The sequence below is a fragment of the Solanum stenotomum genome, chromosome 7 (genome assembly GCF_019186545.1).
Source record: "Solanum stenotomum isolate F172 chromosome 7, ASM1918654v1, whole genome shotgun sequence".
Lineage (NCBI taxonomy): Eukaryota > Viridiplantae > Streptophyta > Magnoliopsida > Solanales > Solanaceae > Solanum > Solanum stenotomum.
Window position 1 is genome coordinate 49730798 of NC_064288.1, and position 108981 is coordinate 49839778.

At 35.0% G+C, this 108981-nt stretch overlaps 3 protein-coding genes and 1 pseudogene across 6 annotated transcripts; all 4 read left to right on the plus strand.

Annotated features, from left to right (window-relative positions):
* Positions 1 to 14945: 14945 nt before the first annotated feature.
* LOC125871714 (E3 ubiquitin-protein ligase APD2) lies at positions 14946 to 59628 on the plus strand. Of its 4 annotated transcripts, none has more exons than XM_049552361.1 (11): positions 35867 to 35899; positions 52863 to 53128; positions 54832 to 54938; positions 55024 to 55149; positions 55235 to 55331; positions 56178 to 56252; positions 56363 to 56445; positions 56681 to 56827; positions 57621 to 57693; positions 57779 to 58130; positions 59236 to 59626. In XM_049552361.1, the coding sequence occupies exons 2-11, from the start codon at positions 52864 to 52866 to the stop codon at positions 59309 to 59311; spliced, it is 1401 nt and encodes a 466-aa protein (XP_049408318.1). In that variant the 5' UTR covers positions 35867 to 35899; position 52863; the 3' UTR covers positions 59312 to 59626. The 4 variants fall into 4 exon arrangements, with proteins under 4 accessions (XP_049408321.1, XP_049408318.1, XP_049408317.1 ...); XM_049552360.1 differs by lacking the exon at positions 35867 to 35899 and adding an exon at positions 52703 to 52776; XM_049552363.1 differs by lacking the exon at positions 35867 to 35899 and having other exon boundaries at positions 52808 to 53128; positions 54868 to 54938; positions 59236 to 59628.
* A 13044-nt stretch (positions 59629 to 72672) lies between these two features.
* On the plus strand, positions 72673 to 73579 carry LOC125869992 (uncharacterized; annotated as a pseudogene).
* Positions 73580 to 73655: 76 nt separating this feature from the next.
* Positions 73656 to 74452, plus strand: LOC125871717 (uncharacterized). The gene is made up of 2 exons (XM_049552367.1): positions 73656 to 73862; positions 74009 to 74452. The coding sequence occupies exons 1-2, from the start codon at positions 73656 to 73658 to the stop codon at positions 74450 to 74452; spliced, it is 651 nt and encodes a 216-aa protein (XP_049408324.1).
* Positions 74453 to 76768: 2316 nt separating this feature from the next.
* Positions 76769 to 93988, plus strand: LOC125871713 (uncharacterized). Its single transcript, XM_049552359.1, has 28 exons — positions 76769 to 77216; positions 78102 to 78261; positions 79697 to 79789; positions 79869 to 79983; positions 80100 to 80268; positions 80397 to 80571; positions 80751 to 80876; positions 81034 to 81549; positions 81718 to 82329; positions 82445 to 82513; positions 83042 to 83158; positions 83245 to 83490; positions 86893 to 86940; positions 87033 to 87170; positions 88250 to 88396; positions 88507 to 88569; positions 88690 to 88797; positions 88884 to 88967; positions 89410 to 89457; positions 90173 to 90247; positions 90491 to 90586; positions 90674 to 90754; positions 90865 to 90936; positions 91467 to 91511; positions 91579 to 91662; positions 92935 to 93038; positions 93114 to 93271; positions 93383 to 93988. Exons 1-27 carry the CDS (start codon positions 77002 to 77004, stop codon positions 93256 to 93258), a joined length of 3951 nt encoding a protein of 1316 aa, XP_049408316.1. The 5' UTR covers positions 76769 to 77001; the 3' UTR covers positions 93259 to 93271; positions 93383 to 93988.
* The last annotated feature ends 14993 nt before the right edge of the window (positions 93989 to 108981 follow it).

Sequence of the window (108981 nt, forward strand, 5' to 3'; positions counted from 1 at the left end):
AAAAGTACACTAAATAGCATAAAAAGTTAAATATTACACTCACATACCCCATTTCTTAATAATTTTAAATATACACAGTCGGCACAAAAAATTTACACCGCATAGCCTCCCGCATAAGGTTACATATATATGTATATTAATATAATATTCAATTTAATCCATTAAGTTGTCCGCTTGATTTCCTTATATGATTTCTTATTTTTAATTTATTTGTGCTCCAAATTTCTTCATCTTCACACCGATTTAATCCTACAAATAAAATGTATAACATAAGAATAATTCATAAAATTTATGCTAAAAAACGACAATGAAAAAACTAAATATGAGGTAAATAATGATCAAAGACTTAATTATTTTGATTTCTTTCTTCCTAACAATTAAGAATATTTTCTTTTTCTCTTTCTTTTTTCCGGCTAACTAAATTTTTTGTTTTTATTTTTCTTTGTTAGTTCCTTTTTTGTTTTGTTTTGTTTTATCTTAATTTTTTAAATATTTCTTTGTTAGATTATATTTTAAATATTTTTTCGTTAGATATACTCTTATAGTATCATTGACTAATAAGTAATGTATGAACGGTAAATTTTAATGATACCACAAAAATATATATACTCTTATTTTATCATTGACAAATGAATAATTTCTTAACACGAAGATAAAATTGTATTTGCAACTACAACCCCATTAAATTCAAATACAACTACTGAACGGAATCACCTTTACACAACGAATAAGCAATCAATTAGCAATACCCAGTAGTAAATTCAACCCATATTCACATAATCACACCCCAAGAATTGGGGTTTTAGTTAGACATAGTAAAGAGATAGAAATCGATACCAAAAAGTGTTTCCATCAAGTGGGTATGATTGATATCATCTTTAAACACGTCTAAGATGAAAAATCTTCAATATACACTTCCGATTGCTTAGAAATGAAAATCTTCAAAGCTAAGGAACAATGTCTCCAAAACTCTAAGTTCTAAAAACTGAAAATAATATGATTCCCTACAAAATCGGATACTAAGCTAAAAATTTAAACAAGTATTTATAGTTTGTCAAAAGTGCGCTGCGAAGGACCAATTCGGCGCAGTTAGTCGGGATTGCCGATCCACTCGGTGATCCGCCCTTTGGTCTGGTTCATCGCCTTTCTGTATTGGCCTTCAGTAAATTCAGGTTTTGTAATGTTGGACGATGGAATACTGTATCACGGAATCGTTCGGTGACTCGCCGACTCGATTTTCTCCTTCAGAGCTTGGCACACTAGAACTTTAGGCGAGACCCTAGCCATTCAGCGAATCACCTAATGGTTTAGGCGATCCTCATGCCGTCTTTTCTTTGTCTTTTCCACTGCCTTGTTCCTTTTTTGCCCAATAGTGTCCATGTTTTGCCTCTAACTCCAAATACCTAAAACTCAAGGTTTTTCATCAGTTATTGAGACAAAATATGCATTTGAGGACACTAAATCTATCAAAATAAAGCCCTAAAAGAGTCAAAATCGTGGATTCATCAACACCCCCAACTTAAAAATTTGCTTGTCCTCAAGTAAAACTCAAGTTCAGCAGTTCAAAAAGGATGTCTCAAACAACGCTACACAAGACTTAATCATGAATGCACACAAAAAGACTCAACTTACTCGTGTAAGAATCAATTGTGCACTCAAAGATTCAAGTTGTGACTCACCATTATCAAAGAATCTCAAGCTCACAATACTTGCTTCAAATGCAAGTTCAAGCTCAACAAAGGAAATCAAATGCCCTCACACAAAGAATGATTCCATATTCACACAATGGTTCAGTCGTTTAAAGTTCCGAAATCAAGATCAACACTTACACTCACAAAGATAAACACAATGCATGAATTCACCTATAGGTTTGTCCTTATTTTCCAATAGACTTTTGCTTCAGCTCATTCAAGATCAAAAAGGTCTTTTCAAGGCTTGTAATGGGGCTGATGTAAATGTATGGTCATTTAGTCTTATAGGCTGAAATCCTCATGAAATGTGATGTGAACAACACCTTCTTTCCTTTTGATTCATCATTTTCATTCAAGCTCAAAAGTCACCTCTTTTTCATCTTCCGTGGATCATTGGAAACCCCATTTTCTTTGTATTTTCACAACTTTATTCCACAACTTTTTTTTTCTTTTTCAATCTTTTTTTTTTTTAATATATGGAGGGGTTCCATTTTTCTCAAAACATGGGCAAAAGGGACTTCTTTGCATTTTCTTGATTCACCTTCTTTTTTCACCACACCCCTAACTTATGCTTTTGGCCTAAGTTGGCTATTCAAACAGATCACAAATCATGAGGATTATGGGTAATGGATCAAGAAAGGTTAAGCTTTCATCAAGTTTCTTCCAAGAAAAGGTTAAGGCTCAAGGGGTGCTCAAAAGAGGTTCACACACTCACAAGGTAAGCCACAAAAGAGGTATAATTTCAAATTGGTTCACACTCTTTAAAGTTGTCTAAGATCATCTCAAGAAATTTGCATCACTTAGTCAATCGGACCAACGAGGCAAATTATTGGTGTCATCACACATGGTTCACGGTAAGCTCATCACACAAGGCATTGACACCAATGTCAAACAAGACTACACACTTTCGCTAGTGTGCAATGTTCATTACGAGAGACTCAATTCGATACTTGGCTAGTCACAACGAGATGCAAAGAGTTCACATATTGTCTATGTAACTTTAATTGGCCTCGTCGTAGCCACACATTCATGTTTGTTCGATTATAAGAATTATTCAAGTCATCGGTATTAATCAAACCGATACTCAAATTTGCACCAGAACAGCCACATTCAACACAAACAAGAGTGGCAAAATTTTTTGGAAGGGTGAAAAATCATGTACAATTAAAAACACAAAGCCACAAGCTCAAACCTTCCATACAAAGCAGTGTATAACACAAATTTAGCTCAAAGCTCAAATGTATAAACAAAACAAGAATTTTGAATGTCACACAAAAGGTGGGCCTCACCCCACTACAAATAAAAACATTTGTCTTAAATGCAAACAAAAATATAATATACATAAGTCAAAATGAAAAAAAGACAGAGAGGGAGGTAAATAGGGGATCCTNTCTAGCCATGTCTGCAAAGCCTCGAGACAAAGTTAGAAAATATTTGACAAAAACACAGAAAATCAGTTGCAGGCAAACTTGCCGAACCTTTCAGGGAATCGCCGACATTATTTGGCGCGTGAGGGTTTTCTCGCCGAAAGGTACAGTTCTGAAAGGATGCAGGGGTGCAGACAAAGGGCGATTCAAGAACACGTTTGGCGAGTCGCCGAGTGCCTTCAGCGATCTTAGGCTTCTCGCCGAAAGTTACAGAGCCAAACAACACATAAAACATGAAATTAAAGGCGAGATGAGGACATTAGGCGAACCGCCGAGTGGTTCGGCAAGCTCGACCCAGCCCGCCAAATTACCCAATATGCTTATTTTTAACCCAACTTCTCGAAATCAACCCCGCAACCCTCAGAAACATAATTAAAACATGCATAGTACAAATGCAGACAAGACCCATAACATACAAGCACTACCCACATAATTTTAATGCTCTATATAACTAATACATTTCTTAATACACAATAGAGTGCATTAGTTATACATAGCATGAAAAAATGCACCAAACAAAGGACTACTAATACATATAATTAATTCATGTATTATATTTGCTAATACACTCTACCAAACGACCCCTGAATGTACTGAGCATGCATGATATAGATACTACGTTGAACATATATAGGCTGAAATAAGGCATAACTAAACAATACTCTAAATATTGAACGTAACTGAAATAGTTAAACTGAATGCAATGAACAAGTAGTAACCATGAAAATAACATGTTGAACTGAATACTGAAGTATAACTGAAAACCTGGTTAATGCACTAATAGTCTGATTGTGGGAGCTACTATTAACCGACATAAAACCATGTGAGCTTAACATAGAGTCTGATGTACACATCCTATCGAGAGGACCCAATATACCTTGTTAGGGGTATAAAGGCATGACTGGCGTGATCACTAAATCTGATACCCAACAGAGAGGACTTATAAACCTATGGGGGCACATAGTTCTAAGACTATGAGAGTATGCCAAACTCTAGTCTAGCTCAATGTTAAGTCTACTCCCAACTGAATATGTATACGACACATTATGACTGAAATGATGAAATATTGAATAGCTCAAAATACTGACATGCAAATATGAGAATGCAACATTTATATACTGATAATGTAACATTCAAAATTTGGAACATGATTAACTGTTTAATCGATCTAGCAAGTGCATTTCATAAATTAAAAGAAACTACGCAACTAGGGTTTTGAGTTTCATACAAGGAATTTAACAACGATTCCAAGAAAACATGATAATTCGATTAAGAATACTATAACAGCTAAATCACATTCAATATATGAGATTTTAGAAACCCTAGGTCTAAACAAAATATAGGGAATCGAGAATCTGACTGAATTCTAGGTACCTAGTGGATGAAAGGAACCTACTAGTGAAATCCGATATACATGGTGACGAAATTCATGAAGAAATCCTTCGGATTTCAAGGCTGAACCAAAGAAAATCTCTCGCTTGTTCCTGAGGGGTTGGTCGACTCTTTCTCCTCTTTTGCTCTAAATTTTAGTGAGTTTTGGAGAATAAACGGTTTGGGGTAAGTTCTGACTAATTTAATAGGCTTAAACTGAGTAAAACGATGTAGTTTAGGTGTTAAATGACGTAGTTTAAATGCCCAACGCATAGGGGAAAGGACTAAAATGACCCTGACTTAAATCTAATGAGTGCCACCTACTACATGACTGATGGACCGTCGGTTGACCTACCAACCGTCGGTAGGAGTCGTCGATCAAGCTCTTCCCAATAAGGCTTTACTAAAACGAGCATAACTTCTTACTCGTAGATGAGAATTTACCAAATTTGGTGGCATTGGAAAGATGATTCAATTATATTTCATTTGATAGGTCATGGGCTACCTAATTCATTATGTGCTAACATATATGACTGTTTGAAGTTAACCTAACAACAATTTTCCTCTAATTGGCTGTTGACCCTTACCTACAGACTACAGTCCGTAGGTCCAACCACGGATCGTACTTATCGACCTCAGAGACCATAAAACTCTAGACCCCAATGATGGAACCATCCTAGGTCTATGATTCAATCAACGAACCGTGGTTCACGACTGTAAGTGTCATCTTTAAATTATGAAAATTCCCCTAAGTCTGGGACTGAACCACGGGACCCCACCTACGGTCTGTGGTTCTACCTATGGTCTGTGGGTGATTTTCGTTGGTTCTGACACCAAATTCTGGAAAGATGCATTTTCTATTTTCTCGAGTCTGAGGTGTTATAGGTACTTCCACTGCACTTTCACTGAAACAATCTCCTTGATCCTAAGCTTTCGGACTTGCCTATCCGAGATGGTTATATGTTATTTCTCAAAAGATATGTCTGTATCAAACACAATCGAATCAAGTGAAAGCACATGAGACTCATATGCCACGTACTTTTGAAGTATGGAGACATGAAGCATAGGATGCACAAGTGACAAGCTAGGTGGCAAGGCCAAGTTATATGTCATCTCTCTCACTCAGTTGAAAATATCTAAGTGTCAAATAAATTTAAGGTTACGCTTGTCCTTCTTTTCGAACCACATGACATCCTTCATGGGTGACACTCAGAAGCCAAACATAATCGCCCTCCATAAATTTTAAGGCCTGGACTCGCTAATCTGCATAGCTCTTTTGTCGACTCAAGACTGTCAACATTATACCCTGAATCATACGGACATGCTCCATAGCATCTTTAAGCAAATCTGTATCTAAAGAGTCCATCTCAGTTGATCAAACCATCAAATTGGAGATCCATATTGTTTGCCATACGATGCCACAAATGGGACCATCTGAATACTAGAATGGTAACAGATTTTGTAGACAAACTCGACTAAAGGCAAATGTTGTTCCCACCTAGCACCAAATGAATCACACAAGCTCAAAGCATGTCCTCCAACACCTGAATCGTCCTCTTGGACTAACCATATGTTCGAGGATGGAAAGTTGTACTCAGGAAGTGAACAAAGAACTCTAATCAAAGACAATAGAAATAGGGACTCCATATAGTCACACAATCTGACTAATATAAAGTTGAGCCAACTTATCTATCGTATACTTCACTCGAACTAGGATGAAATAAGGGGACTTGGTAACCTATCCACAACAATGCAAATAGAATCATAACCACCCACGATGGTAGGTAGACCCATAACAAAGTCCATAGTAATTCGCTCCCACTTCCGAGCAGGAATATGTATCCTCTGAGATATACCTCCGGACCGCTGGTGCTCATACTTGAATTTTGGAAAGTCAAGCACTTGGAAACAAAATCGGCAATATCTCTTTTCATGCCACACCACCAGTATTGCTAACTCTAATCATGATACATCTTCGCCGCTCTCGGATGGTTGAAATATCGAGAATAATGGGTCTTCTTAAGAATCAATCTAATCAACTCGCCCACCATGGACACACCGATCATGCCCCTAATCCTCAAGACACCCTCAGAATCAAGGAAAACCTATTTAGCTTCCCCTCTCATCACCTTGTCTCGAATGAGACACAACTTCTCGTCATCAAACTAGCAATTATGGATCTGTTCAACTAAGAAAGAACAAGTCTCTATGAAATCAATCAAGCCACCGGTCTTGTAACACCCCTCAAAATGAAATAGGATAATTAGAGCTTCACATGCGTGTTAGTAGTTGATAAACTTGTATAAATGTTTGAAAATGATTTTATAGGTCAGTTTAGTTCAGTTTGAAGTCAAACGTCAAAGAGACATTCAAGACGTTCGAAAACTAGCCGTTTGCATACTAGTGTGTTCTAGTGTGTCTTGCATGTTTTTATGTGTCGTATGAAGTCTAAAATCAATGGTGGTGACCCTACTATCCTAATAGGCATGTTTAGGGTCCCAACGTCCAGGTACGACTCCCTAAGGACCACTTCCAAGGACCCAAACATTTTCATAAAAGGCTGCCTAGGCAGTGTGTTTGGCAGTCTTGTTTGATGCCCAGGGTGAAGCCTCGTCATGCCTTTGACGCACCGTCAAAAGGGGGCTTAGCTCCACACTTAGTTGTGGGAGCTTAGCCCCAAATGTTGAGCCTCTTTCCCAATCAATGACCTACTAGGACGGTCCGTCAATGGTGGCCGTCGTTTGGTGCCTTGTTTCACTGCCAAGTTTCTGCCAAGTGAGGGGTGAATTCACCCCACGTTCTAATTAGACCCTAGACGACTATTTTACCTATTTTTGGGTATTTTAAATTAGTTAAAACTCTTTAACCTAGTTAGACCTCATTATTCCAATTGAACCTTTCCTCCAAAATAAAATTCTCTCTCTAGAACTCCATGGAAGACATTGATGAAGCTTCAAGCTAGGGGATAGGTTCCTACTGATTTCTCCTTCAAATTCCTAAGGAAATTAATCACAAAGGTATGGGGATTTTATGTTTGATTCTCCTTTCAATCAAAGAGCCAAATCAAAGTGATTTCAATATTTTTCATAAACACTATAAACCCCAATTTCAATTCTAAGCTTGGGTTCTTGCATGAAAGTATTACAAATGATGATTTATGTTAATATTGATAGTTTTAAGATCAAAAACTCCATGAACCCTTGCATATCTTGAAATCCTAACTTTTGGGTCTAAAGTGGGTGTATTGATTATGAGCTAATAATGTGATATTAATGTGTAGATTGTTATGGGCTATTGATTTATGTATTGTTCTATATTGAATTATGAGGAATTGATGGTCAATTGTGTTATATTGGATGTTGGCCTTGAATGGGAAATTGTGACCTAAGGTTTATGATGATGAAGAAGTTGTGAATAGATTATTGATTCTAGTATTATATATATATATGTTATAGATGTTAGAATTGTGAGGTTTGATCCCTTTGAAAGTGGGGAGGTGTTTACTTTATAAGCATGTTGTGATCATGGCCTTGTAGGCAAAGTTGGATGATTGTTGTTTTGGGTAATGTTGATTATGTGAAGGTAATGTGATATGATGTGAATTTGTGTATGGTCTAAGAGTATGAAATGTGACCTTGTGTAGAGACTTTATGTGTTATGCTTGGTTGTTGTCTTCTTTGAATGACTTATAATGAAGGTGAGGTTAGGATAGACTATGTTTACCTACTCTCACACCTAGTGAAGAATGAATGGAAGAATGTGAGAATGAATGAAAAGAATGGAAGAATGTGAGAATGAATGAAAAGAATGGGAGTTAATGCTAATGAATGAAAGTTGGGTCTATTGTAAGGATAGTCTCATAATGTACTCCTTTAAATGAATGGGGTTCCTAGATGAAATGTTTTCTTATCTTTGAATCCAAGAGCTTCCTAAATGAATGAATGTTGGGCTAGGATGGGTACTCCTTCGTGAGTTGAGATGAGAGTACTTTGTAGCAATCCTTATCCCTAAATGAATGAATGAAATGAATGTCCAAACTCCGTAGGGGGGTAATGTCTAGCACCGAGAGGATATGAAGATGGGTGGATACTCCTTCATTAGTTGAGATGTGAGTATTTAGTAGCAACCCTTAAGATGGGTGCTCCTTCGTGAGTTAAGATGAGAGTACTTAGAAGCAATCCTTCTATCTCTTAACTATATGCGCACATAAGACTAGCTAGTGGTCTCTACCACGTAAAGGCTAAAAGAATGACCCTACCTTAGGCAAGTGGGGATTCCTCATCCGGTAAGGGTTACTACAGGGATTCCATGTCAAGCTCCATGGTCTATGTCGGTTAAGGCTCTTCCCACACAGTAATGAATGAATGAACTAGGGTCTCTTAAGGGTGTACTACTTAGGATAGGTGGTGGAATGGGACATCATCTAGACATTGCACAAGTAGACATTTAAGGGAGATCTTGGTGTGTCTTAGTAATGATAATGAATGAATGAGTCTTATTGGTCTAATTAATAAAAGTGTTGGTCTTTGAGCATGCTAATGTGAAAGTGAGTCATAATGAATTGAATGTAAGTGCTTATGTGGAATTGAATGTATGTGATGATCTTATATCATTAATGAATGAAGTTGTCTAAATGCATTAAGTTGAATGAGCGATTTATGTTGAGATGTGAATGGAGCTTGTCTTGTGTAGCCTTAAGGATCACTTGGGTGTGGTATGGAGAGGTAATATGGGCTGCCTCACCATGTCTTACTTAAGTGAGTCTTGGGATGACATTTGATGAATGTTCTAGTTTTATGAAGTGACTTGTTGGCATATGTGCTTATATGTCTTATGTGATTAATTAGTGAAGGTTGAGGTATGCATGGTAAGTGCACTTTGTGTGACCTTAAGGTGGTGCCTTAGTATGGGTGATGGTATAGGACGTTGCCCATACATTGCACAAAGGTATTGCTTAAGGGTTACTTAAGGTGGAGGTCCAAGGCAAGAAGGAAAAGTTAAATGAGTTATGTATGTTTATGATGTATTGTGAAGCATATGACTTTGTATTGTTGGTTGTGACTTGTAAGGTGCCTATTATGTTGATGTTCATAAGATTTTATCTAAATGGCATGAAAGCATAACTTCCAAACAAATGTCCTTTTTAGCATGTTTTGCATATCCTCATACTTAGTACGTGTGTTGTACTAGCCCCTTTCTTCCATTTACTACAAGTGTAGGTTGTGGTAACTAGGAGGAGATTGTGCTTTGGAGTTGCTTGGATTGCTTCACTCTTCCAAGTCTTTGGTTTGTCCTCAAGATTCGAGGACTATGTTTAGAAGTTTCTTAGTCATTGTAATAGACACTTACGTTTCATTTCATTTGTAAACGGTCGTGTCCCTTAGTACATTTTAAGTTCTTGTCTAAGATTGGCTAAAGAGACTTAGTAGTTCCGCTTGCGTATTGATGTTTTCAAATGTTGATGACTCTTGAAGTCTTATGGTTTTATTGAATAAAAGTTCTAAATTCTTAGTGATTTTTATGATCTATGCGATAAATGAATGCTAAGGCTTATATAAGACCTTCGAGAGGTCGAATACACATGTAACGACTAGGGGGTGCTCTTAGGTCATTACAGGTCTCCTTAGAAATCTACAACCGGACAAGACTTTTGGCTAACTTCTAAACATCCCTAGCCGAGCGACAAGACTCCTCATGCTAGAAATCTTCTAATTCAAAGCATCAACCACCACATTGGCCTTTCCTGGATGGTACAAAATGGTGATATCATAGTTCTTCAGTAGCTCAAGTCATCTGCGCTGCCTCAAGTTCAGATTCCTCTGAATGAAGATGTACTGAATACTTTGATGATTAGTGAAGACCTCACAATGCACCCTATGCAAATAATGTCACCATAGCTTAAGCACAAACACTACATTTTTCAACTCTAAATCATAGGTAGTTCTTCTCATGGGTCTTCAACTGTCTAGAAACATTGGTGATCACCTTACCTTTCTACATCAGAATACCGCCTAACGCGACTATAGAAACATCATAATAAACGGTTAAATCCACACCATTCTTGGGTAGGGTTAAAACAGGAGCCGAAGTCAACAAGGTCTTTAGCTATGGTATAATTTAAGATGTTACTTGTGTCTTATCTCTATTATATAATCCTTTTAAATTATCGTCATTTCAAATAAAAATTGTGTCTTTTTGGGTTCGAAAGAATTAGGACGACATACGAAAGCTTACAATTGCAAATCATATGGCGACAAATTAGACAACACATAAAACTATACTAAAAGAAATGTATATTATTATATGATATGACCAATTGACCTACATGTTTAAAAAACATAAAAACTGTAGAGAGAAAATCTCTCTATAAACAAAACTCTCAAAAAGATTATATTGTGGATGTTATTATGTTTTTGGTATGAGAAAGGGGGTCTTTAATTTATAGAGTTCCAAAGGTTTCTTCAGGAAAAGTAAAACCAATTATGGAAATGCTTTAACTTACCTTTCATGGTAGGCAAAAGGGTCTGATGGACCCTTATACTTGACTCGGATTGTAAATTGGACCCTTCTACTCCACAAAGTTTCAACTGGACACTTCCACTCAAACAAAATACAAATTTTAAGCCCCTTTGACCATTGATTGACCTTAGGTGTCATTAATTTAGCTGAGTTGGAAAAATACGTGTTACACACGCGAAATAAGAGCGTGGATTGATTAATAGGTTACTAAAACTAAATAAAAAGTAAAAAAAGAGCAACATACCTTGAAAAGAGGCAAAAAAAGAAAAAGATAAAGAAAATCTCTGTCTTCTTCAAACCCACTCACCAGAAAATAGCACATCTCACACCTGATATATCACTATCCTCTCTATTTTCGATTACTTTTTTCTTGCAATCTCACTTTCCCTCACTTTTAAAATGAAACCTCACGTTCATAAAAAATCCAACAACAAAAATAATTGGAAACGAAAGAAAAAATTTGTGTCCAAATTGAAAGCTCAGATCGGAATTGAAGAAGGATTTTTGCTACTACTAATTGTTTCTTTTTATCTCTTTAGAAGCAAAACTTTTTAAAAAACAAAAAACAAATTTTCATCTTTCTTTTAAATTGTAGATACAACTTTGAAATTTTCATATTTCTTGATATTTCTTCTTTCAAGTTTGGATTTTTCTTTCAATTTAAAACTTTTTGGTGTCAAGTTTAGTATTAAGAGTAGTAGGGTTTGAGTACTTTCTTCTATTGATACTAATATCAGTTTTGATAAAATTGTAAGCTCAAATGGGGCTGTCAATAGACTTTCTTTTGGGTTAGGGTTAGTGAGAACAAAGTGAAAATCATTTTCATAAAAAGTAATTATTTGTTTAATAAAATAAATATATAAAAATAGCATTGTGACCATTAAATTAATCAGATGGATATGATGTGGCTTATTTTTTACGTGGATATAATGTGTCATCCATATCAGCTCGAGCGAGGAACACTGGCTGATATAAGAGTTTAAAATTTCTATTTTGTTTGAGTTGAGGTGTCTAGTTGAAACTTTGGAGAGTTGAAGGGTCCAATTTACAATCTGGTCAATTATAAGGGTCCACTAAACCCTTTTGCCTTCATGGTAAGAAAATTAAGGCAAAATTCTAACACGCCTTAATTTGTCGTGTGATGTATTTTTTCCATTATTAAGTTGGATTTACTACTAATTACTTGAATTAACAACTCTGCTATTTCTTTTTAGAGGAACTTTTGCATATAGCCACTAAAAAATAGTCTAATTACTCTCCATAGCTATAGTTTGATAATGACAATTCGTAACTACGTGTTATAGGGGGGAGAGAGGCGAGCGAGACTGAGAGAGAGGAGAGAGGCGAGCGAGAGAGGGAAAAGAGTGGGAGAGAGGTGAATTGTATATGTATATCAGTTAGATAATTGTATATTATACATATGCATTTGTATATATGACAAGCGAGATTGGGAGAGGGAGGAGAGAGGCGAGCGAGAATGGGAGAGGGAGGAGAGAGGTGAGTGAGATAGGACAATAATTTGTATAATTCGCATCTTGTTTGTATAATTCACAGGTACGCTTGTATAATTCACGTGTTTTTGTATAATTGAGTGATATAAAGTCTAGAATTATACAAATATAATAAAACTCGAAATAAAAAATTGATACAAACATAAATATATGAACTTTAAATAATTATACAAAATATATTATACAAATTACATTATATATAAATCATATTATACAAAATCCAAAAACTACACATTTATACAAACTTTAAAATGTTGTACACAAAAAGATTGAATGTATAAGATGACAAAACTGAAAAATCAAAGGAAATCGTCGTCATATACAAATACAAACAATTGTATACAAATACAAATCAAACAAAGAATTGTTAGTTGCGAATTATACAAATGTGACAAATTATACATACACAAACGTGAGTAATTATACAAACTCAAGTCAACCCACGTAATTAATGTATAATGTTAGTCGCGAGTGGTAATTATAGAAAACTATAGGTATGATGAGTAATTAAGTATTATAAGTTTGCTTAACCACGTAATTTTTCGTTCTTTTTATTATATTATTAGAACAAAGGCCAAAATGTCAAATAAAAATAAATAATATAAATGCACAATTCATATGATTGTAATCATTTAACTGTCACACTTTTTTATTCTTAACTTTCAGTTGGCAACCTAATTTATGACTACCTTTTCATTGAAACATATCTCAATGGTGATTCGGCCAAATGTTTATATCCAATGGACAATAGGTGTGTGGAGGCCAACTTAACATCGAAGAATGTTTTAATACAAATGGAGTGATGGTTTAGGTAGTTAAATGAACAATGTATAGTTGAGGTACGAAACTCTTATTCCTAATTGACAATAAGCGTGTGAAGGCCAACTCAGCATCGAAGTGTGTTTTAATACAAATGGAATGATGGTTAGGTAGTTAAATGAAACAATGAATAGTTGAGGTATGAAACTTGCGAAGAAAGTGATAGTATAAGTGTATTTAACAACAACTCACCGAAATGGGGCAGCTATATGATGTTTGCACTATCCATTTCGCTCCATTCTTTTATTCCTGTGAAGTCTGACATGTTTCATTCCGATATTTGATAAGTTGAGGTTCTCTAAGACTAATTTACATATATTTTCTGCTGATATATAAATCTATATACAGTCTAAAAAAACCTCTTGCAGAAACAACTTTTACTATAGGTGAGTGTTTTGTTATTACGTTCTGTTTTTTTTTTGCTAGGTCTCATGGATTCGAGAATATTTTATTTGATTTTAGGTCTATCTCATTCCTGTTAGAACCTTCAGTTATCATGGTTCACACCTATGCACTTGCACATTTAGAGATTTAAGTAGGACACAACCAAACTATCTCAAACGACCTTTCTCATCATGTAAACTCAACTTGCACCTCCAAATGGATGTGATGAGATCATTTTTCTTTTTGTTTATTCTCATATGACTACACATCCATCTTGCTATTTGCATTTATGTGACGCTCATCTTGTGCAAGTGTTGAGGCTTATATGTGACAAATTTGTGAATGCTTTTCGAAAGAAAGGGGAATCAAGATAACAACTACAATTTCCATACTAAGTGGTTGGAGAGTGTAAATTTTATGCACTTGTGAAGTTGACTGGGATTAGGTCAGTGTGTAGGTTGATGTGGAGTTTGGGGGAATTATGGCTGGCTGCTCATGGTAGTGTGTTGCTCCAAATGATAATAAATCTCGTAGCTTTTGATGGCTTCACTGATTGAGTTTACATTGTGCAATCCTAAAATTTTGTGAATCACTCAACTACCCTAATTGATCACCTAGCATGCTCATATCATAAGTATTTACTTAAAGTTTAATTCCTACGCAATTAGGTGAGAGACCGTAAAAAGCATTCATATTTAAAAGCTTTTTCTCTCTTACATTTCTCCTGGTGAACACAACATTTGACACTTCAGAGCTTCCTTTGTGGAAATAATTTTGTTGAGCCAAGATATTTATCTTGTAATGCTGAGTCATAGTTAGTTACTGATAGAGTTAGTTAGAGTTAGTTACTGATTACTATTAGCTGAATTGATTAGCTGTCAAATTAGTTAGTTAGTTGAATAGATATTTCATAATATTGTATATATACACGCTTCTATCATTGAATGCAGTTTAGTTTTGATTCTCAGAAATCACAGCTCACATTGTATCAGTTCTTCAGTTTCTCTTCTTCTTCTCATTGCAAGAAGATCTAAGCTCCCATTAATGGAGATAAATTCTTAGATTTGATAAAGTTCTCTTTACTACAGTATATATGACTTTTATAGGAAATATTCACGTTAATATGCTTGTCCATTTCTGTTTTCTTGCTTATTTTCTTTCACTAAAGACGTTTGATACTTCAGAGTTTGCCTTGATGAATGTTTTCTCTTTTCTTCAGTCTCTATGACTTTAATACTGGGAGTTTATGGACCAGGTAATTTGCAGCTTGGACCAAATTCCTCAATCCTGATAAAACCTAATCCCTTATTTGTGAAAAATATAAAGGTAAATTGTGTAATTTCTTAGCCTGTTTTTTATATATTCTCTAAGCTCGTAGTTTGACAAAAAAATTTGTGTCCTCCTACAAGGTGGAAGATATGGATGGTGCAAACAATAGACCAACGGTGTATGGGTTCTATGAAAATCTGTCTATGGAGTGGGCAACTTGAACCATGGAGTTGTACAGGTCAAATAACTATTATCATGTAAAATTTTCACTTAAGATAGTACTATTAAGAGACAATATGGGTATAAGCTTTCAATTTTTTCCTTCTTGTTTAGTTCTGTGAAAAATAGGTCCGCTAACATGATAAATACTAAGTGTTTCAATAAATTAGGATTATGTATCAAAACTAATATTTGAAAAGATATATTATACATGATAAAATTGTAATGTATCATAAATGTGAAACAAATGAATTGTACATTTATTTTAGAATCAAAATCAACTAGATACATTAAAAGAAAAAGCAACAAGAATTAAAAAAATCAATAATTTGATCTGCTAAAAGCAAAAAAAAATAAAATATAATAATGAAAAAATCCTTCCACACTTTATTCTTTACTCTGTATCAATTCTTGTAGCTTTTTTCACTTTCAACAATGACGATGTCCCATGGATCTCGATCCAAATCCCTTAACGGAGCCATCAACAACTCTTGATAAAATTGTGATGTATCATAATGATGAAACAAAGGCATTATACATTAATTTAAGAAACAAAAACAACTTGATACATTAAAAAACTGAACCCGTATGTATCAGAAAAAGAAGAAGAACAAAAAATTGGAAAAAAAAATCACTAATTTGATCTACTGAAACAAAAAAAATGATAAAGAAATTCTTCTAAGTTTAAGATCTTGAATTTTGTAAACATGATTGAGTATTTTTGGGTTTCCATGGTGTAGATCCAGGATTTATGGGTTAAGTCATAGTTGTGAGATTCGACGAAGAATCCGATTAAGAGATTTGGACTGGATTTCCATATATTGAAAGTGAATTTTATTGAATTTGTATCGGGTTTGGTGTCGTCATCACATATGAGGATGGATCATGTGGTGATAGATGGTGAGGGTGGAAACGAAGGTTGAGGCTGGAGGAAGGTTGACAGAGGATAGTGATCGGTGCGGTGGAGGAGGAGGAGAGGGAGAGGTTTAGGGAGAGATCTGAGAGGAATTGTGGCGAAGTTTAAAAATATGGATAAAACAAAGGATGAAGAAGTCTTTTCAATAACTTGCAATCGATAAGTCGGAAAGAGAAAATATTTGAAATTCAAAAATAGAGTGATGGAGATAATTGGTAATACCATGGAGTGATTTTAGGCGTGAAAAAAGAAAAAAAAAATCATGGGGTGATAGTTTACAATGATGTATTCGGAAAAGTGAGAGAAATTGTGGAAAAGAAGGATTTTTGTAATTTTTTGTAATGGCATGGAATAATAAAAATAGGGTAAAAAAATGATGTGTAGATGCTTAAATGAAGTACAAATTACTTTGATTTAATCATACATCTTGTTAGGTTATTTTTCCTAAATTTTATAGTAGAAATTGAAAATAATAATAGTTGTTACGAAAAAAACTTCTCTAATCAAGCAAGTAAGTCAAACAAATCACTAATCAATTTATTAATATAACTAGGAACAAAATATAACACCGCAAGCTCGACTAAACCTAGTCATCCAGACCACAAGTAACAAAGAGGCGGATTCTCAAATAGTACACGACTATTTTAACAAACGAATCAAACATCAAACAAACGAAGATCACTAATGAATTAAAGTAACATCACTAAATTTAGAAACAAAAAAAACAAATATTCGAAATGCATGACTTTGAATCTAATTATTACAACGCATGAAGTTCAATATATTAGGAATCAATATATGTTTAATCAACATTTTCTGGAGGTGCTTGTGTAGAGGAAGAAACATCGTTTTCCAGCTGCGCTGTCAATTCAAAATCAACAGAGTTCAACCAAAGCTCGAGTTCATTCACCTCCTCTTCATTAAATTTCATAATAGATTCCCATATTTTTTTCATGTCAGTTTCATCTATGCCTGATTTTGAATTAGATAGACCCCTTTCTATGATATCAAGCTCATCAAACTCAACTTTTAGTTCCTTCACTTTGTTTCGAGAATTTGCAATAGCAATACGATTACTTTCACTTGCCTGTGTATTTGGACTTAAAAATCGATCGACAACCGCATCCATTGTAGGGTGAAAAAAAGAGTAGGGTTTATCGGTCGGAGAAAATAATGTTATCCCCACATCAACATCGTATTTCCCAACCAATTCACTAGCTTTTTTATATAATGTCGATCGGCGCTTTGAAAATGTTGTGTATCGAGCATCTTCATTTTCTATTTTGACCATTGAAATCTTTTGACGTCCTAAAGTCTTTTTTTCTGCCATGACTCAACGTTTGATGAAAAATGATTTTAAAAAAATAAGTTTATTGATAAAAACACTCAAGAAAATGTGGTGCTTATAAAAATGAAATAAGATGATTATTTATACAAAAAATTCTTTATAGTTGTAATAAATTTCTAGCCAAATAGTACTATAAAAGGTAGATTTCTTGCATCATGTTAAAAATTATAGTAACAAAATAAATTTATATGGTAAGAAAATCAAGCATCTAGTCAAATAAATAAATATTTCAATATGATTAGTAAATTTTACCAAATTTTGGTAAGCTACTGAAAATATATTTTTCAAAATAAAAGAGTAAAGCTCATTTTCTCCCTTAAGATTTTGAATTTGAGAAATGATACCTCTTCACTTTTTGAATAAGATGATAAATGAGAAAAGTACACTAAATAGCATAAAATGTTAAATATTACACTCACATACCACATTTCTTAATAATTTTAAATATACACAGTCGACACAAAAAATTTACACTGCATAGCCTCCCGCATAAGGTTACATATATATGTATATTAATATAATATTCAATTTAATCCATTAAGTTGTCTGCTTGATTTCCATATATGACTTCTTGTTTTAAATTTATTTGTGCTCTGAATTTCTTTATCTTCACTCCAATTTAATCCTACCATTAAAATGTACAACGTAAAAATAATCCATAAAATTTATGCTCAAAAATGACAATGAAAAAACTAAATATGAGATAAATAATGATTAAATACTTAATTATTTTTTTTCTTTCTTCCTAACAATTAAGAATATTTTCTTTTTCTCTTTCTTTTTCTCCGGTTAACTAAAGTTTCTGTTTTTATTCTTCTCTTTGTTAGTTCCTTTTTTGTTTTGTTTTGTTTTATCTTAATTTTAAAAATATTTTTCCGTTAGATTATCTTTTAAATATTTTTTCGTTAGATATACTCTTATAGTATCATTGATTAATAAGTAATCTATGAATATAAATCTTAATGATACCACAAAAATAATATATATATATATATAGTATCAATTAAGCAAAAATATTACTTGGGGAATCTATTGTAATTATTCAGGGGCATCAATGTAAGGGGTATATATTTGTAATTAATTTGTATTTATAGAATATTTAGTTAGTTTCCCCATTAATGTATTTCAACAGATTTGTTTTGACCAAATATATATGTATATATATATCAATTAAGCAAAAATATCACTTGGGGAATCTATTGTAATTATTTAGGGGCGTCAATGTAAAGGGTATATATTTGTAATTAATTTGTATTTATAGAATATTTAGTTAGTTTCCCCATTAATGTATTTCAACAGATTTGTTTTGACCAAATATATATATATATATATATATATATATATATAGTATCAATTAAGCAAAAATATCACTTGGGGAATCTATTGTAATTATTCAGGGGCATCAATGTAAAGGGTATATATTTGTAATTAATTTGTATTTATGGAATATTTAGTTAGTTTCTCCATTAATGTATTTCAACAGATTTGTTTTGACCATATATATATATATATATATATATAGTATCAATTAAGCAAAAATATCACTTAGGGAATCTATTGTAATTATTCAGGGGCATCAATGTAAATGGTATATATTTGTAATTAATTTGTATTTATAGAATATTTAGTTAGTTTCCCCATTAATGTATTTCAACAGATTTGTTTTGACCAAAGTAAAGTTTGCATTGCATTTTCAATTAAATCTAGATTGTGCATTGTTTGACACTTTCAACATGATTTTCTTTATATTTAGGTTTTGAACCTAAGAATTGTTGCTAAATGTGGGACAGTCCCATTATTGAACCCCAACCCATGTTGATTGTAGTGTGTTCATTCTCATCCCATTTATAGATGAAAGTAACAAGTGTCATGATGTCACAATTCAAAAGTGGATGTGATGACACTAATCTATTTTCACTAAGATAAGTCAGCCTGAAATGCAACAAAACGAAAGAAATGTGGAAAGTAAAACAAGAACAAGATAGAACGGAAAATTTATTCATTTTATTATAACCCCAAAACCTGATTGTCACGTGTACAACTCACTATAGATAAAGTGCGGAAATGAAGGATAATTACAAGTCTCAATGTCCTCGATTCTAGAATAGAGCAAAGCATAAATAAGAACAAGAGAGTCCACCGGGATGACAAGCAACTACCTCTCGAAAGTTCTTTGACAAGCCTCGAAAATAGGAGGAGAAGAAGAAGAGAAATCACATGGTACCAAACTTGTAGCCTACACAAGTATCAATATGCATCAAGTCATAATAACTAACTCTTACTGGAACTAGTTTCCTTCCGCACAATATCTCTAACACCTCGAGCTTAAAAAGAGCTAAATTGAGAATTTTGCAAATTAGTCTTTAATGGTGAGTTTTGGGTCAACTTAAAATGACCATAACTTTCAGTATAGGACGAGTTAGGTGGCCCATAATGTATCAAATGAAAGATCTTTGAGTCTTCTTTCCAACTCCGTCGAGTTTGATAAATTTTGAGTTCAGATGAAGGAGATATGTCCGTTTGAGTATAGCATGTCTAGTTAAGGCAAGTCATCCGTTTTAATGAGGGGTATTTTCCTTACCCCATTAGTCTAAAGCGTTTTTTCACCCAAATAGGGGTCTAAACTTATTTAGATCAGTTTCACAATTCCTAAACACACTTAGGGTTTTAGAGAGAGGTTCAAGAGGAGAAAAAGCTTCAAGAGTTTAAGATTCTTGCGAGCTTTGAGGATTTTTGCCAAGAAATTGATTCTTTCGAGGTATGTAAGCTTTAATAGTGTTGGGTGTGTTCACCCTCATGCCAANACTGTTACTAAATGTGGGACAGTCTCATTATTGAACCCCAACCCATGTTGATTGTAGTGTGGTCATCCTCATCCCATTTATAGATGAAAGTAACAAGTATCATGATGTCACAATTCAAAAGTGGACGTGATGACACTAATCTATTTTCACTAAGATAAGTCAGCCTGAAATGCAATAAAACGAAAGAAATGTGGAAAGTAAAACAAGAAAAAGATAGAACGGAAAACTTATTCATTTTATTATAACCCCAAAACCTGATTGTCACGTGTACAACTCACTATAGATAAAGTGCGAAAATGAAAGATAATTACAAGTCTCAATGTCCTTGATTCTAGAATAGAGCAAAGCATAAAATAAGAACAAGAGAGTCCACCGGGATGACAAGAAACTACCTCTCAAAAGTTCTTTGACAAGCCTCAAAAATAGGAGGAGAAGAAGAAGAGAAATCACATGGTACCAAACTTGTAGCCTACACAAGTATCAATATGCATCAAGTCATAATAACTAACTCTTACTGGAACCAGTTTCCTTCCGCGCAATATCTCTAACACCTCGGGCTTAAAAAGAGCTAAATTAGAAATAGCTAAATTGAGAATTTTGCAAATTAGTCTTCAATGGTGAGTTTTGGGTCAACTTAAAATGACCATAACTTTCAGTATAGGACGAGTTAGGTGGCCCATAATGTATCAAATGAAAGATCTTTGAGTCTTCTTTCCAACTCCGTCGAGTTTGATAAATTTTGAGTTCAGATGAAGGAGATATGTCCGTTTGAGTATAGCATGTCTAGTTAAGGCAAGTCATCCGTTTTAATGAGGGGTATTTTCCTTACCCCATTAGTCTAAAGCGTTTTTTCACCCAAATAGGGGTCTAAACTTATTTAGATCAGTTTCACAATTCCTAAACACACTTAGGGTTTTAGAGAGAGGTTCAAGAGGAGAAAAAGCTTCAAGAGTTTAAGATTCTTGCGAGCTTTGAGGATTTTTGCCAAGAATTTGATTCTTTCGAGGTATGTAAGCTTTAATAGTGTTGGGTGTGTTCACCCTCATGCCAATCATCTAATTTTCATGAATTATTTTGTTCTTAAGGTTGATTGATTTGGGTTCTTGAGGAGTTCTTGAGGTTCTGTTTCATTCTTTAGCAATGGAGTCTTGTTGAGTTCTTGAGATGAGGGTTTTGAGAATAAGGGTTGTTCTTGATGTGATTCAAGTGGGTTTTCGATGAATTTTGTTGGGTTTGTGAATCTAAACGAGTTTGAGAGTAAACTATTTGATTCTAGATGAGTTAAGCCTTGAATTGAAATAAGAAAATTTATCAAAAATCTGGGTAGAAGGGTGGGGCGCTGCTCCAGCATAGCGTCCAAAATATTGTCAGTAGTTTGGGGCCTAGCACACCATGCCACTCATTGCACCCCAAACCACCTTCAGTAGTTTTGTACGTGGCGCCCCGCGCCACTCAATCAGGGTCGCCAGGTCCCCTACCCTCATGTGATTTTCATCCATAATTTTGTTCTTGAGGTTGATTTATTTGAGTTCTTGAGCAGTTCTTGAGGTTTTGCTTCATTCTTTAACAATGGAGTCTAGTTGAGTTCTTGAGGTGAGGGTTTTGAGAATGAGGGTTGTTCTTGATGTGATTCGAGTGGGTTTTTGATGAATTTTGTTGGGTTTGTGAATCTAAACAAGTTTAAGAGTAAGCTATTCAATTCTAGATGAGTTAGGCCTTGAATTGAAATAAGAAAGTTCATCAAAAATTTGGGTAGAGGGGTGGGGCACTGCACCAACATAGCGTCCAAAATAATGTTCAATAGTTTGGGGTCTGGCACACCACGCCACTCAATGCACCCCAAACCACCTTCAGTAGTTTTGGAGCTAGCGTTGCGCCACTCAGTGCGCCAGGGTCGCCAGGTCCCCTACCCTTCTTTCCTTCTTTCCGTGTGAGTTCCCTCGAATCATACCTAGGTTCTCTACTTGATATCCACTCTTAAAATCTTCGTTAATCCTTGAGAGATCCTATATATCCAAATCATAACTCTAGAATTCACATTTTAAATTCAAGTAAAGATTTAAGAGTTAAGTTTGAGAAAATCTTTTGAGTCATTTTTGAGAAGTTTTTTACAATCTTTTATAACTTGTTTTAAGACTTGAGTAAACAAGTATGAGAATGAGAAGAGTTGAATTGAGTTTCATTTTTTTAAATGAGTAAGAGGGGACTAAGTATTCCCAAACATCTAAAAGTTTTACATTAAAAATGAGGTGAAACCTTGATTTCTAAATGAGTTCATAATGAGTTTTTGAGCATCATCTCTTGTAAGTGAAATCTTTTAAGTAATTATCTCAAATTGAGGAGGAGTTATGTTTTCTTTAAAACATATGAGCATGAGTTATATATATATATATATATTATTGGGAGTAGTATTGAGCACCAATAGGATGAGTTTAGAAAACTCAAAATCCTCACAAACCATGTATGCCAACATGGGTAAAGGATCATATTTTTAGATGATTCCTTATTGCTTTTAAGTATAGCTTAGTGGATCTACTTAGTTGAGGATGTCTTATACTCTGGCAAGGTATAGGACAGTTCTGGCAACGTGGGTGAGACGTTCTATCATCACATAGCTTATAGTGATGGTTGTCGATTAGAGAATCTCCCAAATATGAGTAAAGAGTTTATTACTATATTTTTACATACATTGAGTTATTATCTACTATTTTAAAATATTTCTTTATACTACATCATTATTGTTGCTTTTATATTGAGTTGAGTGAGTTGAGACGAGGTAAGTATGTTTTCTTTTTATCCGTTCAAGATTATGTTTATCTTTCGGAGTTCCCCTTAAATGCTCGTACATTCAATGTACTACGCCATTTGGCCTACATCTCTATATGATGCAAATACAGGTATTCAAAGTCATCAACAGGCGCTACATAGATACCACTTGTAGTTCTAAATTTGTTTTAGTGAGCCTCTTTGCTTCTGAAGGATTCCACCTTTACTTATAATTTTGTTAGGATGTCGTGGGTCTTGTCCCGACTTCCATTCTAATTATTAGAGGCTTCGTGGACAGTAGTAGTTGAGGATTCTTTTTCCATTCTCATTGTTAATGTTTAAGACTTGAGTTACCTTCTTTTGGCTAGTTGAATGTTTCCAGACATTTTTGAGTTTGTTTATTTTCAAGACAAATCAGTAAATCTTTACTTTTGAGTTCATCTATTGTTGAGTAAGTCTTCTGCTGAGTATTGAGCCAGGCCAAAGGATCGTTTGGGGACCATCAATTGTTCTCGAGTGCCAGTTACGTCCAGGGTGTAGGCTCGGGGTGTGACAATATCACTAGCTGGAACCATTTCCCTTTGGCTTTATATCATATCACTAGCCAAAACCATTTTCCTTCATCTTTAACATCACATTACTTACTGGAACCATTTCCCTTCGGCACATTATCACTAGCCAAAATCATTTCCCTTCGAATTTATACCATATTGATAACACTCAAACTACTCTCAAAATAAATTTGAAGAGTAAACGGTCGTTATCGATAAAAATACTCAACTAAGAGTCGTGGTCGAATACCAAAAGAAATGGTGTAATGATAAGAATTCAACTAAGAAATTAAGAATGTAGACTTGTTCATTGTAGTAGGTTAAGACAAATGTGTGGGTGATTCCACCAAATTTACTAACAGAGTTTATAGTATCAAATGTCACAATTAAACAAAAAAAAAATTGGGAATTCAAGTAATTAACCAGTTATCTAGGAGTGTGGAGATTGGAATCAATGTCACATATATGTAATTGTATTTCTCAATAGTTCTAAACAATCATGGATAGGTTGGGTCAACTGCAATGACACTAATCTTCTTTCAATCTCATAACATCAGTTCATGGAATATCTTTTCAGTCTCATCAATTTGAATAAAAAAACAACCCATTACCTTATAATATCTCTTTCGAGTAGATTTGGGACAAATAGATCTCAATAATAATTTCTCTTTCAAGCAAACTATAAAAATCAAACTTAAATTACATGCATCAAACTAATTACCCACTTCAATCAATCTTATACAAACATTAATCGAAGATCGAAAATACGATTAAGTTTGCAACCTTAACTCATAAGTTAACCTCATGTTAATTAGCCTAAATCCATGATTGAACAACAATAAAATAGAGCAAAACATAATACCCATTATATTAAATCAACACCCAACTCCATAATAGCACCCCATAGACTTGGGGTTTTAGCCACCCATCACCAAAAGTAAAGAAATTATACCTATCATGATAGCAACCATTGATGTGATAAAACTAAGCAATTATAATCAACACCCACTTTCATTTCAACTTCCAATTGGCAATTGCAAAAGTAAAATTGAAAACCCCCAAACTAAAGATGGTTTTCACAAGATCAAATATCTCATACACAAAGCTCTAAAAAAATACTTTATTCGAACTTTGGCCAAAAAACTCTTTCCTCTCTATTTGCATTCTCCTATAGGCTATATATAGTTTTCCAAAATTCACTATGTGACCAACTCGGTGATATTAGTATTCCCATCGGCTTTATATCATATCAATAGCCGAAACTATTTTCCTTCATCTTTAACATCACATAACTTACTGGAACCATTTCCCTTCGGCACATTATCACTAGCTGAAACCATTTCCCTTTGAATTTATATCATATTGATAACACTCAAGCTACTCTCAAAATAAATTCGAAGAGTAAACGGTTGTTGTCGATAAAAATACCCAACTAAGAATCATGGTCGAATACCACAAAGAATGGTGTAATGATAAGAATTCAACTAAGAAATTAAGAATGAAGACTTGTTCATTGTAGTAGGTTAAGACAAATGTGTGGGGGATTCCACCAAATTTACTAACAGAGTTTATAGTATCAAATGTCACAATTAAACAGAAAAAATGGGAATTCAAGTAATTAACCAATTATTTGGGAGTGTAGAGATTGGAATCGATGTAACATAGAGGTAATTGTGTTTCTCAATAGTGCTAAACAATCATGGATAGATTGGGTCAACTTAAATGACATTAATCTTCTTTCGATCTCATAGAGTTAATTCATAGAATCTCTTTTCGGTCTCATCAATGTGAATAACAAAACAACCCATTACCTTACGATATCTCTCTTTCGAGCAGATTTGGGGTAAATATATCTAAATCATAATTTCTCTTTCGAGCATACTGTAGAAATCAAACTTAAATTATATGCATCAAACTAATTACCCACTCCAATCGATCTCTTATGAGCATTAATCGAAGATAAAAAAATAGGATTAGGTTTCCAACCTTAACCCATAAGTTATCATCATGCTAATTAGCCTAAATCCATGAATGAACAACAATAAAATATAGCAAAACACTATACCCACTATATTAAATCAACATCCAACTCCATAATAGCACCCCTAGACTTGGGGTTTTAGCCACCCATGACCAAAAGTAAAGAAATTATACCTATCATGATATCAATCATTGATGTGATAAAATTAAGCAATTATAATCAACACCCACTTTGATTTCAACTTCCAATTGTCAATTGAATAAGTAAAATTGAAAAACTCCATACTAAAGATGTTTTTCACAAGGTCAAATATCTCATACACAAAGCTCTGAAAAATTCTTTATTCCAACTCTGGCCAAAAATCTCTCTTCTCTCTATTTTCTTTCTCCTTTAGGTTATTTATAGTCATCCAAAATTTGGCCTAAAATTCACTACGTGACCAACTCGATCGGTGATATTAGTCGGACTCGTCGAAGCTGATTGACGGATCATCGTCCGTTCCTCAGCTCGCCTTTCATTTGCTTTAGGCTTCAGGTGTTTGAACCTCAGTAGGCGAGCTCGTTCGAGTGTGTTTTTCACATTCGACGGATCACCGTTTCCACCTTTGTTCACCTTTCAAGCCTTCATTTTTTATCCAAGTCTTCTAACCTACGGTGATGATCATATTGTTCACCTTTCAATTTCGATGAGTCGTTGTTTCTCTTTTGATTTGCCGACCTACCTCGATTATATTCAGTTGTGAGCATTGTAACTTCGGGGGAGGTCATGTCATTTGGGCTATCCGTCATTTTGGTTAGACGAATCCCAGTGTAGAGTTTATACATCTTTCAGTGTTGATGACCTTTCTTTCAAGTATCCATCATCGCCTTGTCCTTTAGCCTTCATAGTTGTAAATCATCAAAATATCATTAGAATAAGACATAACTAGGCATTGAGGACACTAATTATTGAACTAAAAAATTCCTCAAATGAATGTAAATCTACCACTCATCACAAATCACTTGCCAGAATCATTTCCATTCAGCATAATATAACATTACTTCGTCAGAACCATTTTCCTTCGTCACATTATCACTAGCCTGAATAATTTCTCTGTCTTTATATCATATCACTAGCTATAAATATTTTTCTTTGGCTTTATATCACATCACTTGCCGAAACTATTTCCCTTAGGCATAACATCACATGTCTCATCATGGTGTACACAATAAATGCAAATAAGTAATTTTATATTATAAGGAAGAGACAACAATTCAAACAATTCAAGTCCATATTAATGCCCTCAAAACATTTCATCAATCAATCAACATAAGGTTCATTACAAGATAATTAACAAAGCATTATGATCAATACATTACCTTTTCATTAATCCCCTTTGTGTTCATTAAGGTTAAACAAGTGGAACAATGGTCCTATCACCACATTCCCATTACACCTTAACACACACAATGAAGGGAAATACAAAATTCAAATAGATTTACAGGGTTAAGGCGATCACTTGCCTTAATTCAATTAAATAGTATATCCAAGACTTGAGTCTTCCCTTTCCGAACAACGTCCAAATGCACACAATCTATTTCAACCAAGTAATCACAATAAGATTCAGGAAATAACAATACCCAATTCATACTCTTTGAAAAATGGGTCAATCAACTCAAAATCCTATTCTGTAAATGAGATATGAATCCATAAAATCTTTACTCGAAAATGTTACCCAAGGCATTTACAACTCATTGATAAAAACCATTTTCGAAAAATGAGTTAAATCAGTTCACAATTACCATTTTAGTTTAGAACTCAAGTTCTTTAAAAACCTTGTCATTTGCCAATCAAAATCTCCAGTTTCGATGTTAAAATTCATAAATGAGTAATCGAAAATAAAGTTTTAGGGTCACAATAGCTTACCCAAATGATTTAGCACATGAGATCTATTCAAAATCACCTCCAAGAGTTTTACAAAGCTGAAAAATGAAGAATGAGGCTTAAACCCCAAAATTTCTGCTCAAAACTCCTCTTAGATGTCGGAAAAGCGGATTCAAGTTCACTTAAGCAGACATATATAAAGTGAACCACATGTTCACTTTTGCAAACCTCGTAAAAGTGGCGCCTCTCACAAAAGCGTAGGCTCTTTCTCTTTTGTGAAGTTCGCTTAGGCGAACAAGTCCTTGCAAACCTGCAGACACCGACAAAACATAGCCAAACATAAATCATCAAATGGACCTTCAAGATTTGTTGAGAACCCCGTACACACAAATCATATATGCAAATTGACTAAATTTGATGTTCTCAACGCATATGGAATCATCAAAATGCCAATCGGAGTTCTCCTTAACCCGACATCCATAAAAGTTGCATAAACTAACATAACACCTAAAATACCAAAATGAGCTCGGGACCTCTGAAAATTCAACCAAGACCTCACTTAGGCCTAAAATCATCCCCAAATTTAAAGGAACTCCTGGAATTCTGATTCGAGCATCTGAACCCCGAATGTTGACCAAAGTCAAGCCAAAAGCTAAATTTTCACAAATTTCCAACTTAGGACCTCAAATCCTCAAAAAAACTCCGAATCTAATACGAAAACTCTGAAAGATCAATTTTCACATCTCGAGATTGATGGAATCAACAAAATTCCATTCTAATACTCGAAACTTCAAAAGACACAAAAAACCACTTTTAAGCAACTTTAGCCTTTTAAAATACAAAACTTATATATTTCTCAACTTCTTACTCAAATCTCGCAATCAACATTCAAAACTCAATCGAAAATAACTCGAGGACAATATCAGAAGGGGAAAAACGATAATTTTATAAAATTAATTAAAAATGACCAATTGGATCATTACATTATCCACCACTAAAAACCAAGTTTGTCCTCGAACATAAAGCAAAAAAAAGTACCTAAAGCCTAAAAAATATGAGGATATCAGACACACATATCCGACTTTGTCTCCTAAGTCGCCTCATCAACTGAACGGTACTTCCACCGCATCTTCACTGAAACAATCTCATTAGTCCTAAGCTTTCGAACTTGCCTATCCAAAATGGTTATAGGCTTCTTCTCAAAAGATATGTCTGGACCAAACACAACTGAATCAAGTGAAAGCACATGAGACTCATCTGACAAGTACTTTTGAAGTATGGAGACATGAAACATAGGATGCACAAGTGACAAGCTAGGTTGCAAGGCCAAGTTATAGGCCATCTCTCTTACTCAACTCAAAATATTAAAAGGTCAAGTGAATTTAGGGTTAAGTTTGTCCTTCTTTCCGAACCTCATTACATCCTTCATGGGTGAAACTCAAAGCCAAACATGATCGCTCTCCATAAATTCTAAGGCTCGCACTCTACGATCTGCATAACTCTTTTGTCGACTCAAGGCTTTCAACAATATACCATGAATTATACGGACATGCTCCATAGCATTTCTAAGTAAGTTTGTATCTAAAGAGTCCATCTTAATTGATCAAACCACCAAATTAGAGATCTACAATGTTTGACATGCAATGCCTCAATTGGGACCATCTGATTACTAGAATGGAAACAAATTTTGTAGACAAACTCAACTAAAGGCAAATGGTGTTCCCATCTAGCACCGAAATCAATCACAAAAGCTAAAAGCATGTCCTCCAACACCTGAATCGTCCTCTCAGACTGACCATCTATCTGAGGATAGAAAGTTGTACTCATACATAACCAAGTACCCAAACCATGATGTAAAGCCTTCCAGAAATGGGAAGTGAACAAAGAACCTCAATGAGAGACAATGGAAACAGAGACTCCATGTAGTCGCACAATCTGACTAATATAAAGCTGAGCCAACTTCTCTACCGTATACTTATCCTGAACTTGGATGAAATAAGCGAACTTGGTCAACCTATCCACAACAATACAAATAGAATCATAATAACCCATGGAGGCAGGTAAACCCATAACAAAGTCCACAGTGATTCACTCCCACTTCCAAGTAGGAATATGCATCCTCTGAGATATACCTCCGGACCGTTGGTGCTTACATTTGACATTACTCAAGTCAAGCACGTGGAAACAAAATCGGCAATATCTCTCTTTATGCCACACTACCAGTATTGCTAACTTTAATCACGATACATTTTTGCTGCTTCCGGATGGTTGAAATATCGAGAACAAAGAGGCCTCCTTAAGAATCAATCTAATCAACTCACCCACATTGGGCACACAGATCCTACCCCTAATCCTCCAAACACCCTCAAAATCAAGGGAAACCTCCTTGTCTTCCCCTCTCACCACGTTGTCTCGAATGAGACACAATTTCTCGTCATCAAACTGACGATCACAAATCTTCTCAACTAAGAAAGAATGAGCCTCTATGAAAGCAATCAAGCAACCGGTCTCCTCAATAATCTGCAATTGGACAAGACTATTGGCTAACCTCTGAACATCTCAATCCAAGCGGCAAAATTCTCATGCTAGAAGTCTTCCCACTCAAAGCATTGGGCACCACATTAGTCTTTCTGGTACAAGACAGTGATATCATAGTTCTTCAATAGTTGAATTCATCTGCTCTGCCTCAAGTTTAGATCCTCCTGAATGAAGATGTATTGAATACTACGATCAGTGAAGACCTCACAATGCACCCCATACAGATAATGCCGCCATAGCTTAAACATAAACACTACAGTTGTCAACTCTAAATCATGGGTAGTTCTTCTCACGGGTCTTTAATTGTCTAGAAGCATAGGCGATCACCTTACCTTTCTGCATCAAAACACCGCCTAACCCAACTCCAGAAGCATCACAATAAATGGTTAAATCCACACCCTTCTCGTGTAAGGTTAAAACAAGAGCCAAAGTCAACAAGGTCTTTAGCTCTGGTATAATTTAGGATGCTCCTTGTGTCTTATCTCTATTAGATAATCTTTTTAAATTACCATCATTTCAAATAAATATTGTGTCTTGTTGGATTCGAAATAATTAGGACGACATGTGAAAGCTTAAAATTGCAAAGTATATGACGACAAATTAGACAACACATAAAATTATACTAAAAGAAACATATATTACATGATATGGCCAATTAACCTACATATTTTTAAAAAACTAATTAAAAACATAAAAATTGTAGAGAGAAAATCTCTCCATAAACAAAACTCTCTAAAAGACTATATTGTGGATGCTATTGTGTTCTTGGCATGAAAAAAAGGGGTATTCAATTTATAAAGTTTAAAATGTTTCCCTAAGGAAAGACAAATATGGTAGAGAATAATATTCTTCTTTCAGGAAAAGTAAAATTAGTTATGGTAATGCTTTAACTTCTTTTCAGAAAAGAGTAAAAACTCAAATATAATAAGAAAATCACTGTAAAACCTTAACACGTCTTAATTTGTCATGTGAGGTAATTTTTCCATTATTAAGTTGGATTTACTACTAATTGACTTGAATTAACAATTCTGCTATTTCTTTTTATTATTCTACTAGTTTTAACGCACATGAATATAAAATTATGTACTACACAATGTTTAAAAATAATGTGAATATTATTAAATAAAAAAATTAAGTAAACAATTATAAAATGAATGATAAAGTATAAGTTCCTATTAATAGTGGATATAAATTTTCTTATGATTACTATTGAAAGCTAGTCACTCTTAAAATCTCTTAGTTACACCTTTTAAATATACTTTCTCCTCCCTCCCCATGGTTCGTTACTTAGTTATTACTATATTATTGGAGCTCTTACATTTAATATAATATAATATAATATAAATAAATATTGATATAAAATATAGAAGATATATGAAATAAGATGTTTTTAGTTGGAGTATTATTTTAATTTCAGTAATGTTAGGGAGTGTTCAAATTTTAGTGAACTTTGAGATTGTCAACGTTTGTAAATCAAACTTGAGATTTTAAGAAGAGAAGAATAGAAAACATAAGAAAATCATAGTTTTAAATTGTGAGGAAACCCCTCCATTTATAGTAATCAAAGGGTAGTATGAGCATGTTCATATTAGTTATCATAAAAGGCACAACCCTTCGGGAAGGTAAAAAATCATCGGAAAAGTGATAACTTTTTGAAATAGTTGTAACCATTCAATGTGAAACGATGTCATCTTTAAATATAAGTGGCTTAAGAAGAAGAAGAAGAACAATCAAAAACTTTAAAAAATTGTAGTTTAAAAATTTGAAGAAATCTCTCTTTTTATAACCAACAAAGGGTAGTGTATGAAAGAATGTTTATTGTGCCTTATCAAAATAAAAAGTCACTGTAATGACCCGGAAAGTCATTTTTAGAATTTTTTTACAAAATTATTGTTTTACCCATCTCGGTAGTTGCCTTGAGTCACTTTTGATCAATTTGTGAAGTTGGTTGGGAATTTTAAACTATTTGTTTAACTACGATTATTTAGTTGATGGATAAATAATTAATTTATTTAGTTGGGGGTTAATGGGTCAAGTCCATAATTTACTTGGTCCCTTTATCACTTGACCCGTGTATATAAATTAAATTAGTGAGATTTAACCTTTTAAATTATTTTAGAAAAGAAAAATAAAGAGAATAGGGAGAAACCCTAAGCGGCATCAATGAGCAGCGAGTGCTCTTCCTTCACGTAAGTATTTTGGCTGAGCTTTTATGATTGTTGTTTTATACATAATTTCTAGTGAAAGAGTTTACACTAAATTGTCCCATTAGTTAACTAATATTACCCACTAATAATAACATGCATGTGGTGTCAGTGCGACAGTCTTCTTAATGGTGGAAGGAAAAAGAGTGAACACTTAATTGTGTATGCTATTATAATTGGGTCTTAAGGGGACAAAATGTGAGAGGCAAGTTATTATATATTGATACCAATTGATGAACGAATATAGGTTTGACATTTTTATTGGCTTATGTCGTATTTTAATGATTATTACTGCAATGTTGGTTGTGAAAGAAAGTAAGAAAATTGAATAGGAAAAGTTGAAACAAAGTCAGTGGCGTATGTATTGAAGTTGAGGTAAGAATATAGTTGATTTCTAATGCCTAATCATTGTCCAATGAGACCTAATCATTGTCCAATGAGACCTAATCATTGGACAATGATGGCCTAATCATTGGACAATGATGGCCTAATCAGTGGACGTGATTGTGGAGCTAATAGTTTAGTGAATTAATGTTTATAGTTAAACATTAGAAATATGTTAATCTGCAAATTGTTTTGAGGCACATCACTAATATTTGACATTAGTTAATATCTAGCTATCACATTATGATTCAAGTTTTGATATATTAAGATGTGAAATTGAATATTGGGTATATTATATAATATGAAAACTCTCAGAGTTGTAGTGTTTGGAGAAATTATGACTTAATCTTAGACTTGAAATTTAGGAAATATGAGATTTGACCTATTGGTTGGAATCAAGATTTAGGAACTTGATTATAAATTGAGTGAGTTTTTGGGCCTAGGCTAACCTATAGTAAAATGGGTGTTGCTAGTTTCAAAATCTTATTGTGATTATGTACTTGATTAGATTTGCATTGATTTGGAAGCTCAGCGAAAAGGAAAGACTCAAGTCCCAGAGTGATTGTTTGATTACTTGAGGCAAGTGGATTTCTAAATCTTGTTAAGTGTATGAAATTCGTGTATTTTCTTGTAATATGTGTTTGGGGGTAATGAGACTTGGTAATGGGTTGACTTGTCCACATTGATTAATTCTAAGGATGAAAAAGGGGTAATAAAATGCAATGTAATTAATTGTTTGTGTGTGATGTGTTGATAATGGTTTGAAAGGCTTGTTGAATCATTGTTGATGTGGTATCATGATTGTGTTGTTGTGAATTATGCAATGTTATGAAAATGGTCATCTCCTCATTATTTGTGTGAACGTGTCATTTGCATTGTTCTGAGACATGGTTGTGACACGTGTTATGTGAACTGAGAAAGAATAAGAAATTAAAGATGATGTACCATTTCGAGGGACGTATCGTGCGCCGCGATGGATACTATATTTCAAGGGACTTATCACGCATCGCGATGGTTACTATTATCGAGGGTCGTCTCGCACACCGCGATGGATGCATGGACATATATGTCCCCCATGGGTCTTGGACTGAGAGACAACGGGTGTGTATCACTAGGTCAGACATGCATCACTATACTTGACATTGCATTACATTGCATTGCACATATTTATCATTAGTGAACTTGGTATTGTGTTTTGCTGATCTTATGAGTGCCTTTCTATGGAACTTTGATTGATGAATATTGAGCTTGTTGTTGAGAATATGTAATTGTTAGAGTGTTGTTGTTGAGCTGTGTGCTATGTGAATTATGAACTGTTAGGTTGGACTGGTTTAAGCAGGTTGTAGTTGTGGTGGTTGTAATTGATGAATATTGAGTTTGTTGTTGAGAATATGTGATTGTTAGAATGTTGTTGTTGAGATATCCACTTGTAAATTGTGAACTGTTAGGTTGGACTGGTTTTATACAAGTTGTAGTTGTGGAGGTTCGGTTGGGGTGTAAGGAGTACCCGTATTCTATCCCCTTAGCTTGTGTTTAGAGGTTTACTTGCTGAGTACCGTGTGGTTTGGTACTCACCCCTTGCTACTACATTTTTTTTGTAGGTTACTAGCCCGGACCTTTGTGATATTTTCTCTTCTCCTTGTCTGAGTCTTCTTGTGGAGGTTTGTGAGGTAGTTGCTTGTCATTTCAGCGGACCTTCTTACTCCTATTTATGATCTTGTTCTATTATAGAAACAAGGTCATTTGAGACTTGTGTTTTTCTTTTGAATCAATTGTAATACTTTAGAGGCTTGTACACGTGACACCTAGATTTTGGGGGTATTTTTGAGTTGATTATAAAATTTCCACATTTTATTGTAATGGTTGAGTTTTAGGTTGACTTGTCTTGGTGGGATAAGACGAGTGTCATCACGTCTATTTTTGGGTCGAGACAGTCACAACCCTTCAAAAAGGTCACAACTCATCGAAAAAGTCATAACTCTTTAAAAAAGTAACAACTCTTCGGAAAATTCGCAACCATGTAGAAAAGTCACAACCCTTCGTAAAGGTTACAACTCATCAAAAAAAGTTATAACTCTTTGGAAATGTCACAACCCTTCAAAGTGAAAAGGTGTCTGCTTGGTGTTTTAAGTTGAGGTGTTATAATAATTTAACATTTAAGGTAGGTATTTCATTCTTTTAAGGTAGTATAGATCAAAAAGAAAGATATAGATTTGTCTAATTTTAATTTGATATGAAATTTTTAAAAAGTACAGAAGACTTCTAATTTAAGGATATGTAGAATATATAAAAATGTCTTTTAACTTTGTGGTCTTAAAGATGATCCCCCACCCCCTTGAAAAAAGAACATTTTATATTAAACTGAATAAAAAAAAAGTATAGCAAATAAATTGGAAACGGAGGAGTACTTGTTACTTCTAGTTTGGACTCTTCAAAAATGTTTGTGATCAAATCCTTTTTCGCCAACAATTTCAAACTTTTCATAGTTTGAACACCAAGTTGTAGTTTGTGCAACAGAAAATCATTGAACTTCTTGTCATGTAGAACTTCCTGCAAAAGTATATTTTTGGCTATGAAAATGAGTACATTTTAATTATCTAGATAGTCTCCTCATTTGAAGTTGAGTTATTCAATTCTCCTTGTTGAATCATTTTTTGTTGATCTATCTAATTTACTCACAACAAATATTGTAATTGCATAATTGAACAACTCTCACAATCTTCCCATTTATGAAAAGAAGAATATAAAACTTACAAAATTTGTAGTTTAAAAGTGTGAGCAAAACCTTTCTATTTATAGAAAACAAATGATAGTATGAAAAAGGTTCTTATTGTACCTTATCGGATAAGTCGCAACCATTCAAAAAAAATCAGGACTTTTCGAAAATGTCATAACTTATTGAAAAAGTCACAATTGTATAAAAAAAGTCACTACTCATCAATGTGAAAAGGTGTCAGCTTTTAATATAATTTAGAACAAATAAATAAATATATTATAAAATATAGAATATATACTAAATTGGGTGTTTTAAGTTGGGAATATTATAATAATTTAATAGTTAAGTTAGGGAGTTTTTGCTTTTAATGCAGTATAGAATAGATTAGAACAGTGGCCAAAATGTCAAATAAATAAAAATATAAATGTGCAATTCATATGATTGTAAATGTAATTACCTAACTGTCACACTTTATTATTCTCAACTTTCAGTCGGCAACTACTAATCGAAATCTGAAATACGTATACGATATATCCCAAAAAACAAAAAACAAAAAACAAAAACCAAAAAACAAAAAAAATGATGACTGATTGGTGAAGCCACGTTCAACTCAATCATGTACTTTTCTCATTATCGTAAAATTTTCAATTTATTTCTTTCTACAATTTTCTCCCAAATCACGATTTGTACTTCTTTTTCTTCTTCAGAATGGAGGAATCAAATCGGAATCCGTCATTTTCGTCGGAGGTTAGGGATGAGCAATTTTCCGGCGATGCATCGATGTCGCGACACGAGGAGGAGGTACCGGTGATTGACGACGATAATCGGCAGCCTCCGGTGCCGTTTCCGGAGAGGAATAATGTTTTTCACAATGCACCTTATTTTCAGGCGACTGACAATAAAGAAGCAGTGCGGTTAGCCAAAGATGATATCTGTTCTTACATTGTTGTTATTCTCACTTTCATTTTTATTTGACTATTGTTATTCTCGTATAACTACACATCCATCTTGCTATTTGCATTTATGTGACGCTCATCTTGTGCAAGTGCTGAGGCATATATGTAACAAATTTATGAATGCTTTACCATAGAAAGGGGAATCAAGATAACAACTACAATTGCCATACTAATTGGCTGGAGAGTGTAAATTTTATGCACATGTGAAGTTGACTGGGATTAGGTCGGTGTATAGGTTGATGTCGAGTTTGGGGGAATGATAGTTGGCTGCTCATGGTAGTGTGTTGCTCCAAATGATAATAAGTCTCGTAGCTTTTGATGGCTTCACTGATTGGGTTTACACTGTGCAATCCTAAAATTTTGTGAATCACACAACTACCATAATTGATCACCTAGCATGCTCATATTATTAGTATTTACATAAAAGGTTTAATTCCTACCCAAATAGGTGAGAGATCGTAAGAATTATTTGTATTTAAAAGTTTTTTCCCTCTTACATTTCTCGTGGTGAGCACAACATTTGACACTTCACAGCTCCCTTTGTGAAAATAATTTCTCTTTACTCTAAAGTAGTATCCATGACTTTTATAGGAAATATTCACTTAATATGCTTCTTCATTCCTGTTTTCTTGCTTATTTTGTTTCACTAAAGATGTTTGATACTTCAGAGTTTGCCTAGATGAATGTTTTATCTTTTCTTCAATCTCTATGACTTTGATATTAGGAGTTATGGGCCAGGTAATTCGCAACTTGGACCGAATTCCTCAATCCTGATAAAACCTAATCTCTTATTTGTGAAAAATATAAATTAAAGGTAAATTGTGTAATTTCTTAGTTTTTTTTTAAATATTTTCTCTAAGCTCGTAGTTTGATAAAATAATTTGTGTTTTCCTACAAGGTGGAAGAAATGGATGATGCAAACAATAAACCAATGGTGTATGAGTTCTATGAAAATCCGTCTCTTGATGTTCTTACAACTTCTTCTGAAGCTTATAGAATCTCTCTTCCTGCAAACACTAACAAGGCATGACGTGACTTTAAATTTCTTTTAAGTCTCTAATACCCATCTGAGGTTTGTCAAATGAATTATCTTGTGTTTGATTTTACAGTAATGAGTATATTACTTGAATCAAAGCTCTCAAATAAACATATCATATAGTGTCAATTCCTCAAGTTCGTTTGGTTTAGTCCTTATTACTGCTCAAGGCAAGTTCATTTTCGTCAAGTCTATTCCAATTTTTGTTTCCCAGTGTTGCATTTCTTGTTTAGGGGTCAACTTAAATCTATACTAGGTTGATTACTTTGTGAGGTAGCATCAAAACTTTGCAAATCAATCCAAATTAATGGGATTTACAAGCTCATGTTAACAGTAGATATTGCATGATATCCCATGTAGAGGACCGTTAGAGTACTCAACATGGTAGAAGTCTGGTCCACCTTACTTTTGCAGTATAGCTTCTATGGTTTTTAAGTTCATTGTTATATTTGATTCTTATATGCCTTTCCAGAGAAACAAATAATACTTATGTACTATAATTTAGCTTACATTTGACATATTATTCTTGTCTAAGCTAGTCTCTTCTGAATCCCAGTACCCGCCTTTCAGGCCAACGGTAAAAAAGAAATGTTCCTTGGAACTATCTCTCTTCTCATTTTCCTCTTTAAGTGGTCCATTAGAGCAGTGTATTCTGGCTCAAACCTTCAGTGGAGAATTGTCTTTGTGGCTCACTCCCTTGGATAGCGGTTACATGTCTTGTTGATCATGTCTTCTTTAATATAGCCAGCCAAGTTCTGACATGCTAGCTCCATCTCAACTTTCTAACCCTTTTATATTTTTCTCTAAAAGTCAATGAACTGCAGGAAGCGAAGGTCTAGCTCAGTAGCTTGAAGACTCATCTTATCCAAATACAACACTATCATGGAATGTCATTCATGGTAAGAAAGAAGACTAGCTAAATTATTTATGATCTCTGCATAAAGGTATTGCACAAACTATAGCTCACAATAGATAGAAGTTACCTTATCACACCAGCTGCCTTTCTGCAGGGAATGGCACAGTCAGCCAAGACATAAGGAAGTCATCTAGTTATTATGTGGCAGTGGGAAACTTGAACTATGGAGTTGTACAGGTCAAATAAGTATTACCATGTCAAATTTCCACTTAAGATGGTACTATTAAGAGACAATATGGGTATAACCTTTCTTCCCCAGGTGAACAATTATCTAATCACATTGGTAGAAAGAAATCGTAATGTCCCTTATTTTTCAATTTTTTGGGGTGAGGGAAATATTTTCCTTCTTTGCACTCGAATTGCATTTATCTTCTTTTTATTATTTATCATGTTTAGTTAGTGAAAAACAGGTCCGGTAACATGATACATACTAAGTGTTTCAATAAATTTGAGTTATGTATCGAAACAAATATTTGAAAAAGATATATTGTACATGATAAAATTGTAATGTATCATAAATGTGAAACAAACGAATTATACATTCATTTTAGAATCAAAGTCAACTATATACATTAAAAGATAAAGCAACAAAAAAAAATCAAGAATTTGATCTGCTAAAAGCAAAAAAAAAAAATATGAAGAAATCCTTCCACACTTTTTTCTTTGCTCTGTATCAATTCTTGTAGCTTTTTTCACTTTCAACAATGACGATGTCCCATGGATCTCGACCCAAAGCCCTTACCGGAGCCACCAACACTCTTGATAAAATTGTGATGTATCATAATGATGAAACAAAGGCATTATACATTAATTTAAGAAATAAAAACAACTTGATACATTAAAAAATTGAACCCGTATGTATCAGAAAAAGATGGAACAACAAAAAATTGGAAAAAAATCATTAATTTGATCTACTGAAACAAAAAAAATGATAAAGAAATTCTTCTAAGTTTAAGATCATGAATTTTGTAAACATGATTGAGTATTTTTGGGTTTCCATTGTGTAGATCCAAGATTTATGGGTTAAGTCGTAGTTATGAGATTCGACGAAGAATCCGATTAAGCGATCTGTGATGGATTTCCATATGTTGAAAGTGAAGTTTATGTAGTTTGTATCGAGTTTGATGTCGTCGTCACAGATGAGGATGGATCAGGTGGTGATAGATGGGTGAGGGTGGAAATAGAGGTTGAGGTTGGAGAAAGGTTGACAAAGGATAGTGATTGGTGTGGTGGAGGAGGAGGAGAGGGAGAGATTTTGGGAGAGATCTGAGAGGAATTGTGGCGGAGTTTAAAAAAATGGATAAAACAAAAGATGAAGAAGTCTTTTCAATAACTTGCAATCGATAAGTCGGAAAGAGAAAATATTTGAAATTCAAAAATAGAGTGATGGAGATAATTGGTAATACCATGGAGTGATTTTAGGGGTGAAAAAAGAAAAAAAATCATGGGATGATAGTTTACAGTGATGTATCCGGAAAAGTGAGAGAAATTGTGGAAAAGAAGAATTTTTGTAATTTTTTGGAATGGTACGGAATAATAAAAATAGGGTAAAAAAATGATGTGTAGATGCTTAAATGAAGTACAAATTACTTTGATTTAATCATACATCTTGTTAGGTTATTTTTCCTAAATTTTACAGTAGAAATTGAAAATAATAATAGTTGTTACGAAAAAAACTTCTCTAATCAAGCAAGTAAGTCAAACAAATCACTATCAATTTATTAATATAACTAGGAACAAACTACAACGCCGCAAGCTTGACTAAACCTAGTCATCCAGACCACAAGTAACAAAGAGGCGGATTCTCAATCAGTACACGACTATTTTAACAAACGAATCAAACATCAAACAAACGAAGATCACTGATGAATTCAAGTAACATCACTAAATTTAGAAACAAAACAAACAAACATTTGAAATGCATGACTTTGAATCTAATTATCACAACGCATGAAGTTCAATATATTAGGAATCAATATATGTTTAATCAACATTTTCTGGAGGTGCTTGTGTAGAGGAAGAAGCATCATTTTCCAGCTGCGCTGTCAATTCAAAATCAACAGAGTTCAACCAAAGCTCGAGTTCATTCACCTCCCCTTCATTAAATTTCATAATAGATTCCCACATTTTTTTCATGTCAGTTTCATCTATGCCTGATTTTGAATTAGATAGACCCCTTTCTATGATATCAAGCTCATCAAACTCAACTTTTAGTTCCTTCACTGTGTTTCGAGAATTTGCAATAGCAATATGATTACTTTCACTTGCCTGTGTATTTGGACTTAAAAATCGATCGACAACCGCATCCATTGTAGGGTGAAAAAAAGAGTAGGGTTTATCGGTCGGAGAAAATAATGTTATCCCCACATCAACATCGTATTTCCCAACCAATTCACTAGCTTTTTTATATAATGTCGATCGGCGCTTTGAAAATGTTGTGTATCGAGCATCTTCATTTTCTATTTTGACCATTGAAATATTTTGACGTCCCAAAGTCTTTTTTTCTGCCATGACTCAACTTTTGAGGAATAATGATTTTAAGAAAATAGGTTTATTGATAAAACACTCAAGAAAATGTGGTGCTTATACAAATGATATAAGATGACTATTTATACAAAAAAATTGTTTATAGTTATAATAAATTTCTAGCCAAATAGTACAATAAAAGGTAGATTTCTTGCATCATGCTAAAAATTATAGTAACAAAATAAATTTATATGGTAAGAAAATCAAGTATCTAGTCAAATAAATAAATATTTCAATATGGTTAGTAAATTTTACCAAATTTTGGTAAGCTACTGAGAATATATTTTTAAAAATAAAAGAGTAAAGCTCATTTTCCCCCTTAAGATTTTGAATTTCAGAAACGATTCCTCTTCACTTTTTGAATAAGATGAGAAATGAGAAAAGTGCACTAAATAGCATAAAATGTTAAATATTACACTCACATACCCCATTTCTTAATAATTTTAAATATACACAGTCGGCACAAAAAATTACGCTGCATAGCCTCCTGCATAAGGTTACATATATATATATATATATATATTAATATAATACTCAATTTAATCTATTAAGTTGTCTGCTTGATTTCCTTATATGATTTCTTGTTTTAAATTTATTTGTGCTCCGAATTTCTTTATCTTCACTCCAATTTAATCCTACAAATAAAATGTACAACGTAAGAATAATTCATAAAATTTATGCTCAAAAACGACAATGAATAAACTAAATATGAGACAAATAATGATTAAATACTTAATTATTTTTATTTCTTTCTTCCTAACAATTAAGAATATTTTCTTTTTCTCCGGTTAACTAAAATTTTTGTTTTTATTTTTCTCTTTGTTAGTTCCTTTTTTGTCTTGTTTTATCTTAATTTTTAAAATATTTTTCCGTTAGATTATCTTTTAAATATTTTTCCGTTAGATATACTCTTATAGTATCATTGATTAATAAGTAATCTATGAATATAAATCTTAATGATACCACAAAAAAAAAAAAAAAAATATATATATATATACACACTCTTATATTATCATTGACAAATGAGTAATTTATTAACAAGAAACTTTAATGATAGAACAAAAGTATATATATAGTATCAATTAAGCAAAAATATCACTCGGGGAATCTATTGTAATTATTCAGGGGAATCAATGTAAGGGGTATATATTTGTAATCAATTTGTATTTATAGAATATTTGCTTAGTTTTCCCATTAATGTATTTCAGCAGATTTGTTTTGACCGAAGTAAAGTCTGCATTCCATTTTTAATTAAATCTGGATCGTGCATTGTTTGACACTTTCAATTTTCTTCATATTCAGGTTTTGAACCTAAGAACTGTTGCTAAAGGTGGGACAGTCCCATTATTGAACCCCAACCCATGTTGATTGTAGTGTGGTCATCCTCATCCCATTTATAGATGAAAGTAACAAGTGTCATGATGTCACAATTCAAAAGTGGACGTGATGGCACTAGTCTCCACTAATATAAGTCAGCCTAAAATGCAACAAAATGAAAGAAATGTGGAAAGTAAAACAAGAACAAGATAGGACGGAAAACATTCATTTTATTATAACCCCAAAACCTGATTGTCACGTGTACAACTCACTATACATAAAGTATGGAAATGAAAGATAATTACAAGTCTCAATGTCTTTGATTCTAGAATAGAACAAAGCATAAAATAAGAACAAGAGAGTCCACCGGGATGACAAGCAACTACCTCTCGAAAGTTCTTTGACAAGCCTCGAAATAGGACGGCTTAGGTGGCCCATAATGTATCAAATGAAAGAACTTTGAGTCCTCTTTCCAACTCTGCCGAGTTTGCTAAATTTTGAGTTCCGATGAAGGAGATATGTCCGTTTGAGTATAGCATGTCTAGTTAAGGCAAGTCATCCGTTTTAAGGAGGGGTATTTTCCTTACCCCATTAGTCTTAAGTGTTTTTTTCACCCAAATAGGGATCTAAACTTGTTTAGATCAGTTTCACAATTCCTAAACACACTTAGGGTTTTAGAGTGAAGTTCAAGAGGAGAAAAAGCTCCAAGCGTTCAAGATTCTTGCAAGCTTTGAGGATTTTTGCCAAGAATTTGATTCTTTCAAGGTATGTAAACTTTAATAGTGTTGGGTGTGTTCATCCTCATGCCAATCATGTGATTTTCATGAATTATTTTGTTCTTAAGGTTGATAGATTTGAGTTCTTGAGGAGTTCTTGAGGTTCTGCTTCATTCTTTAGCAATGGGGTCTTGTTGAGTTCTTGAGGTGAGGCTTTTGAGAATAAGGGTTGTTTTTTATGTGATTTGAGTGGGTTTTCGATGAATTTTGTTGGGTTTATGAATCTAAACGAGTTTGAGAGTAAACTATTTGATTTTAGATAAGTTAGGCCTTGAATTGAAATAAGAAAATTCGTCAAAAATCTGGGTCGAAGGGTGGGGCGCCGCGCCAGCATAGCATCCAAACTACTGTCAGTAGTTTGGGGCCTAGCGTACCACACCACTCAATGCACCCTATACCACCTTTAGTAGTTTTGGAGTTGCCGCCCCGCGCCACTCAACCAGGGTCGCCAGGTCCTCTACCCTCATGTGATTTTCATCCATAATTTTGTTCTTGAGGTTGATTGATTTGAGTTCTTGAGGAGTTCTTTGAGGTTATGTTTCATTCTTTAACAAGGGAGTCTAGTTGAGTTCTTGAGGTGAGGGTTTTGAGAATGAGGGTTGTTCTTAATGTGATTCAAGTAGGTTTTCAATGAATTTTGTTGGGTTTGTGAATCTAAATGAGTTTAAGAGTAAGTTATTCAATTCTAGATGAGTTAGGCCTTGAATTGAAATAAGAAACTTCATCAAAAATTCGGGTAGAGGGGTGGGGTACCGCGCCAGCATAGCATCTAAAATATTGTTCAGTAGTTTGGGGTCTGGCGCACCGCGCCACTTAATGCACCCCAAACCACCTTCAGTAGTTTTGGAGTTGGCGTTGCGCCACTCAGTCCGCCAGGGTCACCAGGTCCCCTACCCTTGTTTCCTTCTTTCCGTGTGAGTTCCCTCGAATCATACCTAGGTTCTCTACTTGATATCCACACTTAAAATCTTCGTTAATCCTTGAGATATCCTATATATCCGAATCATAACTCTTGAATTCACATTTCAAATTCAAGTAAAGATTAAGAGTTAAGTTTGAGAAAATCTTTTGAGTCATTTTTGAGAAGTTTTTTACAATCTTTTATAACTTGTTTTAAGACTTGAGTAAATGAGTATGAGAATGAGAAGAGTTGAGTTGAGTTTCATTTTTTAAAATAAGTAAGAGGGGACTAAGTATTCCCAAACATGTAAAACTTTTACATTAAAAATGAGAAGAAACCTTGATTTCAAAATGAGTTCATGAGGAATTTTTGAGCATCATCTCTTGTAAGAGCAATCTTTTGAGTAATTATCTCAAATTGAGGAGGAGTTATGTTTTTTTTAAAACATATGAGCATGAGTTATATATATATATATATATATATTGTTGGGAGTAGTATTGAACATCGATACGGGGATGAGTTCAGACAACTCAAAATCCTCATAAACCATGTATGCCAACATGGGTAACAGATCATATTTTTTTAGATGATTCCTTATTGCTTTTAAGCATAGCTTAGTGGATCCACTTAGTTGAGGATGTCTTATACTCTGGCAAGGTATAAGACAGTTCTGGAAGCGTGGGTGAGACGTTGTATCATCACATAGCTTATAGTGATGGTTGTCAGTTAAAGAATCTCCCAAATATGAGTAAAGAGTTTATTACTATATTTTTACATACATTGAGTTATTATCTACTATTTTAAAAGCTTTATTTATACTACATCATTATTGTTTCTTTTATATTGAGTTGAGTTGAGTATCCTTGAGTTTATTTGAGTGAGTTGAGACGAGGTAAGTATGTTTTCTTTTTATTCGTTCAAGATTATGTTTATGTTTCGGAGTTCCCCTTACATGCTCGCACATTCAATGTACTACGCCATTTGGCCTACATCTTTTTATGATGCAGATACAGGTATTCAGAGTAATCAACAGGCGCTACGTTGATACCACTTGTAGGTTCATATTTGTTTTGGTGAGCCTCTTTGCTTCCGAAGGATTCCACTTTTACTTCTAATTTTGTTAGGATGTCGTGGGTTTTGTCCCGACCTCCATTCAAATTATAAGAGGCTTTGTTGACAGTAGTAGTTGAGGATTTTTTTCCATTCCCATTGTTAATGTTTAAGACTTGAGTTACCTTCTTTTGGCTAGGTGAATGTTTCCAGACATTTCTGAGTTTGTTTATTTTTAAGACAAATTAGTAAATCTTTACTTTTGAGTTCATCTATTGTTGAGTAAGTCTTCCGCTGAGTATTGAGCCAGGCCAAGGGCTCGCTTGGGGACCATCAATGGTTCTCGAGTGCCAGTTCCGTCCGGGTGTAGGCTCGGGGAGTGACAATATCACTAATTGGAACCATTTCCCTTCGATTTTATATCATATCACTAGCCAAAACCATTTTCCTTCATCTTTAACATCACATTACTTATCGGAGCCATTTCCCTTCGGCACATTATCACTAGCCAAAATCATTTCCCTTTGAATTTATATCATATTGATAACACTCAAACTACTCTCAAAATAAATTCGAAGAGTAAACGGTCGTTGTCGATAAAAATACCCAACTAAGAGTCGTGGTCGAATACCAAAAGGAATGGTGTAATGATAAGAATTCAACTAAGAAATTAAGAATGCAGACTTGTTCATTGTAGTAAGTTAAGACAAATGTGTGGGTGATTCCACCAAATTTACTAACAGAGTTTATAGTATCAAATGTCACAATTAAACAAAAAAAAATTGGGAATTCAAGTAATTAACCAGTTATCTAGGAGTGTGGAGATTGGAATCAATGTCACATATAGGTAATTGTACTTCTCAATAGTTCTAAACAATCATGGATAGGTTGGGTCAACTGCAATGACACTAATCTTCTTTCAATCTCATAACATCAGTTCATGGAATATCTTTTCGGTCTCATCAATTTGAATAAAAAAAAAACCCATTACCTTATAATATCTCTCTTTCGAGCAGATTTGGGACAAGTAGATCTGAATCATAATTTCTCTTTCAAGCAAACTATAAAAATCAAACTTAAATTATATGCATCAAACTAATTACCCACTCCAATCAATCTTTTACAAGCATTAATCGAAGATCGAAAATAGGATTAAGTTTGCAACCTTAACTCATAAGTTAACCTCATGCTAATTAGCCTAAATCCATGATTGAACAACAATAAAATAGAGCAAACCATAATACCCATTATATTAAATCAACACCCAACTCCATAGTAGCATCCTTAGACTTGGGATTTTAGCCACCTATCACCAAAAGTAAAGAATTTATACCTATCATGATAGCAATCATTGATGTGATAAAACTAAGCAATTATAATCAACACCCACTTTCATTTCAACTTCCAATTGTCAATTGCAAAAGTAAAATTGAAAACCCCCAAACTAAAGATATTTTTCACAAGATCAAATATCTCATACACAAAGCTCTAAAAAATACTTTATTCCAACTTTGGCCAAAAAACTCTTTTCTCTCTATTTTCATTCTCCTTTGGGCTATTCATAGTTTTTCAAAATTCACTAACTCAGTGATATTAGTATTCCAATCGATTTTATATCATATCACTAGCCGAAACTATTTTCCTTCATCTTTAACATCACATTACTTACCGGAAATATTTCCCTTCGGCACATTATCACTAGCTGAAACCATTTCCTTTCGAATTTATATCATATTGATAACGCTAAAACTACTCTAAAAAAATTCAAAGAGTAAGCAGTCGTTGTCAATAAAAATACTCAACTAAGAGTAGTGGTCGAATACCACAAGGAACGGTATAATGATAAGAATTCAACTAAGAAATTAAGAATGCATACTTGTTCATTGTAGTAGGTTAAGACAAATGTGTGGATGATTCCACCAAATTTACTAAAAGAGTTCATAATATCAAATGTCACAATTAAATAAAAAAAATTGAGAATTCAAGTAATTAACCAGTTATCTGGGAGTGTGGAGATTGGAATCAATGTAACATAGAGGTAATTGTGTTTCTCAATAGTGCTAAACAATCATGGATAGACTGGGTCAATTTAAATGACATTAATCTTCTTTCGATCTCATAGAATTAGTTCATAGAATCTCTTTTCGGTCTCATCAATGTGAATAGCAAAACAACCCATTACCTTACGATATCTCTCTTTCGAGCAGATTGGGGAAAATATATCTGAATCATAATTTCTCTTTCAAGCATACTGTAGAAATCAAACTTAAATTATATGCATCAAACTAATTACCCATTCCAATCGATATCTTATGAGCATTAATCGAAGATAAAAAATAGGATTAAGTTTCCAACCTTAACCCATAAGTTATCCTCATGCTAGTTAGCCTAAATCCATGAATGAACAACAATAAAATATAGCAAAACACTATACCCACTATATTAAATCAACACCCAACTCCATAATAGCACGCCTAGACTTCGAGTTTTAGCCACCCATGACCAAAAGTAAAGAAATTATACCTATCATGATATCAACCATTGATGTGATAAAATTAAGCAATTATAATCAACACCTACTTTGATTTCAACTTCCAATTGTCAATTGAAAAAGTAAAATTGAAAAACTCCAAACTAAAGATGTTTTTCACAAAGTCAAATATTGCATACACAAAGATCTGAAAAATACTTTATTCCAACTCTGGCCAAAAATCTCTCTTCTCTCTATTTTCTTTCTCCTTTAGGCTATTTATTGTCATCCAAAATTTGGCCTAAAATTCACTACGTGACCAACTCGATCGGTGATATTAGTCGGACTCGTCGAAGCTGATCGGCAGATCATTGTCCGTTCCTCAGCTCGCCTTTCATTTGCTTTAGGCTTCAGGTGTTTGAACCTCTGTAGGCGAACTCGTTCGAGTATGCTTTTCACATTTGACGGATCACCGTTTCCACCTTTGTTCACCTTTAAAGCCTTCATTTTTTATCCAAGTCTTGTAACCTTCGGTGATGATCATGTTCTTCGCCTTTCAAATTTGATGAGTCGTTGTTTCTCTTTTGATTCGCCGACCTACCTCGATTATATTCAGTTGTGAGCATTGTAATTTCAGGCAAGGTCATATCATTTGGGCTATCTGTCATTTTGGTTAGATGACTCCCAATGTAGAGTTTACACTTCTTTCAGTGTTTATGACCTTTCTTTCAAGTATCCACCATCGCCTTGTCCTTTAGCCTTCATAGTTGTAAATCATCAAAATATCATTAGAATAAGACATAACTAGGCATTGAGGACACTAATTATTGAACTAAAAAAGACCTCAAATGAATGTAAATCTACTACTCATCACAAATCACTTGCCTAAATATCACATTACTTGTCGGAACCATTTGCCTTCGGCACATTATCACTAGCCTAAATCATTTCTCTTTGGTTTTATATCATATCACTAGCTATAAATATTTTCCTTCGGCTTTATATCACATCACTTGCCGAAACCATTTCCCTTTGGCATAACATCACATGTCTCATCATGGTGTACACAATAAATACAAAAAGTAATTTTACACCATAAGAAAGAGAAAACAATTCAAGCAATTCAAGTCTATATTAATGCCCTCAAAACATTTCATCAATCAACCAACATAAGGTTCATAACAAGACAATTCACAAAGCATTATGATCAACACATTACCTTTTCATTAATCCCCTTTGTGTTCATTAAGGTTAAACAAGTGGAACAATGATCCCATCACCACATTCCCATTACACCTCAACACACACAATGAAGGGAAATACACTATTCAAATAGATTTACAAGGTTTAGGAGATCACTTGCCTTAATTCAATCAAATGGTAAATCCAAGACTTGAGTCTTCCCTTTCCGAACAATGTCCAAAGGCACACAATTTATTTCAATCAAGTATTCACAATAAGATTCTGGAAATAACAATACCCAATTCATACTCTTTGAAAAATGGGTCAATCAACTCAAAATCCAATTATATAAATGAGATATGAATCCATAAAATCTTTACTTGAAAATGTTACCCAAGGCATTTAAAACTCATTGATAAAACCAATTTTCGAAAAAAGGAGCTAAATCAATTCACAATTACCATTTTTGCGTAGAACTCAAGTTCTTGAAAAACCTTATCATTTGCCAATCAAAATCTCAAGTTTCGATGTTAAAATTCATAAATGAGTAATCGAAAATAAAGTTTTAGGGTCACAATAGCTTACCCAAATGATTTAGCACACAAGATGTCTTCAAAATCACCTCCTAAAGTTTTACAATGCTCAAAAATGAAGAATGGGGCTTAAACCCCAAAATTTATGCTCAAAACTCCTCTTAGATGTAGAAAAAGCGGATTCAGGTTCGCTTAAGCGGACATATATACAGCGAACCACATGTTCGCTTTTGTAAACCTCGTAAAAGTGTCGCCTCTCACAAAAGCGTAGGCTCTTTCGCTTTTGTGAAGTTCACTTAAGCGAACAAGTCCTTGCAAAAGCGAAGCCTGCAAACACCGGCAAAATACAGCCAAACATAAATCAAAATGTACCTTCAAGATTTGTTGAGAACCCCGTACACACAAATCATATATGCAAATTGACTAAATTTGATATTCTCAACGCAATGGAATCATCGAAATGTGAATCCGAGTTCTCCTTGACCCGACATACGTAAAAGTTACAGAAACTAACATAACACCTAAAATGCCAAAATGAGCTCGGGACCTCTGAAAATTCAACCAAGACCTCACTTAGGTCTAAAATCATTCCCAAATTTAAAGGAACTCTCAGAATTCTGATCCGGGCATCTGAACCCTGAATGTTGACCAAAGTTAAGCCAAAATCTAAATTTTCACAAATTTCCAACTTAGGACCTCAAATCCTCAAAAAGACTCTGAATCTAAAACGAAAACTCTGAAAGATCAATTTTCACATCTCGAGATTGATGGAATCGACGAAATTCCATTCTAATACTCGAAACTTCAAAAGACACCGAAAACCACTTTTAAGCAACTTTAGCCTTTCAAAACACAAAACTTATAAATTCTCAACTTCTTACTTAAATCTCGCAATCAACATTCAAAACTCAATCGAAAATAACTCGGGGTCAATATCAAAAGGGGCAAAATGACAATTTAATAAAAATAATTAAAAATGACCAACTGGATCATTACATTATCCACCACTAAAAACGATGTTCGTCCTCGAACATAAAGCAAACAAAAGTACCTAAAGCCTAAAAAATATGAGGATATCAGACACGCATATCCGACTCTATCTCCCAAGTCGCCTCATCAACTGAACGGTACTTCCACCGCATCTTCACTGAAACAATCTCATTGGTCCTTAAGCTTTCGGACTTGCCTATCCAAAATAGTTATAGGCTCTTTCTCAAAAGACATGTCAGGACCAAACACAACTGAATCAAGTGATAGCACATGAGACTCATCCGACACATACTTTTGAAGTATGGAGACATGAAACATAGGATGCACAAGTGACAAGCTAGGTTGCAAGGCCAAGTTATAGGCCATCTCTCTCACTCAGCTCAATATATTGAAAGGTCAAGTGAATTTAGGGTTAAGTTTGTCCTTCTTTCTAAACCTCATTACATCCTTCATGGGTGACACTCAAAGCCAAACATGATCGCCCTCCATAAATTGTAAGGCCCGGACTCTCCGATCTGCATAACTCTTTTTGTCAACTCAAGGCTTTCAACAGTATACCCTGAATTATACGGACATGCTCCATAGCATTTCTAAGTAAGTTTGTATCTAAAGAGTCCATTTTAGTTGATCAAACTACCAAATTAGAGATCTACACTGTTTGACATGCAACGCCTCAATTGGGACCATTTGAATACTAGAATGGTAACAAATTTTGTAGACGAACTCGACTAAAGGTAAATGTTGTTCCCATCTAGCACCGAAATCAATCACAAAAGCTCAGAACATGTCCTCCAACACCTGAATTGTCCTCTCGGACTGACCATCTATCTGAGGATAGAAAGTTGTACTCATATCTAACCAAGTACCCAAACCATGATATAAAGCCTTCCAGAAATGGAAAGTGAACAAAGAACCTCAATGAGAGACAATAGAAACAGAGACTCCATGTAGTCGCACAATCTGACTGATATGAAGCTGAGCCAACTTATCTATCGTATACTTCACCCGAACTTGGATGAAATAAGCGGACTTGGTCAACCTATCCACAACAATACAAATAGAATCATAATCACCCACGGTGGCAGGTAAACCCATAACAAAGTCCACAGTGATTCACTCCCACTTCCAAGTAGGAATATGCATCCTCTGAGATATAACTCCAGACCTTTAGTGCTCACATTTGACCTTACTCAAGTCAAGCTCGTGGAAACAAAATTGGCAATATCTTTCTTCATACCACACCACCAGTATTGCTAACTCTCATCACGATACATCTTCGCCGCTCCTGAATGGTTGAAATATCAAGAACAAAGAGGCCTCCTTAAGAATCAATCTAATCAACTCACCCACATTGGACACACAGATCCTGCCCCTAATCCTCCAGACACCCTCAGAATTAAGGAAAACCTCATTGTCTTCCCCTCTCACCACGTTGTCTCGAATGAGACACAATTTCTCATCATCAAACTGATGATCATTAATTTTCTCAACTAAGAAAGAAAGAGCCTCTATGAAAGCAATCAAGCCACCGGTCTCCTCAATAATCTGCAATCGGACAAGACTATTGGCTAACCTCTGAACATCTCTATCCAAGCGGCAAGACTCTCATGCTAGAAGTCTTCCTACTCAAAGCGTCGGTCACCACATTGGTCTTCCCTGAATGGTACAAGATGGTGATATCATAGTCCTTCAATAGTTGAATTCATCTGCGCTGCCTCAAGTTCAGATCCCCCTGAATGAAGATGTACTGAATACTACGATCAGTGAAGACCTCACAATGAACCCCATACAGATAATGCCGCCATAGCTTAAGCACAAACACTACAGCTGCCAACTCTAAATCATGGTTAGTTCTTCTCATAAGTCTTCAATTGTCTAGAAGCATAGGCGATCACCTTACCTTTCTGCATCAGAACACCGCCTAACCCGACTCCATAAGCATCACAATAAATGGTTAAATCCACAACCTTCTCGGGTAAGGTTAAAACAAAAGCCGAAGTCAACAAGGTCTTTAGCTCTGGTATAATTTAAGATGCTATTTGTGTCTTATCTCTATTAGATAATCTTTTTAAATTACCGTCATTTCAAATAAATATTGTGTCTTGTTGGATTCGAAATAATTAGGGCGACATGTGAAAGCTTACAATTGCAAAACATATGACGACAAATTAGACAACACATAAAATTATACTAAAAGAAACATATATTACATGATATGGCCAATTAACCTACATATTTTTTTAAAAGAAAAACTAATTAAAAACATAAAAACTGTAGAGAGAAAATCTCTCCATAAACAAAACTCTCTAAAAGACTATATTGTGGATGCTATTATTTTCTTGGTATGAAAAAAGGGTATTCAATTTATAAAGTTTAAAATGTTTCCCTAAGGAAAGAATAACCAAATATGGTAGAGAATAATATTCTTCTTTCAGGAAAAGTAAAGTCAGTTATGGTAATGCTTTAACTTTCTTTCAGAGAAGAGTAAAAATTCAAATTTAATAAGAAAATTAGGGTAAAACCTTAATACGTCTTAATTTATCATGTGAGGTAATTTTTCCATTATTAAGTTGGACTTACTACTAATCGACTTGAATTAACAACTCTGCTATTTTTTTTATTATGCTATTAGAACAGAGGCCAAAATGTCAAATAAAAAAAAATATATAAATTCACAATTCATATGATTGTAAATGTAATCACCTAACTGTCACACTTTATTATTCTTAAAACTTTCAGTTGTCAACTACTAATCGGAATCTGAAATACGTATATCCCAAATAAACAACAAAAAAAAATAAAAATGATGACTGATTGGTGAAGCCACGTTCAACTCAATCATGTACTCTTCTCATTACAGTAAAATTTTCAATTTATTTCTTTCTACAATTTTCTCTCAAATCACGATTTTTACTTCTTATTCTTCAGAATGGAGGAATCAGATCGGAATCGGTCATTTTCGTCGGAGGTTAGGGATGAGCAATTTTCCGGCGATGCATCGATGTCGCGACACGAGGAGGAGGTACCGGTGATTGACGACGATGATCGGCGGCCTCCGTTGCCGTTTCCGGAGAGGAATAATGTTTTTCACAATGCACCTTATTTTCCGGCGACTGACAATGAGGAAGCTGTGCGGTTAGCCAGAGATGATACCTGTTCTTACATTGTTGTTATTCTCACTTTCTGGCTCTTCGGTAATTTTTTCTTTCTCCCCAAAATCTGCATATGTGTGTTTGCGTTTCTTTTTCATTTTTATTTGACTATCGTTGCAGCTCTGAAACCGAAAATAAGACAATCTGATGATATTTGGACATGTTCACTTGTGCCCTTTTTTTCCCATCATATAGTTGTGTCTCAACTATTCATTGTTACCCTTTAGCTACCTTAAGTTAGGACTACCTTTGTATTAAAACATATCTCAATGTTGAGTTGGCCAAATGTTTATTTCCAATGGACAATAGGAGTGTGGAAGCCAACTTAGCATCGAAGTATGTTTTAATACAAATGGAGTGATGGTTTAGGTAGTTAAATGAACAATGTATAGTTGAGGTATGAAACTCTTATTCCCTAATTGACAATAGGCGTGGGAAGGCCAACTCACATCGAAGTGTGTTTTAATACAAATGGAATGATGGTTAGGTAGTTAAATGAAACAATGGATAGTTGAGGTATGAAACTCGCGAAGAAAGTGATAGTATAAGTGTATTTAACAACAACTATTATGGCTTAATCTCAACCGAAACGGGGCAGCTATATGAAGTTTGTACTATCTGTTTCACTCCATTCTTTTATTCCTGTGAAGTCTGACCTGTTTCATTCCAATATTTGATAATTTGGGGTTCTCTAAGACTAATTTACATAAATTTTCTACTGATATATAAATCTGTATACAGTCTAAAAGAACTTCTTGCAAAAACAGCTTCTATTATAGGTGTAGCTATATGACTAAGCTTTTAATACCTACCAGTCGGTATCACTCACATGAGTGTTCTGTTATTACGTTCTGTTTTTTTGTTAAGTCTCATTGATCCGATAATCTTTCATTTGATTTTAGGTCTATCTCATTCCTATTAGAACCTTCAATTATCATGGTTTCACACCTATAACACTTGCACCTTTAGAGATCTAAGTAGGGCACTACAAAACCATCTCAAATGATCTTTCTCATCATGTATACTCAACTTGCACTTCCAAATGGATGTGATGAGATCATTTTTCGTTTTGTTTATTCTCGTATGACTACACATCCATCTTGCTATTTGCATTTATGTGACGCTCATCTTGTGCAAGTGTTGAGGCTTATATGTAACAAATTTATGAATGCTTTTTGAAAGAAAGGGGGAATCAAGATAACAACTACAATTGCCTTACTAATTGGCTGGAGAGTATAAATTTTATGCACATGTGAAGTTGACTGGGATTAGGTCAGTGTGTAGGTTGATGTGGAGTTGGGGGGAAGAATGGCTGGCTGCTCATGGTAGTGTGTTGCTCCAAATGATGAGATCTCGTAGCTTTTGATGGCTTCACTGATTGGGTTTACATTGTGCAATCCTAAAATTTTGTGAATCACTCAACTACCATAATTGATCACTAGCATGCTCATATTATTAGTATTTACTTAAAAGGTTTAATTCCTACGCAAATAGGTGAGAGATCGTAAGAAGCATTCGTATTTAAAAGCTTTTTCTCTCTTACCCTTCTCCTGGTAAACACAACATTTGACACTTCAGAGCTTCCTTTGTCGAAATAATTTCTCTTTACTCCAGAATCTATGACTTCTATAGGAAATATTCACATTAATATGCTTGTGCATTTCTGTTTTCTTGCTTATTTTCTTTCACTAAAGACGTTTGATACTTCAGAGCTTGCCTTGATGAATGTTTTCTCTTTTCTTCAGTCTCTATGACTTTGATACTGGGAGTTTATGGGCCAGGTAATTTGCAGCTTGGACCAAATTCCTCAATCCTGATAAAACCTAATCCCTTATTTGTAAAAAATATAAAGGTAATTTGTGTAATTTCTTAGCCTGTTTTTTTACATATTCTCTAAGCTCGTAGTTTGACAAAACAATTTGTGTCCCTCCTACAAGGTGGAAGAGATGGATGGTGCAAACAATAGACCAATGGTGTATGGGTTCTATGAAAATCCGTCTCTTGATGTTCTTGCAACTTCTACTGAAGCTTACAGAACCTCTCTTCCTGCAAACACTAACAAGGCACGGTGTGACTTTAAATTTCTTTAAAGTCTCTAATGCCTATCTGAGGTTTGTTTAATGAATTATCTTGTGTTTGATTTTACAGCAATGGATATATTACTTGAATCAAGGGTCTCAAATAAACATATCATATAGTGTCAAGTCCTCAAGTTCATTTGGTTTAGTCCTTATTATTGCTCAAGGTAAGTTCATTTTCATCAAGTCTATTCCAATTTTTGTTTCCCAGTGTTGCATTTCTTCTTTAGGGGTCAATTTAAATCTATACTAGGTTGATTACTTTGTAAGGTAGCATCAAACTTTGCAAATCAATCCAAATTAATGGGATTTTCAACCTCATGTNGTTCGTTTGGTTTAGTCCTTATTATTGCTCAAGGTAAGTTCATTTTCGTCAAGTCTATTCCAACTTTTGTTTCCCAGTGTTGCATTTCTTGTTTAGGGGTCAATTTAAATCTATACTAGGTTGATTACTTTGTAAGGTAGCATCAAAACTTTGCAAATCAATCCAAATTAATGGGCTTTTCAACCTCATGTTAACAGTATGTATTATAGGATAGCCCATGTAGAGGACTGTTAGAGTACTCAACATGGTAGGAGTCTGGTCCACCTCACTATTGAAGTATAGCTTCTATGGTTTTTGGGTTCATTGTTTTCTTTGGTTCTTATATGCCCATCCAGAGAAACAAATAATATTTCTGTACTATCATTTAGCTTACAGTTGACATATTATTTTTGTCTAAGCTAGTCTCTTCTGAGTCCCAGTACCCGCCTTTCAGGCCAGCGGTAAAAAAGAAGTGTTCCCTGGAACTATCTCTCTCCTCATTTTCCTCTTTAAGTGGTCCATCAGAGCGGTGTATTCTGGGCTCAACCCTTCAATGGGGAATTATCTTTGTGGCTCACTCCCTTGGAAAGTGGTTACCTGTCTTGTTGATCAGGTCTTCTTGAATATAGCCAGCCAAGTTCTGACATGCTAGCTCCATTTCAATATTCTAGCACTGAGATATTTTTCTCTAAAAGTCAATGAACTGCAGGAAGCGAAGGTCTAGCTCAGTGGCTTGAAGACCCATCTTATCCAAATACAACACTATCATGGAATGTCATTTATGGTAAGAAAGAAGACTAGCTAATTATTTATGATCCCTGCATAAAGGTCTTGCACAAACTATAGCTCACGATAGATAGAAGTTACCTTATCACACCAGCTGCCTTTCTGCAGGGAATGGCACAATCAGCCAAGACATAGGGAAGTCCTCTAGTTATTACGTGGCAGTGGGCAACTTGAACTCTGGAGTTGTACAGGTCAAATAAGTATTACCATGTCAAATTTTCACTTAAGATAGTACTCTTAAGAGACAGTATGGGTATAACCTTTCTTACCCCAGGTGAACAATTATCTAATCACATTGGTAGAAAGAAATCGTAATTTCCCTTATTTTGCAATTTTTTGGGGTGGGGGGGATATTTTTCTGCTTTGCACTAGAACTGCATTTATCTTCTTTTTATTATTTATCATGTTTAGTTCTGTGAAAAACAGGTTCGGTTGGATATTAGAAGTAAGGTACTGCTCTATAATACAACTGGTGCTTATTACGAGTGCAACCTCAGACAAAAACCGTGTGGAATGAGCTTCTTTCTGGCCGGAGGAAATGTTGCTCTTTTGACTTCTCCTCCTCAAAGGCCAGTAAGTCTCCAGATTTTTCTAGATCTCCTTGTTTAATTCTCTCAACAGAGAATATGCCCAATACAAATGCTTTAATTTTGCTCAATGCGTTTGCAGTTTTTTGCAGTCTTTTTATCATTTCTATTAACAGATGTTTCTTTAATCGGTGAATCTTTGACCACACATGGACACAATATCTTGATAAGCTTACTTCTAAATATCTCTGTTGGAATAGTATATTCTGTTTGCCGATTATATAACCTGTCGAGTGGAGACAACTTGAGTGTATTAACACCAAGCAGTAGCATTGCAGCTTCTGTCATCACAAATAAACAGTCATTTGAAGGCTGGGACTAGATTTTTGAGATGCACTAAACTAGTTAGTATAGTCATTTGCACTACTATGTTCTAGGATTTTACATGCATTTTGTCATGACAACTCCATCCTTATACGCTTTGGTTAGAGATTGGCTTGTTAATAGAGATCCTTCTTTGTATATGTTCATTCTCCAAGTCATTTGGCATCATGACTACTGTTAATCTTAATGGACCCTATACAGTGGTGTAGACTGTAGAATATGGAATATCTTCTTTGTCTCACCAATTAAAAGGACTTATGTAAATATTCTTTGGCAAGCATTCAAATTTCAACAACAACAACAACATACCTGGTGTAAATTGTAATCCCATAGGTGGGGTCTACGGAGGGTAAAGTGTTCCCAGACCTTATACCACAAGGTGGAGAGGCAAGCATTCAAGTTTCATAGAGTAGATTTCATGTGAATGAAGTTAGCCTTTTTTCCAATTCCTGTAGGGTATAGCTACTGGTATGTGGAGCGTCAAACTTTCCTATGGACCTCGGTGGATCACATATCTTCTTGGAGTAGGTATATTTCTCTTTTCTACATAACCCCTGATGTTCCAATTGAAAAATCTGTAGTTTTTCATCTTCATCATTCTTTCTAAATGCAGGTGGGATGAGTTTTCTCATTTGGTTGGTATTCAGGTACTTGAATAATATGCAATCCACTCATCTGGAAGGTATTAGAGATCCAGTGGGGCCGATGGAATCTGAGCAGACCCCTCTTCTTTCACGCAAAGATGATGATATTGCAAGCTGGGGTTCTTCTTACGATGGTCTTTCACAAGATGATGAGTATAATGAAGGTGTACTGGACCTCACTGCAGCTCAAGGGAGACAAGTTAAAGATGGTGAAGACAACAGCAATATTCGCCGACTCTGCGCAATTTGTTTTGATGCGCCAAGGGACTGCTTCTTTCTTCCATGTGGACACCATGCATCCTGTTTTGAATGTGGAACTAGGTATATCACTTCTCTCTCTAAAAACTAAAAATGTTTCCTTTTTGAGTTTATACTCCAGAGGAATGACTAAGTACTTGCAAAAGAATATGCTTATATTTATTTATGCATATGAGAGAAACCAGTGGTTTGGGCTTGGGACTTCCATATTGGAGGTCTCAAGTTCGAAACCCATTGCCAGCGAAAGCAAGGGGTTTGCCTTCTGGGTCGAGCTCGTCGCACCGGGCTTGCCTAGTGCGGGTTACCTCTCCTATGTGGTTTGCGAGCTATTGCATAGGAGCGGGGGTTTTACCCTGTGCGCACCCAAAGGGTAGCGGCTGCGGGTTTCCCTCGTCATCAAAAAAAAAAAATGCATATGAGAGAAACCAGCAAGCCATGACATGACAGCTAGACTTCCCTTGTTAATAAAGGGACATCATTGAGAGTTGATGTTGTTATTCTTGTTCATTAAGAAAATATGGTTGGGGAGACTATTCTAGCCACATGGATGGGGAAGTATGATCATAATCTGAGACAACTTAGGACTAGTCACAACTTTGCCCTCAAAGTAAATTATCACCTGTCGGCCTCTTTCTCCACAACCAAGAGATCCTGTTATGGTGTTCTTCCTCCTTTCCCTTTTCTTCTATTTTATCTACTATGCTCCCTCCCCTTTAGCCGGGGGCTCGGTCTTTCAAGATTCAATCTTTCCCCTTCCCGTCGCAGGGAGTCTCTCTTATAGTTAATAGTAGGAGGTTTACTATGTGCCCAACTTTACTTTCTTTTATGGTGATTCTGTTGCACCCATCCCCCTCCTTTGGTTTTCTATGTTACCAAGGCACCAAACAAATTTTGAGATCATTTATTGAACTGTCTTTCATACAATCCTTAAAAGCAAAGGGGCAAAACTGTGATCAATCAAATTCAATTAAAGAACTATAGACTAAAGAAATGAATCACATTTCAATGATTTTATTGTGTGATCTAAGTTCACTGTTTTTGCAAAGGCATTTCCAACCCTTTTAGTAGCGTAGTCGTTGGTAGTATCTACACTGGTAAAGAAAGAAATGAAAATACAGGTGGAAAATCCATGTATAACAGTTTAACACCATGAAATTGACATTTACAGGATAGCAGAAGTTGCTGGTACTTGCCCAATCTGTCGCAGGCCTATAAAGAAGGTGAGAAAGATATATACAGTTTGAGTAGCCCAGAGAAAGCCATTGTAGATACAATGTAAATCATGGATATACCGAGTACTCCTTCCAATTTATTACTCTTTGAGAATTGATGCTGTAAATGAAATAGTTCGCGGTATTGGTAGGCCAATCCATTTCTTTTGGTATAGAGGGCAGCACATATGTATTTTCTATGTGACATACAATATTTGTAGCTTTTCCCCATGGATGTTTGGTTCTTTACATTGGTTTACTCTACCAAGAAGCAACCATAATGTCATGTACTTGAAACATATAGCTGGTGAAGTTCACACATTTGAGGGGATTTTTAAAAAAAAAATTGCCTTAATACATCCTCCAGAAATCATTGACCAACTAATTCGGTTTCAGATTTGACCAGTTTATATGACTCGAACCCGACACCATTGGTAAAGGATGCATCCATCTAACCACAGTCCTCGTGGTTTTATACTACTGTATCAACAAATTACTTAAGCGCATAGTCATGTACCAAGTTCAAAATCACAAGTAATTATTGTTAAAACAAACTAAATGAAAAAAGGAGATTCAATTTTAACATCATAGGGAGCTAACCGTTCCAAGGAAAGTTCCCAACACAAGTTTCTATAGTTAATCATACTGAAATGGGCTAGTCTCAAATAAATACATTAATTTAATTAGTTTACAATAAATATAGTCATATTTTTTATTTATATAGAAGCCAAAAATCATAGAAAGTATACATTGACTATACAATATAACTTACCTAGCTATACAGTAACTATACAATATGATACAATTGACTATACATTATTATACACTAAAAAAGTTGAATATAGTTTAGCTATACATTGAAGTGATCAACTCAAAATCACTGTTCAATATCGATCAACTCAAAATTTCCTCTAAACAGTCCCAAAATTTAGATATGAATCTTTTTCAATGTTTAGAGCCTTTTGATATATAGTTCACTCCAAAAAATTTCAGTACATCAAATTTAAAAAGAAAAAAAGGAGAAGACGAAGAAGAAGATGACGAAGAAATAAAGGTAATATGGTGATGGTGGATAAGAGCAAATAATCAATGGTGAAGGCGGTCAACATGGTTTCCTTGGTGTGATGAGAGATGGAATGAGTGGGGTTTAGTGAGGAAGAAGTTATACTTATTGGAGAATTTTAATAATTAATTAGTGTAAAAATATAGTTAACAAAAAGAAAACTCATGAATACAGTAAAAGAAAAAAGGGAGATAAAAGTTATAATTTATGACATGACACTAACGTAGCATCGATGTGGCGAGCGAGTACAAATAATCACATATTGTGAGAGTGGTGTTAAATGTCTCAGGATGATATTAAATTCACTTTTAAATAATAAATGTGTGTAATAGATCACCATGATAATTCCCATCTTTCAGGACAAGTTTAGGGGGGAACTATGTCTATTCCCCATAATAAAAGAAAAACATGTACGAAAAGAAAATCTAGTCTTTTTACATATTAAGTGGAGTTAATATCTCAAAGAGTCACTCAACTTTGAGAATTTATTTAACAAAGTCATTAAACTTGTTTTTATATCAATAAAATCACTCAACTTACATATTTATATCAATTAAATCATTAACTCAAAACTTTGACAATTTTTTTTTTCAAAATTGAAATGGATCATTTTTATTTTTTAAACACACATATTAATATAACTTAATTGTGCATCATCCAAGTCCAAACTAAACTACTGCAGTTAAGATTACAAGTGAAGCTGCTCATCAATATAAACGCGCATGTTTATTAAAGCAACTTAATCGGGTTAATCTAACATTATCGTATTATAACTACAAAAGTTAAAATTCTATAGAAATTTATCGCCCTTTTCACCTTGTTTACTGTCGGGCATTCAGTGATATGGATCGTTGGAATTGGGGGTCGGAAGAAGATGAAGAAGTGTTGGGTCTTTTAATTGGGTTTGGGTTAATGGGTTGGATTGTTAATGAATTTTGGTCTAATTGCATGTGGATTAATAAAAATCATGTTTTATATTTAATTAATGACAAATTTAATTGAGTGATTGTATTGATACAAAAGCATAAGTTGAGTGATTTTACTAATACAAAACAAAGTTCAATGACTTTGCTATATAAATTATCAAAGTTGATTGAGTGACCTTTTGAGATATTAACTCTATTAAGTGTCTAATATTCTACAAAAGAAGAAAGATTATTTATTGTGAGGAGATGGTTAGGAAGATGATGAAGAAGGTAATGTCATAACAAAACAAGTTGCTATTATTTGGTGGAAGGACAATATTAATAGATATTGTCTTAAGACGCTAGTATCGTGATCATTACATGGAGGAAACAATGTCAATTCTTTTTCTAACTTCTCTAATAATTTTAGGTTTGAAAACAATTTGTTTTCTGTACATGTATAAACATTGAAAAATTGCATCTGCAACAAGTCATAACTAAATACTGACATTATTCAGTGGATCAAGCTCTTCTTCCTTTATTATGAGTTTCGAAAGTAGAAAGAAGTTATATAGGAAAGATGGGTTGGTCAACTAGTGACATCCTAAATCCAATTACTTCACTCCCTTCAAAAGTTGGGCCCTCCTTAGGACAGGCAAAATATTGACAAAAATACAATCTCACTTTAAAATCATTTTGTGATAATTATAAAAGAGGAAAAAATGCAAGAAGGCATGGAAAGAACATAACATATAATGGAATATTGAATCAAGTACATCAGACTATATATCAATTCATTCAACGCATATATTTCCGAATTAGAGGAATTTCACCAAACTGAATAATAATACTATAATATCTCACTAACTACATGTTTAAGATATACTATTTGTAACGACCCCCTCCAATCGTTATGGGTAGACTAATGGTGAAAGAATCGGGTCAAAAAAACTTTTTGGGTAGAGACTTAACATTTCTATGCTAGGCAGTCTCAGATGAAATATGAGTAAGGTGGGGTCTAGGGAAATTCGGAAATGGGTTGGGCGATATGTCTAAGTTTGAGTCATGTTTTCTAGTAGTTAAGACAATAAAGAACACATAGGGCTTTTCAGAATCGAATTTGGGTGAGTAAAACTTTTGGTATTGAACTTGGCATGAAGGGGTTAGTATAGAACGTCAAGGGTCGAAGACATGTTGCGAAATGTAGGATTTTTGGAAAGGTTTATGAGTTTCTAATTCCATGCAAGTCTCTACAAAGGGTGTCACACTGCTATAGCGGGATGAATATGCATGCATGCACTATAGCAGAGTAAGTCGGATTTTAATGGAGAAAAATTTCCAAAATCTCTTATTTTTTGCACTTCATTTAGAAAAGGGGAAGGCGAGTTAGGGCAGTTTCCATCTGTTTTCCCACTAATATTGTAACACTTCTCTTTTTGAAAGAACTAGAAAGAGCTAGAATTAGAAAGATTGCTTTTGGAAAGAATGAAAAATCTGGAAATTTGTTAAGTTATGCTAAGTTTGGGTTTTTGGTCAACTTCAAACGACCATAACTCCTAGCTCAAGATGAGTTAGGTTTGCTTCCAGATATGGTAGGAATGATCTTGAAATTATCTTTCCAACGCCGCCGAGTTTGCGCGATTCCGAGTTCGTATGAGTGGGATATGCCCATTGGAAGTTGGGTTGTTAAATTAAGGAAAGTATACCCCATGACTTAATTTCGTTTTTTGGTAATTAATTGGGGTCTAAATTGATAGGATTCAGTTTATGTTGTTACAATATTGAGTTAGGGTTTTAGAGAAGAGAAAAGAAGAGGAGAAAAGAGGAGAAGGAGCAAGAATCGTCAAGATCTTCAAGAATCGCTTGTGGATTTCGTCAAGGGCTGATCCCTACGAGGTATGTGAGACTTTCATAGCGTTGGGTTCGTTCACCCATGCGCCAATCATGTTTGTTTCAGCTAAATTCGTTTCTAGAAATTTGAAAGTATGATGTTCTTGAATTATGTTCTTGATGTTTGCTTTAGTTCTTGAGATTTGATAGGATTGTGGAGTCCATGATGGAATTGTGTCGATTTAAGAGTTTTTTTGAGTTAGATTCTTGTGTGTATATACTGGGCATCTGAATCTATAGAGGGATTGAGAAAAAGAATTGGATTTAGGCGGATTGGGGTGAGAAAACGAAGGAGGAAAAAGTCGAGCATGTACTGACATGCAAGTCCGTGTCGCGGACTTGCTCCCCCAGTGAACAAAAATTGCCTCTGCATCGCGGTTAGGACGTGGACTCCTCTATTTCAAAATTTAATTTCGCGATAAAAAATATAAATACATCTCCGCGTCGCGGACTTGTTTCCAGATAGTGATTTCTTGATCTTTTCTCATGTTTAGCTATTTAAAAACACTCCTAAACATCATGAGTTCTTTCCTACAAATCACAATCCTTGAATCCATAGTTCAATTCAAACAAAGTTAAGAGTCAAGTTAAGAGAAGTTCATAAAGTTTTTCAAAAGTCTTTTATAAACGTTTTAACTTTGTTTTAAGACTTAAGCTTTGAGTTGAGTAAATAGTAAGAGCAAAGTTCATTTCTTCAAAGATTATACGGGAATGTTCCCAAGAGTTAAAAATATTTTCACATTTGAGCAAGAAAGGGAATTCGAACATCGATTCCAAGAGAGTTTTTAAGCTAAGTTTTGAGTAATTATCTCAAACCAAAGAAAACAAAGTTTGTTTTAAAAACATATGATAAGTATATTTTTGGGAGGAGTATTGAGCATCGATATGGGGATGTGAGTTCATATTAATTAACTCAAGTCTCCATAAACCATGTAACCATTATGAGTAATAAAGGATCATACTTTTTAGATGACTCTTTAAGCGCTTTTTAGCATAGACTAGTGGATCCACTTAATTAAGACATTCTATATGATGGCAAAGTATATGACAATTCTGGCAGCGTGGGCAAGACGATGTATCACCACTTAGGCTCATAATGGTGGTTGTCGGTTAGAGAAACTCCCACAGAAACTATATTATTTTATTATACGAGTACAGTTGAGTTTGTTATTGCATTTCTTTAACAAACTAAGTTGGTTTCTACTGTTTTAAAAGCTTTTTGTATATTACATGTGTTTTATTGCTTTATATTGAGTGAAGTTATTCAGGAGTTGAGTAAGGCCAATATAAGTGTTCCTTTTAGATTCTTTTCAAGCCTGTGTTATGTTTAGTATTCCAACTCGCATACTCGTATATTCAATGTACTGATGCCAGTTGGCCTGCATCGTCTTATGATGCAGACGCAAGTAACCAGGATCAACATCCGGCTCCTTGTTGATCCAGTTGAGCACTTAGAGTCTGTGGGTGAGCCTCCTTACTTTTCGGAGGGCTCTCTTTTTTTACATTGCTTTCCACTTTTTAGTTGTTAGGATGATCGGGGGTCTTGTCCCAATATCCCTCTTTGTTTTAGAGGCTTCATAGACCGATAGTTATAGTTCTTTAGTTTTATTCATTTCAGTTGTATACGTTTAAGACTTGAGTTGCCATTTTTGGCTAAGTTATTATCTCTTAAGTTATTGCATGAGTTATATTTTTTATGTTTAAGTCTTCCACTGACTTGGTTGGATGCGGATCTACTCCACGAGGAGCGGTACAGACGTAGATGATATCATCACGACCCCTCTTTTCGCACCGCTAGGGATGCTTAACGTCACTTTGCCAACTGACGTTACCTGCGCTTTCGTGTCTCTCAGTGTGGTCAACACTGGGTGTTTCCGAGCAGCGAGGCTTACACCCATTCGCATTAGTTCATCCAAAGTTCATTACCCTTATGCACAAATTATTGAATAAGCCATCTTCCTATCAAGGTTAAGAAGTCAACTGAGCATCTCAGCGGCGGGATTGAATACCCGGATCGAATCAGAGTTCACGCGGCCCGCCCTGAACAAATAGGAGGCATGGGCCACAGGTCGCACATAAGTCGCCGGGTCGCATGACAGAAGAACACCCAACTTAAAGATACACACTCCTCCATGTGAAATATTCATCTTCATAGGAGTTTTTTTATAGTAATCGTGACCAACAGCCATCAGCTCTCGGCTTGTTGGTAAGGTGAGAGCTTCAAGCTCGATTTCAGGTGGCACACCCTCTACACAAGCACCGCCCGACGAGGGGGGACAGGGAAAGCTACAGGCCCAAAACCTTCGACCCTTCTTCCTAAATGGGGGTGCCCGAGGCACCTCATCTTCTCATTTCGTCGTTGCTCATTCCCGTTAGGCCGAAATTTTTGGCCTTTCCTTCTCTGCTCCCGCTCAAGGAACAGGCCAAGGGTTTGCTTGGGGCCAACAATGGTTCTCGAGTGCCAACCACATCTGGGGTGTAGGCTCGGGGCGTGACAAACATCTTTGATTAAAGGTAAGTGAATTGCTCCCTTAATTTGTAATTTGATTCTTAAGCCTTATAACATAGAGTGTTACTCTTTGAGTAGGTTTTTCACTTGAATTAATAGTGTAAAAAGCTTTGATTTTGGCAAAATGATCATTAATTGGTCTGATATTAAGATTTGAGTGTAATCCAGATTTAATTAGGTCATTGTTCATTAATTTTTTTACATTTTATTATTGTTTTAGATCAAGAATGAGTCAAGGCATTACAGAAGAGGAAAACTCAAGTTCTTTAGAGTTCTAAGGATTGATTCGAGGTAGGTGATAAATTATTTGTTTTCCAAAGTATGTAATGTGTGCATGTTAACTGCTTTGTAGTATTATTTGTGAGATACGTGTGGAGAAACTAGAAGGCTAATGTGAAATAACTTCACGTGATAATCTCATGGAATGAACTTGTTTATTTATTTGTGGTTTCAAGTTGGTTGATCATTGTGACTGTGATTGCACATGTTGTTTGAGATTAATAGTTGGCTCGGATACCACGTCGGTATAAGATACTAACTGTTGGCTTAAATACCATGTCTAGTATGAAATATTAATGGTTGGACCTAGTATCACATCAGTACACTAACAATTTGTGTGTAGGTTCTATGAGAGGACTGGATATGTGCATTTTGTGATCATGTGGGACATGTTTCATGCATTGGTCGATTCAAGATTTGTGATTTGGAATTTGTATCATGTTGTGCATGTTGAAATATGTGTTGACCTTTATTACTGTTATGTAATTACTTGTTTACATTCATGTTTTGGAACTGTCCTACACTTGCTCTTTCTTTGAGGTGTACATTGCATATTTTGGAGACTACTTCAAAACCTCAGTTGTGGGAAGAAAGATATTTGAATCCAAAGGTGAGCTACTTATTTCGGGCTGCCATGAATTCTTTCTTATCTTGTTGTTCATCCACTCGGACATAGATATTTTATATTTTAGGCTTATGTTTCTTGTTAGGGATGCATCCTCTTATTCTAGATACTTTAGAGTTTTGGTACTATGACTTTCAAATTCTAGGGAGTTAAATTTTGTAAATGATTGAGTTTATGGGAACTTGATTCTTTAATTGTTTTAAACCATTTTCCTAGAATTTATAGTACGACTTATTTCTTAAAAAGGTTGATGGGTTAAGTTTGGTAGTTGGTTTACCATCGGAAGGTAGGTTAATGTGTGTGTAATAATGGCAGGTCGGGATCGTGACAAAGTTGATATTAGAGTGCTAGTTTTGTTCATCTCGTGATACCAAAATGAGTCTAGTAGAGTTCTACGAAATAATATCGAGATGTGTGTACTTTCTACAAGAGGCTACATGACTTTAGCAAATTATCTCTCATTCCTTCCTTCGTGCTATAACTTGATTCCAATTGGTATCTACCGATCCAAAGTGATATCTTAACTTCTTTTTTTCTTCTGTATGCATATGATTGCTACGAGACAAATAGTGCAAGGGAAGTAGCTCCAATGGCGAAGCCAGCAACAAGGGGACATGACAAAGGTAGAGGCAGCATTAGGGGTAGGGGTAGGGGTAGAGGAAGGGCAACACCCACTTGGGGTGGAACTCAAGCAGGAAATATACCAAGGCAAGCGACCCACCCCCACCCTAGGAATGTGTTGAGGAAGAAGTTGGGATTGAGATTGAGGAGAATGTTGAACAAGAAGTGTAATCACAAGTTAGGGGTGTGGGTTTTCCCCTTATGTCTTTTGAGGTGTTTCAATAAGTTTTAGATTTTGTGAGTGGGTTGGAAGGTATTGGGCCCACTCCCACTATGTAGGCTACTCAAGCTCCATCTAATCATCATGTTGTTACTATGGTCCCTAAGGTGGATGAAGCTTCGGGCACTGATGCAAATGACGTTTACAAGATAGGCGAGGGGGTAATCATAGAGGTCGAAGAATGGTAATTTAGGGAGAGGAGAGGTGCAACCAGGTAGGGCGGTTGTCCGTAATGATGATAGAGCTCAATGCTATGCTTTTTCGGACAGGCCAGAGGTTGAGGCATCAGACACACTGTGAGAACATATGTTATTCTTGTCTTTGACTAGATGGTTAATATTTTGTTTGATCCCAGTTTCATCTATTACTACATATCTGTTAAGTTTTTCTTGAGTCTTGACTTAACATGTAATATTCTTGATATCCATATTTATGTTTCTATCCGGTTGAAAAGTTTGTAGTTGTTACCTATGTATATCGGTTGTGCTTTGTTATGTTTGTGGGTTTTCAAACTTGAGTAGATTTGGTCTTATTAAATATGGTTGGCTTTGATGTGTTCTTGGGTATAACTTGATTATCCCCTTATTTTCTAGTGCTAAACTGTAATGCTAAGATAATGACTCCAGAGATCCCAAGTTGGAAAAGATTCGAGTGAGAAGGGGTATACAAGCCTAAGCCAATAAAAATCATAACTTTCTTTTAGGCTCGTAAGATAGTAAGGCAAGATTGTTTGGTTTATTTGGCTCATCTTTGGGATGCTAGTGCAAAATCTCCTTCTATTGAATCTATTCATGTGGTTTCAAAATTTCAAGAGGTATTTCCAATAGATTTGTCGGGTATGCCCTTGGATAGGGATATTGACTTTTGTATTGATTTGGAGTCAGGCACTCACTCAAATTTTATTCCTCCCTATTGCATGGCTCCAAAAAAATTGAGGGAACTCAAAACTCAACTGCACAAACTTTTTAATAAAGAGGTCCATTCATCCAGTTCTTCTCTTTGGGGTGCTCCAATTTTGTTTATGAAGAAAAAGTATGTTAACATGAGAATTGCATAGATAACCGACATTTGAATAAGGTCACCACTCCGAATAAGTACCTCTTACCTCATATAAATGATATGTTTGACTAGTTGATGGGTGTTTTAGTCTTCTCTAAGATTGACTTGAGGTTGGGCTACCACCAATTAAAGATTAGGCCTAGGGACATATCTAAAACTACTTTTAGAACTTGGTATGGACACTATGAATTCTTGGCAATGTCGTTTGAGTTGACTAATACGCTGACAACTTTCATAATCTCGATGAATAGGGTGTTTAAACCATTTTTGGATTACTTTGTAATCATGCTTATATATGATATCTTGATACTCCAAGGAAAATGAGGAACGTCTAGATCACCTTCATATTGTTTTGGATATCTTGGGGAAACATAAGTTATATGCTAAGTTTTCCAAGTGAGAATTTGGTTGTCTTCGGTTGCCTTCTTAGGACATATGGTGTTGAAAGAAGAGGTGATGGTAGATCCCCAAAAGATTGAGTCAGTTAAGAATTGAATTCAACAAATTGTGTGACATAAGTTAAGAGTTTTGTGGGTCTTGCTAGTTACTATCACAGATCTGTTAAGAACTTTGCTTCTATTGCCATATATCCGACAAGGCTGACGCAAAAGTAGGTATCGTTTGAGTGGTTTGATTAGTGTTAATAGAACTTTCAGAAACTTAAGACCCTTTTGACTACAATGCACATCTTGACATTGCTGGTGGAAGATTAAAGACTTTATTGTTTATTATGACGCTTCACATTCGGACTTGGGTGTTGAGTTGAGCCCATGTATGTTCTTTCACTTCCTTTCAAATTTATGTCTTGTTGTAGAATTCATCTCGCATACTCATACATTCAATGTAGTAATGTCATTTGGCCTGCATCTTTTTATGATGCAGACACAAGTAACCAGGATCAACATCCAGTGCATTGTTGATTCTAGTTGAGCTCCAGAGTTTGTCGGTGAGCCTCATTGCTTACGGAGGATCCCTTTTTATTGCTTTTCAGTATTTAGTTCATCAGGATGTCGTGAGTCTTGTCCTGACATCAATCTCAGTTATTAGAGGCTTCATAGATAGACAATCAGTTAGTTCGTTTGTCTTTACTTTTTTATTGGCTTATGCTCAGATTTGAGTTGCCACTTTGGCTAAGTTAAATGTTTATTTCTAAAATATTCTGAGTTTAGTTTGAGACAGTTGAATTATCTTGCATTTGAGTTCTTTTCTTAATGCTTAAAGTCTTCCGTTAAGTAAGTNCTTGTTGTAGAATTCATCTCGCATACTCGTACATTCAATGTAGTAATGCCATTTGGCCTGCATTTTTTTATGATGCAGACACAAGTAACCAGGATCAACATCCAGTGCATCGTTGATTCTAGTTGAGCTCCAGAGTTTGTCGGTGAGCCTCATTGCTTACGGAGGATCCCTTTTTATTGCTTTTCAGTATTTAGTTCATTAGGATGTCGTGGGTCTTGTCCTGATATCAATCTCAGTTATTAGAGGCTTCATAGATAGACAATCAATTAGTTCGTTTGTCTTTACTTTTTTATTGGCTTATGTTCAGATTTGAGTTGCCACTTTGGCTAAGTTAAATGTTTATTTCTAAAATATTCTGAGTTTAGTTTGAGACAGTTGAATTATCTTGCATTTGAGTTCTTTTCTTAATGTTTAAAGTCTTCCGCTAAGTAAGTAAGTCAGGCTAAGGGTTCGCTTGGGGACATCAATGGTTCTCGAGTGCCAGTCTCGTCCAAAATGTAGGCTCGGGGTGTGACACATATAACTTAGAAGTTGAGTCATTTAAAATTCTATTGACCATCCCATGTTATTTTTCCTAAATGAATTGGGTCAAGATGTGTTAAATTTAAATTAAACATTTTAAATTGGCGATAGTTTTTTTTTTCGAATCTGTCATATGTCCATGTGAAAATTTTATGTATAGCAAATATAAAATTCATAATTGTATGCTATGGCTATACTTTATATAATTGTACTCCGTAGCAAAATTTGTGTTTGCTATGAAGCTGTGTTTTTGTATATCTCGATATTCCTTCATTTTAATATACATTTTGATTTTTTTAAAAATTAAATAAAAGGTGATAATTTTGGTTAGAAAAAAAGGAAAAAAATCGTTAAAGTCACGCGCATTATGTTTCAATAAAATTTCGTTCCTTCTACGTCTTCTTCAACAGTAAGAACTCCAATGTAACTCAGTTCAGAAAATCGATCAAGTTGTTGACAGTATTGTACAAACAATCGAGATCATATTGATTTTAGAGATAACAACAAGAGGTAATTTTATGTTGAAAAAATACTCTGATTTTGTTTTTTTCTGGTCAAAATTGGTGTTCAGCGTGTATTCAAAATCAGATTTCCTTTTAAACTTTCATCAATTGAAATTGAATGTAGATTCAGAGGTGTATATTTTGTTCGTAATAGAGTTTAACACCTATGATTTCAAAATTTATATAGTTATTTTGAATTCTAAGAAAATTTGTGATTATCAAATTTTCTGGATGATATTGTTGATTATTTTGAATTTTTGATCGCAGATTCACTTTTTTCACAGTCATATTTTTCTTCGAATTTGTATATTTGGTGTTGAAACTATGAATGACGATGAAATTGTATTATGATTTGTTAAGAGTTTATACGTATAGGTGTTTTGATATGATTCAATCAAATATGTATAATTCGTATATGAAAATGTTGACTATTTATTTGAATTTGTATATCTATACAGTACAGGTTCGTCCTTAGTTTGGATATATGATTATGTATATTTTTATATAATTTTGTAAATTGTATATTTGTATAAAGCTTTAATTTGTGTATATAATCGTTTATATAAGTGTATATTGGAAATATGTATATAAATGAAAAACTGAATTCGTTGTAATTTATATACATATACCTATTAGTGTTGTTGTGAGTTGTATAAGTATATGAAACTGTTGAGTATTTATTCAAATTTGTATATTTATACAGTGCAGGTTCGTCCTTAGTTTGGATATATGATTCTGTATGTTCTTATATAATTTTGTAAATTGTATATTTGTATAAAGCTTTAATTTGTGTGTATAATCATTTATATAAGTGTATATTGGGAAAATGTATACAAATGAAAAACTGAATTCGCTGTAATTTATATACATATACCTATTAGTGTTGTTGTGAGTTGTATAAGTATATGAAATAGTTGACTATTTATTCGAATTTGTATATTTATACAGTGCAGGTTCGTCCTTAGTTTGAATATTTGATTATGTATATTTATATATAATAGACATATGTATATGTCAATTATTTTAGGTTTGTCAATTGTATATTTGTATAAAGCTTTAATTTGTGTATATAATCGTTTATACAAGTATATATTGGGAATATGTATATAACTGAAAAACTAAATTCGTTATAATTTGTATAAGTATATGTTCTTTTTGTTGTTGCGATTCTCAGTCATATAAATGTATATGTATATATAACTTAATTTTTTTATACAAAAATTATAAAAGTGGCTTCATTAGCTGTGTTGGTTATGCATTTTGGTAGATGGGACAGTGACAATCGTTACGTTGGTTATACTATTGAGGGGATGATTTTAAAAGAAAGTTCATCGTATAAGGAGTTATATAATGTTATTGCAACGCAACTCGGGGTTGATATGAATATGATTAAGCTGAAAATTGAGTATAGGGTTGAGGAAGCAACACACCAATGTTGATTCACAACGACATGAGTATTAAAGTGTATATCATGCTTAAAAAGGTTGCAAATGACTTCAACACGTATCCAATTTGTATAAGCAAACTAGATAATAGTAACAATACCACTGAACTGTGTGAAAGTTCAAATCAGGAAAAGGATATGGTTAGATCTATTTGTATAAATGGTATTGCTGAATTTAAGACTAGGCAGATGACAATTGGTGAATTGGTAGAGCTGCTTTGTGTTTTGGGGTCAGGGAGCTGCGATAGAGTCATTTCAGATCCATGTAATAAGTATGTGGAGGTTGATCAAGTGTATAAGGTCAAAGCCACTTTGAAATATGTGATGGAAATATATACAATTGAAAAGAGATTTCAATATAGGGTAGTGAGGTCAAATGCAATCAGGTAGATAGTTTGTACATACGAATACATAACGGTATATTTTGTTTTAATTATTCATATATTGATGTGTTATGATGTATTTGATGTTGTAGTTATATGCTGGAATGTATTTCTGAGGAATGTGAGTGGTTAATGAAAGCATCAAATATCAACAAGTCTGGAATAATTAAGATCCGAGCATTTAATACAAATCATACTTGTCCTTTGAAGGATAAAGTATATTCACAAAAACATGCAACAAGCATGTTGATTGGTGGGATTGTTAAGCCTAAGCTTGTTGATCACAAGAGAAAATATACACCTTCTTATATTCAGAGTGATGTGAAAATATATCTCGGAGTTGATGGTAATTACTCGTTGGCTTGAAGGGCTAAAAAGAAGGCTTTGATTTCCTTGAGGGGCACCACTTCTGCATCTTACAACAAACTTCCTGCATACTTGTATATGATGGATATTACATATCCAGGCTCGCATATACGTCTGAAGAAAACTGACAAAAATGAGTTTTTATATCTTTTTGTTGCATTGAATAGTTTCGTACAAGGCTTTAATCATTGCAGGGTTGTAATCGTTGTTGATGGAAGTCACCTAAGAGGACCGTATAATGGGACGTTTGTGGCAGCAAATACAATGGATGGAGCAGGTATGTTTCAGTGTGTTTTGAATGTATATTTTTGATTGTATGTTAATTTGTATATAAATAAAAATGTAGGACATATTTTCCCATTGACCTATGGTATCATTGATTCATAAAATGACGCCGCTTGGACTTGGTTCTTTGTACAACTAAGGGAGGCTTATGGGGAAATAAATAATATGCGTGTTGTCTCTGATAGAAATGAGAGCAATATAAAGGCAGTGACAAAAATGTATAATAATGTGTCGCATTATGCTTGTATGTGGCACTTGTGGGATAATGTTCAAAAGAAATTTAGAAAGTCCTCCAAGGAGCTAAGTCTTGTATACTATGCAATGCCAAATACATGCAATAAACTTGATTTTGATAAACTACTGGATACCGTAGAAAAGGTTGATGTAAGAGTTAAAAATATTTGGAGTTGGCTGGATATGATAAGTGGGCTAGGTGTCATGCACAGACTCATCGGGAATGGGCTATGACGCCTAATATTACAGAGAGTATAAATGTTGCACTAATGTCTGTGAGGAAATTACCAATTTTTGATTTTCTGGAAGAAGTTAGACTGATGTTTGGGAGATGGAATCATGATAACAAACACGAGGCAGTATGCACATTTACTCCGTTGATTGAAAAATTTCAAAATATACTGGTCGAAAATAAAGCAATGAGCACACGAATGGAGGTATGTTTTATGTATATTTAATATTGATTAATCAGTTTTTAATTGTTTTAAACTTGTATATATACAGTTATAAGACTATTAGAATTAATATATATATACAATTGCATAAATTTATACATATACATAAACCTGTTTGTATGAAACAGGTTGTGTCGTCGACTAAATATATATACAATGTGACTGATGATGGTAGGAGTTTTGTGGTCTGTTTAAAGAATAAAACATGTAGCTGTGAAAAGTTTCAATACGAAGAAATATCATGTGAACATGCTTGGGTTGTGCTGAAGCGAAAAAGTCTAATAGTTGATGGATATTGCTTGGATTTGTATAAACTAATGACAATTTTAAAGATTTATGAGCTATCGATTTATCCATTGCCTGATGTAGCAGAATGGGTGATACCTGAATACATAATGTATGATGAAGTTCAGCCTCCAAAGTTCAAAGGACCTCCGGGAAGGTCAAAAAAGAAACCTCGTGCAAAAACAATACGTGAATTGCTCGGTCTCAAAGGGCAGCATACATGTAGCACATGTGAAGTTGCAGGTCACAATAGGCGTTCGTGTAGAAATAGGCCTCAAGAAGTTTAATGAGCTCTTTCTATTATACGGGAGTGTAATTTTGGATTTTATAGATACTTGAATGTTATTCGCAACTGATTTTGTGTTTAAAACTATATGAGTTGGAATGGTAATGATGGAATAAATTTGTTATGTCCTATTAATAGTGAGCATTTTTGTTCTTCTTTTTGTATTCATTCTATTGTATATAGTATGAGTTTTTGTTGTCTGTATATATTGTCTATCATATACAAAAATTGTATATGTATAAGTTATATTGAATATATTATTCTCTTTGTATTTATGCTCGTACAAATAATTCTATGTGTATTTGCTCGATTGAAATATTTTCCTCTAGATTTATACAGTTAATGTATGAAGTAACATACATGTATTAGTAAAGATCATAATTTTAAATTGTATAGAATAATTTTTTAAAAAATATTCTATTTGTATAAAATACATGTGAAAAAATAAGTACTTAATTATGTTGATTTGTATAATTTTTGAAGTGTTAATCTGCATATATAATGAAATTAACAAAAATAAAGAAGTAAAAGACTTAAAATGAGCAAGTGAGTATATTACAACCAAAAAATTGGAAGTTCAAAACCTTCAAGGTTATTATGCATGTCATTTGCATATACAAAACAAAACAGAATTTAGTACTACTATTCTAATTAATTGTGATCCTTTCACTACTATCACAATCTATGTGAATCCTAATAGGCCTTTTTGGTGCCTCGTTGTCATTAGTGGCATCGGCTTGGATCTTTTGCATTCCATAATTTCACAACAATGCAACGTATCAAATACGTATGATCTCTGAATCAAAGAAATTTGGAACCCCATTTCCATTACTGATATGCTTTGCATAAGCAGCAACATATACTCCACAATCGCTGAAAATAAACACACATCATATTGTATATATAGAGAAATTGTTGTACCGCTACTAATGCAATAACTATTGATATTACAGATTATACAGACAATTTCAAATGTATAATTGTTTACATTGTATGTAGAAATACAAAATTTATGTATGTGTATAAATTTGTGCAATTGTATATGTCTAAATGAACATTATACAAAAAGTTTCCTTATACAAATGCAAGAACTTATACATAAACAATGCACAAAATTGTATCAAATGTATAAATATTTATACTGTATAAATAGAGAAATTGTTGTTCCTCTACTAATACAATAACTATTAATATTATACATTATACAAACAATTTCAAATGTATAATTGTTTATATTGTATGTATAGTGAAATATTGCTATTTTATACATTTAGTTTGGATATTAAACATAGTGACTATACACAACTATATAAACAAACAAATACAAGTCATAAATCAACACAGAAAATATCAGAATAATATACAAAAGTAACATATACAAAATAATGATTATACAAATACCTCATCATGCTCCAATGAGCTAGAAACAACCACTTCATTTCTTTTTGCATTGTCACTTGTATAATTAGTTGTTTTTTCTTTCCTTTTTTTTACTTGACCTAACAGTAGACTGATCTTTCTTACCTCCCTCCACAATTCTGATGTCAGATTGCTTCGATTTTGCACTAATTTCCTCCAATCTGATTAGGTCATTTTTCAATTTGGATCCGAGCTCTTGCATTGCGTTGGATATTTGACATTGAACTTGCAACCTCCTCAAAATCCTGAGTTAGACCCAAGAAAAACGATGGTTGTTCAACAATATTTTTGTCATGCAAGTGTATACCTCTTGTCAATCTTTTAGATGGAGACTGTGCATCCATTGCATGAATGAAAACTCTGTATGGATGATGAATTGATATGAAAAATAGCTTGAAAAACTAAAAAAAAAATAGACAAAATTTTAAATTAATCGATTGAGATAAGTTTTGGCGGTACCTGAAATTTTTAAAATCGCAATTGGGAACGTGGTGGTGAAGATTTGAATTTTCAAACTGATTTTGGGGAGAAAATTTAGGAGAAATTAAAGGAAATTGGAGATATAAACGAGATGAAGAGAATTGTATAAAAGGAATAATGTTAGTTTTTTATGTTTTTATTTATACAAATTCGTGGGGCCCATTAATAGCAAATTGATCGAGACCTTGCTCGTCAAAGGAAATAAATGAAACAATAGCTAATTTATTTATTTTAAATTAATAGTTTGCCATTATGTACAATTTCCCCTAAAATTTATAATGCCAAAGTATAATGAAAACATATAATAATAAATATATATAAAAATTAATTTTATAATAAATTATATACATTTGCCCCTTTTTTGTCTTTCTCTAAAAAGTCCAGAGGTGAAAAAGGAGCTTTTCTAATTTATTATACTATGTACTTCAGTAATTTATAAAAATCCTGCGCGGCTTTGAATACACTTCGTAACAGTAGCCGGAACAAATCTTCCGGTAGAGGAAAATTCCAGCGAGTGCTATACAAATTACAGAAGCATCCGTTTCTCCGGCAACTGTCGCTTTTCCAAATTCATTGCTTTTCACAAGCATATGATAAAGCACAGCAAGTTGAAGCTCAGAGAAAACTAGGGTTCCACTTTTGCCTTCAGCAATGGTGGGAATGATGTCTCCGATTTCCAGAGAAAGGATAACGAGTTTACTCAATGCTGCCAAGTTCGCTTCCGACGTTCCATCGAAGCTTCATAGCTTGCGCCGGCTCAAAGATGAGCTCTCTGGCGCTGGCGGTCCTTTGCTCAAAGAATTCCTCCCTACTCTCATCGACCTCGTTTCCGATCGGTTTAGTCCAGTTCGTAAATTAACCATTCAGTACGTTTCCATTACTCGCTGTCTTTCTCTGCAATTGAATACATGTAATTCTGATTTGTTGTCCATTTTACAGTCCTGCAACTATTAGATTATGCGAATAATTAGAAAACTGCAAGTTATTGAATAAATGAGCGCAAATAGAGTGAGGATTTATATGCAAACCCCAGCTAGCTTGGGTAGTCCATGGAGATTGGAGCAATTGTTGAGTATGTGAAAAACATATGACCCTGTTGATTCTTTTTTTAAATGTGAAAACCTAGAAATATGCCACTGTGGAATGCTCCAATAAAAGCTTTATTACTTGATGAAAAAGAAGAAGCTCCAATAAAAGCAATCGAAGTGGAAATGTTTTACTTTGGTGCTGGGGGATTCAAATGAAGGTGCCATTCTTTAGCTGTTAGTTATTGAGGCAAAGCAACACTCAGTGGAATGCTCTATGGTCTTTTACTTGCTGCATTGGAATTTTGATAAATTTCAAGTCAAAGTAACTTGTAGCATTGGTGGCTTACCTACTGTAGAATTTTAAATTAAATTTTGGTTATTGGTCATGTCTGTTAAGCCTTTCAAGACATCAAGAGATGCCCTTTACACTGCCAGCATAATTGTTTCATGAGCTTACCTATATCTCATATAAACACTCTTCCATAGCATGAAATTTCCGTACCAATTTGGTCCTTATATTTCAACTGAACGCCTTTTCATTCTATACGTGGCATGCTCTCTTGGATGCTGTCTAACCCATTACAGTTTCAGAACTGAATACTGAAATCATCTGCCCTACAAGCATAAGCAGGCTTCTATCTTTAAAGCATGTTTTGCAATCCACTAGATTTCTCAACTCCATATCATGAGGAGGAAAATTAAAAAGATGCGTTATTTGTTCAGGATGGTTGGTTGTATTGGATTCGAACATGGAGAATTGTTACCTGATATCATACCTGTGTTGATCTCTGCCTTGAAGGATGATACCCCAGCTGTTGCTCGACAAGCAATCACTTGTGGAATTGGTATATTTCGGTGTACTCTAGTCAAAGTTGCAATCCAGGTAGTTGACTATTTCAGATATGAAATCTGAACATCAAATATGTGTCATTTTCTTTTGACCAGGTTTCAGATCGTTAGAGATCAATTATCTGCAACTTTAGCTTATTGGATCCGCCATTATCATGCTCACATAAGCAATTTATTGTGTACTTCCACAGTTACATCTCTAACCAAATAACTTGATTGTTAATTGTCTGCCTTTCTGTTGGAATAGCAATGGGATCTAACCTTCCGTCCTGGAATTCAAATATGCCATGATTGCTATTACTCACTGTCACAAAAGAATGACATGGTTTGATGTGCAAAGGTCAAGCTGTCAAATTTACGCATTTATCAATCCACTGACTTTTTCAGGAATAAAATTTGTATATTCAAGGAGTACTGGATATTATACTTAAGAATCTATCAAAAAAGAACCTTGATAATATACTATAGATCTCACTTTATACAAATTAGAAATATTAAGTTGTAATACTTACCAGATATGGTATATGTTTCAAAGCATTATTCAAGATCCTTGGGTGGTGCCTGAGCATACTGCTGACCTACTAAACTGTTGGATGAGAAGAGGGGAGAGTAAAACACAGAAAGAAATGGTGGAATCTAGTTCCATCTTGCATATGGTGGTCAATTTGGAAGGAAAGAAACAATAGGTTCTTTAAGAATATTACTAACCCAATGCGGAAAGTTAAAGAAAACTGCATTAATACTCTATATTTTTGGTGTAAAGAAGAGGGTATATATGAAGTAGATCAGGTAGTAGATTTCCTAGGCTCTTTGTAATCATGACTACTTGGCCTTTGAATTTTATTTTTTATTTTTGTTTGGTTGCCAGCATACCCTCATTGCTGATGAATACAACTTTACCATTCTCAAAAAAAATACTTACCCTTCAAAAAAATATAAGTTATATAAAAGAAATTTAGTCGACCAAAAGCTGTTGATTTATGATAGTAATAATGTCAAAAATAAAATTTGGGGAGTACATCATGTGTTAAAATTTGTAATAAAGCAGCAGGCTACTTTATGATCATTACGGCATTACCTTGACTAAAAATGCAGTTTTGAGACATTGTGATCACAGATGCTTTTATTTTTGTATAAATCGAACTTAGTTCCGTCCACTATTTTTCTTCCTTTTCATTTATAAAATATCTTATCCATATAAATATCATATAACATTCATCTTTAGAGTAAAATTATCTATGAATAGTTTTTTCAATTGCAAACTGCATCATGAGAATGAAAACCATTTCCCAATGTTCTTCCAATGAGTATTGCTGTTATATCATTACTGCATACTTCATTACATTTTTGATGATTTGATATTTTTTTGTTAATTGGAGTAGTAAAAATGCATATTTTCTCTAGTCTCATATCCTGTACTTTGCACACTGATATATTCTTGAACTTTTGAATCCCTATCTCAATAATAGGGCTTGTTTTCAAGTCAATTGGATGGTTCTCTTGAATCAGCATGGGCCTTGATGCTGAAGTTTAGGGAGGAGATATACACAATGGCATTTCAGGTATGTAGTTTTGTTGAAACCATTTCATACATTCATCTACCTTCTCTTTGGGATCTAACTCTCCAAACACGACGATAAGCCTGCAAGTGATGGAAGAAAATTGCTTGCGCTGAAGTTTGTGGAATCTGTCGTGCTACTTTACACACCTGATCCTAGTGTCGGTTCGGAGCCACCACCTGCTTTGGACATTAAAGGTATTAAATGCTTTTTGAAAGTGAAGTGAGTAAATAACTTGTGATATCTTCTAAAGTAAGTTGTTTGTGCTTTATGATTGTTGTTTAACCAAATTGGTATCTTATTATTTTTTTAGGGAAGTTTGAACAATTCAATGTATCGTGGCTTCGCGGAGGTCATCCAGTTCTAGATATTGGGGATTTGTCTTTTAAAGCAAGCCAAAGTTTGGGTTTATTGCTTGATCAGCTTAGATCTCCTGCAGTGAAGTCAATTACTAACTTGATGATCATTGTTGTGATTAAATGGTGATGATCTATCTTTCTTTCTTAATGGGCTTGCATTGTGGAGACCCATTATTTTTTATACTACAACTTCTATATAATTTGTTGCTTTTACCTTTTCTGATGAAGTATCTTGTTCCGTTTATCCACAGTCTTTCAGAAATTGCGACTAAAAGGCCAGCTTTTTACGGTCGTATTCTGCCAGTTCTACTTAGCCTGAGTCCTTCAAGCTCCGACGGCAATAAGATGCATGTTTCTGGGGTATACCGTGCTTTGAAGATAGCCTTCATTTCTTGCTTGCATTGTACACACCCAGGAGCTGCACCGGTAATTAGTTTCATTTTTCCTAATTAGAATCCAATATGCTTCTGTACTTATTTTGATTGGCCAAATAGTATGGCCCTTGCTGGGTTTGATCATAATGACTCTGCATCACAGAAATGTTTCGTTGGCTCAAACCTTGACTATGAACTTTTTTCTTTTTCTTTTTTTTTTGGGTTTTGAAGTGGCGGGATCGACTAGAAGGTGCACTCCGAGAAAAGAGAGCAGGGGTTCAGGCAGAACCAGTTGTAAGCCAAGATTCCCAGAATAATGGGGACACAGAGTTGAAGGATGTTTCATCGATCTTAGAGGTTCCTGCTTTTTCAGTTTCCCTCTTGATTTATTATCAATGGAAAGCAATGCATCATACCAGCAGATGCTTTTAAGCTCGTAGTCCTCAAAGATTAGTTTGTTTTTTAGTGGAAACTTTGAAGTTCATAGTCCTCAAAATTGCTTAATTTCTTTTAGGATTCAAAGCCTTCAATTAAATCATCTGCTGGGACAAAGAGATCAGGGGTGGAGCACAATGCTGAACTGATAGATGATAATCTCTCTAAGAAGCGCATGCGATCGGTGCCTATTGTCTCCAAGGCACCAAAGCAAGAGCCAAGTGGGAACCAGGAGAGAGTTTCAGCTGGGGGTTCCACAACAACCAGATCTGATGGAGATAATGTTAATTTGCAACCACTTGTTGCAATGTTTGGTACATTAGTTGCCCAGGGTGAAAAGGCTGCAGCGTCTTTAGATATTTTAATCTCTAGCATATCAGCTGACTTGCTAGCTGATGTTGTGCTGGCTAATATGAGAAATCTACCTTCAAATCAGCCAAAAGTTGTTGATGATGAAGAGCCACCTCTGAAGCCAGAGATCGAATCTGATTTTAGACGATTATCATTACTGTTGACAGACACTATTTCCCAGTCCAGTATGTTAGCAGAAAAAGATGAGAGAGCTGATCAAAGTTTGGTCTCGATCGAGCCAGAGGTCTACAATGCATTTTCTAATTCCTCAATATATTTTCCTTATCTTTTCCACTTTCTAGGGAGCACATAAGTAAAAGCCCTTGTCGGACGTTCTAATTGGTTTATGTAGCTCTCTGCTTAAGCTCTTAATTTTGTTACTCATGGGCTTCTTTTTTAAACATGTTTTCAGCTGCAAAAAATTAAAGGGGGAGAAGAGCACCTCGATCCTGTCACTACTAATGTTACATCTGATGCCCTAAATTGTGCAAGCGAAGAAGCACCAGAATATGTAACTGAGCTTCTTTCTTCTACACAGAGTACCCCTCTACTAATCGAAAATGATGTCTCATCCTTGCAATGTGATGTCGCTGACATTGAGAAAACTGAGGATTCCATACCTGGTCTAGATTCTGTAGCTCTCAAAGATGAAGCATCAGAGCTTGTATCTGTTTCAGCTGGTCCAACTGAAGTTGAAGATGGTACTCAAGATCAAGGGTCTAGTGTAGTTAGGTCATCTTTGGAAGTAGTTCCATCAAATTCAACTGATAGGTCGGAGGAGCTTAGTCCAAAAGCAGCTGTAACAGATGTAACCAGCATGAACTCATCAACAGCTACTTCTATTGGGCTTTCTCCGCAGTTGCTTCTACCCAAAATATCTGCTCCAGTCATCAACCTCTCTGAAGAAGAGAAGGACAATTTACAGAAGTCAGCTTTCACTCGTGTCATTGATGCTTACAAGCAAATCGCAATTGCTGGAGGTTCTCAAGTCCGGTTTTCTCTTCTTGCCTATTTAGGTGTTGAGGTATTTGCTCAGGGATTATTACCAATGCATATATATATATATATATATATATATATTATGAATGCAAAAGACATTTTAACTGTACTATAATTTTCTTTTCTTTTCTAAACTGCAGTTTCCTTCGGAGCTAAACCCTTGGAAATTTCTACAAACACATATATTGTCCGATTATATGAATCATGAGGTAATTGACTATCATGTTATTTACTTTTTGATAAGGAATATCCTGTTATTTGCTTTGCATGGTATAGTGTTAATTAGTAAAATTAATGAGGGAGTCAATAGAAAGTTGAAAAGCATGGTGAAATGCTCTAGAGATTAATGACTTTATTATAAGTTGGAGTTTCTAGGTGTAATCATGCAAGAGAATGAGATATAATATATGCAGATGTAACATAGATCTAAACTATGACGATTGAGATGAAGGAATATGAGTGTTATACGACAGAAAGACACCTAATATAGCATGTGGATTGTTGTCTCAGTACATGTCTGTCTCTAGGCATAGCATGTTGATTGTTGTCTTCTGCCTAACCTTCTAATTATCTCTCTTTTGTGGATCCTCTTCTGATATTTCATGGCAAAAATATCTCAGCAGCATAAGTAGACAGTAATTGTAGTATTTTTCTTAGTTCAGTTCTGTACCTTTTGATTAAGTCATATTTATACCTTTTAATTGTGTTAGTGTTGACTAATCATTGGATGTCTTTAGGGGCACGAGTTGACATTGCGTGTCCTCTACAGGTTGTATGGACATGCAGAAGAAGACCAGGATTTCTTTTCTTCAACAGCTGCAGCATCCGTATATGAAACATTTCTACTTACAGTGGTATGTATACGTTCCTCCTTCCTGGTGCACTTTTTTTGGATTAGGTAAATGCTTTGCATTCTTTTGATTTCCTGTATATTTTGTAGGCAGAAACACTTAGAGATTCTTTTCCAGCTTCTGACAAATCTCTAAGTAGATTGCTTGGTGAAGCTCCTCACTTACCAAATTCTACTCTCAAGTTGTTAGAGAGCTTCTGTTGTCCTGGTAGTTGTGAAAAGGATGAGAAGGAGTTGCATAGTGGAGATCGAGTCACTCAAGGCCTCAGTACTGTGTGGAACCTGATTATGCTGAGACCTCTAATGAGAGATGCTTGTCTCAAAATTGCTTTACAGGTTTGCTGTCAGTGTACTGTGTGTGATCTGCATCTTTTATTTGACAAAAGTCATACTCCTTTCTTTCCAATACTGTGACGTAGATTGTCTGGACACGAAGAGGTCATTTGGTAGGGTGTATAAGAATAGTACTGAATAAGGTGTATTAGTAGGGTTGGGATTAGTAATGCGGACATTATTTTTCATAGACTATTTGATTTGTCATATTAAATGAATAGGGTGCATTAGAATAGGTTGTTTGGTAGGGTGTATAAGAATAGTACTGAATAAGGTGTATTAGGAGGGTTGGGATTAGTAATTGGTGACATTATTTTTCATAGACTATTTGATTTGTTGTATTAAATGAATAGTGTGTATTTGAATAGGAATAGTACCCCGTATTGTTAATGCCATCTTTTACTATGTATGTATAAGAATAATACGGAATAGGGTGTAAAACTAGCACATAAGTTGAAAACACTACCAAACAAGGGATTAAATAATACCAAAGCTAATACATGTACCATTTTCTCTAATACTTCCTACCAAACGACCCCAAAGTTTTAAGGAAGAAAGTAAGACTTTTGAAACTTATGGTCTTAAACATGCCATAACATTTTTGTGATTATATAAACTTCATTAAGGGTAAAATGGGAAATTCAAAGGTAATTGTTTTCAAATATAGAAATGTGTCATTGTTTTTGGGATGTACTAATCTGGAATGGAGGGAGTACCTGTCCTGTTCTGAAATGCTGCATATCTGCACCTTCTCCTATATTGCTTGGTCAACCATCAGAACAGAGAATCGATTAGTTGTTGATAGGTTAAAAGAATATAACTCTTGAGATTTACAGAGCTGAGACAATACAATTTTGCAGTTTGGCACTTTGTGTGATCTGCTATTTGTCAAAGAAGACACTACCCCTCTGATTAGCGGGTCTTTCGTGTAGGCATAGACAAACATAAACTGTGTAATTTAAATTGCTTTCTTGCCTGCGCAACTACTTCCTTCAATGTGGTGAGGAACTTGAATTTTCTTCTACAAGATGGGTGAGCAGGTTAAGTTATATTGATAGCATAACTCCTTCATGATCAGCATTTTGATAGTCCTTGAAGGAAGTGCTAGTTTAAACTAGGATCTTCTGTCACTGGGAAGAATTTGAAATTAGTTCTTTCTTTTCTGCATTGTTGACATGATCATCAATCAAAATTTTTTCTCTTTCCATTTCTATGGTCTCTCAAAAGATTCTCCGCCGTCAAACTCACTCCTTTTGATGGGAGTAACACACACACACACACTCAAGTAACTGAATTCAGTTGAGGCCTTTGTACAATGATGAAGAAGGTGCATCCAAATTGTCTAAACGAGTGTGAATATTGGTTTTACTGTGAATTAGCAAAGCTTTAATTATTTATACCTTAAGTTAGGGAGGTGGTAATAGGAGAAAATAAGTAAGCTGGCAAAACAGTGAAATAGGGTAAAGACTCGAACCTAGTTAATTTATCAAAAACAATTCCCATCAAGTTTTGACAAGAGATAACATGATGAAAGAGAAATGGAGATACTATATTGATTAATTAATCAACATAAGTCACAAGGATAGGTACCTTGGCTACTCTAGAATAAGGTCCGCTAAGGACTTGCCGATTAAGGGCCCAAGGTGTGGCCTAGTGGTCAATGAAATGAAAGAAAATCATTGAGACATGAGTTCAAATCACAGCAAAGACAAAAACCACTAGGCCATTTCTTCGATCTGTTTAAGCCTTGGTGTGTACTGTATACTGAAGTTGGAGGGAGGTAGCAGGTATCTGGTGAAATATTCGAGGTACACGCAAGTTGGTCTGGTCAGACAGCTGCCATTTGTGTTAAAAAGGAATAAGGTCTGCTGAAGTAGAAGATTCTCTGAAGATTATGATGATTAAGAGCTTGTGGTCCAGATGATACTTCATAAGATTTGGAAGTTTTCTGAAGAGGTTGAAGTAGTATGACTAACCATGCTATTCAATGTTTAAGGAATGAAAAGAATGCCAAACAAGTAGAGATACTGTATCTTGGTTCTGATATATATGATCAAACAAGGTAATCAAAGCTGTGTGTAACTTATGTTCATAGAACGAAATGAGTAAAGTCTATAATCTTTATATGAGCTTGTCCCACCTTTAGAATGTTTTTTTTTTAAGTTGGTGTTGCTTAGCATGGAGCAAGAGATGATGTCCGTTAGCTGATGTCTGGAAGATTGGCTCCAATGTTGTAGAACCTTGTGTACTCGTCAATCAAAATCTCATTGATGCTAATAAGGACATTAGGACAATAGGGGTCATCAATCACAAGGCACAGATTATAGATTACAGAAGATAGACCGCAACATGAAGGCAAAGGAACATTACTGTTGTGTGTTTACTGGATATTATGGAATGAAAAGATATGAGATCACTTTATTTTGCTTCAGTTTCCAAAAAAGGAAAGAATAGGAGATTGCTTCAGAAGAAAATAGGAGATTGCTTCAATTCCCCGTCAGAGACAAAACACTAGGTGATTTCTTCACTGCAACAGCAGGTGCGAGGTGTGCGCAAGCTGGCCCAGACACCACATTTATCCCAAAAAAAAAAAAAAGTAAATAGGAGATCATTTCAGATGGAGGATCATGGAAATATCTTGTTTGTTTAGAGGAAGGATTCCTTTTTTGTGTGTAGGTAATTGCACGAATTTGATTGATGATCATGGGGTGGCCCAGTGGTTTGGGCTTGGGACTTCCATGTTGGAGGTCTCAAGTTCGAAACCCCTTGCCAGCAAAAGCAAGGGGTTTGCCTTCTGGGTCGAGCTCGTCGCACCGGGCTTGCCTAGTGCGGGTTACCTATCCTATGTGGTTTGCGAGCTATTGCATAGGAGCGGGGGTTTTACCCTGTGCGCACCCAAAGGGTAACGGCTGCAGGTTTCCCTTGTTATAAAAAAAAAAGGAGGTCATTTCTCTTTTTCATTTTTTGTGTAAAGAACTGTTAGTAGATGATGCAGAATCATTACTAGACTTTTTTGCTTCTTTGTAAGTTTTGTCAGGGGTTGTATTTGTCAATATGATATACCAGGCCTCTTTTGGGTGCTGATGAATATAACAAGTTACCAATTTCAAAAAAAGAAAAAAGAAAAAGAAAAGTTAGTGTGTTTTTAGCAATGAGTTATGACTGCTGTGAGTGCAACAATTCTTTGCAGCATCATGGTTACTGCCTTTGTGGTCCCTTCATATGAATTTCAATGGAGGATTCTGTGTGTCATCATCTTCTCAATTGAGAAATCCATTTCATTTAAGGTGATGGGGTCAGATGAAATCCTTTCTGTGTTCTGTTGGTAAATGTGAAATCTTCTACAGATAGAATTCTAATTCACATCACCATATTCTGACCTCTTATCTTCTTTTGATTGCAAAGAGTGCTGTTCATCACTTGGAAGAGGTGCGCATGAAGGCAATACGGCTGGTATCTCATACATAACTTGGCTGTCAAGTGAATCAGATTAGTTTATGATTGTTGCAGTTCTTTCAACAGCTATTTGATGTTACTTTTTGCAGGTTGCCAACAAGCTTTATCCTCTGACATCCATCTCTCAACAAATAGAACTCTTTGCCAATGAAATGTTGATGTCAGTTTCAACTGTTGATCATAAAGCAGACTCAAATGGTGATGGATCTGATCCTGCATTGCAGAAGGTGTTAATTCTCATTATGAAAACTGAGTCTTGTCAACTTTAGTTTCGATTTCTGTTTCTTTTGGTGTCTGTTGCTTTTGCGCATCTTGGTCACTTGGTGGTGGGTTTTGGTGGGGGCACAACAGTCACTTCTTGTATGTTAATAATCATCATCTGAGCTTATAGTGTTAATTTTAGTTGCGCGGAATCTTCACTTTTGATGCCGCACCCGTGTCGGATTCTTCAAAATTACCGTACTTTTGGTGAATCCGACACGCACCTGTTGACTGTTTTGAAGAGTCCGAGCAACATAGGTGTTAGTGCACCTTTCTGACTTTCAGAATATTCTCAGAAAATATGTCAACATATTATTGCCTGAAAGCAATTCTCTCATTATATTTGTATTGCTACACCCTACACATGCTTTAGTCTCTGCTTTAAAGATGCTGTTCAAGGATTCTGCTAAACTGATTTATTTTGCAAAAGATTAACTGCCTTTGTGCTTAAAAAGCTGACTACTCTATCCAAAACCAAAAAAAATGAGGGGATGAAACATATCCGCAGATGTGTGCACAAACAAGGAGGCAGAAGCTAAATTGTTTAGATTCTATTTATTGGAGAATCGGCAAATTCCCTTACAATTGCTGGAGGTGATTTGGTGCAGTAATTTTTTGTTTCCAGTCAAAAATTTAATATAGTAAGCTATACCAAGTGACTATGATAAATGCACATTAGACTTACTGTCTAAGTGTGTGTATTACTTTGTTTTTTTTTGGATGGGGTTAGATAATAAGCGGGAATTCGGTTGGTTGCTTCTGTACTCATTGTTAATTGATTGCTGCTATATTTTTTTTTTGGTTTGTATAAGAAAAGAAATGAGCAAGGAAACTCATCTGAATATGTTAACCCCCAACCTTGGGAATTTGAGGGAAATAACCAGGAAGAAAGCCAAAAAGTGAGATTAGAAATAAAGAGATAGAAAAGATACTCATGTATGCCTGTCGAGCATGTCTTCTCGAGTTCATAACTTGCAGTGTCAAAATAATTGTTTTTTCTAGCTCTCTTTCATGCAGCTACCTAATGCTCTTTTTTCTTTTTCAGGATTCTGGTTCTGAAAAGTCCTCGGAAGAAGGACCATCATTTTCTATCTCTAACCCTCTTCAGTCATCCACTTCTGGAAGCAAATCACCATTTTCTATTGCTGAGGGTCAGCGACGCATATCGCTCTATTTTGCACTGTGTACTAAGGTTTCTTCCACTTAGTTTGACTATTCTTGCTTGTCATTGAACCTGTTGTTTAATTAGACTTTGTTCATACATCTGTAACCTAATAAATACGTGTCTATGTTGCTGAGCAGAAGCACTCACTCTTTGGCCAAATATTTGTTGTATATAGTGGTGCATCCGAGGCTGTACAGCAGGTTTGCTTTAAAACCTGGACTTTCTGCTAGGATTGTGTTCACAGCTTCATTCGTCATTCCTTACACTGTTTCACCTTAATTTAATTTTTAACATACTGAGAGCTGGTAAGTGTTATGCAGGCAATACATCAACAAATCCATATGCTAGTTCGGACAATTGGTTCTTCATCTGAGTTACTTGAGATAATATCAGATCCACATAGTGGAAGTGAAAAACTATTGATACAGGTCTTGATGCACTTTATTGTTCAGTTAATGCTAGCTTGGAAACAAAAATACACTCTTAACATACTTATTTTTGTTCATGACTCAAGGTTTTGCAAACGTTGACTGAAGGGATAGTTCCTTCCTTACAGTTGATAACTACCATCAGGAAGCTATATGAGACTAAAGTAAAGGTATCAAATATGATCATTTTGTTATTGATAATGACTTCTATTGTTGGACTGATAAATGAGGTATCTACAATAAACCCTTGAACTTGATCTCCTCCAAGCTTTTCTTAAAAGCATTGAGTTGGGTCAACATGCCCATCACCTTGCGTTCAAGGGTGAACATGTGCTCCTTGTGGCCCTCTTCCACGTTCATGTTCCTTTAATATTATATAAAAGTTGTAGGACGGTATGTTGAGTGGTGTCAATGCTGCTTCTTGATAAATCTGTTCTAGTAAAATTTCCAAGTTTAGTATTAGCAGTTTACTGTGTATCTTAAGGGCCGTTTGGTTGGAGGGACTAATATAAACATCAGCATTTCTCATGTACCTTAGAAGATTTCTATTTCTGTCCAAAAGCTTAGGTTATGATATGATTAATTATTTTGATTTGCTTTCGTGCTTCACAGGATGTTGAGCTCCTTATTATGATACTTCCTTTCCTGTCAAAAGATGAGGTACTCATCTTTTCTTCTCTATTGCCTATTTTGTATAATTTTCTTCTCTTGTTACTTACATCCTCTGTGCATTCGCTGCTATGTCACTTCTCCCTTTAACTTAGTTTTTGCTCAAGGAGGTGATTATACATGCACAGACTGGGAAGTAATGACTGTAATAAGTAATATAATTCGAGTGGTTTGTGCACAGGGACCACCAAAAGTTGTGATGGGGTGGTAAGCATCCCAAGTGGTTTGTGCACAGGGACCACCAAAGGCTGTGATCGGGTGGTAAGTAAAAGGTTGTGATGGGGTGGTAAGTACCCCTCCATCCTTAATCAAAGTGGTCTCTGCACAAGAGTAGTTATTTCAATAGGGATGTTCTCTGTTTGTTGAAGTGCAAAAGAAGCTCCTTGAAAAAACTGTGGGAGTGTTAGAACTTAGAATGTTCTTCTTTGCTGAAGCTTCTTTGTGTTTTTCCTTTGTTTTGACTTTATTTTCTTGGCTCTATGTCATTCACTACTTCTTGTTTTTATGCCTTACTTGAGCCGAGGGCTATCAGAAACCATCTCTCTACCTTCATAGGTAGGGGCAGGGTTGTGTACACACTACCTTCCCCAGACCCTGCTTGTGGGATTACACGTGTATGTTGTTGTATGTCATTCATGTGTTTCTATGTTTTTGTTTTACTTTCATCTTTCTTTGAGCTAAGTTTCCTGCATTCCTTCTTCCTCAGGTTTTACTTCTTTTTCCACATGTAGTGAATGCTCCATTGGATAAATTCCAATGCGCTCTCCTTCGTATTCTACAGGTATTTTACATGCTTCTATGAACAATATCTCTTTCAGGGCTGTTATTTGTGGTCTCTTTACTTTCCATCTTTTAGTCTGTCAGTTTCTTCCTTTGAGGGAAAGGAGGCGATTTATCTGCATTATTCTTCTCTGTTAAAAATATGAATCTCTATTCTTTATAAAAGAGTTAGAAACAAAAACTAAAGTTCCGAAGCAAATTCATTTGATCCTTTGACCTAGGTTTGAAAATGTTTGTTACACAGGGATCAACTCACTCAGGTCCAGTGCTAACTCCTACTGAAGCATTAATTGCTATCCATAGGATTGATCCTGAAAGAGAAGGCATTCCATTAAAGAAGGTAGATTTTCTTTACCATCTTTGATTCCGTAACTCTCCCAAATTTTGTTAAACTTTTGCCACTTGGAGGTAATATTGACTTTTGCAGGTCACAGATGCATGCAATGCTTGTTTTGAGCAGAGAGAGATATTCACGCAGCAAGTTCTTGCAAAGGTCTTGAACCAATTGGTATAGCTCCTTCTATACTCATTACTAATTCATTTCCAGCTTCAACCCTTCATTAAATCTGAAATCCATATTAACCTGAAAGAACAAATATTTAATTTTTCTGGGGACAGGTTGAACAGATTCCTCTTCCTTTGTTGTTCATGCGGACAGTATTACAAGCTATTGGTGCTTTTCCATCTCTGGTAAGATAGATGTTTCACTCATCGTATCTTTCACTACAGTGATAAGTGCATGCATAATGAGTCGAATGATGATTAGCTGCATTAAGTGATTAAACCAGCTTTTGAACCTCGTTATAGCCCCTAAACCAGAACAATCCTCGTATCTGTGCTTATGCTACATTGCTAGGAGGAAAGATTCTACGGTCAAACCTTAGCACAGTTGAAGAGTCAATCTATATTCTTCAGAAGAGTCTTATTTACTTCTGTATCTGTGCTTTAGTGAGGTAGATTAAATGTTTCTTTGGTCTAGTAATTCCTAACCCCGTGTCTCCTTATGTACCATTTTGCTTATCTTGCTTTTACATCTTTCAGGCTAGTAATATTTCTTCCTGCTAACACTAGAGCATCATAAAGTCTTTTGCACATAAGTTGAACAGGGAAATTGAACAAATGCAGGCTCCTTCCTGATAATACTAGTGCCTTTTTTTCTCTTTCTTCTTTATGTTTCATTACTTGTATGTGTCTGAGTTCCCTTATTAATGTTGTCCCAGGTGGATTTCATTATGGAGATCCTCTCTCGTCTTGTTAGCAAGCAGGTATGTATTGCCTGTACTTTGCGAGCTATATCAATGCATACTCAACTCTGACATGTTTGTCGTCCAGATATGGAAATATCCAAAGCTGTGGGTAGGATTTGTGAAGTGTGCCCTTTTGACCCGGCCACAATCTTTTGGAGTGCTTCTTCAGGTATGCCTTAGATGTAAGAAGCTAACTATGTTTATCCTTCAGCTATCCTACCATCATCCAATTTACGTTATAAGTGTTGGAATGATTAGAAACTTGGAAATTATGCTCTGCTTCATCTGGCAGTGCTGCATGCTTCTGAAAATAATAATAAATCATAATATAATGACATTCACCAGGTTTAATTATTCAAAGGCTCGTACCTACCTGCTATAAACAAAAAAACATGTTCCACAATAAACAGACTTTAAGGATATCCACTAGTGTCGCACCTAAAGGGTAGCGGCTGCGGGTTTCCCTTGTCATCAAAAAAGAAGAAGGATATCCACTAGTGCATTTGTTTGTTTATCCTAGCATAACGGATATGGGTACGTAATTTAAACGTACTCTTTTATCATCATGCTCAATGAGACAGTTTCAAGTGAAATTGAGTTAGAAAATACCGAGCCCTCAAAAATTAAGGTATAAATTGATGCTGTATGTTAGAACTGACACTATTCTAGACATGTATGCAGATTGCAGGCTAGCCACTAATTGATCAGGTAGTTTTGAGACAGTTTAAAGTTTTAACAATAAATATATGAAGGGTGCAACTACCGAGATTCTGTTCTAGCACAAACTTTTAGCAGATGTATTATGTTCTAACATGCAACTTGGTGCCTTTTCAGTTGTTTACACTTTCAACCTTTCTAACCTCAGTACTCTTCATAAGTACTGTTTCCTTAAATGCTCCAGCACTAAAAAATTTGTAAATTTTTAATATGAAAATTGAGGCAAGCTAGTAATCATGTTACTGATTTGTCTTTGTAATTCCGTATGAAATGGGTCGTTCCTCATTGTTTCTGTTGGTTGAAGAAAACATGGGCAAACGTTGCTCTGACTTGTCAGTTGTTTGTAGAGTGGGTGGTGGATGGGCTCATGGTAGATTTGGTTTTCAGCACCAATTTGTTGAAAGTTGTTTGTTTTGCTTTGAATTGAGTCATCACTTTTTGCTATTGGTGCAGTTCTGAGTATGTAGATGACCCTATAGCTATTATAGATATTCTAGGTTCTTTGTTAGATGATGTAGGATCTAGTTTAGATTTGTTGAGTATACTCAACAGTATGTAGCTCCATGATGTAAGTTTGGGATCCCAGCCTTTAGTGCTGAAGATTTATACACAAAACTGTTACCTTTGTCAAAAAAAATTGTTTGTTTTGCTTTCTAGGCTGGTAGAACCACAAAGAAGTCAAAACTTAACTTTTTTACCTTCATGACCTTGATGTGTGTTTCAGCTACCTCCAGCTCAGCTTGAAAATGCATTGGGTAGAACGCCTGCTCTCAGAGCTCCTTTAGTTGCACATGCAAGCCAAGCACACATAAAATCTTCACTTCCAAGGTCAGTCTCACATGTATATGTCAAGAGGATTAGTACTCATCTCTATTGATGATATATACATTTGTATTGTTTTAGGTCTGTCTTAACGGTTCTTGGAATTGAATCGGATGCTCAAGTTTCAAGTCAGGCACCTCCCAACCAGTCTCAGACAGGTGATATTGACAATTCTGATAAAGAAGCAGGCACTGAAAAATCCAGGGACTCATCAGTTGTCAGTTAATTTGATGTGTGAGGTATGGGCTTCTCAGGGGTGGTACTTCTCATCATTTCCTACCTTTTGTTTTTGATCCTATTTCCTTTGATACTCCCACTGAAGATAATCTCTTATCCGATTTGATGTGCAGCTTGGTGCTTCACTTGTAGATTGCTGGCATACTATTTGAGTTGCATCCTGAACTCTAGGGAGTCTTGTTCTCCCCTCTAGACAAAGCTCCCGGTTCTATTCTTTCAAGTATCTGGCAGGTTGATGCAAACAGGGTCCTTACAGTGCCTAATGGGAATCAGTTTTGTGGTTCTTTTCTGGCCTTGGAATGAGGTTATCAGAATACCTCAGCCTTACTATGGAGGCTCATCTCTTTTGCAAGTGCATTTTCATGTAGAGGGCAGTCTTGGTCTCTCCCAACCGCAGGTATTGCTGTTGGTAATGAGTAATAGTATGTATTTAAGGAGTATCCTAATCTCTTCCAGAGGGTGCTCAGCTCGACCTTTTGTATTAGCTTTAGGAACTAGGAAGTCACAGGGTGTCTTGATAACTGATAAGTAGGTGCTTATGTTGTATGTTGCCTGTATTCTTCAATAGTCAAGCATTTTAGCAAATTTTAAGAAGGTGGCAATCGTAGAGCGACTGCCTAAAGAAGTTGTTTGTGTGAGATTTTGACATAAAATGCATATTCAGCTGAATGGGAAAGATTAGCCAAGCAGCTAATCTTTCAATATTATATTTTTTTTGTTACATTGCAACTTTCTGGAAGAAGTTGCAGCTAAAAATTATGAACAAGTGTCACATAACTTGTTACAGTTCAATTTTCTCACTTTCTGCCTATCAGTGACAACTTGAAAAATGGAAATCTTCTCTGTGCTAAATGCTGTAACCTTGTCAGTTCGATTTCAAGAAAATGATGCATTCATTTCATTTTCATCAGCTTAAAATATGGATATAAAGTTAAAGAGGGATATGTCACAGTGCAAATGTATTGCTAGTGAAAATCGTTCGAATTGTATTACAGAAGTAACTTACTATGTTGCTCCAGTAAATATGGTATCGGGATTTAGAATGATGTGAGTTAATAAATAGGTGGGTCAATGTTATTCGGACTGAAACTGAAATGGATTAAAAAGTCTCATAATTCAACCTGTCAAATCTTATTAAATTTTGATTTTGGTTGTTTTTTAAAAATAGTTTCTTTAGTATTTACTAAAAGGTCAAAGTCATCTGCTGTCTCTTAAAGTTGTTTGCATTATTCATTTAGACACTTCAATTAGACCTAAGGCTGGGCACCGGACCGGAATGGGACAGTTTGACCGGGTTGTTGACCGGTACCGGGATGAACCGGACCGGAACTACCGGAATGGTGGCTCAGTTCCGTCCCGTCCCATCCCACTATATACCGGGATAGAACCGGGACGGACCGGAATGGAACGGGATGGGATAAACGGGACGGCACATATAGCTATTTCAAAAAATAATTATTTTTTTTGAGTTATTTTGAATTACGAAAATACGAATGTTTTTTTTATTTTTCTAAGTTATATTAGTTTATAGTATTTGAGTTTTAAAATTTATAATAATTTTACTTAAGTTTATTTTAAAGATGTTTTTTTAAATTTTTACGTATGTAAGTTTGTAAGTTAAGTTTAATAAAGTTATTTTTTTTAAGTTTTTGAGCTTATGTAGTTATGTTATAAGTTTTAAAGATTTGAATCTTTTGAAGTTTATAAGTTATTAAGCTATTAAGTTATACTTATAACTTGTAAGTTAAATAACTTAAGTTTGTAATTTTAAAAAATTAAATAAACAAAAAAGAAATGCTAATAAAAGTAAATAATGACAAAAATATTATTTTTTATTTTAATTAAAAATGATTTACCGAGATCGGACCAGTACCGAACCGGACCGGATCGGACCAGAACCGGAATGAATCGGGATGAACCAATACCGGTATACCGGTACCAAATCATGATACCGTTTCGTTCCGTGTACCGGTTCAGTGTATCCCATCCCGTCCCGAATACTACCGTACCGGAACGAACCGGAACGGTACCGGTACAACCCGTTCTGGTGCCCAGCCTTAATTAGACCTAGTACCTATTGAACACCTCTACCACCTCAGATTTGAACCGTATAAGCATTTTTTGCCTACATGGCAAATCGTTTGTGAGTCATGCAAATGGGGCGCGTGAATCCTTTTTTCTCCCATTTTTATGCCTGTATTTAACACCTCCAACGTTACAATTTTAACGTTAATATTGTAACGTTAAAATCCCCAATTCTTCTTCCCCCAAATCCATTTTAGAACCCTAAATCCCCAATTCTCTCTTCTTTCTCTAAATCTCCAAGGTTTCTCTCTTCTAAATCAATTGTCACAAAATTCAGTGAATATCGAGGAAGCCGATATATGTAAGTGTGGTGACTATTGTCAACTGAAAACTTTGAGGACTCCATTGAACCCAGGTCGTCGATTTTTTGAATGCAAAGCATCAAATGTTTGTAACTATTCGAACAAAAAACTACTGTTATTGTATTATTCGAAAAATCAACATATTTTATATTTATTACTGTTATGTGATTTGTAGGAAAATGGTGGATGTAGCTATTTTAGATGGATTGATCCGTCGCCTGAAATTGCTAATGAATTATTTAGATTTGTGTCATCCTTAATGAATAGATTCATAGATGGTGAAAATTCGATTGATCGACTAAAGAGAAAAGTGAAAGAGCTTGAAGAAGAAAGGGATTCTTTGAAATTTCAATTGAATGAAAATGAAGAGAAGATGATGGTATTGTACAAGAAGCTCAAGGAAGTTAAACTCCAAAGGGATTGGGAAAATGTCAAAGTTAATCGACTTGTGATTGTTTTCTTTGTCTGCTAACTATAAAATGGTTCTTTAATATTGTGTAGTTCATAGTAGTTCAAGATTGTTGTACTTAATTGTTTAGTTTTGCAGTAGTTAGGAGGCTATTCTAGATCAATTAGTGTCGTTCTTAGTTGGTCTGTTAAGTTCATATTTTGTATCAAATTGGAAGTTTGAATGTGAATTGATCAATGTCTCTTTTGTATCTTGCCTCTCTTTTGTAGCTTGCCCTGTGTTCTGAAATTAGTTCTGGGATCGACTAATCTTATTGAGAAAAACACAAATGCATTGAGAGGTAATCTAGTTGTTGTTCAAAAACTGAGCTAATAACACAAATGCATGACTAAAAAATACATAACACAAAGTCATGGTTGAAAAATACATAATGCAACATTGAGAGGTAGTCTAGTTGTTGTTCAAAAACCATTGCCTTGTATGGTTCAAAAATACATAGTCTTGCTAACACAAAGGCATGATTCAAAAATACATAGTCTTGCTAACACAAAAGCATGGTTCAAAAATACATTACACGAGTGTTCAAAATAAACTAAAGAGTAGATTGTTGAAGACCCTTTTAACGTAGGCCAAAATCATAACAATTTTCCAAATGAACTACTTCTTGGAGGTTCCACAAGACCCTTTGTTTTTCCTGTTTACTTTCATTTGTTGCAACTGTGAAGTGCTGACTGCATCTTTTCCCTTCCATTTTAGGCCACGGGGTTTAAAGTCAATATCTATATTGATTGGTGAAGCACTCTTCAATTTTATTGGCCCATGTGGAATCTTCTCACTTGATGTACCAGGCTGTAATAGAAGAAAGAAAGTATAAGATAAGGTAAGGTAAGATCATAATGGCTATCAGAATAAACACCAAAATAGAGTAAACATATTAAGTAAACATACATTAAATATTTAGGCTCCAGTTGTAGGATCAAAGTAAACACCAAAATCAGTTGCAAGCCTTCTGTTTCCTCCAGTAGCAGCAACAAATGAGGCAGAACTGTATGGTCTCTTGTGACCTGATAAAGGTAGCAGTTGACTAGAAGAATTATCTGTTTCAGTAACAAATGTGGTCCCTCTTGCATTAGCTTNTAAACATATTAAGTAAACATACATTAAATATTTGGGCTCCAGTTGTAGGATCAAAGTAAACACCAAAATCAATTGCAAGCCTTCTGTTTCCTCCTGTAGCAGCAACAAATGAGGTAGAACTGTATGGTCTCTTGTGACCTGATAAAGGTAGCAGTTGACTAGAAGAATTATCTGTTTCAGTAACAAATGTGGTCCCTCTTGCATTAGCTTTTTTCCTTCCCAATCCTCTCCCAGTCCCAACTTGAACCCTTTTTTGAGGAGGTCTTGGCACAGATGCTGTGTCAACACAAATAGAGCTTGGTTGACTTGATTGTGTAGTTGCATATGTGGTTCTGAAAGTAGAGTGTGATGGACCTCCCATTGTAGACTATATAACATAAATAAGGATATATGGATAACTTGTAAAACAATCAGTAAATGCAAATGAATTTTTAAATTTAATCTTACTCCTGTTTGAGTAGTTCTTGGCACAACAGTGGTAACAGAACTTTGTTGACTTGATTGTGTTCTAACATGTTGAACAAAAATAAGGAGATATGAATAACTTGTACAATAAAAATTAAATGCAAATGAATATGTAAATCAAATCTTACTCCTGTTTGAAAATAACTTTGTTAACTTAAATTTCTCTGACTATCAGGTTGAGAAGTGCTCCCCCTCTCATACTATGTCACCACAAAATATAATAATATGATTATAATATATATAACTTTAAGCAATCTACAAATGTGAATATGAATTATTACTTACTTTTGCACACACAACTTTGTTATAATCAGTTTTCTTGCATATGGAACATGCCATCTTTACTCTTTTTCTTGAAAGTTTCCCATATTTTTTTGTCTTATCCTTACTCTTTCTTCTCTTCTTGCCAGGTTTGCCTGACATTTTTTTAATTTTGGAGGCTCTATTGATGAATTTGTAGTTTCAGGCCACATCATCATATTGGGAATAGGTTGGATGAAATGGTTGTAAGCCTTGAGAAATGTTTCTTTCTTATTCTAGTGCTCTACATGTTGATCAGGATCTTGATTCAAGTAATAATAAGCACAAATAACATGAGGGCAAGGAATACCTCTCAACATCCACAACCTACAGTCACAATGCTTCTTCTCCAAGTTAACAACAAATGAATATTCCCCCTCACTAATTTCAAAATCATTCACCCCATTCCATTGAACTTTACAGTTATTAGAATACTCTTTGTTTCTTTCTAGTATTGTCCTTGCCATAGGTGCAATGTCTGATATCCATGTTTTTCAACAAATTTGATCATGTTTATATGTCTGTTCATCATTTAATGCCTAATATCCTCTCACATGGTAATAATTGATTTATGTCTAGCAGCTAATATTCAGAAATTGAAAGTCTCACACATGTTATTTTTTACAACATCACACTTGAAATGAGTTTGGAAAAAAGCCCTAGACCAATTCTTGGGATCATAATGCAACAAGCCCTCTGTTATTTCCTTCTTACCTAGCTTAGACATTGCATGAACTTCTCTAAACTTGACTTCAAAGGAGGACTTTGAGCATCTCCAAAATTGTTTCATTCTTTCTTCTCTTTTCCATCTCACATGCCAGTTGCTACATATATGTCCAGCACACATCCTTTTCTCAGCATTTAGTAACAACTCTAATAAGACAAGAACAAGTTCCTAACAAAAACTATGTATAGAATAAGAAATTGAAGTAGTAAAGATCAAATTAAAACTAAAATATAAGAAATTGTGTAATCAATACCTTTTGCATATCTGACATTGAAGTCAAGCCTTCACCAGTTCCCAAGTTTAGATCAGCAATTAAATACCTTATGAACCAGCTCCAATTATGTTTTTTTCCTGTATCCACAACTGGCCATGCAAATGAGATACATTTGATTGTTTCCATTCTTTCCAACAACAACTAATTGCTCATTTTTACAAGCTCCCTTGAGAAAACAACCATCAAATCCAATTATATTCCTACACGCCTCCAATCATCCTTGCTTAAATGTATGAAAACATACATAAAAGTAAATAAAAAAGTTCTTTCCTAATTCAGTTTTCTTATCAATTTTTACCCAACAAGAGCTTCAAGGATTGATTTGTTTGATCATATCTGCATAGTCACATAATCTGGCAAATTTCAATTTCCAATCACCGATGTCTTCCTTCATAATCCTCTGTTTAGCCCTATAACAGACGGTCTTACCAACATAAAGACCCAACTTCTTTCTAACCAAATCTTGAATTTCTCAAATCCTTATGTATGGTTGAGATACAATCTTTTCCTTAACCTTTCTAGCAATTAACTTTGAATTACATAACTTGTTCCTATTTAATGGAATACACTTGTGAGCATGATGATAGTTCTTCACAATGAAATCACCTGAGTCTCTGCCAATGGAAGCATACAACAATCACTTACAATTATAATTTATGCACTTTACCCTGACTTTATGTTTTTTATTAGGTCTTAACTTTATCTGGTTCATATACTCTACAACATAATCTGCCACTGCTTTCCTGAACTGATTTGCACCCTCAAAGACCATTTCAAGCTCAAATACTGACACTTCACAATCTTCATCATATCTAACTTTTTTGCTTCTCCTTCTAGCAGATATATCTACTCCCTTAACAACATCCACATCTAGTTGTTCATCACTATCATCACTTCAACAGTCAGAACTATTAAGATAATCCTCATCTCCACCTAATTTTCCTGCATATTTATCAATTTTATTTTTTCCAATATCCTCAAAGCCTCTATCTATACCACCAGCCTCTCCAACTAGTATTTCTTTATATTCAGTTGCCTTTTTTCTCTGTTTTTTGTTTCTTCTTTCTTGTCTAAAAGCTCTCAACTCCTCATCAATAGCTGAACCATTTTCTGAAGGTATATCCCCTAGATCTAAATCACTACTCAAGAAATCAAATTCACCTTCTCCACCTAGGTTATCAGCCACACCCTCTCCACGTAGGTTATCATCATCCACACCCTTTCCACCTAGGTTTACATGCTCACCCTCTCTACCTAGGTTAACATCCGCATCCTCTCCACATAAGTTAACAACCTCACCCTCTTCACCAAGGTTAACATCAACACTCTCACCACCAAGGTTAACAACCTCACCTTCTCCACCTAGGTTAACATTATCATCCTCTCCACCTAAGTTAACAACCTCACCCTCTTCACCAAGGTTAACATCAACACTCTCACCACCAAGGTTAACAACCTCACCTTCTCTACTTAGGTCAACAGCCTTACCAACATCAATACTATCATTAGTTAGATAGCATGTAGGTCCCTCAGTGTCAAGTAAGGGGTTCATCTAATACATGACTATTAAAATACTGCAAAAGTGTCCTCATGTTTTAAGTCTTTAATTAGGTGTAGGAGATATTGGTCAGTTGTAATTACGACCCATTGTTTATTGAATAAATCCTTTACATGAAAGCCTCCAACAGTTTCATACCCCAATTGTTTAGTATAATACAATAGTTCCAAAATGGAAAAGTCATCCTTAATAATATACTTGAGTGCAGACACACAACTTCCAACATANGTTGGTCAGTTGTAATTAGGACCCATTGTTTATTGAATAACTCCTTTACATGAAAGCCTCCAACAGTTTCATACCCCAATTGTTTAGTATAATACAATAGTTCCAAAATGGAAAAGTCATCCTTAATAATATACTTGAGTGCAGACACACAACTTCCAACATAAGTAGGGACATATATCTCGGATAAGATTCCACCAATGTAAATCTTTGTAAATGTAATCTCCTTCATGGTCAATTGTTAGGTAGCCCTACAAAATATCAAACAAACCCTAGCTTAAGATAACGAAATATACTCATATAACCCATACAACAACTAAAAATCAAAACTTTAAAGCATATTTGTTGGGTAATAGTAATAAAAGGACAATATATTCGCAAAAATCACAAATCCTAGATTTTTACAAAACCCTAGCTTTTGAATTCATTTCACAAAGCATGTAAAAAACATTAACAATCCTAACTTACACAAGGAAATCTTCGAGATCATAACACGAACAAGACAAATTCAACTTCAAACTTGAGGAAATCGCGAAGAGGGAGAGCTTCAATTTGGAAGAAATCGTGAAGAGAGAGAGAGAAGTTCTGCCAAAGTTAACGATTTAGAGATTTTGCCCATTTAACCCATTAACAAATACACGTCGAATACACGTGGTAGTTGTTAAATGGTCATTTTATACACGTCGGATACACATGGAAAACATAATAACAGGCGCCACACAATTTATGAAAAGTGACAAAAAAAATGCTTATACGGTTCAAATTTGGGGTGGTAGAGGTGTTCAATAGGTACTAGGTCTAGTTGAGGTGTCTAAATGAATAATACGGACAACTTTAAGGGGACGCAGATGACTTTGACCTTAATAAAATCATATTTTCCTTATTACTACTCTATAACATATCAAATAAAAAGATTATCTTTTTGACATATCAACACAATTTTTTAGATGAATTTTGAAAAAAAGTTTGGACTAAAATAGATCATATATATATAAGAGAACTTTGGGCCCGCCTACGTGGCGCCACCACAAACAAGATTCCCTTTTAATTTATTTATTTCCAAAACTACCCTTCCCCTTTCATGAAAAGTTGTGACTTTTTAGGAAAAAATGTGACTTTTATGAAAAATTGTGACTTTTAGGAAACGTTGTGACTTTTATGATAAGTTGTGACTTTTATGAAGAGTTGTGACTTTTATGAAAGGTTGTGACGTTTATGAAAGGTTGTGACTTTTTCGAAGGGTTGTAACCTTTCCAAAGAGTTGTGACCTTTCCGATAAGGCACAATAAACATTTGTTCACACTACCCTTTGTTGTCTATAAATAGAGGGATTTCCTCCCATTTTAAAACTACGAAAATTTTGAACTTCTTCTTCTTCTTCCGCACAATTAAATATTCGTGTACTTTACTCCTGTTGAGTGGCTTACTGATACCATTGTTTTTGTATCAATATGTAGGTGAATAAAATTGTTCCATCCTGAGAGAATTTAATTCTTTAAATCTCATGTATTAGAGGGGAATAATTTTCTTAAGTGGACATTGTGCATTCAGTGGACTCGATTTTTTCCTTTCTATTTTATTCTATTTTTACGTATCCTGATATTTTTTTTTACAATCATTAATTTATGCTTATGATATTAATTATTGTTTTTTAGTACATATTTTAATTTATGTTTATGTTTCTACAAAGTTATTGTCTCCAGTTATATTGAACATATACACATATAGTAGGTATATTCATTGTGCAGAAAATAATTATTGTACTCAGTTTCAAGAATTCATGTTTTGATATTCAATATAAAATTCTATAACTTAAAACTACTATATATAAGCTTACATATTATCTATTTTTACATAGATATGAAGTTTCTCACTTATCAATTGAAGAAATTCATAATGCAAGTTCAAAAGTTATAATTACTTTCATGTTCAAGCGTATTTTCTTTTTTGAATCTGTTAATTTTTTTTTGAATTTTCCGCTGAGACATATATTACAATTGTATAATCTATGCAACTTAAATGTGTTCATTTTCTTAGGAAATGCTTTGTATATATATTCTTATTTCCTTCTTTTCCTTTTAATGTTGATTAAAGAACCAATGATTTATTAATTCCTGATAATTCATTCATTAGAGGTTCTTGAGTTATGTGATAATGAAAAATAATCAAATTCATGTTGGAGTATTGCTAATATTTTTTTAAGAACCTATTTTTTCCCATTATTTTTAATGTATGAATATTAGTAAAGGATTATTTGCAAGTTCAATGCAATTATTATTTATTACCGTGCGAGCGCGGGTAAATTACCTACTGTATTTATAAAAGTGAACCCCATGCCCGCCTACATGGTACCACCACTAATCTGTAACATATCACACCTAGAACGACTATAAAGAGTTTTAAATATGAAAATATTGATTTTTGGAAAGAATAAGGAAGTCTGGAAATTTTGTCAAGTTAAGAAAATGAGTTTTGTCCATTTTCAAACGGCCATAACTCCTAGATAACGAGAATTTAGGAGAAGATATTGTTATGTTTGGAAAGCCCTTGGAGAGATCTTTCCAACGCCTCCAAGATTGCACGATTTCGACATCGTATGAGTGAGATATGCCTTCCGAAAGTTGGGTTGTTGGATCAAGGAAAGTTTAAATCCGGATTTAGGGAAGGGCAAAGTAGTCTTTTCCCTAATTAATTTCCTAATTCGTTTTTAGGGATTTATAGGGGTAAAAACAAAACTTAATTTAGTTTTGAAAAGTTAGAATACGCTTAGGGCTTGGAGAAGAGAGAAAGAAAGAAAGAAAGAAAGAACGGGAGAAGAAGGCAAAAATTAGCCAAGATCATTCAAGATTTGCGAGTGGAATTCGTCGGGGGTGATCCCTATTAAGGTATGTGAGATTTCTTTCGTGTTGGGTTAGTTCACCCACACACTAACTTGTTTCAATTCAGCGAAATTGGAGTTGTTTGAATGTTAAGAAAGTGAAGTTCTTGAAGAACATTATTGAATTCTTGTGGGTTGATTGTTGAATGCCTAGTGTTGAATTGATTCATGTTTCCGGGTTGTTTTGCGAGTTAGATTGGTTGTATATTGAGGGTACAATTAATCCTAGGGGTTTGGGGAAAGTATCATGGAAGTTTGGAGGGTTTAGAGATGAAAAACGGAGGAGAAAAGTCTAGAACACCTGGGTACAGGGGTTGGGGCGTCCCGCCTCTCAGCGCGCCCCAAAATGTTCTCTGAGGTTTGGCCTCTGGCGCGTCGCCCCAGCCAGAGCGCCCCACCCAGCTCTCTGAGGTTTGGGGCCTGGCGCCCCACGCCTCTCAGAGCACCAGGGACGCTAGTTCTCCCCATTCGTTCCCCACCTTCTCGTACGTGTTCCTAAGTGATGTACCTATGTTTCCTAGTCGATTATAACATTCTAAAATACATCTAAACATCATGAAATCATCCGTAAACATGAAATCATGAACCTTGAATCCATAATCCAATTCAAGGAAAGTTAAGATCAAAGTCAAGAGAAGTAAAAGTCAAGTCAAGATGAGTTCTTAGAGTTTTCCAGAAGTCTTTTCCAAATGTTTTAACTTTGTTTTAAGACTTAAAGTTCAAGTAGAGTAAAGAGTAAAGTTTGAAGTTAATTTCTTCAAAAGTATATGGGGACTAAGTATTCCCAAAGAGATTTAAAATGTTTTCACATTTAAATAAGAACGAATACTGAGATTTCTAAAGAGCCTTCGGACTAGTTTTCAGAAAAGAGTAATAGCTTTCTAAATGAAGCAAGCAGGGGAACTTAAATTTCCAAGATAGCCTTTGAGCACTAATCTCAAATCACAGAGGAAATATGTTTTAAAAACATAAGAGCCAGTACATTTTTGGGAGTAGTATTGAGCACCGAATTGGGGGAGCGTTCAAAGAACCCACAAACCCCATAGAACCATGTAGCCATCATGGGTAGAAGAGGTTCATACTTTTTAGATGAATCCTTTTCAAATTAGACTAGTGGATCCATTAGGCAGTTCAGGTTCTATACCTTTGGCCGGGTACAGGATGTTCTGGCAGTGTGAGATTGATCGTTGTATCATCACTATAGCTCTTATGTGATGGTTGTCAGTTAGAAAAACTCCCACAACAGTTATTGTATTTCTATATACATCAGTTCATTTGTATTTCTACATACATCTCAGATTTATTGTATCTTTGCATACATACAAAGTTTATAGCATGTTTTAAACAGTTTTTCTTTATATTGCACTTGCTTTAAATTGCTTTATATTGAAATGAGTTAGTCAAGTTGAGTTGAGTGATCCAGGTAAGTTATTCAGTTTCTTTCAGATTCCTTCTAGCTTATTGTGGTTTAGCATTCCAACTCGCATACTTGTACATTAAATGTACTGATGCCAGTTGGCCTGCATCGTATTATGATGCAGACGCAGGTAACCAGGATCAGCATCCAGCACCTCGTTGATCCAGTTGAGCAGTTCAAAGTCAATAGTGAGCCTCCTTGCATTCCGGAGGACTCTTTTATTCGCTTTCAATCTTTCATTTATTAGGATGTTGTGGGGTTTGTCCCAACATCCATCTCAATATTTTAGAGGCTTCATAGACAATCAGATAGTTATTAGTTCAGATGTCTTTCTTTATCTTTCAGATGTGTTTAAGACTTAAGTGCCATTTTGGCCAACTTATTATTCTTTAAGTTATTATTTGAGACTGTTTCATTGAGTTAAGTAAGCCAGACCAAGGGTTCGCTTGGGGCCAAAAATGGTCTCCAAGTGCCAGTCCCGCCCATGGTGTAGGCTCGGGGAGTGACAAACTTGGTATCAGAGCACAGAGTTCAAGAGTCCTAGGGAGTCTATGAAGCCGTGTCTGTAGAGTCCTAGTTATCGGTGTGAAATGCACCACATCTATAATTAGGAGGCTACAACATTTAGAAATTTCTTCACTTCCTTCATACTCATTTTGTGTGTTAGAGTTTAATCCCTAAAAGTTTCCCTCTAATTCGTGCTTACGTGTGTTTCAGATAATCATGCCTCCACGAAGAGCAGTCAGAGGTCGTCCAGCTAGGAGGAATGTCGAGGAACAAGAGTTACCCAATGCACCTGAAGTGCAACCTCAAGGGGAAGTTACCAATGGTGAGTTTCGTAAGGCTATAAGGATGCTCAGTCAAGTTGTGACTAATCAAGCTGGGCAGCAAAGAGGAGCTTGACAAGAAGGGGCTGAAACTTCAAGGATTCGTGAGTTCTTGAGGATGAATCCCCCAAGTTTCACTGGTTCGAGCACTGCAGATGATCCAGAGAACTTCATTGAGGAACTGAAAAAGGTGTTCGATGTGATGCGTGTTATTGATACTGCGAGAGTTAAACTAGCTGCATATCAGATGAAGAATGTTGCTAGGACCTGGTTTGATCAGTGGAAAGGGGGTAGAGATGAGGATGCACCACCTGCGAGTTGGGCATGTTTTGAGGAGGCCTTCTTGGGACGATTCTTTCCCCGAGAACTGAAAGAGGCTAATGTACGTGGTTTCTCACCCTAAAGAAGGATTCTTTGAGTATGCATGAGTATGGGTTGAGGTTCACCCAACTGTCTCACTATGCTCCTGAAATAGCTGCGGACATGATGAGTAGGATGAGTTTGTTTGTTGTTGGTTTGGGTCGCCTGTCAAGCAAGGAGGCCCAGACAACAATGCTTATTGGAGACATGGACATCTCGAGGTTGATGGTCTATGTGCAGCAGGTAGAGGAAGAGAGGTTGAGGGATAGAGAGGAGTTCAAGAACAAGAGAGCTAAGATAGGGAATGAGTCCGGGCAGCAGAAGAGTAATGCAAACCGATTGTCTTTCCAACAGAAACAGAAGGGACCTTCTCCATCATCTACTAGTGCACCTGCACCTAAGAACAAGAATAAGTACTATGGTCAAAATTCGAGAGTTAAACCTACTTATTCACAGGGTAGTGTGGCGCAAGGGGGTAGTAAGCCTCCTGCCTACGCCAAGTGTGGTAGGAACCATTCAGGTATTTGTCGTGCAGGCTCCACTTGTTGTTTCAAGTGTGGTCAGAATGGACATTTCATGCGAGAGTGTCCAAAGAACAGGCAGGGTAACGGGGGCAATAGAGCCCAGTCTTCTTCAGTTGCTCCACCAGACAGGGCTGCACTTAGAGGAGCTACTTCTGGTACTGGCGGAGGAACAAATCGTCTCTATGCAATCACCAGTCGCCAAGAGCAAGAGAACTCTCCAGATGTTGTTACTAGTNCAATGCTTATTAGAGACATGGACATCTCGAGGTTGATGGTCTATGTGCAGCAGGTAGAGGAAGAGAAGCTGAGGGATAGAGAGGAGTTCAAGAACAAGAGAGCTAAGACAGGGAATGAGTCCGGGCAGCAGAAGAGTAATGCAAACCGATTGTCTTTCCAACAGAAACAGAAGGGACCTTCTCCATCATCTACTAGTGCACCTGCACCTAAGAACAAGAATGAGTACTATGGTCAAAATTCGAGAGTTAAACCTACTTATTCACAGGGTAATGTGGCGCACGGGGGTAGTAAGCCTCCTGCCTACGCCAAGTGTGGTAGGAACCATTCAGGTATTTGTCGTGAAGGCTCCACTTGTTGTTTCAAGTGTGGTCAGAGTGGACATTTCATGCGAGAGTGTCCAAAGAACAGGCAGGGTAACGGGGGCAATAGAGCCCAGTCTTCTTCAGTTGCTCCACCAGACAGGGCTGCACTTAGAGGAGCTACTTCTGGTACTGGCGGAGGAACAAATCGTCTCTATGCAATCACCAGTCACCAAGAGCAAGAGAACTCTCCAGATGTTGTTACTGGTATGATCAAAGTCTTTACTTTTGATGTTTATGCTTTGCTAGACCTAGGAGCAAGTTTGTTTTTTGTAACTCCTTATGTTACAAATAAGTTTGAAATTCTTCCTGAGAAACTTAGTGAACCATTCAGTGTTTCCACACCTGTTGGTGAGTTTATTCTAGCAGAGAGAGTCTATCGTGATTGTCTCATTTCCGTTAATCACAATGGTACCATGGCTGATTTAATTGAGTTAGACATGGTAGACTTTGATGTCATTCTTGGTATGGGCTGACTTCATGCCTGTTATGACTCCATAGATTGCAGAACTCGAGTTGTCAAGTTTCAAATTCCTAATGAGCCAGTTATAGAGTGGAGTAGTAGTTCAGCAGCGCCTAAGGGTCGTTTCATTTTGTACCTTAAGGCAAGAAAGTTAGTTTCAAAGGGTTGTATCTATCACTTAGACTGAGTTAATGACTCAAGTGCTGAGGTACCTCCTATTCAGCTAGTTCCTATAGTAAGAGAGTTTCCAGAAGGTTTTCCTGATGATCTACCCGGAGTCCCTCCTGAGAGAGAAATAGATTTCGGCATAGACATCATTCCAGATACTCGTCCTATCTCTATTCCATCATACATAATGGCACCAGCAGAGTTGAAAGAGCAATTAAAAGATCTATTAGATAAGGACTTTTATGAAGAGTTGTGATTTTTATGAAAAATTATGACTTTTATGAAAGGTTATGACCTTTTCCAAGGGTTGTAACTTTTCCAAAGAGTTGTGACTTTTCCGATAAGGCCTAATAAGTATTGCACAGTTAAATATTCGTGTATTTTGCTCATGTTGAGTGGCTCACTAACACCATTATTTTTGTATCAATACACTGGTGAATAAAATCGTTCCATCCTAAGAGGATCTATTCCATTAAAACTCGGGTACTATAGGGGAATAATTTCCTTAAAGGGACATTGTGCATTCAATGGGCTCGATTTTTTCTTTTTGGTTTCATTATATTGTTATAGATCATGGTATGTTTTTTTATAGTCATTAATTTATGCTTATGATATTAATTGTTGTTTTTGAGTACATGTTTTAAACTTTATTGTTTATGTTTCTCCAAAGTTAATATTCGTGTACTTTGCTCCTATTGAGTGCCTCACTGACACCATTGTTTTTGTATCAGTACACTGGTGAATAGAATTGTTCCATTTTGAGAGGATCTATTCCATTAAAACTCGGGTATTAGAGGGGAATAATTTCCTTAAGGGGACACTTTTAGTGGGCTCCATTTTTTTCTTTTCGGTTTCATCTATTGTTACAGATCCTGATATATTTTTTTACAGTCATTAATTTATGCTTATGCTATTAATTGTTGTTTTTGAGTACTTGTATTAAACTTTGTTGTTTATGTTTCTGCAAAATTATTGTTATAAGTATTTGTTAGTACAT

Bases quoted from the DNA above. Each gene is read 5' to 3' on its own strand.
- LOC125871714 (XM_049552361.1), top strand. From the start codon at position 52,864: ATGGAGGAATCAGATCGGAATCGGTCATTTTCGTCGGAGGTTAGGGAT. The intron at 53,129-54,831 runs GTAATTTTTTCT...TCTTTTCTTCAG, and splicing joins TCTCACTTTCTGGCTCTTCG to TCTCTATGACTTTGATACTG. The intron at 58,131-59,235 runs GTATATCACTTC...TGACATTTACAG, and splicing joins TGTTTTGAATGTGGAACTAG to GATAGCAGAAGTTGCTGGTA.
- LOC125871717 (XM_049552367.1), top strand. From the start codon at position 73,656: ATGACGCCTAATATTACAGAGAGTATAAATGTTGCACTAATGTCTGTG. The intron at 73,863-74,008 runs GTATGTTTTATG...TGTATGAAACAG, and splicing joins CAATGAGCACACGAATGGAG to GTTGTGTCGTCGACTAAATA.
- LOC125871713 (XM_049552359.1), top strand. From the start codon at position 77,002: ATGGTGGGAATGATGTCTCCGATTTCCAGAGAAAGGATAACGAGTTTA. The intron at 91,512-91,578 runs GTATGTATTGCC...TTTGTCGTCCAG, and splicing joins CTCGTCTTGTTAGCAAGCAG to ATATGGAAATATCCAAAGCT. The intron at 91,663-92,934 runs GTATGCCTTAGA...TGTGTGTTTCAG, and splicing joins CTTTTGGAGTGCTTCTTCAG to CTACCTCCAGCTCAGCTTGA.